This window comes from Condylostylus longicornis, unplaced genomic scaffold (assembly GCF_029603195.1).
Source record: "Condylostylus longicornis isolate FDR11 unplaced genomic scaffold, ASM2960319v2 ptg000091l, whole genome shotgun sequence".
Lineage (NCBI taxonomy): Eukaryota > Metazoa > Arthropoda > Insecta > Diptera > Dolichopodidae > Condylostylus > Condylostylus longicornis.
In genome coordinates, this window is record NW_026578059.1 from 91,965 (window position 1) to 224,373 (window position 132,409).

Consider the following 132,409-nt stretch of genomic DNA (forward strand, 5'->3'; position numbering starts at 1 on the left):
CGAATGGTCGAAATATACATAGTCTACTATAAGAGAATATTATTATTACTTACTACATGGGTATAGTATAACGGTAATGAAATTTAAAAACATGGTATTTTTGGAAGAAAATATTTTTCATTTTAAAAAAAATTATTCAAAATTTTCGCCAAATTGCAAAAAAAAAATTTCGGTTCGTTTGTACTCCGTGAACAAGCAAGTTTATTTTTATAGAGTTAAGCTTTAAGCAACGTTTTTTTTTAATATAGAAATTGGTCGCATCTTTATTTCCACCTTGAAATTGTTATAACCTTGCAATGCACAAGAATTGATAATATGCGCAATTAAGAGAACCTAAACAAAATTTACAAGTGAACATTTATTAGAATAAAATATATAATGTTATTTTTTTGTGTTTTCTAAAGTGATCGTGTATATTTGTTTAAATTTTGTTTAAAATATTTGTTTTTTTTTTTATTTATTATTAATTATTTATTATAAATTTTTAATATTATTAAGTATTTGTAATTAATTTTTAATTACTTAATTAGCAAAACAAAAAATACACAATATAATTGTTTCAAATTAATTATATTATTTTTCATAATTATTTTAATAAATTGTTGTTCTCTATTTTTTATGACAAATTTTGGATTTACAAAACAAAATTTACATTATTTATATTTTATAATTTTATTTATTATTTTTTTATTAAATATTAACACTTTTTATCGTAATTATAAAGCGATCATTTGTATACATTTTACTTAAAATATTCCAATTTTTTTGTTTTTATTTAAATTTCTTTTAAAATTTTAAAAATAAATTAAAATTAAAATTTCTATATATAGAAATAAATGATATACACATTATAATTATAATATCAGAAAAAAAAAATTAAATATTTAAATACAAATATATAGGAATATATATATACATACAGAAATATGTACATAAATATCCTCTCTATATAATAATTATATGCTCTTTATTATTATTTGTAATTCATAATTAAGTTATCCAAACGGTTGAAAGGATCGTGACGTACTAAACTACTACCGAGCTCACACATTTTTTTATCAAAAAAAAAAAATAATAAAAAAAAATAAATAAATAAATAAATAAAAGAAAAAAGAAGAGAAGTAATAAACTAAAAAAGAAAAATCAAAGCGGAATATATAAACAAAAAAGCAAAAACAAAAGCAAAGAAAAACAAATATAGATGAAAATGTTAAAAGATTACAACACTATATACAGAATGACTATATTAACACAAATATATGTATGTACTATTTATACACCCAACTACACTGATAGATGCAAAATATCTATGTATATGTAAAGGGTATAAGTACGTGAAATGAGCGAGTACGGTACGAACTTCTAGAGGTGGTAATCCATTCGGAATATATTTGATGTCATTCAAGAAATGTAATGCAAATGTCCATTCGAAGTATTGAATTCGATTAGATGTTATTTAACGATCTTGTTTGCCGATTTTTTAAATCGTCGTCAAGTCGTTTTTGATGATCGCTCAATTATAGTCAACGAGGAATAGTTTATTTGTTGAGTAACGCGGTTGCCAGCCCGCTTATAGTGGTTGCATCATGAAAATTTTGTCGCGAATGTGAAAATTATGTTTTTAGAATAAACCTGTTACGAAAATTACATTGACTGGGATCACTAAGAAACGACAAATAGGAAAATTAAGCATGAAATTGCCATAATACACTTTGAAAGTAAATATAAATTTTTGGCATACTTTTACTACATTAATGACATGCACAATATTACAAAACTGTGGCGTATCACAATATCACCAATTTTTTTCGAGATAGTTAATTTTTTTTTTTTAAATTTCTCAGTTTTCATACTTAAACTATCCATGTTAAAAAAAACTCTCAATCAAAAACAATAAGTCTAACATAAAAAATTTACCGTTATGTAGAATTATTACCGTAGAGAAGAACGTTGCACATTGTCCTATATAGCCTCAACAACTTTGAAAATATTATAAATATTTGTCGGACTGCAGGCTTTTGATAATCTGATTGTCTTTAACCCACTCTTCTCCTACACCCCACATGAAAAAATTTTTAAACTCTAAAAAATCACCCATCGGGAGCTGAGAGTCAATCGAAAATGTATATTTGAGATCAGTCAAAATTAAAACAGTAATATAAGTAAAGGCTTTTATATTAACAGGATTCTTAATGGAGTGTAAAAAAGGTAATTTTTATTCAAAATTTTTGGTTAAATTTTCTTTTCACTTGACTTTGCATTTATGACTCGCGATACCAGTTTTTATTATTATTACATACCCCAGTGTAATGAATTCTCTTATACTATAATAGGTATATGCTCTTTTTTTAATATACTCTGCTCTAATCTCTATATTCTATTTCAGTTTTGTACTCTTTTAATTATAATAATATTTTATATGGTTTTAACATTTTTGTGTATAACATTATAAACATTCTTTATAAATTGAATTGCAATATACAAAACAAAAATAAGAAATGCACATTAACAAACATTTATTTCAAATGAAATATATAATATACATATTAAAGAAGAATTTCTCATTTTCCAAAATATTAACTCATACACATGCACACAAATGCATACCCATAGGCAAAAGTAATCAGTGGAAATGAAGCAGAAGAACATAAAAGAAACAGTCTCAACTAAATTTTTTTGAGAATTAAATACTTATATATGTACTTATATATGTACTTATATATGAATTTATACATATAAATAATATACGTTTAAACTAGTGAAGTAGTAAAACTGTTCCGAAATATTTTTGTTTTAATGAAATATTCACAATTGTTACACTATAAAATCCTCACGATCAGAATATTTTGCTCAAATTAAAAAAAAAACACAAAGTTGGCAGCACTTATAATTATTATATTACTTATAAAGATTCGTTTATACTTACAATACAGTAATACAAAATAAAACCAAAATTAAAAGAGTAAAAAACAAAAATGATCTTTAAAATATTCTTTCTCTTTTTGGTACTCGAAAATTTAAAATTTTTGTAGGAACAATTACTGACTCACTAAACAACAGGGCCGAATATAAAGAGGAAAGTGCGTCAGTCTCTGGTAAAATAGAAAAATAAAGAATAAACGCCATAAATTGTCTGTAAAAATTTAAAAAATAAAGAGTGTAAGTATAAGTGGTCCGTCAAGAAAATGTAGATGAAAATATTGATTCCAATTTTATACAGTAAATGTTTATATGCATAATAAATTGGAATACAAAACGAAAAGGTAAACGTAAAAACCTCCTACCAGATTACGAAACTTTTGAAAAACCATTTCCAAGATCATTCTTCCTGATTTTCCAAAAGTTTCGTCCCATAAACCATAACCATAAATTTCATAATATGCACATATTTTTTTTCCTACTCAGAAAGAAATTTTTACTAAATCTTACCAGTAGAGGGGACAGGCTTTATAATTGGTAATCCATCTAATTGCGGTTGTCATTGTTATGACAGTTCGGTCCGTTCAGTCCGGTTTGTCAAAAATTTTTATTATATTTCATACATTGTCAACCGCGAATATATATTAAAAATTTGCTTACAGATTATTGCTTATAAACAATATAAGAAACCTGAAGATGACTCTGAATTTTCTTATGCATATTTTTAATATTCTCTCATAAATTGTGGGGTTCCAGTTAGCTCACACACTCTTCTCTTTTCAATTCCTATTTAATGTGTTCTTCTAAATTTATGCACATATAAATGTATATGTTGATATGGTATATATTTATAATTTTTTTTTTCCAAATTTATTTTATAAATTTGTTTCTACATACATACATATTATGTTTTTCTTGTTATATTGTTACTTTATTATTGAGCTGTTATGTTTAATATCACTATTTTCTTCATCTTATTAATCTTGATTTTTTTCTCGTGATTTTATTATATTTATTATTTTTTTTTTTATACTTCTTCATGGGTATACTTAGACTTCTCACGTATAAATTTGTATGTTGATTTAAAGTTTTGATATTATTAAATACATTTATGTATGTTCATTCAGGTGTACGTATGTAAATATGTATATGAATACCTGGAATATTATTATTCAATATTTTTTTTTTTCGGAATTTTGTGTGATATTTTTTTTTGTTAAGGTTATAATAAAATTGTGGTGAGCTGCGCACTTTGTTTAAGAAAAATATAAATTGAGATATTAACAGAGAAAATCATTCAAAAATAAAAATAAATAAAAAAATTAAAATAACATATGTTGTTATATATACATACGATCATATATTCCATAATATTCATATGGAACATACAGACGAGCATGTATATGGAGGAAAAACAACATTATAAACTACATAAATATAAAAAAAAAATTAAGTTATATCAAGGAAAATATAATATTATTATATGCATTCATACATATATTATGTATATAGGTATGTATGTATGTATGTATAGAAAGGATTTAATGATAAATAAAATGCTTATACCTATTAATAATAATAAAATGAACTGATTATTTTTTTTTTTTTGGTTAAAAGACAAAAAAAAAAATATAAAGAAAATTTTTAATGGCTAACTGCATATACATAAATCGATAAAAGTTCGACTTTTATACACAATATGAATTTGGAATACACCATTAAGTAATTCATGTACATACAAATATACATAAAATTTTCCAAAAAAGAAAAGAATTGCTACAATTAAAAATACAAAAAATAACACCACACAGGTTAGTGTACACCTCAGGAGTTAGTAAGCACATGACGCCTGTAGATTTTTTTGTGAAGTGTACGAAACAACTCATAGGTGTTTTAGTCCTAGATCTTACTATACCTTCATTTAAATTTGGAAATACTTCTAAGCCTTTCGACGTCATAAACTAAAGAAGCTATTTCCAAACTAAAATATCCGTAAGCTAGTATTCTGCATAGACTACAGCATATAAAAAAGATTCTGAGGCACAAGGTATACGACTGAATATATATATTTCATATAAACTTTTATATTTATTTTTGGCTTACATATTCGTTATATAAGCCAAAGTGAATACACTGTATATTTTCACATCAATGAGTCACATACAATATCCGACTCTTTTAGAGAATAAAACAAGGTTTGCTAGACACTCCAAAACAAAAAAAATGCACAATTTCTCAATAAGTTTCACCATAGGGTTCACAACATTAATAAAAAAAATAGTTTTATCAGACAAAATAAATATTTAATCAAATAAATTATGGCTACGATGTTATAATAACACCCGTCAACAACTATACAATTATCATCTAAATGGCACATTGGTCTGTGTTTATGAACGGAGGTCTCGCTTAAATAGAATTCGAAAATAGCGATTCTATTATTCCGAAGAGGTCTTTGCTATTCCCGAATTCTATTCAAAACAACTTATCGCATTAGGGTCAGAGCGGCTGTAGTCATTAAAGCCTATACTGGTTTTAATTATTACGTTGTTAATGACATAATTTCCATAAATGCAGCAGCAGTCTTAGCATTCCAAAAGCAGACTACTTTTAATTTTTGACAATATGGTATGAAAATTTTCTAAAACATTTTCTAAAATTTTTTTAAACAACTCAATTTCTCTTTAGGAAGATTTATAGATAATTTTAAGTAGTAAGATGCACTGGCAATAACATGAACACATATAATATATGAACAAGTCTGCTTTAACGTATTCTAAGCGAAGACAACCGCTTTAATCGAATTATAGACTATAAATCGTTATGGACATAACATAGCAGATTTAATTAAGGACCTACATGTGTAGATGCCTGTAAAGTACATACAATAAATAATTATTCGTAAATCACTATAACTATATATAAATATATATTATAAGTAACACAAGTTCTATGTTGGAATTTAATCAAATCTGCGATTTAAAAAATTTAACAATTCTTAAATTTTGAAATTCTTAAACTCATCTTTTGTTTACTCTTACCTTAAATAAAATTAAATCTTAAATTTGTAAAAGTTTTTTTGAGTTTTACAAGGAGTTTCAAAATGATTCAATTTCAATTTAGTTTTGAAGCAACATACACGAGACTTTTATGAGAATGATGGAGCTTATGCACACTAATATTACTATACACAGAATGTTAGGTCGATTTTATGAGCTTGTTATATAGTCAGTATCGGGACGATATTATTATGCATTGTGCATTAACTAACGATATTATTGAACTATGCGCATATGTGCATTTTTTAAGGAATTCTCGTTAATTCATATGGTTTGATAGTTATGTATAAGTCTGAATATTAAATTGAGCAATGGTTGGGTAAATTAAAATTTTCGAAATCTATACAAATTTCGAAAATTTCCGGACTAGAATTCTATACAATATCTTATATTTTTTTTATTAATTTATTAAGAAACAATTCTTAATAAAATTATTATTTATCGATAATTTAAATGCATACAAATACGTACATATATACAAAAAATTGAAAACAAGTCAATTATAATTTTCTCATAAAAATTGTAAAAGAAAAAAATTTTCCTAAATCTTTTTTATAACTTTCTTTCGTTGCTCTCTTCCTCCCTCGCTCTTTCTTTCTCCCTTTCTAACACCTATTTCTCTCTCTATTCCTGCTAATGTCAAAAACTGTTGATACTATATCAGGGCTGCCATAAATTGAATTCAAAAAAGTGATACAGAGAGAAAAATGGTACATTTTTGTTAATTTATTAATTTTGTGTACTCTGCAGCAATTATTATTCACTGTTTATTCACTTCCAAATCAGAATTTTCTGTTTTTCTAATGGATTTTTCCAATAAGATTACTCATTTGTTCCATTGGATTATTTGTATTTTTTGCTCCAATTATCGACTGAACGTCTCACTTTCAAAAACAAAGTGAATAAATTTTGTATACATACATTGTAGAAAAAAATTATATACGCAATACGGAAAAATTCTTCTCACTTAAAAATTACATTATACGAATATATAATATAGTTACTCACTGTCCTCTCACTGGCCGAGTATAACAGCGAGATAAACGATGAGGGTCTTAATTTTTTCGTCAATATTTCTTTTGAGGAAAAAATTTCGTTTGAGAAAAATTTTCAAGCTCGATCGAATAATTGTACATGTTAATAAAAAATGGTTAAAAAAATGTTACAATTAGCGTACCATGAAAAATCAAAATTTTTTACGGTACGAGAGTCTATAAAATGATACATGTACCATAAAAATGGAACGTTTGGCAGCACTGTGCTACAATTTTTATATTATAATGTCGAAGTCGAGACGTAAACATAAAAAAGGTAAAAAATACAAAACAAAAATAAACAATCAATCGTAAGAAAAATTGAAATATATGCAATTCACTTAAATACACCCTGCACATGCATGTACATTCATACACACATAAATACAATAATAATAATAAAAATGTTTTGATACAAACTAATTTACGTGAAATTTAAAATACATGCATATGTATAATCATAAATATACATATCATATATATATGCACACATGTTTTATACATAAAAATGCAATTAAATATAGTGAATATGTATTGTATGTATATACAATATATTCAAGTAGTTTTCAGTATAATTTAATAAAATGGCCTTAAATCGTGCATAATATAGTCTCCTATTTAAAAAAAAAAAAACAAAGATGTTGTACAGCATAACAATGAACATTTCTATACAAGTACACACATCCATACTTACATAACATACAATAGATTTTGTATTTATACACTCGATATATGTATGTCTGGCTGTATTTAATATATGAGATTCCCGTGTGTGCATTTTAATATCTTTATATAAAAATTTAAAATCTACCTTGCTAATCATTTTTACCTGCCTACTGCCTTAGATTTTATAGGTTTTTGTTTTTTGTTTCTTTGTAAACCTTTTAATTTCCAAAAAAAAAAACAAAAAAAATAAGTTACAAACACATAAGAACGTTCTTTGTTCGATCAACTCTCAATTATTTTGATTGTAGTTGTTTTTTTTTCGGTTGATCAAGCTCCTTTGTTTTTTTTTTATAGTTTTTTGATCCTCCGCACTGAAATTTAGGTGCCATATTTTATGCTATTGAAAATGATTTTTTTTTTGAGAGGTTTATTCTCTATCCAATTTGTGAAAAGGAAGAAATTTGTAAAATTGTGATTCGAATGCTCTCTTAACTTTAAAATTGCAAAATTACTGCATTAATATATGCAATTCAGCTTGTGAGATGTGATTGCTGAATTGTATAACAACACAATTTTACTGAAATGTTAAGTAAATTTTCAGTAGCATAGTAGTTATATGAAATTGTAAATATTTAATTAGAATTTTAGAATAGTAATCGATAATAAACAAAGATAGACACAGATAGGTGAACTTGAATGGTTGTCAGACTTATCAATATAGTAGAGGATTTTATTACCAACCTTAAACGCCACTGGGTTATAATAACTGCCTAAAATTATAGTTAAACGAACTAACCATGCTAGTTTTGTGCTATCTCATGTACATTCGTTGAATGAAGGTAGGGTACAAAAGTGCCGCCTCTAAAATCACTTTAGAGGCTAAATCAAGAAGTCCGATTTGTCTCAGCCTTTTTTGTCCTATCACTATCCTTTAAATATACATAACTCGAGAAGGCACAATTAATAAATATTTTCCGAGTTTAAATTCAAACTAATTCAACTTTATTTTTCTCTCAAATGATCTTTTAGTTTTATTTATGATTTTTATTTGAGAGTATTCAAACACTCTTAACTCTTTAAGTTTTGCCTATAATAATGTATTTGTGAATAGTGTGTACGCTTACTTTTAATATTTTTCTGTTCAATTTTCAAACACATCCATATAAAAGTATTCAAAAAGACTAAAAGAAATTATAAAAATTTTGATCTTATTTTAATTTTCATTTAATTCTTTGCTCTCTTTTTTCTCTCTCCCTGTTTTATACAATACAGACTTCTTGAGACCATATATATATGCATATACATTATATATTCTATGTTGCATACCATTACTTAAAACATATAGTTGTATTCATAAAAATAAAAAAAAAGGAAAAATTAAGATATTTTAATGTTATGGCTTCATTAATGATTCATATACAAAAATCAGCTAAATTATCAAAGTAACAGCAGCATAGCATAGCAGCATGTCAACACAACAACAACAAGAACGACATCAGCAGCAATAACAGTAGTTAAATTGTATGTTATTTTACTAAGTATATATGCATATAGAGACCTGTTTTTCTTTCTGTATATGGTGCACACCAATATCAAAGTATAAGAAAAGAAATAAAAATTTATTTGAATTAAATTATTAAAAAGGTTTATAAAAGAAGCACATTTCCATATATTAATAATTTCCTATTATTTAAAGTTAATGTAATAATATTACTGCAATTTTGAATTTTGGGTTACACGTATATATAATAACCTTAACCCTAACTTCAAAATTGCGATAATATGTAGTAGCAATGCACAGAATTCAGCTTATAATTTATAATTGCTGAATTATGCAGCCCAAAGAAAAGTATAACTGTAATTACATGAAGTCATGAAATGTAAAAAAAAAAATTTAAGATCTACGTATCCATAAAAAGAATAATTCCCTTTTTCTCATAGGAAAATTGTCTTCTAAATACATTAATTATCTAAATGGAAATGCCCTCAAGTTGTCCCGTAAATAGCGAGGCAGAAATAATATAGCTTAGGAAAAAAGGATAAGCATCTACATACTATTTCGAAATCCCCTTTTCCAAAAAAAGAACACAAGGAAATAAAGGAACAAATGGATTTTAAAGTTGAAAATAATTTCGAACGAATCATGAATTTACGTCAATAAACTTTTTTTTTAATATACATAGATCAACTTAAATTACTCTGACTTCGAAGTATAAGGTACCTCGGTATTGTTAGTGTTGGTATAGCATTTGCCTACAAAATAATATTTCAAATAATAATTATTTCAAAATAGTTTTGGAAGAGACACATAAAATTATTACCGAAAAATTACCGAAGGAGACTAAGGTAAAACCACGTACAAACTTTTATATGGTATGAAATTTGCATGATTAGTAAATTGTATATTAATTTGTCTTAATACTTAAGATTTCTCTTCAATTCCACACAACTGTAATGAACAACTACAAAGATATTCAAAATTTTAAGAATATGGTAAAAAAGTATATAAAATGAAAAATTCATAATAGTGAATGATATTTCAATTTCAGAGAACTGGAAAAAAAAGGATAACATTTTGTTGAAAATCACTGAGAAAAAAATAAAGAAAAAATAAAAATGTATTTCATATGGAATTAAGAATTGTATATGTATGTACAATAAATTTTTTGAGAGTTCAATTATGCAATAGTGTAGAGTAGGGGAATTATAACAATAATTGGCTAAAAAATCTTATGTCAAAATGGATGTCATACCATAACGGTCTTTTGTTTATTTTTTTCCCTCTCTTTTTTTTTCTTAATGATCCACTACTGTATATAAAATATAAAAACAATTTTTTAACAGTAGAGTGATAGTGTAGATCAACTAGACAAAAAAACCAAATGAATTGTGTGGGTGTGCTTAGATATTGTTGTCAGTTGTTTTCTTTCTCTAACACTATCATTTTTTGCTCTTACAATATTTTATAATTTTAGTTTCTGTATTCTTTCAAAATTGCTATATACTTTAATTTACTTGCCGTAATCATATCAGTATTCATGACCTTTTAACTACTCAAGACATCACATTTAAAATAAATTTCTAAATTTGGTTTTCACATTTACCATTATTTTGAAATTGCATTACATTATATTGGCATTCAATTCAGCATTTACATTTTATACCGTGATTAATCTTAATATATTATTCGCAACTTATAAATTATAAGCTGCAATAATAGGCTATTAAAAATTTCCGTAATGTTAATGAATCATAGATTTTCAATATTATTCTAATTGATATTAGCAGAAGACTGTTAAAATCAAGCATCTAGAACGTACTATTTCATTTGATACTTTCTAACATCCATTAGTTCCTGTATAACCTAAGCAATAACGTTATCATTTAATCGCAAGGTATATATACTATAAATTTTTAGTACAGTTTAATATAAAATAAAATATATATGTAGTTATCATATGTACATTATCTTAAATTTGAAATTTGTTACTGTAATATTATTGTATTACAATGTGCAAATACTTATAGATACTTATAGAAATATGCGTCAAATTAACATTATGCAAAATTCTGATCATCATGTATTATATAGGATGATTTATTCTATAAGCCATATTCCGTAAGTCGCACATGCGATGGCGAAAATTAAAACAGTTCTTCCACCGTAGATCTCAAATTTCGAGATCTATAGATTATTCGTAAATCAAACGTATCTCAAATCAATGTGAGGCGAGAAACCGCAATATTTCAGAAGGTAAAATTTGACTAAATATGTAGCGATACATTACATTACTATTATAGCAATTAGCCACCTCTACATAGCTTCCACACATGATTCTGAGAAACTTTAACTTAATTTTTTTTCTCTCCTGTGGCAGCCCTGCTTGTATATTAACAAAAAAAAGTTATTAAATGAGAATTTTTCTCTGAGAAACAGAGAGACCTTTATTATTATTTATATACAAAATAATCTTATTGTCATAAATATATCCATATGAAGTCAAAATGCGAAATAAATACAAGAGATTTGTGTGTGTGCGTTTGCTTGAATGGATATGTGCAGGTATATGCAGTTATAATAAAGAGCAATATTGTGCTTAGAAATGTATGTTTTGTATGTTTGTGTATATTATAATAATAATGTAACGATTTTCAATGATTTTGGAATTCTTTCTTATTATAGAAAACTGAAATTAATTAAGAAATTAAAATTCCAAACAAAAAGAAAATAAAAGAAGAAAAAAGCGAGAAGAAAAAACATTTATTTTTTTTTTTGTTATTTTTTTTTCTTTCATATTCTTTATACTGAAAATTTTCGTATTAATAATAATATAATTATTATGTATGTATTTTAAATTTGATTACTTATTTATTTATTTTTTTTTCTCTCTTCTTTTGTATTATATAAGAAATTATTACTATTATGGTGTTTCAATGAACTTCGTCGTGGGTATAATATAATTAAATTATAAATGAAAATTAAAAAAATCTTACATTTGGTGGATGAACTTTATATATACAATTCCAGATTATAGAATCATAAGATTTAATTAAATATGTATAACAAAGATTGATGTGATTATGCACATTATCGATCACATTTTGTGTATACATATTTTTTGAATTTAATACAAAATTCTAATTAATCTGCGTGTTTTACAAACCTCGTTGCGTACAATAAGAGAGGTTATGTGATGGCCAAATGCCAAATTTCGAGTTTTCGGTGGAAACGCTCTTCTTCGCAGTAGAGAAGCGTAAGTAAACTATTTTTAGAGAGATCTCGGTCAGTCGGTCTGTGTGTTACTGCGTGTATCTCAAGTTCTGAACCGATTTTGATGAAATTTTATAAGTGGTTTTATTTTGGCACGGATTGATCAACTTTTGAGATATGTCAGGCGTCGGGAACTGAACCTTTCTGCGGGTCGTTATTACATTTTTGCGTATATAAAGAGGAATTATCAAACAATTTCCTTGAAATTTAATATTTAAATTCAGGGTGTTAAAACAAAGAATTTGTATTTTTTTTTTTGTAGATCAGGGCTCAAAACCGAACTGGGAGTCGATTTTACATTTTTTACCATACTACGGAACTAATTGATAGAATGTCTTGAAATCTGATGTTTGAGTTCTAAGCCTACTAGGAGCCAAATTTACACTTTTCTGTTTCATTGTAACTTCCTTAAAATTGAAAGGAAGTGTTTAAAAGGCATTTTCATAATCTTCTGTACACTTTCACACATTGTATTGCTTAGTGGAAAATGTTAAAATTTGGCCTTTAATTGAAGTTCACTTTAAATGGGAATCGATTTCCTCCTAGAAAAATTATTATTATTTTTGATTTTAAATAATTTTTCAATAGGAAAAATACCGCAAAGGTCATAAATCAACTCAGATATAAATTTTTATCAAAAAAAAATTTAAATAAAAATTAAGATGCACTAAATGTGTGTTGTCTGATAATATTTATTTATGTTGCCTTATATATGTACAATTAACATATATAGCATATAGAGAAATGCATTTTCGTGTTACACATTAAAATTTGGTGTCATTACAGTACCTCTTTTATTCGATTCATTGAGTTCGGATAAAAAAAATTAATATCGTGAGATCATATGGTATAATGTCATGGCATATGTATATATACATATATCTATATTTATATGATCGTATATTTGTAATATTATTGTAAATTTAATGATATTATAATTATAATATGATATTGAGTTTCTGAAAATTAAATATTATAATTCAATCTTACGAGTATTAATAGATTATATAATTGAAGAAATTTTTAGAGCATACAGACAGACTCAAAACAATTTCAAATAAGTTTTCCTAAGATCGAAAATCTACTAATAATACTGTATTAATGCAGAAATCAAATAATTGCTGATTTACTAATATTATAAAATGTTATAATTATGCTAAGAATAAAACATATTTCTATGATTTCAAAATTATGCAACAATATAGTTTCATTAAATATACAATTCAGCTTGTATGTTATAATTTATGAATTGTATATTAATTACTTTATGATTATAATTTAAAAGTCGGTATGATTTGTTTCTTCAATCAAAACAAAATTTCGACATATTAACCAATTTGATGTACTTGTGTTTATTCATATATATGTGATACAAATAAAAATCAGTTATATTATACATGCATAGTTTCAGGCCCGGTTCTGACTTGTTCGGCGTCCTACGTGGTTCCCAAAAATAGGCTCCCTCTTCTTCAAAGCAATGAACAATATGCAATTAACATTACACACTAGGCATAATAATCACGCCCCTGTTTTCCGTTGCTTATTGCATATATTTATACTGTATGGTATAGATGCGTTGCTGCATAGTATAACAATATAAATACAATTTTAATGGTAGATGTGTGCATAATAATTCTTTTAATTATATGTATAATGGATACCAAGCAACTTCAAAATTGAAATTTAATTCTTTGACATTCGAAGTTTATGCAGCATTATAGATTATACAGCATTATAGGGATGATTCTGATCAGTGGGGTGCAGATATACTCGTTTTCGAGCTACAGCCGGTTAAAAAAAAGCTGTACTAGTTTTACCTAAATTAATTATATAAATAAATGCTCATAACTCCGGAATCATACAACATAGGCTTATCATTGGGAGCTTGCTTTACAAGCGATTAATTATGTTCTTAATTTTTAGTCTTACAATTAATTTGATTTGAGCCATATTTGTTTAAAAAACAAACAGCTCGTCAAAGTTAGAATTTTTTTTGAAATTTTTTTACAAAACTTTTCGAATTTTTTTTTTTATTATTTTTTTGGTATTTTCGGTGCGCTACGATGAGATTTAAAAGTTAACCCATGTAACATTCTCTATCTCTCATAGTTTTTCCAGTAAAACTTGTAAATGTATTTAAAAACATGCGAAAAAAGCATATTCCATACATTGGAATTGGTTCTGTTGTAACATCATTAAGTTGAATTCTAGTTTGGTCATGAATCTTTCTGCTATTAGTAAAGCTGTGTCAATGAGAATGATTGTAGTTAAGCTAATGCCTGCGGTCATTCCAATTGTGTCGTTTGTGATGAATTTTTGTAGTTGCTTAACGTTTTCGAGGTATAAGCTATGCAAGAAATTCAGAATGAATTTCATTTTTCCTTCAGTTGAATTCGGATGCATTATGCTGGTAAAACCTGGGTTGTTCTTATCTGTCTGATTCAAAATGTCTTGTTTTTTGCTTTTATTGTTTGGTTATGATATTGTACTAGAAAATTTCCTGAGAGGACATTATATTTGCTTAGAAATATTGTGTCCTCTCGTTGTTTCGATTTGTTCTTTGTTGTTATAGTGGTATTCACAATTCTTATTTGACTTATCAGCTAATTGATTGAGAAAAGAATTTCTTCTTTTGATGCAAAAGTAAAGTCTTGAGTTCCAAGACTTGTTGATCTTATGCTATTCGTTGTAGATCGGATTTGAATGTGATTGTATTCAATTTCACTTGTTTTTTGAACTGAGATAGCATACAGGATTATTGAATTTTTGGTGAGAACTGTTGGTGTGAGGTGAAGTAACTAGTTTTTATGTAATACATTAGTACTGATTGTCCTTGCTTTTGCCAGCTGAATCGCAAATATTTTTTGTTTCATTGATTAGCATTTTTGGTGACGGGTGTGCGTTACTTCCTGTACATTACTGTTCTTAATTTGCATATAAGTTGAATTATTTATAGTACAACAGTGTTTTGTTGTTACTAAACTCAGCATATAATATAGCCTATAATTTGAATTATATATTTAAATACTCGCGAGGTACATACATTATTATAAAAGAAATTTTTCCAAAATATTAAAAGTATGTTGTATATCTGAAGATTTTCGAGTGCGTTATATATGTATATTCTTTTGACCAAAGTAAAAATGTGTATTAATATATTAAAAATCTTAATAGATATTTAAGTTATAATTTAAATTATTTAAAATTTGTTTAAATTGCATAATAATTTTGAGTAATATTTTTTTATCATTTAATTTTTACTCTATATTATATTAATTGATAAGAAATATGTACCCCTACAATCCCCGTCCCTCTCTCGATCTGCATATTAAATATTTGTCTTTATATATATAGTTAAATAATACAGTATTTATCCAAAAACAGAACGATGAATCGATTAAAGCTAACAAAAATAAAAATAAAAGAAATTAAATTGAAATAAAATAAAAAACAAATGACTAAAATTCCTGGAAGGTAAGTTTTTCTTTTTTATTTTATGTGCATATACGAATATACATGCAAACGTACACATATTTATTTAATGTATGCTAAAAAAAATATGTTTGTTTTTATGCACTTTAATGGTGTGGTAATTTTATTTTATCACATTATTAATTGAGCACAAAATACCATCACTGGAACAAAGAGAGACTGCAAACAACAAAGTCAAACGCATATATATTCACATTATTTTTAAAAATATTAAAAATTTTAGACCAATAATTTTTTTTTAAATTCAAACCAAACCAGTTCAATTATAAAATAACCTTAACCTCTTTGGCGAAACGTAAACACTCAATTCAAAAAATTAAAAGAAGCGTAATCGTACAATGGTCGAATTCGGCATCTTATTAGAGGTTAATAAAAACAAAACCGAATTATTAGCCATTAATTGTTTGCACTTTTTTATAAAATTGAAAACCCTTAGAAATTCGGAAAAAAAAATGTATTCAACATTGATATTTTGCTAATTATGAGGGGAGATAGCCCTCAAACTTGGAGGTGGAAAGAAGAAGAAGATTTATTTATTATTGCCTTCATTTTAAATATTACAAAAGTGTTTTAAGCAGACATATGAACGCACCTCATCCTTTCGTAAATATTGCACTTTTGAATTCACTGAACAACTATATTTAACACTCCATTATTTTAGGCATATAACTTTATCTAAAAAAAACTTAACAAACAGTTCATATATATAAATATAGAAAAAAGAATATATATAATATATGTACATGGATACATTGAATAATATGAAAATAGGAACAAGGAGCATGAATTTCTCTTCTCTATAGAAGCTAAAAAAATGTTAATTATACATTTGACTTAGAAATTTCAGCAATACGCTATTATAACATAATTCAGCTTATGAATTGTAATTGCTGAATTGTTCATCAATATTGTATTTTTCACGGACCATCTTAACTCTATTTATATAATAATTTTATATCCATATTTTTAATAGAAATTGTAGAATATTTATTATTTTCCTACTAGTCTCGAGACTAAGTATTACTAATAAATTCTTATTTTACATTAATAATAATCGAATCATATATATTTGATTAATTGGCAAAAATGTAATGTATGTGTTTGATATGTACGTATTTTGCACATATCCTTTTATTCCTTGTATCTCCGTTCTTGTATATCCGTTCAAAATATTGTGTAACTAAAGATTTCTCATTTTACCTTCAAGTTTTGAAATAAATTGCATATTTTTTTTCAAGAATTTTTGTTTCCAAAACAAATAATCCAAAATTCCGAGGCTTACAAAACTCCAATACATATCATCATTTCTTTTTATTACTTATTATATGCACATTGTATTAAAAATGAGTTTGAGTTAATGTATATAACTTCGTGTTTATATATTCACACTTATATATTTGTATTATATGTATATATTGAATATATACATATGTATGTATATGTTTGTATGGAAAAAAATCAAATATAAGAGATGAAGAGAATATCATCAATATATCATCTTTATCATCACCATTTTAATCATCATTATTATAGTGAAAAAAAAAATAAATAAACAGTGTATATATCAGGCATATTCCATCGCGTATATACATATATACATACATATACGATCATCAATATCACAATCAATATTAAAATATATGTATATATATATATATATGTTTAGTGTAGAAAAAAGTTTATATTATAATCATTCTCATAAAAGTCTTTTCAAATTGAAGACTTAATCAAAAACCATCATCAAAAATAAATGAACATATTTACCACATAAATATTATATAAAAACACGTATATATATACGTGAATATGATATGAATATGACCCCAAAAAAGGATAACACTCTCTATACAATATAATAAGTTGAGATAATGAGTTTTATGTTTTATATTACTTTTTATTAGAGTTACCAAATTAATATATTTCTTGAGAATAATGTCCATATATGACCAACCAATTTAAAAATTATTATACAATTATTCTATTTTTCTTTTAAGCGATCACAACTCTTTTATGTTATTTCCAAATTTTCATGGTAGTTTAATAAATAACAATTTATTTTATTGATTAGCTCCTCAAACCGCTTAAAGAATGCAAAATTTCAATGTCCTATCTTCTTTTTCTTTCAACTGTATAATTTTATACTAAATTGTAAAAGAGCAAAGTTATGGCGCAGTAATTGTTCTAATTTGTTCCAAAATGCACTATAGTATAATTTTTCAAAAAATTACTATTCGTTTTCATGCAAATTTTATATGATAATTAAAAAATTGATTTTATTAAATTATTTTCTCATTACTTGAATTTAGAGGTATATACTCTACATTATACACATATGCAAGCTCTAGCCATTCATAATTTCGTTAAAGGGAAATGTGCTATTTTACAATCCATCATGGTTTTGAATCAAATACATTTTTATTTTTCGTTAATTATTCAATATTATGATGTCGTCTGTACAGGGGCTTCAAGAAACACAAAATAAAAAAAGATCATTTTATAATATAATTAAATGCCCGTAATCATCATAACTTCAATCAATATCAGCATCATTTATCAAGATCATTACATATATACATAGTCATATTTTTATTATACATTATTCTTAAAGCCCTTTTGGTTTCTTGTTCGTCTTTTTTTTATATTTCTTATAGGTATACCATTTACTTTTTTTTAAATATGTACAAATTTTGTACTTATATATAACAATAGGTACCTAACATAATTACATATATACACCTATATTTTTAATTTCTTTTTTTTTTTTTTTTGAAAAAGGTTGCTTAGCAGCACGCACAGCATCGCACATCACAAAATCAAGCGATGAGACAACATACAACTTAATAGCTTCATTATCTTTCTTAAATATTATTTTATATATATGCAAGTGTGTACATACGCATGTATAAATATACTTGTATATATATGTATGTATAAATTAAATGCATTGTTGTGCATTTTATGTATATATATTTTTTTGCCTTTTTTTTTATTTATAGGAGCATGTCTTATAGGTATATGTATGTTTTTCCAAGTTGTTATATGCCCAAGCGCATATTTGAATGTTAATGATTTTATTATTTGGTTTTTTTTTTTTTTTGTTTTTTTGGCTGTGTTATTGTCATTTTTGTTTAAATTTTTGTTATCATAAAAAGAACAAAAATGTTCACAAACTTATAAAAAACGCGCTTTGAAATCCGTTTTAAAGAAAACGGAAAGTAATAAAATAAGAAAACACAACGTTTTCAAAAAAAAAGAAAATAAAACGAACAGAAAAGATTCTGCTGACTTTTTTGTTTTTTGATGTCTTCCTTTCTCTTTCGGTGTTCTCAAACTCCCTCTCTCATTTTACATTTTTATTTTATATTATCATCTCCTTTTGTGATGAACATTGAAAAAATAATATGAAAACGGAAATTTTTATGACGATCATTTTTTTTATTTTCTTGTCATTTACTTATAATAAAAATTTTCGACAGTGCATGCAGTGCATTCAAAAAATTGTACACAGAGAACGAAATGTTGGTATATACATATATAGATATTTATATGATTATGATTTTAAAATTGCAATATAGTACGGTTATTAAAACATAAGTTATATTCAGCTTATAAGTTCCAATTGCTGAATTTCGTATTTTTAAAGTTACACATACTTTATGTACATTTATATATAATAGGATAGTTTATAAAAAAGTATACATTATAACATATTTACTACATTTGCGTAATATAGTTGCAAATATTTTTATGAATATTTTTGATTCAAAAAAAAAATAGACTTCATTTCTTAAATGTTTCGCGTAATATAGTCACACATTTTAGTACATACATATATGTACATGTTCAGCACTTCATACATATAACACTTAAAGGTGTATAACAAACAAACCTTTTATCAAAATTACGGTAATACTGCGTATTTGTTAAAAAATTCAGTGATTATAACTTTCAGTGCTATAGAGTAAATATAACAGTATATTTATATTATTCCCGTATACATGATTCCGAATCAAATATAATTTATTTGTCGAAATTCTAAATAAAAGTGAAATGCTCAATATATTTAAAATTACAAGTTTAATTTAGCACATATGTTTAACGAATTATTCAAAACGTACATACATAATAGTATATCATTATATCATATAACATTTTATAATTTTACTGCATTGATTTATTTAGCAATGTGCTTTCATAAAATTATATATATGTATACAATAATATAATTAACATAATTTCAAGAGAATAGAATTTCAGAATTAAAATAATCTTAGATCTCCAATAATTTATCAATATACAAATTCACCTTGAATGAATTATAATTGCTGAATTGTATATTAATATCACAAAATCAATTTTTTTTTGCTTTAAAATGACAATTGAAATGATGACATTTTAATGTTATTATAATGAATCTGTGTTATAGCTTTCAAAATGTGTTATAGTATATGTATATATAATTTCGAATCGAGCTAGAATTCGCATATTGATGTACATATATTGGAAATCTACATAATCTACCCATATATCATAAATGTAGGAGAAATTTTTTATATAGTAATTCATCAAAAAATTTTTCCATTATTATTCATATATCCTTATTTTATTCCCCATGCATATACATATGTACATCCTTTTTACATATGTTTTAAATGCATACAGGTCTTAATACACTGTATAAATTGATTTCTCACTTAAGGCTACTATATTTTGATGCTTACACACAAAAAAAATTTTAATTATACTTATACATTTTGGTTTTTCTTCATTAATAATATCATAAGAATAAATATATATATATATGTATGTACATAATATTATATTAGAGTTCTCGAAATAAAAAGAGTATAGTATATACGAATGTATAAGTTTTTGAATATTTTTGACTTTCGATGTTAAAATTTTTTATTTTAATTTTACAATTTTTTTCTTTTTTTATTTTTATTTAAAAAATTATTCAGAACTTTAAGTTATCAATATTATATACATACAAACAAAATTTTAACACAGTGCTTATAATACAAAAATCTAATAGAAACAGTAGTGGTCTCAAAAAAACAACAAAACAAATAGTAAATTTTTATATGATATAATTCACATAGCAGGTACATACTTGGGATTTTCGAGTTATTATGCAAACAAAAATGATTCTGATGAAACTTTGGCTTCCGAAATGCATGAATATAGTACTAATGCACAATTCAGCAATTTCCACCTAGAAGCTGAATTGTTATCTTTGAGATGAAAATCTTGAATTTGAAACAATTTTCTTTCCATTATTCCGCACATTTCTTGTTTTTCAAAAATTAAGGTTAAAATTCCAGTTTTCTTTTTTATTTATTTTTGGGCATTGTATACTTATATGTAGAATTGATTTTATAATATTTATATAAAATTAAAAACTTGATGGTAACTAGGTTATTTAAGGCCTTTAAAAAAGTGGTATATATTCATAATTAAGCTCAGTTAATTGCCTCGCGCCGCCTGTTTTGTCGACAAATTTCGGGTTGCTACGTTAAAATGACATTTTAAAGAATACTAATAAGAGATGGAAATAAAAATTTAACACAAAATATTGCTGCGGTAATTAAAAAAAAAAGTCAGATAAAGAAGTAAAATATGTTTGGAAGAAAAGCTTGAATTTTTAAAAGTGCTGCCCTTAAAAGTAAAGAAAAAATTACGCTATTAAATTTATGATCATGACTGTTAAATTCTATTTAATTTATGATCGTATGAATAAATTAAATATATGTATGTATAAGAAAACATGTGAACGCATATAATTATAATATTTATATATAATAATTATATATATATATATATATATATATATATATACGTACATTGTTATATACAATTGTAACGAAATAATAGAATTATAAAAATGCACTATCAATAGTAAACTACGATATCATCATCACTCAAACAATCAATTATCATTTTTATCACCACCATCATCATGATCAACATCATCATTATCATTATCATTAAAACATCAGGAAAATTTTTTTTAATATTTTCTTTTTTGGTTTTCATTATAAAAAAGTAATGATAAAAAAAAAAAACAAAAATTTAAGAACGAAACCTGTTTGTATAGAAAAATAGGATCCCTCTGGTGTATACTAGAAATTTTGTAAGCCGGGAGAGATTTTTTTTATTTTTGTTCTTGTTCTTTTTTTTTCGGAATTCAAGTCCAAATTAATCTTTTTTTTTTTTGTGTATTTTAAATGCAATGTAAGTATATTTGGAAATAAAGATGTTAATGTTGTAAACAGGAATACATGTAGGGTATGTTTTAATGTGTATATTGTATGTATATGTATACATGTAGGTATACCTACATATTATATATAGTGTTTATTTCTTGTTAACGCTTTTTAAACTTCATTTAATTTTTTTTTTATACTTTTATATATGTATCAATTTTTAGATTTAAAAACCGGTCATTCAAAATGAACTTTTGTAACAAATCTTACTCCAATAAATGTACATAGAGATTAGGATTAAGGAAACTTACTGGCTGACTGGCAATACATGAGAGCCCTGATTAAATGAGAAATTAAAAGTTTTTTTTTGGATGTATATATATTAATTAAATATGAAACGGTAAATATTTAACTAGTAAGCCGCCCGATTCTTTTAAAATTTTAGTATAGGGTTCAATTGGGCTGAAGACTCGTATCAGTTGCAAAATTATGTTATATTAAAAAGAATACTATTTAAGCACTGAAGATTAAATTTTTTATATTACTATGTAGGAGTAAGTCACTGAACAAAATTCCCTTCCAAACAAAATCAGAAATTTTCAAAATATTCTTAATAATGAATTTTACCAGTAAACAAGAAGAAATGAGAATTCTTAAAGATTCATTATGAACTGTAAATTATCATTATCAAATAAAACCAAAATAAATATTATATAAAAAGACTCCCCTGAACTTTAAAAGTACATTTTAGTAATTTACGATATTAAAATATACAATTTAGCAAGTCTATATTTCTTATGCTATAAATTGTATATCGATACAATATTATTGTTACGGTATCCGTGACTTCAATAATGCTTTATAAAAAGTTTTAGCGCGGTATTAATACGGTTTTAGTACCGTTTCAAAGCTTTTAATGCCTTTACATTATAAAAAAATCTGCTAAAGTTTTTGATACATTTTGGAACATAATTTTTACAATATTAATACATACTTTGACGTTTGTTTGAAAATTTCAATTTAAAGTTCTGTGCAAATGTTAATTTTCAACAACCGTTTGCCACACCATTAAAAACATAGCATTTTTATACTGCGTTTCAGGAAAAAACTTAATAACTAGCCCTTTTTCGCTGAAAATAAATGCTACTTTATTTAGTTGGTTATTTCTGGCAACATTTATAAGACATGTATAAGAAAAGCGTGCTCGATTTTTTCGATAGCCAATTTACTTTAATTTATAGAACGCATTTTGTACAATTCCGAGAGCTTTTACCAAACTTTTTGGAATATGATACTTTGTAAAGTTTACGAAATTATCAAATTACATATTTATTTTTTTACATAGGTATTATAGACAAATTACATATCGTCGGCTGAAAATTATTTTAGTTCATTAGACAATTTTGACATTTTTGAACTGAGTATAATCATATAAATGATTATGGTGTCAGCTTATGAAATATAATTGATGAATTATGTATTAATATCGTATTAATGAAATTTTGAAGTCTGTGTAATAATTTATCACATTACAAATGTAATAACAAATTTATGATAATATGTATAACAATATATTTATTGTTTTTTAAAATACATATTGAGAAAAGTTAAAATGCATTTTTACTTTATACAGGTGTTGCGTATGTATGGATATATAATTTTTATATGTATGTATATACATTTGTAAATGTAATTTATGTGATATTTTGTCTGTTTATATGCGAAGATGGAAAAAGAGAGAATGGGGATGGATAGAGTATATACAGACATACTATATATAATATGGATGGGCAAAAGCCGAACAATCACATGATTAACCTTTTTTTTTTCATATTCTTCTTTTGTTCTGTTTTTTTATATTTTCTATTTTACAGCATTTTTGTGATTCCTAGAAGTGAGCGCTGCTTGTTCCTTTACCTTTTTAATTTTTTTTTTTGTCTTTTCTCTTATCGTTTCCTTATTTTTCAATCAAACATGTTTGGTGTGGTGATTTTTTTTTTTGTTTTATTTTTTTATCTTTATTATTAATTTGGAGTTGTACTGCCCAATGTCGTTTTTATAATTTACTTGTATAGATTGAATATACCCATTGTACGATTTAAAAATCTAATAAAGTCATTAACAGGATGAATTTTATTTTTTTGTTCTTTTACATATAAGTTAAATTATATATTATACATCACACGTATATGTATTCGTATGTATGTAGCATTCATATAGAAATTAAAATATATATATAAGTTTGTATAGACACATACATAGTTAGAGTAAAGTTTATCAACTACAGTTTTATAATCAATTAACTTACATAATATACAATATAAAAATAGGTGTAGGTGTAAGACACATACATATGTACATACATATGCATATGGAATATGAATATGTAAAACAAATAAAAGGATAAACACAAAACTGTTATAATTATAGAAATTATTTAAGAATTTTAGAAATAATTCCAAATTTAATAATATATTGAAAAATATCCAAGCATATGACATCAAAAAATGTATATAATAATGCGATATTTAAAATCATATAGAGAATCATACAATATATTGTGTTCTTAATAATTAATATAAAATTTTTAATTAAATATTAACATATAAATCTAATTTAATTAATAAATTTAAGAATAATTTTTAATTAAATCTTTTCAGACAGATTAAATTGTTTCTCTATTGTTACGTAAATAATTCTTTGGGAATAACATACAAAAAAAAAATCATATGTGCCCTATTCCCGCAAAAACACGGTGTAAATTATGTACGGATTACCGCAGTTCGGAATGTTCACTTTCCGACTTCTGTTATACTAACATAAAACTTTTAATTCTCCGGATTCTCGACTTTAATTTATTTATATATGTACATGCATAATATCGTTCTCGAGAGCTAATAAATTTACGAATCTATTCAAAAGTAGGTTGTTACAAATAAACTCATCTTTCTCTCGCAAACTCTTGTGTATTGCATTCAAAACCAAATCGATATTTTTGGTCTCTTAAGATTCTGTAAATGTACTTCTACACCTTACAATGCTAGGTTAACATTTTTTTTTTACAATATCTCAAAATTATTAAAGTTTAGTATATATTCGTGGGTTTCTGACTATTATGAGAACGTTATTATCTTAAAATGTTCTCATATAATCTTAACATTTTCGGCTACAAAATAATATTAGAAAATATAATTAAATAAAAAAAAAAAATTTTAATCTTAATATTTTGGATTGATAAATGAGGTGACCCAACACCACGGAATATACGATATACAAATACACATAATACATTCATTAATATTTATAAATATATCCTTGCGTACAAATATTTGACATAAGGTCCTTTTTCTAAAAAAAAAAGGAAACAAAAATCATGTTTCAATTCCGTTAATGATCTTTATTTTGTATTTACATACATATACGTATATATTTTCACAAGTGTCCTTGAAATTGAAAATATCTTCACTTTCTATTTTTAAGTATGAAGAAAAGAAAAATAATTTTATTTTTTTTTTTTGTGGGACAAGGTGTTTTTGTAACAATTTTTACTGAATTGGTCTTAAAAGAGTTTTTTAATTCTCTTTGGAATATTTCTTGATTCGATTTCCAACTCTTTTTCAAAAAAATGCACCATCACATTTTGTGGATTCTTTTCGTTTCATTATAGAGGTCCTATACGAATATTCTTTAAATTTAATATTTACTAATTCCGTTTAATGTTAAATGTGTATAAGATTAAATGACAAATTTTAATATGGAAAATTAAATTACCATCAGAAATTGAAAATCTATTAAGTAATTAAAATTGACATCCTTATTTTTCTAAGTCTATTACAATTCAAATGATATTAATCTAAGACTTCTATAAAATTTGAAAGAAGTGGTTTAAATTACCCAGATTTATTTAAATTTTTATTCAGAAAGTGAAAATGTCGGACAGCCGATTATACTCGTATATCAGATCAGATCAGAATTTTGTTTTGTTTTATATTGTGTTTTTAAAATAATACAATACACCCTGTATTATATATTTAAAATTCATATGTATTTTTAAATACTATATAATTTATAATTAGATTTTTGCATCTTAAGTTCATTGTCAGTATATATTGAACATATAGTATATGGCCTCCCTGTATGCTCCTGTGTTCCATGCTTCTTTTTTTTGTCTATTAAATTTTTAACATATAATTGACAATTGAGTTGTTAAAATTAATGGAAGCAAGGTTCGGTCTCCTACTGAAATAATATCATATTATTTATTATATTTTTTTTTTCATAAAATTCTTCGGTTCTTTTTACAAATCTTTTTGCTTTTTTTTTTTTGTTGTTTGTATTTTCTTAGAAAAAGGACATTTAATTTCTATTTTATTTTTTTTTTTTGGCAATATAAAATTTTCTTTTAATGTTTTCGTCACTTTAGGAGGCGTTATTTTTTTATTAACATTATATATATATATATCTGTATATATATGTAAAAACTTCGTGTGCAGCAGGATAACAAGGATTCTTTCAAACATTTAAAATATAATTTAATTTACTATAAAAAACAAAAGGCATTACATACTTCGTAATTTCAGTTTTGATGGAATTCAGTTTGCAGGATGCAAGAATCTATTCTTCAGATCCCATTATTCTTGAGCTTAACATAATATGTATTTGATCTGAAAATTTGTCCCAGAAATCATCCTTATAATTCAAATTTTCTTTTGAAAAATGCCAGATATTTGTTCAATATGATAGACATAATTATATGCAAAAATATTTTCATGGAATTTAAAATTAATTATAAAATTGGATTTATGTAGGATATAAAAAAAATGTATAGGAATTAAGATTCATTTTTGGAAAAAATTCAATTTTGAAATCCTGATAAATTTCCATACATGGTTTTAAATTTGATTACTTTCCTATTTAAACGTGAATATAATACATTTTCAATGGAATGCTGTTTTGTACTTATGTGTATATATACATATAGAAATAAATTCATCGAAGGAAAAACTTGCGGAACATTTCCTACAACACATATAACTCTTTTGTATATAAACTACAGTGGATTATGTTATACAGCCTATTAAAACTGTTATATTACTTTAAATGGAACGCTATGTATAATTCATTTCTGTTCCTTTTTACATTGAAAATATAAATATTGAAAATTCGTCGTTTTCTGTTTTCATCCACTAAAATAATAAAGAGAGGACCATCTTTCGGAATAAATTTCGCTTAACTGTAGAAATACTTTCAACTATTCACACCGCTTGCAGACTGCTGTATATTATTTGGTATATATCGTAGAACCAAAACCCATATATTTGTAAAAGTTAATAAAAACAAGTAAAAATTTTTACCCTGCCCTTGACAATCTGAATTTAAAAATTTGTTTTTAAAATATCTAGAATTAGTTTTCATTATTAAATATAAATTACTTGAATCTATCAAAGCACTCAATAGATACCTCACATATATTATGCCTGACCTATAATTGGACACACGACTGCCAAGTTTTATCAATCTAACTCTATTATTTTTTTGAATATTTTAATTTAGCTTTTGGAGTTCTATGGCAGCTACCAGAATCTGTTAAGCCAATCCACCAAAACTTCAGGGTTATATCTGACCTGAAATTCGAATCTAGCTTTTTTATTTTTCCAAATAGCAACTACCCGAACCAGAGCAACCATTCCATTAATATTTTCAGAATATAATATGTATATAGAACGTAATTGGAAACATCTTTACAAAATTTTATATTAATTTTTGAAATATTGAAAAAAACCTCTTGAGTTGTATAGCAGCTAGCCGAATTTGTTGTCCGAATTTCTCCAACTACAACAAGATTCGTCCTTGACACAAAAGAAGAAAATTGTAAATGTCGATTGAATTATTCGTTTTATCGTACAATCAGACGGACGGACAGTGAGAAAGAATATACAATATGTATGTCCATATCGAAGACGACTCCTTTAAGTGGTTACACACTCCATACCAAAGTGAATATACTGTTCACTAAGGTGCAGAGTATAATTATTAATGATAGGGTTTTATTCCTCTTGTGAAAATATACATATTCCTATCACGTTGCTAAAGCTCAACGTCATTCATTCAAATGTTGTTTTAAAATAAATTTTTTGCAGTTTTACAAAATATATTTTTTTATTGTGAAATTAGTGGATTACAAATATTGATAATGTTCTTGAAAATAATTCATTCACAAGTAATTTTATAATTTTAGGAAATCAATTAAATGACTTGTGAATAACTTTTAAACGTTTGTGCTATTTTTAGTTCTTAAACTATTAAAATATTAAATAACAACAATTAGCAGTCAGAAAATTTAGCGATTATGTGCAATATTAGCAGGATAAATAAAAAGTTTAAAAACCAATAGAACTTGTGAAAACTCAGGAAACAGTGAATGCTTTAGCAATGAATTTGCAAATTTTTCTCTATTATAACGCTTTGATAAATTTGGATTATTAGCATGCAAAAAAAAACCAAATACGCGACTGGTATAACAATGCATTTAATATTTTTGAATTTCTTGTACTAATTGAAGAAATAATTTTTGAAATGAAATTGAATCAGATTGAACGTTGTTCTATTTACGTTCAACCGAATAAATTTTTATGAAAATATAAATTTTTTAATTTATTTATATAATATTTAAATAAATTTAATCGAATAAATAAGATAATTTACTTTCGGTAGCAAATGGAACTCAAATATTAAATTTCAAAGAACTCCGTCAATTATATATGGTAAGAAATGTAAAATGGGCTTCTGGTTCGGTTTCCGAGGCATTTTGATTTACTTTCGGAAACATATCAAAAATTTTTATACGAGTAAAAGTACATAAAATACGAAATAAAGTAATATTTTAGTTTCAACTTTTTTATTAAACATTTTGCTTGAAACTTTTATCCGCTTTCTACTGAATACAAAGTACTCTATATTATATAAAGTACTCATTCCTGAATGACCCTGTACACAAAACACTTCTTTATTAAAAGCCAAATTCACATTTTTCTAGGTATGTTAACTAAAAGCTTATTATAGTGTCCTTAAAATTGTAAAGAAGTGTTTCAAACGCATTCTCATATTCTTCTGGAACACTTTTACTAATCTAGACAATATACATTGCGGTCAGTTACAGCCAAAATTAAATTTACATTATTGTTAAAATTTAATGGAATTGAATAAAATTGACGTGAAAAACTTTTTTGTGATTGTTTCTGATCAAACTCATAGCAATAAAAATCATTATTAGCATTGCTTGCGTACACATAGTTTCAACAAAACCCCAAATTTGCATTCTTATATTACGTCTTTTAATAATTATTAAATTATATGTTCATATTAAGTACATACATACTTACGTACATATTATATTTAAGAAATCTTACGGTTTTAATAAAATGGAATTGGCGTATTTTGTTTTTCAAAAATTGTTTATTTTAATTTTTCATACGCAAATAGTTTTAATTATTTACCGTGAAACCATTATCAAATTATCGATATTACTTACGAAATAATGGTATTTATCGATAATTTATTATTTATTGCTCAACTCTTTAAATACAGAGCACAATCAAAATAAAATATTATATTTTGCGACGCGTTCCTAAAATTCCTTCATTCCATTTTACTTTTATAAACAAAAAAGCTAAATTAACAAAATTTTGTCAAAATATTTTTTTAATATTTTCTAACAAATTTTTACAATCTCGCGCTTTATATCTTGTACACATATGTATGTATGTATGCATATAAAATAAGCCAGCGAATAACAAGTAGAATGGTGTATTTTATATATGTATGTACATCTACAAATACTTCATCTCCCGCTTATTTCGTTCATATTATATAAAACAAAAAAACTATTATAGATTCTTAGAAATTTTAAGTGAAATTTAAAACGCGAATTTCATAAAGAAAAACAAAAAAAAAAAAAATACCTACTTTTTTTTTTATTTTTTTTTTTAATTCCACGACTATGACCAAAACAAATAAAAATACTGAATTCCGAACAAAAAAAGCGTGATTTTCTTCATCCATCTCGTTTAACAAAAGCAATATTTTTTTAAAGTGTTCAAAAATTATGTACATACGTATATATTTACGATTGCTAATATGGTTCGCATTCACTGCACGCCTATATACATATATTTATAAATAAAAAGTCATATGTATGTATGTATATCCAAATATAATTTTTTCATATATATACGAGTACATATACATAATTTAGACTATGGCTGGCCAACTTTTCATTTTTTTAAGTTCCAAGTATGAAATAAAGTACATAATAATATTAAAATTCTAAAATAATTTCAATTAGCTTACAGTTCATTATTCAAAATTGAAGTAAATATACAACTGCACAATTCACAATAGAAATTTTTGTCTCCAGATTTGATCCTTTTCGATTTAACTCTTTCATTTTTTAAGAACTCTATTTGGATGTTTACTCTACCATAGGTTAAGGCTATTCTGTAATATAGAACCACAAACAGATCATTATAACCTGAGTAAACAGATTTACATATACATATGTATATATATAATGATTCTGTTAATTTTTCGTAAAAATCAGAGACCAGTGTTAGCTATTTGATCTTTGAAATTAAGTTAAATGATTGTTAAAATAATGAAAATGGATAAGAAATTCGAGAATATGAAATTAAAAATAATTCATTCGGTTGATTATGCGCTGATCCTATCTGATTCCCGAAATTCATCGTATGAGAAAATAATTTTTACTTGATCGGTTTCGATCGATTTTTAGAACCAGCAGCACTATACATAACTATATTATTAAGTTAATGTAAATATAATTGTAATAAATATAAATATTTATTTTATACTGTATACAATATATATATATATATGTACATAAATGAAGTATATATCTACATATACCTATAAGCTTAGATATTATTGTTCTTAATACACCATTGAAAAATTTCTTTGTTTATTTTTATTGTAATTTAATAGCTTTAATTAAAGTGAATTTTTTTTATATCTATATATTTCATATATTTAAATTGCTGATTGACAAAAACCCCTAAACGGGACTTATTTAAATATAAAAAAAAGTTTAATTAATCAAAGCCATATATAGCCCATAAATTACAAAATTTCTTTTTAACATTATTTTAAGATTTATTATAAACTGTTATACATTCTAGGAAATAAATATGCTTTGCAAATCTATAAAAAAAAAATTAAAAATGTTCTATCAGATATTTCTTAAGATATTTGTTCGGAACTGGATTTTTCTTTTGTTTCTCCTTTGTTTATTTCATGTTTAAACATAGGCCTGTGTAAGACTAGGCACCTTATTTCTAAGCAACATTATCCATTTCATTGGGCCTCCTTACATGTGGTTCGTCGTTACATGTTACGGGAATCTACTTATCTTCTTTTTTCTCTGTAAATTTCAATCTAATTTCCTGACTATCGTATTATTCTACCTCTGTAGCATGTGTCCACACCTTCTCCCCTTCCTTTTTTTATAGGCCACGTTTAACGTTTATAGCCTTCTATGATTTGTAATGGACCATATTTAATTGTTTTTTATTATTTTGAGTCAGAATACTTCTTATTGATATACACTGTTTGTGTACATTGAATTTTCTGATCGTAGTGCTTTTTGAGAAGTGATACGACTTCCATACGGGTCATAGTCGGTCTTTTTAATTTTTTATTATGCTATTCTATTCTTAAAGGGAATGTGAATAGAACTTTTTAGATTATTTTGATTTGTAGCCACAGAATTTTTATATAAAAATATAAGAGATTAATTATTCTTCGTATTTGATATATGCATATAATAGACAAGGTGTTTCACATAAGTTGGCAAATAATTTCAGGGATGATGCTTTGATCAATTTTCAGCAAAAAATTGTTCACATGTTTTTTAAACACAATTAACTCGTTTTACTGGCAAAATTATGGGGATAGAGGAAGGTGTTATAAAAATATGGGTTAACTTTTAGATCTCATTGTAGCGCATCTAAAAAAAAAAGAAAAAAAAAATAACACTTCAAAATATAAAAAAGTAACAACCGCTTGTAAAACAAGGTGATTGTTACTTATTTAGATGCAGGAAAAATCTGGTACCTTGTTGTTTCAAAAGCCTGTAGCTCGATAACGGGTTTACATTGTCCCTCCCCCTAAAATATTTTCCTTCCCTCTCCCCAGCCCATACAATATTTTGCTGGAAATTTATCAAAAAATCATATCTTAAATTATTTGCCACCTCATACGAAACACCCTGCATATGTGTACATAGCTATATGTTACACATATTTATACATACCATTTTAAAAATAGAAATAATAAAAATGATCTTAATTGAGTCGCGAAGAACCCATTTCATCCCTCTTAATTCAGCAGATTTACTAATTTTTGTTATTGTTGCTATTGTTTTTTTTTCTGTGTTATTTTTTTTATTATTATTTTGTTTGTTATCGGAGAAAATGCAAAAATAAATAAAAAAACTAAAAAACGAAAAACTCTTAATCAGCAACATTGTTGTCCTGTTTGTTATTTTTTATTTTTATAACCGTATATACGAATGAATATTCGAAAGACATACCAAATTTATCAATTCGTTTTTTACGCTAAGAATATTATTAATTTATATGTACATATAAATAAATATATTATTGATCAGCATGAAATTCTTAAAGTTGATGAATAACTGTTACACAAAAAATTATTGAACTAGGGTAACTAAATTTTCACAAAACCGAGCTAATAGTCGTTATGGATATATGAACCGTATTAAATTTAAAGATTCGATTTGATCAAGCGATTCGAGTAACTGTCATATACAATTCTCCAAAAAATTTATTATTATCTTAGAGACAACAGAGTTAATAAATTTTTGTGTAAAAGAATTAAGTAAATAAAAGGATGGTTGTGCAAATTAGTTCTTCTTATGTGGTTTTGGTTATAATATGCAGGTGGTTTCGCATTACGTGGAAAATAATTTCAGGAATGATTCTTGATACACCACCTCCACTTTCCTTCCTTTATAAGCCACGTTAAACGTTTATTGGCTTCTGTATTGTAATCTCCAATAGTTCACTGCTTTTAATTGCCGATTTTACACGGACATTGAATATTCTGATGAAGTGAGACGACTTCCATACGGGCCAATGTCGGTCTTTTCATTTATTATTGTTCTATTAATTTCTAAAGGAAAACTAGAATTGAATTTTCTAGATTATTTTGACTTTTAGCCACAAAATTTTTAAAGAATGTATTGAAATCAAATAAAGTAAATAAAATAAATGTGAAAAATGAAAAAAAATTTCAAAAAAAAAATTCTAATTTTGACGAGCCTAATTTCGAAGGCTATAGCTCAAATCAAATTGATTGTGGGACCAAAAATAAAAAGGAATCAATCACCAGTAAAACAAGTCCCCGATGGTAACTTTAATAATCTCCCGTCTCACCCTTCTATTTTTTGCTGGAAATTGATCAAAGAATCATCCCTGAAATTATTTGTCAGCTTATACAAAATACCCTGTATATCTTAAACTATATATAAAAGATATAATACAATGCTCAAATTTCACATCAAGCTAAAGCAGTAACGCCGCAGCAATAACTCTGTACCAGACTTGTTAACAGAAGTGTTTTATAAACAATCGTACCACAGAGTTGACACTATCAACGGTGTATATATAAAATTCTCATTATTATTGTGTATTTTATTTTTTTTTCCTGTAATATAAGTGCACATATGTATGTATATTTATATAGAGAATTCTAAAAAGAAGGAATGAGAGTATTAAATTAATCGACCATATTAAAATTACATAAATACACAAAATAAAAAAATGAATAAAAAAACGCAATACAATAAAACCAAATGAAACTAAATATTTGCTTTGTGTATATGTACTTACATATATACAGTTCGAATCTTGATAAGAAATTTCCCTGGTTAACTTAAATTTATTTATGGCAGAGTTTTGGTTATAATAGAGTTATTTTTTGCGGTATATATACATACCTTAAAATCTCTAACAATAATCCTTTGTATAAATGAAAATTGTTCTCAATACTTATTTAATACGGGTTTGAGTTGAACTTCTACGTTTCTAATTTAATTTAAGGGTTCAATTAAATTTTGATAACTCTATTCTTGAATATTAAATATGGTATTTATAGAAGTTATTCTATAGCTCAACATATTTGAAATCTGAGTCGTCAATTTATAACTGGTTTTGTCGATCATTCGATCATCGTTTCGATGATAATTGAAAGTTAATATAAGTAGATCTATAAACATATGTATTAAATAGATCATTTAATGTAACATTTTTTTCCGCATTTTTTTTTTTTTTGCAGAAAGAATTTTCCAAAAACATGGTAGATCCTGAAGCAATTGAACCAAATTGACAAACATGGTAGGGGGATAGTTATATATGGAATTCCTATGTAGCTCGATAACATGCATACCAATGGCTCATCTGGTGTGCTCGTGCCCGGTTTTGCCATGAAAAGAAAACGGAAGATCATTGGCTCACATTTGTTCTAGCAAATTCCAAAAATGACGAATTTAATGCCAGGGATTTTAACCGGTTTATAAGGTAACCAATAAATTATTCGGCCTGGTTCGAGTGAAGGATATGGAGATCCAGCGGTATCACAACGGGCCTACCAGGCCTAAGATAACCTCTTTATTTTTCGCCCTAAAAATATTTTATTTACCTTTCAATGTCATACCTTACAGAGATCCCGTTTTCCGTTTGAAAAATTGACGTTTTTGAAAATTTAGTACCATTACAATACCAAACCCTTAATGTATGCAATGCGGTCGGTAAAAAATTTGTAGTTACATAATATATAGTTTTATAGCTGTACTTACATGAAAATAAAATTTTTGCTTAAAAGAAATTTAACACGAATTTTTTCGCGATGAGGGCGTTTTATTATTTTTTTTTTTCCTTTTCTATAGAGTTAAAAAATTAAGATTTCTTCGTTTATTGTGCATTAAAACATGGTTTGTTATATACATATATTTATATGTGCATAGAAATTTTTGTTTTTTAAATGAAAAACGTAAAAAAAAAACTTGCAAGTTATTTAAAATACCAGCATTATTATAACTAAAAATTTTGCATAATAAACAAAAATATAACAAATGTATTAAAAAAATATAACCTGTATTATATACATATGTGTATGTATGTTCATAAACGTAAGATATACATATGTATACATCAATATTGAATAGATATTATTGTATTATAAGGAATCTACCCATAATATAATAGTTGATCTTAGGGTAAATAAACATAGGTACATAAGTGCACCATGAATGGGCCCACTCACTTGCTATATATATAGGATTACATGATTCATGAGAATAGGGTAAAATGTTAACATTATAGCATTTTCTAGTTTAATGAAACCTTTTTCGAATTAAATGAAACTTTTTTTTAGCTAAAATGACACCAAATTTTATTTGATTGAAACTATTTCTTATAAAAAAAAGAGATTCCTTTTCAAAACTTAAAAAAAAAGAGATTCTTTTCTTATAGAGAAAAGAAAATAATATACTTTATTATTAATGAAAAACATAATAGGTATTATAAACAGACCTATTTATATATATATGTTTTGTATATTTAACAATAATAATTTGATTTAGTGTAGAGGTCGTCTTTCTGTATTTGTAATATCGTGTACCGGCCGCGTACAGTGTGAGGAATCAGATTGATTCAATTGTAAAATTTTTTGATTTACACCGCTAACAATGATTATGCATGTTGTTTTTCTAATACGCAACGCCACCACTATTCATAGATACGATCAAAGTAACATTTCTACCTCTTATCAGCTAAATATCAGGTTTTCGCGGTGCTGTGGTCCCGAATATGCTATGAGTTCCAGTGTACGTTCATTGTTCGTCCGATCTAATTTAATTAATGCTAATTTAATTATTGCTAAATTAATTAATCGTTGATAAAGTTACATTTACACTATATTCTTCAAATAATTTTTTCCTAATATTTTTATGAGTTTTAGTTAAATCTGTTTTAATTAGATTTGCGATATATTGAAGAATATTTGGTGTTCTTTAAATTGATTTCCATCGCATTTTTTCTGCTAAAACTTCACCATTTTTTTTGTATCTGTTGATTATTGTTTTTGCTGTATTAGAATTAATTGATGTTACCAGAGCTGCTTCAGAAATTGTTTTGCTTTATTTTTCATACAATTTTATAAGCAGTAATTTTATAAGGATTTTTTTATACGGTTAATTCTTATTCGTAAAAATCTCCTACCTTCTCCAGGCCAATCTTAATAAACAGCATCTATATATGAATATTCTTGAATGGGCTGCCATTTAAAATATTTTTTATATTTTGTCGATAACAAAAAACAAAATAAATTTAAAATTGCCTGATTAGGTAAAGAAATAGTTGATTTAGTGAAATATTTAAAATTTAAAAATTCTATTTAAAGATAAAGGATATACGACAGGACTATTCGATAATATTTACATGTGTATAGGAGTTGATAGTTGAATAGATATACAATAAATTTTTATACGTATATTAATCTATATCCGTTTATTATATAGGTGTTATAAATTACTAGAAACTTATATAAGGTGCAAAAGAAATTGAAAAAGGAATTGAAAATGCATATACCATAATTTATTTATAGTGAAAAAATCAAATTTTCGCAAATAAAGAATTAAATTTACCATCTATTACTCGTATCATGTTATTTGATCGATTAGAAATTTTAGTAGTTTTTTGTTTTAAAGGTAGCGGTAAAATAGCCTTAAAGTTATTGTAAAGTGTAGCTCACAAACACGCGAGCAACGAACAGACTCGCTAATAGAGTAAAACTAAAAGTTACACATTTTTATTATTTAAGGGAATTTTTATTAAAAAAATTAATTAACTAATCTTTGTATATATATATATATATAGATATATATATATACATATATATAAATATCCATGAATCAGTGTGTGTTTTTCAAGTGAAAAAATTAAACAATATGATGCGCATATTTTTTAATGTAATTTAAAACCAAAAATCCGCGGTAAAACTCAACAACCCCTATTTAAATTTCATTATTAATATTGTGTGTACTATATATATATAAAACTATTGAAATTTACAGTATTTATAAGTAAAATTTTCTCTCTCTCTGTTATATGCACTTATTTATATACCATTAATTTCACTAAAAAAAATTTTAAAAATTTCCAAATATTTCCTACTTAACGATATTGTTTATTAATGAGTACTTGGGTTTTGAAAATAAGCAGGATGATATAAATATAAATACATGTTAAACTAAAATATGCGCACATGAATATTTATAAACAAAATTATCCAAGATAATAATATAAGTAATAGCCTTTGTTAATGTACTTATGTATACGCAATATGAGAAATTAAAGCTTATGTATATTTGTTATATAAAATATAAAAACTCTTCTGTTTTGCAGGAAATCCGTATCTATACATATTTTATATTGGATAATATTTGTACAGTCTTAAGGCTTAATAAGTAATCAACGCTATGAATTTTAAGATTTGTTTATTATATGAACGATAAAAACCTAGTAGTACGTTCATTCCTTTAGAAATTCAATTTCAAATAACTTTCATATAACCGTTTTTGTATACATAATTGTTTTGCATAAATTTAGGAGCAAGCCTCCTAATAAGTAATTTTGTATATTTGGCAAATTAATAAGAAACCTTAATTTTACTGCGTAAGTTTAATTTATTTTTCGTAAATATATTTCCCCATATATATGTTTTTAATTAATAGAGTTGACAATTACAATTGCATTTCTTTTTCTATGTACGTTTGTATATACATATATAAACGTATATCTTCTATTATATAAAACAAAAACCGCGTCTTTATTCATAATATTCATATAATCGCCGTACATTATATTGCTACTATTATTTCAGTTGTATATGTATATTAAAAACGTTTTAAACATATTATATAAAAATTACAAAATCATAAGATTAATTCGATGTCATGTAATCATTTATATATACACAAAAAATAAAAAATTATTGTAATGACTATATAAAAAATTGTTAATAAGTTGAAGTGTTATGAAGTATAAAATAATTTAGTAATGAAAATAAAGAAATCATAATAAGGATATTTCCTATATAATATAAATTTTCTGATTTATATATAAATCTATTAAATCTGTAGATAACGCCGCTTAACTAACCAATAGGGGCACAAAAAATACGAATATTCAACGCCTGCGTAAAATTGTTCCTCTTATCTCGAATTGACACCCTGACTAATAAAGAAAAGCTGTACGAAAAGATTTGAACCAAACAAATGTCTTAGACTTCTATGAACAGGATATTCTGGCCAAGAAAAATCAGAAACTCAGAGCTCAGAGGAGGTTGACAGGACAGAAATTCATAGAGATTCAAATGAAACAATTTACTAAAATTCTATAAATTGGCAGGACAAAAATGACATATAATAAAATACTAAAATTAAATTTACTTTCACAAATAATTTTAAATGCGATATCATATAAAAAGACTAAAAAACAAGCCTGCAAGTTATTACACACACACAGACACACATAACAGAAAAGAATGTTGCGACCAAAACAAAAACTTTCTTCTTAGTTTTGTATTCTTCTATTTCCCCCCCATACAAGAGTCTCTTCACACTCAAAAGGTGATTATGTGATTTCATTCATGTGAGACTTCAACCTATAACAACGCAATAATGCATTTTTGAAATGTAATTAGTGTGCAAGTTTTGATTTTTCCTTGATTTTTTCCTTAAATATTACTAATATCTTATGTAATCTTAACTAACCAATATCTTATGTTATCTTATACTCGTATATAAAATATCTCTTTCCATTTGTAATGCGTTTAAAGTTAAAAAGATGTCAGTAATTAGTATCACTCCCTCTTTTCATTGTGTGTAAAAAGCATGTTTGAGTATAAAATTAAATATGGTAATATTATATACATTCATACTTATTATATATATTAATAAAAACTAGATGGTATTAGTCTATATACATACATTAAATTTTTGAATAATGGAATTTAACGTTAACACATTAAACTTTCATCAAAAATAATATGCAATAATTGAGATCAAATCAAACCAAATGTATGAACAATATGTTTTGTAAATAGTGTGAATCATATAACATTTCGAATAATACATTTACAATTAAACATGTATAATTTTTAAATCATAATCAACAGTATTATTGATTAAATGATATAAATGTATAGTGCTATAAAACTTAAACGCAATACAAAATAGACGTCCGATTACCTTATTGAATGTATTTATTTTATTATTAAGAGTATAAAATGCGAATCCAAGTACATATTATATACCTACATCGTTTTATAGTAAACGGTGATATTGTTAAAAATTATATTTTGAAAACTATTTTTTAGAAAATAAAATATTTAAAAGTGAATTATCGTCATTTAAAATATGAGAATATACAATAATATAAAAAACACAGTTGAAAAAAAAAAATAGTAATTTTCATCATCATTTAAAACTCCTGCAGTTTTTTTTAATCATTATGATAACCTTTTTTTCGCTCTCTTTCTATACTTTTTATTTATTTCTATATTTTATTAAATTCATATTTTCCCACTCATCTGAATGCAATCTGAATTTGAAATTACTTGCAATTTTCTTCATACATTCCCGTACATTAATAATCGCAGGTTTCTTTTTTTCTTTTATCTTTTTTATTTTTGTTTTTTTTTTTTCTGTGTATAGTTGTTAAACTCTCTTAATTACTTTGAATCGGGATAAAAAAGCAAATTTGTATTTAGATAGTAAATATAATGATGAAGTAATGTGAAGTGATGAACTCAAAATAATTATAAAAAATGTATATATAGTCAATAAAACAAACCTATGTTTTGTAGAATAGTACATTTTCCTTTTGAAAAATTTAAGTCAAGCAAGCTTTCTTACGTTTAAAATTTCAATTATTTCCCTTATAACCTAAAAGAGACCATCAGAAGTGATTTATGAAGATTAAAGGGTTGGGTGAAGAATCAGGTTAAAATTTTCAACGGGATCTTATCGGGTCACCACAGACTTATGGGATCACCTCAGTAGGCTGAGTTACATGCACATCTCTGAAGAGTATTACAGGGTACTTGCCTTACAGGGTACTTGAGTTCAAATAGAAGGATGAACCTAGAACAAGTGCTGTATTTATTTATGCGTACTCAAAAGGAAAGGAGGGAACACAATAGGTCCTTATACGCGGTCGCGAAGCAGTAGTAATAACAAAAAAAAAATGTAAAACAATGCACCGGTTATGTGCTGAACGTCACAACATATTTTTTACCCCTTAATATTTGTTTGTAAATTAAACATTATTCCTTTGACATCTTCTATGATATACTATATATGTATAATTTTAAATAAACAAGATATAAGAGGAAGGAGACATGATTTTAAATACCTAAATATGTACCTACATATACCTTTTTTTTCCTCTCCGCACTGATATATACATATATACATTATTATACAATACATTGTAAATTTTTGATTTTGAAAATGACTTAAGTCCAATTTTATTACAATTGAAATATTATGTATATAATGCTTAATATATTTTAATGTTATTTTAAAAATAAATTTTAACTAAACATATACAGCCTAATCTTGTATATCGCTTTCTAACTCACTTTTTATTCACTTTCAAATCAAAATTGTTATTTATTTTTTTAATAAGATTACTCATTTTTTCAATTGGATTTTTGCAGTTTTTCTCAAATTATCGAGGGAACGTCGCACTTTCAAAAACCAAGTAAATCAATTTTCTATACATTTTAGAAAAAAACGAGATACGCAATATACGGAATAATTCTTCTCACTCGGAAATTACATTATACAAGCATATGATAGTTACTCACTTTCTTCTCACTTTGCGAGTAAAATAGCGTGATAGACGATCAGGCCCAGAATTTCTTCACAACTGCACAGAATTTTCAATTCTAACAATGCATTTACATAATGACATTAATGAAAATACATATACATATATAATATGTATATGTAGCAATATAAAACAATTTCGAAATTGCAAATGGACTTAAGTCACTTTCAAAATAAACGATCCATATTATATATGTATATATATATTGCCCATATTAAGGATCATTGTCCCTTTCGTTATATAAGGAATTATAATTACAGGTATTCCTTGTAATGTACGAATTTTCGTATTATATATAAGAAAACTTTTATATATAAGCTTTTGAACTCAATTCTACTGCGTTTCTTTCATATACTGCATGAAATTATATTCCTTTACATCCTGTAGTTTTCAAATTAATCTTGCCGTGTTTGCCAATACATATTTTCGATTTCATATTATGTAAGTCAAAATTTCGAGTGTGCACAATGAAACCGATAAAGTCGACTTTTTTTTTCAAATCGTCATCGAAAACGCGTTGTATAGAAGCATCACGTTATATTGAGAATTCCTATATTGTTTGTTATGGATTTGATTTATTTTTATATTATACTCTGCGTTCACATATCTAAACAAAAAAATTAAAGTCCATTTACTATTCCATTCAATTTTTTTATTGTTTTGAGATTCCTGTGTATTTATATTTAAAATGTTTGTAGAATACCAACATTTTTCTTAAAATTTTTTCTTTTCTTTTGTTTTTGTTTTGTTATTATTATTTTGATTTATTTGAATTTGTGTTTAGCACAATTACCGAAAAATTTTACAAGTTTTAAAAGCTACATTTGTTTTTTCATAATATTTACACATTACACACCAAAAAGGAGCTAAAAAAAATCTGATGTGGTCAGAACATAACCGACCGCAATGTATATTGTCTGGTTTAGTGAAAGTGGTACAAAAGATTATTAAAATATGTCTTAAACATTTCTTTCCAATTTTTAGGGTGTTAGTAAGCTTTTAGTTAACATATCTAGAAAAATGTAAATTTGGCTCTTAGTAGAATTTCGCTTTGTGCTACCCGAATTTCCTCAAAAGCTCATCAGTTAGTTTCGGTAAGAAACAGATGACAAATATCAAATTTCAAGAAATTCCATCAATCATTTCCGTAGATACAAAAAAAATGTAAAATCGGCTCCCAATTCGTTTTTCGATCTTTCTAAAAACTTAATAGATTAATTGTTTCAACATCTCGAATATAAGTATTAAATTTCAAAAAAATTGGTTGATTATTTCCCTTTTTATACGCAAAAATCTAAAATCGGCCCTCAAAAAGGTTCAGCTCCCGAGATCTGATATATCCTAAAATTTATCAATCCGTGTTATAGCAAAGATAAATCCACATATAAAATTTTTTCAATATCGGCTAAGCCGATCTTGAGATACATGCGTGCACACACAGGCAAATAGGTCGACAATTCTCATTCGCCATTGTTGCCATCACATAACCTCCCTTATTGTATGCAATGCGGTCGGCAATAAATGTTTTTAATGCCAGTATAATAAAACGAATATGAAAAAATGCATGAAATTAAAATATGTTTGTGCATGTAAATATAGGAAAATCTTTACATATTAAATAAAATAAGTAAATATTAAATTTTATGTTTATGAAATTAAACTAAGCATTTTACACAGTATTGAAATTTAAGTAAACAAAAATTTAGAATTTTGTGAAAATAAAGTTATTGTTAAACTGTAAAAATTCGTTTTTATTTTCATTTTTGTTCTCCCTAAATTCATCCTTCAACATTTCCTTAAACTACTATGTACAGTGAACAATGAAAGATCCTTCATACAACTGGCAGAACAGATGGATGAAGTAGTCAAAGGACAACAAATCGAGGCATAAAAATTATAAAAAATATTCTCCTTCAAATTGACTAGAATCAGTGACTGACTAACCGCTACCTAGGTGGATGCTCTACTGTCTAAGCTAGGTGGATGCCCTACTGTCTAAGTAAAAGTGTGGTGATTCGAGAAGTTTCTTATTATTACACATATTTATACGGATAGATGGTTTTATTTTCATATATGTATATCAAAATTAGAATATTAAAATTTTTAGTAATCTTTAAGTAAGTGTTACTTACAATTTAAAGAAAAAAATTTTTGTTTTATTTACTTACAAAACACTATTACTGTTTCATTATTGTAATCGAAGAACTTTGAGAAATATTGTAGTTTTTATTGCATTTTGTTTTATAGTAAGTATAAAGTAGCAACATTTACAATGTTTAACGAAATAATACAAAAAATTAAATAAATATGTTTGTTAAACTCAATGTAAAGAAAAAAATTTGTTGTCATTTTAAAATTTTTACATTTCAACAAATATCTATTATAAAAAAAACGAGAAAAAATAGGGTTGACCATGTCAACTCTATGATACTCGTACGAACTTGTGCCACCATTCGCAGACTATGACTTTAAGTTGCCGTATTACCATATTAATTTCCACAAAATTTCAGTACTATGATTTCAATATTTTCTAACGAAGCGCAAAACTACTATTGAAATTTCAGTGATTTTTATCACACATAGCAGCCCTAAAAATACACTTGTTTTCACGAAATTTCTATATTATAGCTCCAATAACTTTTGAGATAATGCCAAATAACTTTCGAAATTTTAAGGCAGCTATCACAAGAGCTCATGAGATCTTATCAACATTTAAGTTAATAGCTGCCATTTTACCAAATTTTATTTTGCAAAATTTCATCACTGTAGGTTAAACAGTTTTTAAAATATAGCAAAATATATATCTCTATCATATCCAAATTAAATAGGGTTTTGGCATTTACAATTAGTTAATTTTTGAAAATTTGATCAACTTAGCTCAGTTATAGTTTTTGGGTCATCGTTGGGACGGATGGACGAACGGATAAACGGACAGACAAAGTTAAATTGACTCAGAAATCGACACTGATCAAAAACATATGCTTGACTCAAGATTTCAGACCATTATTTTTTAGCGTTACAAATGGTAAGGCAAATTTAGTATATCCTTCGAACATACGTTCGTACGGGTATAAATATACGCGATCTCAGTTTATTTATTTGTATATATGCTTATATTATTAACAGGGTGTTGTTATATTGTTTTGAGAGTTAAATTAAATATTGATTTAAGGCGAAGAGAGATTTTTTTTGTCTTCTTCTTTATAGTTTTAGCGTTATACATAGAGAAGAGTTATTAAAAATAAAATAAATAAGATTTTTTGCGCCATAATTTTACCTTGCCTTAATGTAATCTTATACATGTCTTTCCTTTTACACTTATTATAACTTTAATTAGTTTAATTTTAAAAAATTGAGAGCAAAATTAAGCAAAAATATTAAGAGTTATGATTATTATTTATAGAAAAATAAGAATATATACAGGCATTGCTGGAAAATTTATGCCAAAAACGAGATTAATATCCGTAAAATTGCATTTTTTTAAGTAAAAAACGACGAGACGATTTTTCTCCAACGAAACCCGGAGTCTTTAATGGAAAATTATGATTATATAAAATACAAGTATAATTAAGTTGTGCACTAAATTTTATTGAAGAAGAATTAGGATAAACAATAAAATATATAAGCATAATATTCTGAACAAACTTTTGTATATATTTAATAAAGTTTGGTCAAACCAATGGTTTGTATTGTAGCGCTTTTCCCTACAACAAGTGAAAATTCTGCTTTTAAATACAGTCTATTTGTACCTACCACTAAAATTATTTTCATTCATATATAGAACTATTTCTAGGATTGCCTATATTTAGGATGACGCATATATGCAGTCTTTGAAATAAAGCAAAAATTAATATAAAGAGGGGTTAACATAATGCTCGATTTTAAGGGTTAATTGCGTGAGTTAAGAAAAATAATTATATTTTTTAATGTCATGGAATTTACCGTTCGCTTTTTGCGTTTATAGAAATTTGAAAAAGCTTGCGGTTTCGGAAATATAAGGTGTCAAAAATTCAAATTTTACAAATTTCAAGAGGCGATAACTTGAGAGGGGGTGGAGATGGAAAAAAATTTTCTTCTAACAAAATTAACTATTCGTTAATGTCTAAAAGCCCCTAAAATTTCAAGCTTTTACAAGCTGGGATTTAGAAGAAAAACAAAATCAAAAATTTGCAAAAAAAGGACTTTAGATAACAGTAAATTTGAACGGCCATTTTGTTTTTTTAAAGTTTAACTATAGTACACTGCCTTTCTACGTTTGCAAAATTTCAAAACCGCTTATGGTTTCATTGCAACAAATAGTTAAAAAAGGCCATTTTTAGGGTTTTAGGGGGGTATAACTTCTAGAGGGGGGAGGATAGGTAAAAATTTTGTTCTACGAAAATAAGTTTCTAGTAAAGATCTATTTACGTGTAAAATTTCAGCTTTCTATCTTCAAGGGTGTAGAAGTTTTATAAACAGACACACGGACAGACGGACGGACGGACAGAGTGAAACTAATAAGCACTTTTTTTCAAAAATTTTTTGGAAAAGTGCTAAAAATAGAGAGTGTAATATGATATCTAGTTATATATGAACTGTATCTAGTTATATATATGAAATTTTTTTTGGAAAATTTAAATTTTAAATAATAATTATATATAAGAAATTTATGTAGTTAATATAAAATTTAAAATTAAAAAAAATATTAAATTACTTACCTTTATGGTTGTTTTATATAAGATGATTTAGTTTTCATTTCAATTCTCTTCTCATATATTACGAATATATTTAAGAACTTTTTAATTATTTCCATTTTCGAAAATTTCATATGGACTTAAGATTCTCCATTTAATGTAACTAATTAATTTTCGTTTTATTTAAAGTAACAATTAATTCATTAGATTAATTTTTTATTTGAAAAATATCATTATATTAATTTTAACACTTTAAACTCTTCAATATGCATCATCCTTCTCCGTATGCATTGCTTCCGTGAGCATTATATAAAATATTTTTCTGAAATTAAAAAAAAGAAATAAAATTTATTAATTCAAAATTATTAATTTTAAATTAATTTTTGTATATCGAATCTAATGATATTATCGAATATGTATTTATATATTTACGTATTTTAAGTACACATATAATATATGTATTGTGCAATTATAACGTTCGAGAAAAACGCATTTAAAAGTATACACACTACTAATGTGAATTTTGCAGGTACGTGTAAAATTTACAACGTTATTTTTCCAAAAATACTAACTTACGTGGACTTTTTGTAAATATAGTTTAGAAAATTCTGAGTTTTTCTGTATATGTGTAACTCAAAACGCTCAAAAAAAGAAGCTTCGTGACTCTTACATAATACCGATGATATTTAAGAGTTAATTACATGAGTTAAGAAAAATAATAAAATTTTTTTAATGGCATAGCATTTACCGTTAGCTTTCTGTAATTTGAAAAAATTTGCAGTTACGGAAATATGAGGCCCAAAAATTCAAATTTTACAAATTTCGAGAGAGTATAAATAACTTGAGTGCGGGTGGAGGTTTTTTTTCTCACGAATTGAACTTTTTATTAATTTATAAAAGGTATACTAAAGTGGCAGACTCCTGCAATCTGACGTCTAGAAGAAAAACGATATCAAAAAGTTTTGAAAAAACAAATTTTAGATAACCGTAAATTTTAATCGCCATTCTTTTTTTCAAAGTTCAAATATATTATGTCGCGGTAGAAGCAGACAGCTAAAATTTTTTAAATAGTTAAAAAATAGCATTTTTAGGTCTTAGGGGGTTATAACTTTTGGTAAGTTCATTTCCAAACTTTTAGTAATAAGTTATTGGTAAAAATCTATGTACATATAAAATTTCCGGTTTCTATTCGCAAGGGTGTAGAAGTTTTGTGAACAAGTTACGGACGGACGAATGGACAGAGTGAAACTATAATAAGCACTTTTTGCAAAAATTTTTTTTGAAAAGTGCTAAAAACGTACACATACGCAAAGAGAAAGCAAAAAAATAGCATAACAAAAAAAGAAACGAAAAGAAATGTTTTCTCAATTCTCATATGTTATGTGTATCGCTTTCACATAATCGTATGTTACAAAGTGTATAAGCCTGCTACCGAGTAAAAACCATTACATATATGTTATTATTATTCATTCTTAATATTGTTATAAACATGTTATATAAATTTTCTTTAAATTAATTAAAGTCTGCAAAGAAAAATAATATATGCGAATAAATAAAAATTTATAATGCATACGAGTATAAAACAAAATTTTACTCAAAAATGAGAACAGTGTGATATATTTCGTGGAGTTTTTTCGAAAAAAAAAAATCAAATGGATCGGGAGGAGGGGGAGGGGACTCAAACATGTAGGGGTAATTTTGGATAGTGGTTAAAAAACTTAGATTGAAAATATTCTGTTGATGAAGAATAAACATTTCAGATTCAAAGCTGTTGAATCTAGAGTATAAAGTAACGTTTGAAACCTTTTTTTCAATTGCACGCGTGCCGTGAAAGTTATATATAGCAAAGTTTTAGAAGTAGATGTATCTCAAAAAAGAGAATTTCTTGAAATTATAAAGTAGCTTTTTGTAAAAAAAATGTAGGGTGATATACACTCATATATATTCATGTCCTAGTTTTGTTTCGATGTTTTTGAAGATATTAATTATATATGTTCATAAATAATAATGTAATGAACATATTATATGTGAACCCAATCGGAATCCATATATATACCTTATCTAAATTAAAGGTATACCTTTATATACCATCAATTTATATAAATTACAAATAGCATATAATATAAAATATAGCTCATATAGCTTATGAATTCTTATACATATAGTTGTAGAGAAAAAAAAGTCCCAAAACTCTGTTTCTTAAAATCTCAAAATTTCAAAACCAAAAAACACTAAAATGCTCCCAGTTTAAAGTTTGAATCATTTAATAAGTAAATTTAAAAAAAAAAAATAACGATTGTAATATGTTTGTGCATAAAAGGAGCAGGAAGACGAGAAACAGAAGGAAAAATGTCAACGAGCAAATCGAAATATTACCCCCCCCTCCTCTTTCTCGAAATGACCTTATTTCTTTCTGCGTATATATTGTTTCTAATTTGATTTCTTTCACATGAAGGTTATTCGCTTATACGAACACGCGAAATGCAGTCAAAGCAACCAGCTTTTCTTTTCTTTCTTTGGATGTTAACGGACAATATATTTTATTTATATTATCATTTATGTTATAAAATGATGTGAAAATTAAAGAAAAAAAATTTGATGTGGTCAGCACATAACCTACCGCAATATGTATTGTCTAGTTAAGTAAATATGTTACAGGAAATTATAAAAATGCCTTTTAAAAACTTCTTTTCAATTTTTAGGGTATATTAGTAAACTTTTAGTTAACATTCCTAGAAAAATGTAAATTTGACTCTTAGTAGAGTCTCGCTTTGTGTTACCCGAAATCCTACCCGAATGAAAAACTCACCAAATAGTTCCGTAGATATACCCAAAAAATGTAAAATCGACCTGCCAAAGATCCAGTTCCCGAGGTCTGATATATCCGACAGTTAACCAATCCGTGTCATAACCAAAATAAATTCACACATAAAGTTTCATCAAGATCAACTTAACCGATTTTGAAATACACGCGTAGTTTATTTACGCTTCCCTACTATGGAGAAGTGTGTTCCCACCAAAAACTCGATATGCCAAATTTGTTGCCATCAAATAACCTCCGTTATTGTATGCAATCCGGTCGGTAAAAAGACAAAATGGGAGCAAAACTAATTTTTTTTTAAATTTTTATTAAATCATAGCAATTACACACTGTGGCGTGAAATGTGATAACTTTATATGTGTTCGTATATATATATATATATATATATATGTACGTTTTCACATATACAAATATATATATTTTTTTTTCTCTTTTTTTTTTCTCTTATTTTGATGAAATATTTAATTTAATGTCTTAATCAAATTATTCTCTTTTCCTTTATGTTATGTTTCTTTTAAATGCTCAAAAACGATCATGATGACGTTATTTTGATAATACTGATGATGTTGATGATGAAGACTGGGATGATTGTGATGATGACTTTAATATAATTGGATAATTAAAATAATGATGATTTTTTCAGAAAATCTATATTAGTGTATGATTTACATTTTGATAAATAATTAATGAAAAATAAAAAATATATAAATGGACTAGTCTCCTTTATAATTTAAATAATTCATTATATAATTGCATAAACTGAATTGTCTATAAAAATACTGGCTTACTGCTAGCAAATAATGCTATTTAAATGCCAGAGGCTATATTAAGTGAAAATTTAATAAGTAGAATAATGACATTTTCAACAATACATATTTTTGTTGTACAAACACACTTGTTTTCTTAATTACAATATGTGTATAAATTTTGCATAAATTTAGGAGCAGTATAAAAGTGAGCCGTAAGAGGAAGATATTTTTAAACATAAATTATTCTCAAAGAAATCCTTAAAGAAATTAAAGAAAAATGTCCGCATATTTATTAAGTATAGATAACTACTAGACTATGCGTCTTTTTTAATTTTTTGAGTAAAATATTGTATCCTTAATTGAAATTTTTAATACTGGCAACCCTAAATACAAAAATTTAAATGATTCCATTATATTTTTATTTTCTATATATCAAGATGTAAATATGAATATATATGTATGTATGTAAATAATATATTAAATGATTGACTGATAACCATTATGAATATTGGGTTGAATGGAAAATATAAAACCAATCTTATGTATAGGTATGCTATACATACAATATGTATGTACATATTGAAATCGTGATTTTCATTATTTTTGATAATAATATAAAGGGAATATGTATTATTGTCATCATCATACTATCAATATCATTATCATAATTTTTGTTAACTTCTTGTTATAACTATAACCATAATAATATTTAAAATGCATTTGCGTATGATTACCAGACGTTTAATGGTGATCATGCCTCAAATTGATGATTTTTTTAAGTATAAGTGATAATTGGATTTTGTATTATTATAATATGTTAGAAACCGTGCACACCATTACAATCAATTCTATATATAATTAAACACGTAGACAAATATAATCGAATTGTTTTAGCAAATTATTTTAATGTTCAAATTAACCTATACCGTATATGGGATATTTTATCCTCTTCTATATATTCTCTACTTTGATTTCCAAATTTTTGAAATTTGACAATTAAGCTTATTAGGGAGAATTGATAAATTATACGTATTTAAACCGTATTACTGCATTTTATTGGCCAATGGTATTTTATGTGCCTTGTATGGTGTGTTGAATTTTTTTCAAAAACCTTGTATAATCTAATTCTAGAAATCTGTATAATAATTAATAAAATATAATATAATTGTTACATTTCAATCATATAATCTGGTAACTCTATAGGTATATGTGCATGTTAATAATATTATCATCATCATCAATATAATAAATATATGTATATATAGAGAGTTTTTTATGTAACAGAAGGCCACCTTTAAATTAAATACCTACACAATATATAGGTGCATATATTATTATTTTTGTAAATATTTTGTAAATATTTATATTATGCATCATATTATATACATATACTTATATAAAAACTAATACATTGTAGAAATCTTTGCATATTACAATATAGGAACCGAAAATTTATATGTACATATTATATTTGTTTGGAACGGGTCGTAAAACTTAAATAAACTGAAAAAGACATTATATTTTATATAAAATGGACGACAAATTAATACAAGTACCTATATTTTGTCCAATTAGATTTTAAAAGAAACTTTAGAATTAAACTGAATTTGCACAACGAGAAAATTTACTGCATGCTTTGCAAATCATTGATCAGTAAAGCAAAATAATTTACCTGCTTTATACATTTTTATATTTGTAAAAGGAAAGGATGCAAAATAAATTAATAAAACTATTGATTATAAACTACTATTTAAAATCAGGATATTACTTAGAAAATTACAAACAAAATATGGAAGAAAAATTGTCAATATATGTAGATCAATATTCTTTAAAAGAAATATTCCAACAGAAATAAGATTTAGAAGAGAAATCCAAACATAGTATTAATAATTGAAGAAGTAGATGTAAGAATTTCTGTTATATAAGAAAAAAATTTAAACGAAGTTTTTGACTGATTGAATAAGTGGGAGAAAGGCTCAAGTTCCCAGAATTTTTTTTTTCGGAAAAGCGTCCCTTAAAATGAAAAAGTATATATATATAAATATAAATATTTATATATAGATATTTATATATTTATATATATTATATATATATTTATATATATTATATATATATTTATATATATTATATATATATATATATGTAGGTGTCAATTCTTTTTGTTATTTTTATTATTATTATTATTATTATTATTATTATTATTATTATTATTATTATTATTATTATTATTATTATTATAATTTTTATTAAGATTATTGTGTTATATATATATATATATATAATATAAAAAATATAATTTACTTGCTTTTGTTGCCATATTGTTATATTCCTTACATATATATATATATATATATAGTATAAAATAATTATATATTCTTTTGCGCAAACACGTTCATATATAGAGAAAATAAAATATGTGTGTGGTTTGATCCCCAAGACTATAATATCCAAGACACCAAACATACAATTATATATAATGTATGTATACATGTATATATAGCAATATTTTTGATATATATGAATAAAAACTGGCTGCACCTTGCCATAATCATCATCATCATTATCATTATCTTCATATGATTTTTTATGCTATGATTGTTTTTTTATGGTTATTGTTATTGTTGCTGTTATTGTTACTGTTGTTGTGTTTCCTTTTTTATAATATATTTTTAAAGGAGGAGCAAAAGGGCATAATTTTTCATATTATATATTTTCCAAATTGTTGCTGTTGTTGTTGTTGGTATCTTTTGACTCTCTTCAATTTTTTTCTACATTATTTATTCAGGTTTTTTTTTTTTGTTATTTTTTTATATTTTTTTCGATTATTTTATTATATTGAGTACCAATTTTTTTTTTTCGCATTTTAACTCTTAGCGTTGTGCTTTTTGTAATTTTTTTTTTTGCAACAAAATCAGGTAATTTTGTGAAATAAAGTCAACAATTATTATTTAAACAAAAAAAAAAAAAAAATTCCAAGAAACGCAAGAAGATATCTTAAGAAAAAAGGTTAAAAAGATCTGTTATTCTTATTGCTATTGTTGTTATGCTGCTGGTGTTGTGTTGCTGATTATATATGCTCGCTCCTATTACATATATATATATTGGTTGCCTCTTTATTATGAGGACGATGATGATGTTGTTCATTTCCCTTTATTGTATGTTTTTCTTTTTTGCTTTCTTTGCATTTTATTTTTACTCTTATACGATGATGGCCCTTTTAAAATTTAAAATGTTTCCAATGTTGTTATTGTTTTTTGTTAGGTTGTTCTTATGTTGATGGTTTTTATACATACACACATGCAATATAAAAATTTTGTTTTTGGATGCTTTTTCTTGTTTTGTATGCTATTTGTATGTAAAAAACATTTTGTGGTTGTTGTGTGTTTGTTAAGCTACTAATATTACGTTTTTTTTTATCTTTTTGTTTTTATTTTCACTCATTTTAACTCTTTTATATTTTGTACATGGTGTGGTTTTATAGTTTTAAATATTTCCTTTTTTTGTTGTTGTTGTTATTTTTGGGGTTTTTTTTTTTTTGGTTGCTCTTTTATGAGTAAACTTTTAAATATATATATACATGTAATATTTAAATGTATGTAATATTATGGGGATATCTTGATCTTCGATCTAATGGGAATGATGAATGATTATTATGATGATGATGTTAGTGATTATTGTAAGGGATATTCAATGAAGTGGAAAAATTATTAAACCTTAAATATTGGTTTTAAATTAAAAAAAAAAGAGAAAAAGCAAAAAAAATTTTAAACTTTCTTTATATTATGTTTTTTTTTGTATAAATACTTAATTCAAGAAGCTGTAAAATTCTATGATCTGTAAAATAAATGGTTACACGCATTTAATTAACAAAATATACAATAATAATAATAAAAAAATAAAAATGTGGTAAATGCGTTTTTTGCGTTCTTTTATTAATTCAATTATATTTCGATCTCACCAAAAAAAAAAAATCAGAAAATGCATTCATTTATTTGATTATGCATGTACATATATATGCGTATACCTTCTATTAAAAATATGTATATGCTATATGCATTTTATATATAACATAGGAGGTTTTCGATAATTCAATTCTATAATTAAGATCGTAATATATTTTATATTTAAAATTTCCTGTTACTTTGAAACGGTTCGGATTTGATACTATATGTTCTGAACAAAAATTTAATTAGTAAGTTAGGCTTCTTTCAGATATTCAAGGGAAATTTGCGCATCGCAGTAAAGAACAAGCAAACAAAAAATCTATTGTTTCATTAAATATAAAAAAAATTTATATAACTAAGAGAATTGTACTTCGAAATAATATTTCTCAGACAGTTACATATATATACAACAATTATATATACAGATATTGTATTTATGTACATATAACAGTTTTATATACAAATATTGTATAACAGGTATGTAACAGTTATATTTACAAATATTGTATTTATACAATATAGGCAAGTTTAATATAAGATCCTCCCGTTCTAATTGAAATCAATGGTTAAAATCATATGTTATAGAAAATTTAATAATTCTAATAATAATTCCTAATTAATACAATTGTAATACATATATACCTAAATTGGATATAACAAAAAATTATTGAAATATCTGAATACCATTTTTCTCTCTATACACTTATAATTAACTCTGTTATAACGTTCAATTTAAAGTAACCAAAAAACTTAATAAGCATTTCTTGAATATTTCTACGTAACATATATAAATATACACGAAAGTGTGCTATAAGTATATCAATATTATTTGTAATAAAATTCATATACTTATAGCACACATACATATATATGTATTTAAAAGGGATTAATATTCATAAGTAAGTACACACCTATATATTTACCAAAACTGCCACACAACTATCGTTCTACAATTTTTATCTTAAATTTCCGTTTCATTTTCCGTCTTGAAATGATTTAAAAAAAAAAAGAAACAAAATAAATAAAAATCCAAATTCGTTTTACATCTTATAGATACATAAATACACACATATAAATTCATTTCAGTTCCGGATTTATATATAGGATCAAATCAAACTCAGCAAAAGTATATAAGTAAAGTAACACACTTTCCCCCCTTGAACAAAATTGAAAAATCTTGTACAAACTTTAATATTCCTTGACTTCAAAAATTCAGTAATTTTTGTACTCGTATTAGTATACAATTCAGCAATTTACACTTATGAGCTGAATTGTGTATTAATACTGTATGTTGGAAGTTAGGGATTGTTATCATTAATATTTACATATACCAAATTATTTAAGTCTGCAATAAAAAATTATTGCATACTTTTAGAGGAAGACGCAAAAACAAAAACTACTTAAAATTAAAGGAAGCATTAATAGAATAGTAGTTGAATTCGGCGTTTAAATGGATGGAGGCCAGTTTTACGATACATAATTATATTTTTTTTATAGCAAGAATTTGGAAAAGCTAACATATAGTTTGTGCCTTCGATATATAATAAAATATCAAAAAATGAGAGATGTATAGGTGTCAATTTTCTTTCTTTTGAGAAATATTGATTTCTTGAGTTTTGATTTGTTGAAATGTTGAAAAGTGAAAATTTATGTTTATACGTTCAAAGGCAAGAATAAATAAAACTGTAATATACATTTTTGTATGCGTATTGCAATGGATGCAAATTGAAGTATAAGTGACTATATAAAATAAATCTGGGAGGGCAATCAAAGAAAATGAAATTCTATATAAATAGAATAAAAAACTGAGATTTTGGTAACTTTTAAATAGGGAATGTTTTTGAATATTTAGTGGTATGTGGAAAAAATCTAAAATATATAAAAGAAACAGGGTGTTTCTTAAAATACAGTTCTTGAAGTAAGAACTGCAAAGCTTTCTAAGCTTTATGTACAAATTAAATGGAAAGTTTTTAAAGTTTTGCAATTCTAAGCTTAAAAACTGCATTTTTAAAAATTCTCGTAGACATAAATATAACCAACGAATTTACAATCAAAAATCTATAAACGTATCAAATATAAATAACCTTGCAAAAAATTCTTTATCCGACCCAAAATAAATAGCTATTAACATATAATTTTACAAGACACTACAAACTACAATTAAATTTGCCTAAGCTGTGAAACAAAACTATTTGAAATCCGAACCTGTTTTTCATCATAATATTGTACATAATATGTATGTATATATGAACATGAACGCTAAATTAAGATATCAATCAAATTTTTTTGATATTATTTTGAATTTAGCATTTCATTAACTATGTATATATTTAATATTATACATTATTTTATTATGCATGAATATATATGCATATATATATATATAAATATGTTTAAAGTGAATAAATAAAAAGTAAATATTCCGATAAACAAAATATAAAAAAAATAATAAAAACAAATAAAAATTTTATTTATGCTGCACCACTGTCATTGTTGTGTTGCCAGAGAAAATCATTTAAAATATGTATACCTATAGATGTATATAAAACATCTATAATGTACCTGTGTCATATAAACCTATATTGTTATAAGAAGCATATGTTTATTTCTGTAATATATATATATATCGTATTTATATATATATATAATACACATGTAATATAAATTTTCTTCATGTGTACGCGAATTTTAAATATAATAATCAGCAATATAAAAGCCGATTTAAATAAAGTCATAATATTGTCCAATTAACTTGGTAAGTATAACAAAAAAAAAAAAAAAACCCTGATGTTAAAAACATAGTAAGAACAACAAATAAATGCAATATACTCGTATACAAAATAATACAATAAGATATAAGCTTGCATTAATTATTATACAATTGGTGCGCATTAAATTTCCTCTAGGAGTATAGCATTGCCAATAATATAAACCAGGAGTATAAGTATTATGTAAGTTGAATATGAGTTATTATTCAGATAAATACGGCCTCATATTTTTATATAAATATATATATAGGAAATAAATGTTAAATGGAGCATGTTAAATGGATGTAAATAGAGCTTAATTTTTACTCATATATATATATATATTATAAATAAGAATTGTTATACAAAATTAATTTATAAATTATTTTCTCCCAACAACTCCGAACTGAAATAATTTATAATAATGTTCGAATATATTTGATAAATGAGTTGAGGGCTTAAATGGGGAAAATCCCTATCGCACATTTTAAAAATAATTTTCATGTAATATGTACCTGGTATAAGTAATTTAAAAGTAAGATTTAAAGAAAAAAACATAAATGAATTCGAAATGGAAATAATATGAACAAATACCCCAACAATTTATTCTTTCTCTCTATATATTTATCCTTTTTTTCTACTCTATTTATATTCATTTAACTATACTATATCAGTATGTCTCTATATATAATCTTACATTTCTATACTTTCATCCTGTCCTAGCTTTTGCTTGAGACATAATATTATAAATAAAGGAAGATATAAAAAAATTTTTCTAAATGTAAACAAAATCTTGCTCAACAAGTACATTACTATATTATATACATATATGCATATAGTGTATATGTACATATATTTACACACATATCCATAAATGAATAATATATAATTATATTGTTTGTAAATATCATCATATAAAAAAATTTAATTCTTAGACTATAATATTATAATATATGTAATATAATGAATAAAATTTTTATGATTTCCACAAAACTATATTATTTAAATCAGTGTTTATGTATATATATGAATATGTCTGTATTATGATTGTATATACACCATTCGAGATTCAGCAGAAGGAGGTTATTTTTATTTGAAAAAAAACCAAAAAAAAAAAAAACAGTTTAGATGAATCCACATGAGCACATTGTTGTTTTAAAACGAAAAATAAAAAAATAAGGATCCAAAAAAGGAGAATTTTTTGTATCGTTATTTTCTTTTGTCTTCTTGGGCAGTTACTTATTATGTACCATTTAAAGAGAGTTTTATTTACTCGTCGTAAATTTTCGTATATTTATATGAAAGTATATATCCATATGTGTATATACGTACATATATATAAATATACATAGTAATTTTCAAATGAATTCTCAATATAATGAAGGGCGGAGCTGAATAACACAAAAAAAGAAAATATGTATAGCTTAAAACAAGAAGGAAAAAAATAAAATTCATTGTAATTTTCTTAAAATATTTTTTTAAAAGTTTAACATAAATCACTAAATTAAATGTACGAGTATATGTATGTATATATACAATATTTAAGAATATTAATATTTCCCCAAAAAATTCATGAGTGCGACTGTACATTTCTATATCATCTTCCAACTAGTCGGAGGTTCTCCCAACCAAACAACTTATGATTCCCCCGAATTTATGATACTTATTAGGAATACCAGTTAAAATCATTCAAACAATACAACCGATTTAAATGAAATTTGTTTAAAACAAATAAGACAGCAACTTATTTGTGAAAGCTCATTTTTAAAATATTCTACTGCAACAATACAATTATCTTATGTATACTCGTATTATCCCATTTCAAATTTTCAAAAAGGCTCATATAATTTTCACTCTATATTACTACAAAATACATTTGTTGCTGAGTAACAAACACTGAGAAAAATTCAATAAAAATTTCAGAACAAAAACAAAAATATATGTACGTGCAATATAATAACTAAAAAACCAGTTCCATTTATCGAAATTATAAATAGTTGTATATATGTATGTACTCGTACAACTATTTATAGTTATATATTTCATATAACAATATGAAATATATATTATAAAAGAATGGAAGGAACATATATATCTATCTACTTGGATATATAGAACTCTAAAAGGTTTGTGTTGTTTTGTGAGTAAAGAAAAATTCAAAATGCTATGTTTTGAGTGAATTTTAAAGAGATAAAGAAGAGAAAATTGAGATAAATTGAGAATGCAAATTGGCTGTAATTATATGAGTTTAATAAATTAAAAAAGTATCTACAATAAAACATTGCGTCGATCCTTTTCAGTTATATGTATACACTTATAGAATATTGTAAATATCAAATTCAATATTAGAAATACACGCAATATGACTTTAAAGTTTGAAAATAATTCTTTTTATTAAAGTCAACTTTTAAAATATAACTCGAAGAAATCACTTGAAAAAAAATAATAAAGAAAATTACTTAAAAATGAGGATTTTTTGTAAAACGATACGAACATTTGCGTCTAAACAACCACCAACGTTAAGTTTTAACCACCAACTTTCGACTTTTAACTTTTATCACATTACAACCATCCAAATAGCGTGAATTATAATTTAAATTGATATACATACAATATATATATAAAAATTAACTATCCCAAAGTTATCATGTTCAACTACAATCTAATTTACGTTATGCAGTCGCAGTTGTAAGTAAATTTAAAATAAAAATCCTATATTCTCTCTCTTTCTCTTTTACTATAGTATCTCAATTTTCTCTTACATCTCAAAAAAGATTTTGTAACAAATACATGTTATGTGTATGTACATATGTATTTAAGTAATAAACTTTGAAACTTGAAAAAAATGTAAAATAAAATATCTTAATTAGTAATAATTACCAATCATTCCGTATATTCCAGAGTATAAATACGACATTTTCAAATACATATATTTTTTGGTATGTCTGAGTTGTCTTCTAAAAAAAAAAAACAAAATAAGAGTTGAATAAAAATTAAGGCTATAAATAAACACATTGGGATTATGTATGTAAATACATACATGCACATACATACATTTTTTGGTGAATTCTAAGTTTATTATTAATCTACATATGCATGTACATGTGCATTTTTCTTAATTTTAACCTTATAATCTTAATTAAGTACGTTATTTTTTGTAACATTTTTTACAAAAGGATCTTCAGTCAATATATTTGATTTACTGGATTGAAAATTTGGATTTTTATTTTCTACAAATACACATGTTTGTACAATTTTTATTTTTATTACATACAAATACAATGTTTCTTAAAATATAATTGTGTGTATGTACATATGTTTATAGGCCATGGAAATTAAAAATTCTTCAAAACCAGTACGTATAGATGAAAATTAAGTTATTAATAAAATATTTTCCTTTTATACGTCTCATGCGAGTTGCATAGGTACAAATATGTACATATTATATGTATGTTTATATTGCAGAGAAGTTGTTCAATTTGTACTCGTAATTGTTACTGAAATTTAGGTAGTGAACAAAACTATTTTAACCATTTTTTTTTTTGAGATTTCTTAGTTAAGGAGAATTTTTTACTTGTTTTAGTAATATAGAAAGTTAAAGTAAAAAATTTATTATATAAAATTAAGAAAAGAAACAAAAGTATCTTTGAATCACGAGGTAACAAATTGAAAAGAACGAAAATTAAATTGAAAATGAAGCAATCAAATTTTGATAATATGTATGTATTTTTAAATTTTAATCGTTGATTCTATGTGAAGCGCAATGTGTTTAAAACAGTCACTTAATCTTTGTTCGTAAAACCAAACCATTAAATTAGAGTACTTATAAGTTCATAAGATTTGAAATGATTTTTTTAAAAATAAAATTATTACAAATTTTTAATGTTCGAATAATTTATTTTATTTTAATTTTTTTTTTTACATTTTTTTTGGGTATGCGCTTAAAGAACTAAATAGAAGAAAATAAAAATAAAACATTTGATAAAAGTTTATGATAGTTCGCTGTTATTGGTCTCCAATTGTGATCCATTTAATTGAATTTCTTCAATTTCTTGCCACACATTCCATTGGTACATTGAATGTTAATTGCTTGGTAGCTTCTTTAGCACCCAAATCTGGGTTGGCACCTTTACGAATTTGTTGAGCATACATGCGTGCAACAGAATCATTACGGTCACGGCAGTATACTGAATATTGTCTTCTTTCTTTATTACCGGTTTCACAGTGGCTTGGACATGTTGGAATCTTTTTCAATGTGAAACATGTTTGATCTTTAGATTCAACAACTTGCATTTGTTGTCTTAAATTACAGTTTTGATTGTTTTTGTTTTTGTTGTTTTTTCCATGCTTTTTGTTATGTCCCTGTGATTTGCTGTTGTTTTGTTGAGATGAAGATGAAGAGGAATTTTCTGATGATGAGCTATTACCACTTTCAGAAGATGAAGATGAGCTGCTGCTGCTGCTACTGCTGCTACTGCTACTAGATGAGCTTGATGAGCTTGATGATGCAGACAAATCATCCCAATTCCATTTTCCTGTTTTTGAATTTGTTTTGATAGCATTTCCGCTAGAGAATTGCATTTCAGTACAACGAGCTTGTTGAGCTTGGTTATGACGTTCAACTATTTTTGAGTTACATTGATTATCAGTGATGGCCCAAGATGCTGCGAAATGTTTTTCATTTCTTAAAACACAACGTTTTGGTGTCATACGATCATCAACTTGTTCTCCATTAAGATTACCACATAAACCTAAGGTATTATTTCTGTAGCTTGGTTCATCTGCATGTACACGAATAGTTTGTCCGTTATAGTATACTCTCATTTGTTCGCGGATCTTAATTTTAATGTCATTTGATGGTAAAGAAGTTATTTCAACAGCTGGTTGGTCATTTACATCAGCATCGTTATCAAATTGTTGAACTGGTTTTGATTCAGAAAGTTTTTCTTCATTTCCATTTACTTTAAGTTTATATGATGAGCCACCAGATGGTGATAAATGAATAACATGATCTTCACCTTCAGATTGGGCAACAACAATTGTGATTTCTTTTTCATCATTCTTTTCACTTGTTTGACGGACAAGAACTGAAATATCTAATGGTTCTTGATTTCTGTTTTGTTGTTTACGTAACGAATATCTTGCTGGATCATATTGGAACATGGTGTACCAACAGTTTCCAATTTCTTGATTTTCAATTATTGCGTTATCAAATGTTTGAATTTGATCTTGTTCAACTGTACAAACGTGACCGTTTCTAAGAGCGTTTCTTTGATACATACGGTAGAAGTCCATTCCTGGATGAATAGCTAAGAGTGGGCGAAGTTTATTTTCAACTGGAAGATTATTGAATTGTAAACGTTTTTCTGGTGTTTGAAGTGTAATGTTGACTGATTTGATATGAGGAGAAATGGTAATTGTAGCTTCAAATTTATTATGTTTTCCCATTTCGTTGATATTTTCTTCCATTGTATTAATTCCAGCATGTCTCAACATACTTAATGCACGATTTGTGATATTTCTTAACACTGGAGTAGCATTTTCAAATTCAGCTGAAATTTGGATTTTATTCAAAAGATTGGCGTGGTAAGTAGCGTTCATGCAATTTGGCATTTGGTAATATCCTTGTTTCATTTCTGATAAACATTCTTGTCCAACTTGGCTGTTCTTAACTTTATTTTTATGTTCTTTGGTTTGTTCCATTTGGGCTTTAATATTAACTTGACCGGCTTGTTGTCCATTTTGACCGAAAACAATATTAATTTTAGCGCTAGATTGACCATTATGTCTCAAAGCTTCCTCAAAGTTGAGTGCTGGGGTGTTTGGATATCTTCCAGTGTAAGTAATTCCTATTTGTTGTGAATGGGATTGTGAAACTGGTTTAGAGCTCAAGAATATCAAGAGACGTTCTTTTTCATCAACAGAACTGTCAGCTTGTGCGATAGTCATAACGTATTCTGATCGCTTTTCTCCAGTAAAAGCAATTGAAGCATCAATTACTCCAGCTGAAGCATATTTAATACCATAAGCAGCATTTTGTAACATTTCTTGACGACGTTCTTCACTATTTGGTGAAGTGTTTTGAGTGAAAGCAAGTAATTTTTCATCAACAGAAGCAGCATGTTTCATGTGTTGGGTATGTTGGTGATTTTCCTGGTCTACATTGTAAGCTTTATCTAAAGCAAATGAAAATTTGATAGCTTTATTTGCAGAACGTTGGGCATCGTATTTAACATTCATATTAAATTGATCTAATGTAGCGGCAGGCCATTGATTTTGTTTGTAAAGGATTCCAGAGTTTTGAGCGGTCTTTTCAAGTACAGCAGCATTTGACATTGGAGTAGTGGCAAGCCATAACATTCCTTGGAAATTAACAATTTCTTCTGGTGTGAGATCTTGATAATATGGCATCCACAAAGCTGATAAAACAGTTTGTGGTAAATTGCTTCCATAAGCAGCTGGTTCCAATGCATGTGGAATAAATTCAAGTGGGCTCCATGATTGTTCTCTCATTAATCCTTGCATGACTGCTTGGTAGCTGTATGGCATTCTTGTTAAAGCATTCTGACCTTGTTTACGTAACATGCGGCTCATTTGTTCTAAAACATTAGCTGGGAGTTGGTGTTCAAATTTAGCACGCATTACCATACCAGTTGAGTGTTCTCCCAAAGTTCTTTCAGTCAATTTACTAGTACGAGATGTAATAAGTTTAGTATTTTGGGTATCTTCAGCATATGGACGAAGATTTAAAATGTTACGACGAGCAGTGTATGGCCAAGCGCTTGAGTGGAATATTTTGGCGTCTTTGTTATCGTCAATAGGTTGTAATTTACCATTGATACGTGTGTTTTCAAAATCAGCATCTAATTTTAATTGAAGAGGAACGTGGGTTTGTGTTTTTCTTACATATCCTGCAACATATTGTTGGCGTTCAGATGGTGTAATAAAACCAACTGTAGCTCTTTGTTCTGTGCTGTGTACGAGGTGCACTTTAGCAGTGACATTTACTGCTTGCATATCTTTGATAGATTGCCATGATGGATTGTGTTCTAAATTAGGTGTGGTTGATACTTGAACTTCTCCTAAAGCTTGTAATAATGTTGGAATTCTGAAAGTGTATACGAATGGATAACCAGTTGCTAATGGGAAAGCTATAGCAACTTCACGACGATTGTATAATCTGTTCATTCTCAATTGTTGTCCATTACGAAGACCAGCAAATATTTCAGATAAGGTTTGTGGTAATTCTTTAAGAGATTTTTTGTCAAAGGTGACAAAACGTTTGTTTCCCATTAAGTTCATTAAAATTTGACCTTCAAATTCACGAGCGTCTTCTTCATGGATGTTTAATTGTTTAGCTATACGTTCAGTTGACCATTTTGAATTTGTGTTGCTGCTTTGTTTTCTATTTGATTGGTTACCATTTTGTGGGTTTGGCCATAAATCTAAAACTTGTTCTACACTAGACAACATTACTTGAACTTCAGCTGATTTTGTATTGAAACCACCGTAATTTTTGTAAGCATCATACCAAATACCTCTTGGTAAAATATGTTCTTCACCAACAATATGGGTAAGTTGATATTTGTATATCATTTCTACGTTTTTGGCTACGTAATCTCTTAATTGAGTTTTAGAATATTGAATTCCATATTGACGTGGGTTGAGGAATTTGGCGGCAGATGCAGCATTTGCTGCAAGATCTGAGTTGTCATTATTTTCAAGATTTGCTGCGGATAATATAGCTGATTGAACGGTGGCTTGTACTGCTTCGCTTGGATCTTCGTTAGTGAATTCTGCCATGCGTTGAAGCATTGCAGCTGGTGGGCCTGTACGCATGAGTAATGCTACGGCAGCTGAACGAGTTTCTGGTTCTTCATTGACATTTGAGTAAACTTTGAAAAGGATATCTCTGATTTGTCTTGGATGAATTTCAGCAATTTTATCTAAAGCAAGAATCATAGCAGTACGTTGGAAAGCACTTAAGGTGTTGTCATTGTCAAAGTATTTTTCGAAAACAGAAACAACATGTGGATGAGCAATATTTCCAAGAGCTCTCATGTTCAATAAAATATTTTTGTTGTTATTAGATTGAACAGCTTGTTGTAAATTTTGAGCAAAATAAGGAACGATTTCAGTTTTCACTGTTTTTTCAAGTTGAGTTCTGAATGAAGAAAAAGCTTGAACTGGGTAATAATTTCTTGCAGAGTCATCGTCGGTAAATGCACGTCTAATGAGATCAGTAAGAGCAATGACGGCAGTTGAGTGTACATTTCTTTGATTTTGAACTTGCTGATCTTTGACAAGTTTATTGAAGAAACGTAGAACAATTTCGTGTGTTGGTGTACGAATTGATTTTGCAAGAGTGTTCACTAAAGCTGCAGCTTGTTCACCCTTGAGTTTTCCTTCTGAAATCCATGTGGTAATGATTGAAACTGATGGGCCGGTTCCAGCTTGAGCAACTGCGTCCTTGAAGGTTCTTCTAGCAAATACTTCTTGGGTAGATCCTTGTTGATTGTTTCCAATATTCAATTGTTGAGCTACATTTTGGATTTGTTGTTGATTCATAATTCTAATTAAATCAGTTAAGATATTGAATTTCTCCAAAGTATTTTGTTTAGGGATTTCATTTTGATTTTGGAGATCTTGAGCGATTTCAGACGACAATTTCTTTACTGTAGTTTCAACGTTGATTTGACTTGAGTATTGAATGCTTTTGCCGCGGTTTCCAATAGCGTATGGGTGGAATGGAAATTCCGGTGCTTCAGTTAAACTTGGTTGAGGCTGACGGTGTCTTGACTGGCCATTTTCATTATTTTCTTCTGAAGATGAAGAACTGGAAGATGATGAACTTGAGGAAGATGAAGATGATGATTGACCGTGTTTGTCTCTATTTTGTTTGTTTTGCCAATTGCCCTCATTAATACTTCTTGGAGAACGATGACCATTATTTTCAGAGCTCGAACGATGTATGGTGTTTTTTTGGTGATGTTTGTTTTGTTGATTTTCGTTAGATTCACTGGAGCTGGAGCTTGAGCTTGAGCTTGAGCTAGAGCTAGAGCTAGAATCACTTGAGCTTGAGCTGGAACTGCTGGAATCACCATGTTGTCTTGGTTTATAGTTATGTTGTCCTTCACGTATTTGATTGTCTTTGTCGGATGGAATATTGTATCTGTAGACAAGATTTCCAGCATTTACTCCATTATGTGGTGTTTCTAATTGATTTGTAATTTCTTTAACTTTGTTCAAAGTTAATTGAATTTGGCCAATAACTTGAGCTTGTTGGTTTTGGTACATTGATGGACGAACAGCTACACGGTTGGTAGTGGTTGATTGTTGAATAGTATATTGATTGACATTACCACTAGCGATGATTCTTGTTGTTGATGCTTTCTATATATATAAAAAAGTATAAGAAAGTAATTCTTGGGATATCGACTTTTACAATTGACTGTAACTTAACAACGCTTAAATATAAAACTTACGGATAGGAAGTCTCCCATTTGATTAGTTCCTGGTTTTAAATCTGAAGCTCCTGTAATTCCAAAATGATATCCTTTACGTTGTTCGCAACGGCTATAATTTAAGGTTTTAACAATTTGGAAAAATTCTCCTTCTGCATTCAAATGAACTTTTGGAGCCCATTGTGCTTCAGTTTGCTCAACAATAGCTTCTTGTAGTGGTGAAATATCGTAAATTGTTTCACATTCTCCAGTAACTGTTGGTTCCATCGTTTTGTAAAGAGCAGTTGGATTATGTTTATCTTGAGGTAATTGATTGTGACGTGATTTTATTAAATTGGTGCCCTGTGTATCAACTTGAAGTTGAGCTAAGATGGCTTTCAATTGATTAACTTGATCATTTGTCATTGATTTATCAACAATAAGTGATTCAACAACACCACCATTCAATTTCAATGTGAAAGTGAAATCTTTCATATCAGTCTCTTCAAATTGCAAGACATCTTCTGGAATTTGAGAATTGAAGTCCTCCAAATCATCATGGAAATGAGCGATTTGAGTATTCAATAATTTTCCATTAATTTGATTATCACTTTGGGCTTGCAATACAAGTTTTCCTTTATTCACCACGCCAACATACTGATTTCTTAAGTCTGGTAAAGCAGTTAATGTTCTACCATAGAAATTGTATGTATATTCCTTGTTATGTTGAAATTGTGGTTGATTTACAGTAGTGGCGGCAACGAAACCGACTAAAAATTTTTTTTTTATTTAATCACAATCCTTTTGGACTTATACTTATTTAACAGAAAACTACATTTAACGAATATTTTTTGTGCTTGACGATTTTTTAAGACTTACCAAACATCAATAAAGCAAAACGGGTCTTCATATTGTCCGTGTATCTCAGTTGATCTCAGAAAACGAACTATGATTGAGTTTGAATTGAATGGAGATTTTATAGCAAAACTTTTTTAAGAAAGAATGCTTACTATAGCATTTTCTCTAATATTATCAGTAAAATAAAATAAAAGTGCTACTTAATACATATTTGATAATTCCTAAGTATTTCAAAAAAAATATTTTGATTCATAAATTCATTCATTTCTTTAAAACTTTGTTGCATATCATAAATTATCAGCTGATAATTTGAATTTTAAGCTGTAGTAACTATGTAAAATTGTAGAACGGTAATTGTGGAAATGTACTGTCTTTAACATTACTCTTATAATTTTAAAAACGACAATGTTATTCACGTTTTTGTAGATATGTAAGATTATAAATTAAACTCAAATCTGGTACAAATAAATAAAATATTAATTGATTTTGAAATTTGCCGGCTTTTTTAATACGAACATTTTACATTTTTTTGTGTGCAATGAGCAATTCACTAAATTTAAAATTTTCATACATAATTATTTTTGACTTTTGAAGAAAAAATTTCAAGGTAGCTATATCTTAGGAAAAGGCAAAAATTTAATAAATATATTTAACTTGTACTAAAGATCTTCAATGACAGCTTAGATTTACTTATAATGTCTCATATATCTTAGGATAATTTTTCTTGAAATTCGGTTTACCTTAAGCAAAGTAAAATTAATATATTAAAAATATTATCGACGTCATTGAATGCAATAAAGAAACTTTCCAACAGAAAGGGATTGGTCTCCAGTGTTGAAGAAGCGCAAATAAACCATTTTAAGCAAAATGTTTGCCTGTCAATCATCATGAGTTTTAATTTCTATTGAGTTGATATTCATTAAAATTCATATCTGAGTCTAGTTTCTTTAGTGTGATGAATTGTTCAAATCTTTGACGTAGATCCCCATGCGACATGTTGGACCACATTTAACAAAATACTAAATAAAATCATACTATAATTTAATATATATCATTTCTGTTTACTGAGTAATTAAACATTGATCGATTTCTTTTTTTCAGAGATCTTAGCCTTACATACAATTTTTAGCTTGTTTGATTTAGGAAATCAAACACATACCGTAATTTAAACACGCCTAACTAATACCATAAATCTTTTCCCATATATTTTTGAAATAGAAATTTCTAATAATTTATATTTGCATATACAAAGATGCAAAGAGTTGTAGAACTTTGAATTTTTTTCAATGTTTTTAAAATTATCTGATAATCTGATAATGACGCATTATCAAAAATTAATATTTTAATTTGTTCAAAAATACTTCAATTTTCACTTTTTGTGTGAGAAAAATACCGGAAATAAAATAAAGAAGAATATATAGAACTAGTCGTATGTGCTTGCATTGCAAGCCTTGCAAATATTATGTCTGTAGTTTTGAAATTGTGTTCCATTCCGTGTCTGAGATATTTTAAATTTACTTTCTTTCTTCAAAAACACACCCGTAATATACATATAGATATGTTTTTTTCCTAGTATTTTTTAAGATAAAACTTAAAATAAGAAATGCTTAAAAATATTTAATTAAACAAAAAATTAGTTCTTTTGAGATCTAATATCTTTTTAGTAATTTATTTTGACAATAAGCAATTTAAGCGATAAATTATCGTATACGCATAAAATAATTCGCTACTAAAATCCATGCACATATTTTTTTGGATTTTATAATACATGCGAATAAAACGCGTGAATGTATAATGAGTTAACACTAACGCTAACGTATATAGGGTAATGCGTATAGCATACGATTTCTATGCAAAAAGTCCCTGGTTCGAACCCTGAAAAATGCGATTTGTCAGACGAACTTTTTTTTTTTATTGATAATTTTATTTTTTTTAAATGAAATTAAAAAAGGTTTACCCTTACAAATCAATATCAGCGAGTTTCCGTTCTAAATATTTTTTTGAGAATCCCTTTTTGTAAAAAATTTAATGCAATAGAGTAACATTTTCTTATACAATTTAGTCTTAAAAATATATCGTCAAGAAATTTAATGTACACTTATGTTTTGCTTATTAATACATTTTGCAGCAGATCGCGAAAAAAATACTTAATTAAATGCGTACGTACATACTTATTATAAAACAATGTAGATTTAATTAAATCTTTACAATTTTCTTAAGAAAGTCTTCACTTTTTGTTATAACTCACACTTCCAAATATGAATTTACATACAATATTTATATCTTCAAAAGTAAATAAAAATTATCCCTACAGGATATAATAACATTTTGTAAGAAACGGTCATAAAGCATCTTGGGAGGGGTTGAAAGGGGAGGACGGGTGAAATTCTTGACCCTAGAGGCAAAACCCTATCTAATGCCTCTTGTCGCATGTCTGTAGCCCTGCTAGAAGTACCCGTACTTTTTGACACCTGAGAAGTAGCCATATATATATAATAATATTATTGAATTATTTTTTGATTTTAAAATTCAAATTGTTTAAAATTACTTTTCAAAATTATTATTGTTATTTTGCATAATAATCACACTATATAGGAATAATAAATTAAAATTTATTACAAATTAATAGAATCAAAAATTACTTGTTTACACTTATAATTATTATTCAATATTTTCAAAGATGACCTATGAGTTGACATTTCCATCCATAACAATGATTATTCTTATTATTATTAAATTAAATATTTATTACAATACAAAGTTGTACTACAATTTTAAATGATGATTTGTTAAACTGTAAAAAACAGGGAAGTATCACGGGACATGGCTTAAAAATTACTGTAACGCAGTACAACTGACTTATCATTATAATAAACATAATGTATGTAATGTATATATACATTAATTTTTACAATAGTGTATTAATATTATATTTAGATTTAGATAAATTATTTGTTATGAAAACTGAAATTCAGCAAACCGTATGAAGCATAATACATCATTATGAATTAAACATAGAATTTGTTTAAAAAGTACACCATTATGGCTTAAATTAGGCTTTTAGGTTGTAATTGCAGAATTGTATAACAATACAATTACATTACATTCTATATTAATACATTAGTTTCAAAATTTTTCGAAAAGTTTTTTTTTTAATAAAATCAATCTCTTTCCTTTTTTGCCGTACCTGTCATGTAAGGGTTCATTTTACTTTATTCGTATTTTTCATGACACGAGTATAAAACAAAAAAAAAATTTCCTTGATAAGAATGAGGATGCAAATATGAGGTTAATAAACTCAAAAATAACACATGGAAGTGAAAATAATATTTGAACTATTAATAAATGTAAAAGTTAACGCTTTTAAAAAATGATATCAAAATTTAGTTTTTTCAACTTTTTTATAAATTATATTGTCTTTTATAGGTAATTTTCAATTAAATCCATTATAATTATATTAACTAGAAGCCCCCGGTATAAATCGCACTAAGTTTTAAATATGTTCGAAAATATTGATATCAAATTAAGGCATGAATGTATATATCACCCTAGATAAATAATTAATTTAATGTAGGAAGGAAAATTTTAAATTAAATCAGGTTGCCTTAACTCGCAAAATTTATATTCATACAAAACATAAAATTCTTGCAGCTCTGTAGGCTTTATCGTTTTGCTTTAGTACCTGTGTAATGTTCATTAATAGTTTGTTAATATGAAGCTGGAAAAAATACTATCATATGAAATCAACCTACTACTACTACTGTAAAAATTTACTAATATCTCTTTATATCATACCTTGGAAGATGTACATCCAAAAACAAAAGTAAAATAGAGAGTATAACACATGTAATTAAAACATGTTGTTTAATTGTCTTATTACGACATGTGAATGTCCAATTCATGTAAAAACTAAGTTTGCGTTCTGTGATTCTGTGGACCAAATGGATGGTATTAAATTCGTATAGCACAGCGTTACAAATTTCCTTTTTATACATACTAAACTAAAAATATTTAGTATATTTGTATGAAATGTATGAACCGAGCATTTCCCGCATGTTTTTAAATATATTTTAGCTCTCATTGTATCACAAAGCAAAAGAAAGAAAATAACATAAATTTTCAAGAAATTTCGAATTTTCAAAAAAAAAATCCCCAAAAAAAAAAAAATTTTGACTTTGACCAGTTTTATCTCGAAAACTATGGCTTAAATAAAATTGTTTGTAAAAGCAATAAAGTTGGGTCAAACCAGTGATTTGTAATGTAGCACTTTTCCCTTCAACGAGTGAAAATACTGTTTTTAAAAACAATCTAGCGATGTACTACATTATTAAAGTTACTTTCATTCCTATACGAATATATTTAAAAATTGCATACATTTAGGATGATTGATTTATGCATTCTTTAATTTTAATGAACATAATACTCGATTTTAATGGTTAATTGAGTTAAGCAAAATAGTTATATTTTTTAATGGCATGGAGTTTACCGTTGCGGTATCGGAAGTATAAGGCGCCAAATATTCAAATTTTCACAATTTCAAGAGGCGATAACTTCAGAAGGAGTTGAAATGGAAAAAAATTTTCTTCCAACGAAATAAAATAGTAAGTGTACATATAAAATCTATGTACATATAAAATTTCAGCTTTCTATCTACAAATATGTAGAAGTTTTGTAAACATATCCACGGACGGACAGAGTAAATCTAATAAGCACTTTTTCCAAAAAATTTTTGGAAAAGTGCTTAAAAATAGAGAGCTCAATTAATTTATTTTTAATTAAATGTTATTAATTAAAATTTACATAATAATTAAATTTGGCTAAAATTTGTGCATTATATATAAGATCTTATATGAATAATAGATTAAAAGTATAAAAATATGCCTTAAATAACATTGCAATTGCTCTAAAGTTCAAATTTCCAAAAAAATATATATCTGCTGATTCGATTTTCATAAGTAAACAAAAGATTATGTGAAATTTTTAAATCCAGTTGATAATTATATCATTATATTTGATATTCCAGTTGATAATTATATTTGATATATGACACATTTTAAGTAACTTCAATCATTACAATAATAAAGGTTTAGGACTTGCTGCCGGCAATTTATATTCCAAAATTTTATTAAGTAATATGAACATATATGATATGATGTTTCATACAACTAAATCCAGATATATATTTTGATGAAAAATAAAATACATAAACAAGAAATAATTTTTATGCGTTTCTGTATATAACAAAAAATGTATTTCCTTTGAAAACTCGAAATCAGAAATTTAACAAATGTAATGTGGTAAGTAAAGGTATTTAAATTATTAGTGTTTGAAACAAATACGTATTTCGAACTATTACTAGAAATGTTAAGTTGTACTTTTGGATAAAATAAAAGATTACAACGTTAACTTTGCTAACATTATTTGTAGAAAACCTTATAAATTTCGTTAATAAATTTATTTACAATTCTCGAAAATAAACAAATCAAAAAATTTAATCAATCTGAATAAAATTAAAATTAATTATCTCTGTGGAAAATTTTGCAAACATAGTTATTTGTAAAGTTTGGCCATTAGCATTTTCATTATTATATTAATGACATCAAACTTAATATTGAAGCTTCTAATAAATGAACTAATCTCAGGTTTCAATTACTTAACCACAAGAATATTTTTAATAATAAAATCATTAAAGGTTTGTACACATTTGAGGTTTGTCGAACTATCTCATTAATGAACTTTTATCAAGTAAAAAAAAAAAAATTCAATTCAATTAGCATAATATTAGAAAAGAATACAAAGTATTATTTGCAAGCAGATTATTAATTGATAACAACAATGAATGCAACGCTAAGCATTTGCTGTTAAAAATTTTTCCTATAAAATCCCCAATCAATTCAAACTCAATCATAGTTCGTTTTCTGAGATCAACTGAGATACACGGACAAAATGAAGACCAGTTTTGCTTTATTGATGTTTGGTAAGTCTTAACAAATCGTCAAGTACAAAAAATATTCGTTAAATGTAGTTTTCTGTTAAATAAGTATAAGTCCAAAAGGATTGTGATTAAATAAAAAAAAAATTTTTAGTCGGTTTCGTTGCCGCCACTACTGTAAATCAACCACAATTTCAACATAACAAGGAATATACATACAATTTCTATGGTAGAACATTAACTGCTTTACCAGACTTAAGAAATCAGTATGTTGGCGTGGTGAATAAAGGAAAACTTGTATTGCAAGCCCAAAGTGATAATCAAATTAATGGAAAATTATTGAATACTCAAATCGCTCATTTCCATGATGATTTGGAGGACTTCAATTCTCAAATTCCAGAAGATGTCTTGCAATTTGAAGAGACTGATATGAAAGATTTCACTTTCACATTGAAATTGAATGGTGGTGTTGTTGAATCACTTATTGTTGATAAATCAATGACAAATGATCAAGTGAATCAATTGAAAGCCATCTTAGCTCAACTTCAAGTTGATACACAGGGCACCAATTTAATAAAATCACGTCACAATCAATTACCTCAAGATAAACATAATCCAACTGCTCTTTACAAAACGATGGAACCAACAGTTACTGGAGAATGTGAAACAATTTACGATATTTCACCACTACAAGAAGCTATTGTTGAACAAACTGAAGCACAATGGGCTCCAAAAGTCCATTTGAATGCAGAAGGAGAATTTTTCCAAATTGTTAAAACCTTAAATTATAGTCATTGCGAACAACGTAAAGGATATCATTTTGGAATTACAGGAGCTTCAGATTTAAAACCAGGAACTAATCAAATGGGAGACTTCCTATCCGTAAGTTTTATATTTAAGCGTTGTTAAGTTACAGTCAATTGTAAAAGTCGATATCCCAAGAATTACTTTCTTATACTTTTTTATATATATAGAAAGCATCAACAACAAGAATCATCGCTAGTGGTAATGTCAATCAATATACTATTCAACAATCAACCACTACCAACCGTGTAGCTGTTCGTCCATCAATGTACCAAAACCAACAAGCTCAAGTTATTGGCCAAATTCAATTAAGTTTGAATAAAGTTAAAGAAATTACAAATCAATTAGAAACACCACATAATGGAGTAAATGCTGGAAATCTTGTCTACAGATACAATATTCCATCCGACAAAGACAATCAAATACGTGAAGGACAACATAACTATAAACCAAGACAACATGGTGATTCCAACAGTTCCAGCTCAAGCTCAAGTGATTCCAGTTCTAGCTCTAGCTCAAGCTCAAGCTCCAGCTCCAGTGAATCTAACGAAAATCAACAAAACAAACATCACCAAAAAAACACCGTACATCGCACGAGCTCAGAAAATAATGGTCATCGTTCTCCAAGAAGTATTAATGAGGACAATTGGCAAAACAAACAAAATAGAAACAAACACGGTCAATCATCATCTTCATCTTCCTCAAGTTCATCATCTTCCAGTTCTTCATCTTCAGAAGAAAATAATGAAAATGGCCAGTTAAGATACCGTCAGCCTCAACCAAGTTTAAATGAAGCACCGGAATTTCCATTCCACCCATACGCTATTGGAAACCGCGGCAAAAGCATTCAATACTCAAGTCAAATCAACGTTGAAACTACAGTAAAGAAATTGTCGTCTGAAATCGCTCAAGATCTCCAAAATCAAAATGAAATCCCTAAACAAAATACTTTGGAGAAATTCAATATCTTAACTGATTTAATTAGAATTATGAATCAACAACAAATTCAAAATGTAGCTCAACAATTGAATATTGGAAGCAACCAACAAGGATCTATCCAAGAAGTATTTGCTAGAAGAACCTTCAAAGACGCAGTTGCTCAAGCTGGAACCGGCTCAGCAGTTACAGTTATTACTGCATGGATTTCAGAAGGAAAACTCAAGGGTGAACAAGCTGCAGCTTTAGTGAACACTCTTGCAAAATCAATTCGTACACCAACACACGAAATTGTTCTACGTTTCTTTAATAAACTTGTCAAAGATCATCAAGTCCAAAATCAAAGAGATGTACACTCAACTGCCGTCATTGCTTTTACTGATCTCATTAGACGTGCATTTACCGACGATGACTCTGCAAGAAATTATTACCCAGTTCAAGCTTTTTCTTCATTCAGAAATCAACTTGAAAAGCCAGTAAAAACAGAAATTATTCCTTACTTTGCTCAAAATTTACAACAAGCTGTTCAATCTAATAACAACAAAAATATTTTATTAAACATTAGAGCTCTTGGAAATATTGCTCATCCACATGTTGTTTCTGTTTTCGAAAAATACTTTGACAATGACAGCACCTTAAGTGCTTTCCAACGTACTGCTATGATTCTTGCTTTAGATAAAATTGCTGAAATTCATCCAAGACAAATCAGAGATATCCTTTTCAAAGTTTACTCAAATGTCAATGAAGAACCAGAAACTCGTTCAGCTGCCGTAGCATTACTCATGCGTACTGGTCCACCAGCTGCAATGCTTCAACGCATGGCAGAATTCACTAACGAAGATCCAAGCGAAGCAGTACAAGCCACCGTTCAATCAGCTATATTATCCGCAGCAAATCTTGAAAATAATGACAACTCAGATCTTGCAGCAAATGCTGCATCTGCCGCCAAATTCCTCAACCCACGTCAATATGGAATTCAATATTCTAAAACTCAATTAAGAGATTACGTAGCCAAAAACGTAGAAATGATATACAAATATCAACTTACCCATATTGTTGGTGAAGAACATATTTTACCAAGAGGTATTTGGTATGATGCTTATAAAAATTACGGTGGTTTCAATACAAAATCAGCTGAAGTTCAAGTAATGTTGTCTAGTGTAGAACAAGTTTTAGATTTATGGCCAAACCCACAAAATGGTAACCAATCAAATAGAAAACAAAGCAGCAACACAAATTCAAAATGGTCAACTGAACGTATAGCTAAACAATTAAACATCGATGAAGAAGATGCTCGTGAATTTGAAGGTCAAATTTTAATGAACTTAATGGGAAACAAACGTTTCGTCACCTTTGACAAAAAATCTCTTAAAGAATTACCACAAACCTTATCTGAAATATTTGCTGGTCTTCGTAATGGACAACAATTGAGAATGAACAGATTATACAATCGTCGTGAAGTTGCTATAGCTTTCCCATTAGCAACTGGTTATCCATTCGTATACACTTTCAGAATTCCAACATTATTACAAGCTTTAGGAGAAGTTCAAGTATCAACCACACCTAATTTAGAACACAATCCATCATGGCAATCTATCAAAGATATGCAAGCAGTAAATGTCACTGCTAAAGTCCACCTCGTACACAGCACAGAACAAAGAGCTACAGTTGGTTTTATTACACCATCTGAACGCCAACAATATGTTGCAGGATATATAAGAAAAACACAAACCCACGTTCCTCTTCAATTAAAATTAGATGCTGATTTTGAAAACACACGTATCAATGGTAAATTACAACCTATTGACGATAACAAAGACGCCAAAATATTCCACTCAAGCGCTTGGCCATACACTGCTCGTCGTAACATTTTAAATCTTCGTCCATATGCTGAAGATACCCAAAATACTAAACTTATTACATCTCGTACTAGTAAAATGACTGAAAGAACTTTGGGAGAACACTCAACTGGTATGGTAATACGTGCAAAATTCGAGCATCAACTTCCAGCTAATGTTCTAGAGCAAATGAGTCACATGTTACATAAACAAGGTCAAATTGCTTTAACAAGAATGCCATACAGCTACCAAGCAGTCATGCAAGGATTAATGAGAGAACAATCATGGAGCCCACTTGAATTTATTCCACATGCATTGGAACCAACTGCTTATGGAAGTAACTTACCACAAACTGTTTTATCAGCTTTGTGGATGCCATATTATCAAGATCTAACACCAGAAGAAATTGTTAATTTCCAAGGAATGTTATGGCTTGCCACTACTCCAATGTCAAATGCAGGTGCACTTGAAAAGACCGCTCAAAACTCTGGAATCCTTTACAAACAAAATCAATGGCCATATGCCACATTAGACCAATTTAATATGAATGTTAAATACGATGCCCAACGTTCTGCAAATAAAGCTATCAAATTTTCATTTGCTTTAGATAAAGCTTACAATGTAGACCAGGAAAATCACCAACATACCCAACACATGAAACATGCTGCTTCTGTTGATGAAAAATTACTTGCTTTCACTCAAAACACTTCACCAAATAGTGAAGAACGTCGTCAAGAAATGTTACAAAATGCTGCTTATGGTATTAAATATGCTTCAGCTGGAGTAATTGATGCTTCAATTGCTTTTACTGGAGAAAAGCGATCAGAATACGTTATGACTATCGCACAAGCTGATAGTTCTGTTGATGAAAAAGAACGTCTCTTGATATTCTTTAGCTCTAAACCAGTTTCACAATCCCATTCACAACAAATAGGAATTACTTATACTGGAAGATATCCAAACACCCCAGCACTCAACTTTGAGGAAGCTTTGAGACATAATGGTCAATCTAGCGCTAAAATTAATATTGTTTTCGGTCAAAATGGACAACAAGCCGGTCAAGTTAATATTAAAGCCCAAATGGAACAAACCAAAGAACATAAAAATAAAGTTAAGAACAGCCAAGTTGGACAAGAATGTTTATCAGAAATGAAACAAGGATATTACCAAATGCCAAATTGCATGAACGCTACTTACCACGCCAATCTTTTGAATAAAATCCAAATTTCAGCAGAATTTGAAAATGCTACTCCAGTCTTAAGAAATATCACAAATCGTGTATTGAGCATGTTGAGACATGCTGGAATCCACAATTTAGAAGATAATGTTAATGAAATGGGAAAACATAATAAATTTGAAGCTACAATTACTACCTCTCCTCATATGAAATCAGTTAACATTACACTTCAAACTCCAGAAAAACGTTTACAATTCAATAATCTTCCAATTGAAAATAAACTTCGCCCACTCTTAGCTATTCATCCAGGAATGGACTTCTACCGTATGTATCAAAGAAACGCTCTTAGAAACGGTCACGTTTGTACAGTTGAACAAGACCAAATTCAAACATTTGATAACGCAATAATTGAAAATCAAGAAATTGGAAACTGTTGGTACACCATGTTCCAATATGATCCAGCAAGATATTCGTTACGTAAACAACAAAACAGAAATCAAGAACCATTAGATATTTCAGTTCTTGTCCGTCAAACAAGTGAAAAGAATGCTGAAAAAGAAATCACAATTGTTGTTGCCCAATCTGAAGGTGAAGATCATGTTATTCATTTATCACCATCTGGTGGCTCATCATATAAACTTAAAGTAAATGGAAATGAGGAAAAACTTTCTGAATCAAAACCAGTTCAACAATTTGATAACGATGCTGATGTAAATGACCAACCAGCTGTTGAAATAACTTCTTTACCATCAAATGACATTAAAATTAAGATCCGCGAACAAATGAGAGTATACTATAACGGACAAACTATTCGTGTACATGCAGATGAACCAAGCTACAGAAATAATACCTTAGGTTTATGTGGTAATCTTAATGGAGAACAAGTTGATGATCGTATGACACCAAAACGTTGTGTTTTAAGAAATGAAAAACATTTCGCAGCATCTTGGGCCATCACTGATAATCAATGTAACTCAAAAATAGTTGAACGTCATAACCAAGCTCAACAAGCTCGTTGTACTGAAATGCAATTCTCTAGCGGAAATGCTATCAAAACAAATTCAAAAACAGGAAAATGGAATTGGGATGATTTGTCTGCATCATCAAGCTCATCAAGCTCATCTAGTAGCAGTAGCAGCAGCAGCAGCAGCAGCAGCTCATCTTCATCTTCTGAAAGTGGTAATAGCTCATCATCAGAAAATTCCTCTTCATCTTCATCTCAACAAAACAACAGCAAATCACAGGGACATAACAAAAAGCATGGAAAAAACAACAAAAACAAAAACAATCAAAACTGTAATTTAAGACAACAAATGCAAGTTGTTGAATCTAAAGATCAAACATGTTTCACATTGAAAAAGATTCCAACATGTCCAAGCCACTGTGAAACCGGTAATAAAGAAAGAAGACAATATTCAGTATACTGCCGTGACCGTAATGATTCGGTTGCACGCATGTATGCTCAACAAATTCGTAAAGGTGCCAACCCAGACTTAGGCGCTAAAGAAGCTACCAAACAATTGACATTCAATGTACCGATGGAATGCATGACAAGAATGTGAATGAATCGAAACTACATAACCGTATGGAAAAATTTCAAACATACATAATATAAAATTAAACACTTTTAAATTTTAAATTTTAAGCGCACACCTAAAAAAATGTAAAAAAAAAATTAATAAATTATTTTATATGTATAGCAAAAATATGGTTTAATTTTTGTTTCTTAATTTCTTTAGGTAGAGGATAATTACGAAAAATTATTAAAAAATTTCTATAAATAAAGAAATATAAACATTTTAGCACATCTTTATTTTATTGGCACTTAGAAAATAGAAATACATTGACACACTATTTTAACGTAAAAATTGGGTGTGTTAACACAACAGATCTAGTATGGATTGTTGATACATATAAGTATATCAGGCAACATATATGACATGTCAGGCAACATATCTGAGATAATTGAGAATGAAAAATGATAACACACTGAATATGAAAAAATTTTATTAGATTTTGTTAGAATTTAAATTTGTAATTATTAGATTTTAAGTTTTAATTATTATTATAATGCTTTCCTAATTTTATAATCGTTATAAAAAATGTATCGTTTCAAGTTGTTCCTTATATAAAAACGAACATAATACAAATATTATAAAACAGATTGCAAGAGAAAAATATATTCATTGCGACTATTAAATTTTTTAAAAAAAAAGTTTGAGAATTCAATCATAGATAATAAAGATATAGAAACATAAAATTCCATACAAATTTATTATTTCTCAAAACAAAACAATCAATAAAGTCAGTTGAAAATATCATTTCTTCTTGTAAGTAGGCAGTGTGAGAAACTCGAATGTCCAATACCTATACTTTACGAATTAGAAATACTAAAACAAAAAGGATCCTTGTTTCTATCTGGCTTACACTTTGTAAAAACTCGTATCTTGACAGAAAAACTAAAAACTTCAGGTAAGTCTCTTTATTTGCTCCGAGCATTATCAAACTGAAATTAACATTAAATGCCAAATGTAAAAAGTAAACAAAGAAGGTTTTGTTATTTTATTAATAACATTAGTGCAGTTTGTAAATAAAAAATTATAAAATATATAATAATGAGTGTTAAAAAAGCACTATTTTATAAAAACTTATAAAAAAAATATAACAAGTGAGAAAAAGAAAAAAAATTGTTGAAAAAGAAAAAGGAGTATATGTAGTTCTAAATTGTTATTTTTATTTGTAAAAACAAATGGTTTCATTACAATATATGCATGTGAATATTATTCATTTCAATAATTAAAAGAAATATTTAAAATTGCTTTGATTAATTCATAACTTATAATTTTATTAAATTTTTAATTTTGCAAAGAAAACATTTGTTTTTGTTTTGTTTTAAGTTAATTTTACTTTGAATGACATAATTTTAACAGGACCTAATTTTTTTCCTAAGCAAAATTAGTTTGTGCTTACCGCATACAATATTTAATTTGGTCTTTTTTTCATATAATTACAGTTTTCCTATAAAAGTAATAAAATGAAAAGAAAGTGGATTGGAATTATTAATAAAGAAGTTTGCATTCCAAATATTTTACCAAAATTTATAATTTTATAATTCATAAATTATAAAATTATTCAATAAATTTATTCAAAGAGAAAAAAAAATAATGAATTTTGCTTAAATTTGATTTTTTTTACAAATATTTTGAAACATTTTTTTGTTTTTACTTTAAAAAAAATATGCAAATTACACATATTTAATAGTAGAGGCCAGATAAGAAAATAAAATAAATAAGCTCCTGTTACGATTTTGACAACACTCGGAGCAAAGAAAAAGACGACTAGAAAGAATTTGACTTCATTTTTTTTCAATATCCTCCTTCCTTTGGTATTTCTAATTCGTTGCCCATACTCACATAGTACATATTTGCCCATAAACCACAAAAATTTTCCGACGGCTGTTATAAAGAAACTAGTAAAAGCTTTTAACGTTCCTGATACGTTAATTTAGTTAAATCAAGAAATTAGACCATGTGAATATATTCTTAATATAACTAAAATCATTTTCATACTTAAAAAGAATTATATTGACTTTTAATATAAAAATAATACACATATGTAATAATTTTTATAGATTATGAAGCATATAAATTTAATTAGAATGGTATACACGTGAATATATAAACATATATGTGATTATATAAGAAGTATGCATTAGTGGGAAATACATCATACATAATTAGCAAACTTGTTAATGTCAAATGTACATTTTCTCAAATTCAATAGTATACAAAAATCAACTAAATATTTCGAAAAAAAAAAAATTGCACGATTTGTTTTCTTGTAGTATAGCATTTTTTAAACAGAGCTTGGAAGGTTTTCTTTTAAATCAATTTTTTAATGTTTTTATAACACAAAACTTCAAGAATGTTAACACTAGTAAAGTAGAAAACTATTGAATTTTAAATTTTCCTAATTAAAAATCTGAAACAACTGATCTTGTGAGAGATTTATGTTAAAAACGGGCCTCTATAGTTTCCATAAGAATACGTGCAAGTTTGTCAGCTGTGAGCTGTTACTCTCTCTTAGGGTTAAGGCATGTATTTCTGTTAGCCGGGAATGACCATCTCAAAATTAATAAATATGTATGTGAGGTAGCAACTGCATATACGAGTATATAAACTAATTTTGAAGTTGCAATTTCATTATTTGCGATTCCAATTGATAACTTGGAAGCTATATTTTTTTCGCACAGTTAGGACTGCTGCCTCATTGTGTTTAGGGCATAAAAGTCACTTAAATTTCCGACCCTGAAATCGAGAAGAACAGATTAATCGAGGTATTACTGAATTTCATATAATCAAAAAGAACTTTTCGATTTTGTTATTTTTCATTCAGAATTGAGTTCCTAGTTTTATAACTCCATATTCTCGATATACTTTGACGTTAAACTTTTCTGACTCTTTTCAATTTTTCTAGATTAAATTTGCAATAAGGGATTAAAATGAATTTAGTGTCAATATCAGTCAATATTCCAGATGTTTTTAATTGTCAAAATAATAAATGAAGAAGTAATCAATTTTTTATTGATAAGATTCTATTCTTTATTTTTTTGTTTCAATCGCAGAAACACATATTAATATTTGAATTTTTAAAAGGCATCACTGCTGTAAATAAAATATAAAAACAATATTTAAGCAAAAAAAAGGAGATAATATCCATCAACAATAGAAAAATTAAAAATAGAGATAAAATAATGACATCATTTTTTAAAAACTTAAAAAATAATTTTTATTATAACAGAGAGCAATTAATCAAAGAAAATTTAATTAGTCAATTAAGTGAAAGTGTCAAAGAAATTCAATTGGAATCTAACGAGAGAAAAGAAGGTTGTGCTTTTTAATAGAAACTAGAAAGATTTAAAATACATACACAGTCATCCTAAAAATTATTTTCGCAAAGACTTTGTGTATTTACAATTATAGCATTAATAAAACCATTAAGAACAACTCCAATATTTCTAATCAAAAAGTATGTATTGTTGATGATAAACGAGTTAAAGAAAATCTCATTGATCTAATCAATTATGGATTTTGTTCATAAACAGTGACCAATTAAACATGATTAGATGATTTTTAACAATAATACGTTGGTATCTCAGAAATAACAATCCCATGCAAAAAAATTCAGGATAATAAATAAAAACGTTCGATCTCTCATTTATAATTAATTATAACAATTAGGAACCAAACCTGAAAAATTATTTGATATCGTAAAAGAAAATCTGAAATTAAACGAAATAAAGAAAAAAATCAAAGTAAAATTGCAATATCTAATAAAATGTGTTCCCCATACGGGTCTACACAATTTCCATTATTTATCCATTAAACCTTTATTGACGTCATTATACTTAAATTGAGTTCTAAAGTCTCTTAGAACGTTGTACACGTATCTTAAGGTAGTTGCTTTTTTTTTTGCATAAGTCCCAAGATTTTCTATAACATTAAGGTCGAGGGGGAGGTGGGAAGAGAGAGCTGAGAAAGCCCAAATCCAAAACATTTTGGATGACGTTATTTAGATACATTTTAAGCAGGCCTATTTCAATTCTATGTATGGGACTGTTCTGTAGTATGCTGCCACCGTATTTTATCTCAACCGTCTTAAGTTATCTCAACCGTCTAAAACCACAACATTATTATTTACAAACAAACACTTACACTAACATGAGGTCTTTGAGATGGAATTTTTGGGATGACTTTACAGTACTTACCTTTCCAAACTTTTACCCCTACAAAAAAAAATCCCATAAAAACATAAATTTTCAAACAAAATTCAAATAGATTTAATTTTATTAGAAAATTATTTAGTTATTAATTTGCTAAAGAACAATCAAATTAAAGGATTTCATTTATTTTAGAATGTCTGGAGCAAAAAGAATGCACAAGTACATTGTGTACAATTTTAGAAGCAATTTTTCTCCATGGTTTAAAAGATTCATTATTGTGGCAAACTCTTTCAGTTATATCAGGTAACGATGCAGATCGCAGACCAGAACCAAATTTTTGGCCTTTATTGTTAGTTTTTCTTCATGCACATACAATTGAAAAGGTATATAAGACATATACATCTTAAAAATGCTTGAACAGAAAAACAAAACATTTATTTAAGATTGAAGAATTAAGTCAAATTCGAACTGATATCGGAAATTGTAGAGCTTGGATAAGACTGAGCCTTAATGAATCATTAATATCATCATATTTGAAAAATATTAGAAAAAATTCTTCAGCTCTTAATCCGTATTACAAGAGTTATGCTTTTTTAAAGGATTCTGATCAACTGGATATTGCTAGTAAAATACTAGAAGGGCTTGAAACATGTGTTCAAATGAATTTACATATTAATTCAACATTATTTAATCAGTGGACTGTATTACCATTACAATTAGCTGGTTTATATTCCCCACCATTACCTTCATGTCCGGTTAGTATATAAATAGCACTTATTGAACTACTTAAAATTTTATTTGTTTTTCTTTTCTTTTTGTAGATTGCTGCCGGTATAGATGTAGCTAGTTCATTGACAGATGATACAGAAACAATTCCAATACCAAAACCATTAAATGTAAACGAGGTTTTCCCAAATTCAATACGTAATTCTCCATTTAATAGAAATATATTTAATAAAAGAGATGATGATTTAAATGAAGAAGAAAATGTTAAATTACTATTGGAAAAAGTTCAAGATGAAATAACGTGTGATAATATACATAGTAATAGGGTTGATACTGATGAAAAAAGTTTTGAAAATGATGATGATTCCACAAATAATGAACAAGCAACAAAGCCTACAACAATATCAGTACTTTCACAAACAGTACCCTATCAAAATAATAGCAACTTAGTAAATATGGCGACTGGGTGGTCAGATGATTTCTCTCTCGAATCTGATATTTCTGGTACCAAAATTATTAACAACGAACCAAATACTTATAAAAATGCTAATCTAGGAACAGAAAATTCATGTATGAAAGATATAAAAAGCTACGGTACATCAAAAAATGACCAATCAAAATTGAGCAGATCAAATAGTATAAGCACTTCAATAACTTCAATGAAGTCACAATGCGATAAATACAGTTATGACGCATTATTGATTAAACATGAAAAAATGCATGATGATCATGAGCTTAATATGAGTGATGTATGGCATAGCTTTGAAAATAGTTTTAGTTTAACGGGTGAAAACGTTAAAGAATTAATAAAAAATGAGGATGACGATGATGATGAGAAACAAAGCGATTTTCAAAATGATGTTCAAAATAGTAACCAAAATTCAGTTACAGACGAAGATGTAAATATTTTTTTTAATTAATATATTTTACATTAGTAAAAATAAATAAAAATCTCTTCTAGGATTTTGAGATTGAAATTTTACCAAAGCTTACAAATGAAAAGTTTACTTTAAGTGAATTACAAAAAATGGTTGAATATATATGTAAATTAGGAAGGGAACAAGGATTAGACGCACAAGGGTATATGTGTGAGGGATGTGCACATCCGCTTGGTATTGGATTTGCAAATGCACAGTAAAATTAATTTCAATATAGTACCTACCTATAAACTAAATAGCATTCATATATTTTTGTAATATATTTTCAGTGTATGCTCATTTAGTGGTTATTATTTTTGTGATCAATGTATGTCATCAGAACAATTTACAATACCAGCAAAAGTTATATATAATTGGGATTTTAGGAAATATAATGTTTCAAAAAGAGCTGCTATTTTTTTAACAGATTTTCAATATAACCCATTTATAGATTTACAAGTAATTTTTATTACGTTTTTATTTTTTCAAAATAACTAAAATTATAATTTGCATATTGTTAGAATTTCAATCCAAAAATATATGGAGCATCTGAAGAAATGGCAAATATACAATCACTTAGAATACAATTAAATTGGATTAGAGCTTATCTTTATAATTGTCGTGAATCAAGCATTCATGCTTTAGAAGAATTAGTGAATGCTAAAAAATATCTTTATGAACACATACATCGTTACTCAATTGGTATTTACACATGTATTTTTTTTTTGGTTTTTAATATTATTTTTACTATTTCAAAATTTTCTAGCTGATTTAACATTAATACCGAAAGGTCAATTGATCCGTCATCTTCAGAAAATATATCAATTTGGAGAAGAGCATATACTAACATGTAATTTATGTAGTGCTAAAGGTTTTATTTGTGAAATATGCGATAGTCCTAATGTTATATATCCTTTTCATATAAATACAACGTTTACAGTAAGCTATTTCAATTTATAAAAATTATTTTTTATGTAAATTTCTTTTTTCTTTTGTTTTTTTAAGTGTGAGGCATGTAATTCAGTTTTTCACGATTATTGTTTAAATGAAAGTAAACCATGTCCTAAATGTAAACGAAAACGTGAACGCGAAAGCTTACCATTACTAGAAGCAGTGCATTTGCTCTAAAAAAATATATTCAAACTAACTGTTTCCCAAAACAAATTAAAAAAAATAGAATATGTCACGTAATTGAAAAATATTTGCATACAAATGCTTTATTTTTTGTGAAACTAATGTGATTCTTTTTTTAAATTGCATATTAATATTAAAAAAATTATTTTAAAACGATTTTCAATGTATTAAAAATTTTAAATAAAATTTAATTTATACAAAATGTACTTAATTTTATAATTTTCTACTTCTATTTCGTTTTAATTCTACTTATATTTAGTTACTCAAATGTACATGCCTACTTATTAGTACTTCATATTAATTTTAAATAATAAAAATTTAGATGACCATTTTTTACCCTAAGGAAACATTCATTTCAAAAACATGCACAACTTACACTTCGGTGTTAATTAATCCATTATTAATTTATCCAATATTTCCATTATTTAGCTAACTGAATAATAAATAATATCTTATTTTTTTTTGCGTGTTATAGCCGCTCTTTAATGAATTGTCTGCATTCTAAAACATAAATTATTGATAAACCAATGCACAATTCCCAATGTAACTTGGGGTTATCATTGATTTTAATGTATACCTATAGGATTTCATTTTGTACCTACATAATATATTATTTGAAAGAGAAATGAAAATAAAACAAAATGAAAAATGAAAATAATTTCAGTTTAGAAATTAAATAGGAAATGGTAATGGTGTCAAAATAGGTTAAGTAACTATGTAATATATTAAAATAAATTATAGTATATAAGAGTTAGGTAGAAATAATAAGAGCAAAATAAGCAATAAAATGTAATTGAATAAAATTCTTTTTATAGGTCTACTCATTTATTTGTTATACTCAGAATAAAAATTATAAAACAGTCAAAATCAGAAATTGTAGTTCAATTCGCTAAGACATAAATGTATGTATTTATGCCTACTTATATAAAATAACAAAAACAATATTTTTTCATTGAGTATGTAACATTCCTACTTTTTTATGTTACAGTCCTAAATTACATACCGCCTGCGGTCTTTTTCAATCTTGCTGCATAAGTGCGTGATATCAAATTCCATGAATCCAAAAATCGATCCATACACATAGCAATACATTTCTATAGTGATGAAATTTTTTTATATTAAACAAAGATTCTTTGCCAGAAATAGATGTACATATGTAAATACATATGTACATACATATACGTATATGTAACAAACAATATTGTTTTCAAATCAAAATTAAAGTTTCAATATACATATTCTCTTAATATTCCAAATATCTGATGCTAATATATGTATATGTATAACTGCCCCAGTTAATTAGAACCGCTTTTGGTTCTTTTAATATGTATTACTAAAATATGGACAAAAATAAAGGTACTAAAAATTTTTTTACCTGCTCAGATGAATCCAATGATGAACCTGGTTTATTAACACATTTTTTAAAACATTTTTCAGTCATTTTCTGTAAAATATTAAAAAATTAAACTATAAAAAAGATTTTGTATAGAAAAGTATTAAAATTCTTCCTATCCTATAAAATTTTTCTACACGCAATTCTATATTGTATGGGACATGTGAATTTTACCGTCAAAAGTGCTTGTGCGTTAGCCACATAAATTTGCTGTTTTAATTGATCCATTAATTCACTTTTTTGGAAACTAGACGACATATTACTATTTTCTAACGACGTCATAATTTTAATTGTTTTAATAACTTTTTTTTAAATAAATCAAATTAGATTTTAAAATATTCAACTAAAAAATTTAAAATGACCGATGAGATAAACTAATGGTGGGAAAATGACAAAAAACGCTTTGCAAACTTGATAGTTAAAATTTTATCAAAAAAGTGTTGCCGTTAAATGTTTAATATAAAAAGTGTCAAAATAATGAGCATAAAAAGTGTCAAAAGTGCTATTTACGAGATCAATTCCTTTTTTTCAGAATTTTTAATTGCAAAATAATGATTATGGGAGTTTTTGTTCATTAATTCCTAACATACGTCAAAAGGTTTTTTTTTGTCCTGTGGTTTTTATGATATACAAATATTCCGAACGGATTCTTTTTTTTCATCTAAAAGGTAGAATAAAATTAATAGAATAACGTATTTTTTTTGTCTTTATGATAGTTATGGTGGGAAAAAATGTTTCACCTTTTACTTATTCTGAAAATATTCCATCAAAATCTCATTGAGTATTCCATTCTTTTCAACTTTCGTCTTTGAAATTATTAAACGAAAACACCATTATTATATTTATTAAAGTGCGAAGTGCCAGGGTTGGTACACATACACATATTTTAATAGGACTGCCGACGATAAAATAGCAGGGGAAATCGTTCAATGCTGCCGTCCATAAAAAGGACAATAAATTTTTAATCATTTTGTAATAAATTCTTAATGATTTGAAATGAAATCACAATTTACAAAAACATAAAGTCTGTATGAAATATTAACTGCATTAAATACCAAAACGTGTACCAAAAAATACAGAAACAATTCTAATACCAAAACCATTAAATGTAAACGCGGTTTTCCCAAATTCGATACATAAAGTTACTTTAGTTTATTAAAAAAATTTTGCTTACTTGACTTGACTTGAAATTTCGATAATTTTTTTACCATAAATTAAATATACTTATTGTCAGTTGTCATCAATTAATAATCTATTACACATCAATTTGGGGCTTTCAATCTGACACAAGTATATATGATTACAAAAAGGAAAAAATTAGTCCTTTAAAAAAAAAATTTGTCCTTAGGGGAAACTGCGATTTTTCTTGAGTAATTTTCAATTGTGTTTGTACAATGATACCATTTTGGTGATTTGTCGCTAGATTGAAATTGAGACAGCTATTTTTTTACTGATTTTTGAAAAGATTTTTAGTGATATTCAATGACTTTTAGCGACCTTTTCTATTTTTGTTCTTTTATCTAAAAGAATTTTTTGTTCAGTTGTATTTAAAGTATTTTTTGACAGTATTAAAATAAAATTTTAAGTATGTATTATAATACACATAATATATAGTTTTCTTGATTTAACAATGTTCCTTGATATGTTGCAAAGTTTACTGACAATAATTGCAAAGTGACAATTGAAAAACATAATTTCATTTTCTTATTTTGTTTGTAAAACACATAAAGGAACAAACTGCACATAAGAAAACTCGAACTATAAGTACATGAAAGTGCCATTTGTTTTATTTAATGCTAAACTTTAAAGTTAAATAATTAAACGAAATATAATTCACAAAATTACTTTGTATTTACTGATTATTAAGAACCCGTTTCAAGAAACAAGTTCCATTCTTTGGTAGAGCTAACCCTATTATATGGCTCTTAAAAGATGGTACCAGAATCCCAAACAACGTTTTGATAAATATCTTATTTTGTGACATATTCCATGTATTTCACTTTGACAATCCATAAGTCCGAAAAAGAATATGTCACTTTATTTAGAAAGAGAAAACAATACTGTAATTAGAATAGAAGAGAAATAGTTGTTGATTTGATACGTAAACATTAAAGTGAAAAATTGAAAGAAAGGTAAAATTTATAAGCATTTAAACTTTGTGTTTTCTTGTTAAGTTATAAATTATTTTAAAGATTAACTTAACTAATTTTGATTTATAAATGAATTCTAAAAAATAAAATCATAAAAGTAATTAAATTTGAAAGTTAGAGTAGAGAATATATTGATTCTTACATGGTTCATTAATTACACTGCACTACCTACATGCATAAATCAGATTATATTTTGATAAAATTGCCGCTTAATGTTTTATGGATTAATAGCAATATTATTGCACTTAATTTAATTTTTAATTTTCAAAATGCAACATTTATTATAGTATTATGAATAATTTACATTTTACATATAAATAATGTAAGAAGGATAATTTACTTGCATTTGTACATACGTTGGTCTACTTATGTACATAATATGTATATATAAAAGCATCTACCTACTTTAGGAAATTATTAAATTGAAATTGAAAGAACTAATCCTTTTGCTGAACATAACCTGATCTGAAGAATATTTAAATTTAAGGATTTACGCATACATTAAACGAGTTTTTAATTAATAACAGGGCAACGGCGACCGGTGTCTATTGAATATGTTTAGAATATTGTTAATAAGTCATTGAAAGAGTCAACTATATAATAATAATGTTGAAAATCCAGCATAAAAACCGTCAATTAGGAAAATCTTTTAACAAGGTATGTCAACTTTTAAGTCAACTATAAAATATAATTGCTAAAAATCCCGTAAAAAAACAGTATAATTGTTAAAAATCAGTAAAACAGTTAAATTTGCAATGTGACCTGTAGAATTGTATGTGTGAATACCGTGAGCTGCACATACAAAGATTGATAGAATCATCATCGTACTTAGAACAAGAATAAGGTTTGGAATCAATTCATACAGCCTTTACCGACGCAGATATCTCTTGTAAAAACAACCAGTTCTCTTCTTATGATGAAGATGATATATGAAATCAATTCTTTTATATTGAATTTCTTTTAGACGTATTGGAATACGAAATTATTTATTAAGCATTCTATTTCTTTTAATTTCTGTAAACAAATTTTATGCAATCTTAAATTAATTTTAACCCATTGTTTTTTGGTTTTTTTACAAATTTAGAAAATTACAGAACGTATATCCTACACTTTCGGGGCAATTAATAAGTTATTTTTAATGTGAATTTTTTTTTATTAATACGCTTTTGTGTAGAACGTATCCACCGAGCATAAAACCTACACCTTATGCAGTAAATGCAAATGATATGTTTTTCTTTATTCTTGCTCATTCAATTAATTAAACATGATTCATTTGTTGGTCTGTAATCAATTTTTTTTGCAGTTTTTCAATTTTTCTTAACAAAATTAACATTTTTTGTCAGCTTACAATTAAAAATGATTGACTTTTCTTATTTCTCTATTGTATTTGAAATAATGTATGATGTTTTTAAAAATTTCCTATAAAATGGATGTTAGTAGTTCCTACATATTAGATTTTTTTTTGGAATAAGACCTTTTCGATTGGATCTTCCTTCTACTTACACCTTTCTTTTATACAATATGCAGTTTTGTAAGAATAATTTGTTAGATTAATACTATTAATTATCTCTTTTTTAGCACTTTTCCAAAAAATTTTTTGAAAAAAGTGCTTATTAGCACTTTTCCAAAAAATTTTTTGAAAAAAGTGCTTATTAGTTTCACTCTGTCCGTCCGTCCGTCCGTCCGTCCGTCCGTCCGTCCGTCCGTCCGTCCGTCCGTCCGTCCGTCCGTCCGTCCGTCCGTCCGTGGACACTTTTTTTGTTTACAAAACTTCTACACCCTTGAAGATAGAAAGCTGAAATTTCATACGTACATAGATCTTCACTAGAAACTTATTTCCGTAGAACAAAATGTTTACCTATCTCCCCCCCTCTAGAAGTTATACCCCCCCAAAACCCTAAAAATGGCCTTTTTTAAATATTTGTTGCAATGAAACCATAAGCATTTTTGAAATTTTTTAAACGCAGAAAGGCAGACTTGCTTCCCCAAGCGCGGTATACTATAATTAAACTTTAGAAAAACAAAACGGCCGTTCAAATTTACCGTTATCTAAAGTTCTTTTTTTCCAAATTTTTGATCTCGTTTTTCTTCTAGACCCCATAATGTAGAACTTTGAAATTTTAGGGGCTTTTAGACATTAACAAATAGTTCATTTTGTTAGACGAAAATTTTTTTCCATCTCCACCCCCTCACTAGTTATCGCCACTTGAAATTTGTAAAATTTGAATTTTTGACACCTTACATTTCCGAAACCGCAAGTTTTTTCAAATTTTTATAAACGCAAAAAGCTAACGGTAAATTCCATGAAATTAAAAAATATAATTATTTTTCTTAACTCACACAATTAACCCTTAAAATCGAGCATTATTAACCCCTTTTATATTAATTTTTGCTTTATTTCAAAGACTGCATATATGCGTCATCCTAAATATAAGCAATCCTAGAAATAGTTTCATATATGAATGAAAATAATTTTAATAGTTTGATAGGTATACATAGACTGTATTTAAAAGCAGAATTTTCACTTGTTGAAGGGAAAAGTGCTACAATACAAACCATTGGTTTGACCCAACTTTATTAATTTGAAACTTCTATATTTGGAGAAAAGGTAGAGACGGGGTTGGCTATAATTTTAATATAAAAAAGTGGAAAAAAGAAATTATTTTAATATTTATCTTTGATTTGATTAAAAATTGTAAGTGATTTTTGTTTTTTTTTTTTTTTATTATATAACCGGAAAGAAAATAAATGATTAAAAATATTTATTAATACCATTATAGGGCATAATACTTTTCTTAGGAATTGAAAAATAATAATAATAAAAAATAAAATCAAACTGATAACTTAAATTTTATAATCAGATAATTAATATTAATGATTATTCTAGATATCCTATAATAACAACAAAAAAAAAATAGGAAATGTTATATTCCTAAGTACTATCTACTAAAAAAAAAAGTAGATAATTAAATTTCATGTAATTTTCTATTACTAATTTTATTTTCAAATTCTGAAATCAAGTAAATAATTTAAAGTACTTCAAAAGAAAAGCACTTTAATACTTATTACAACCGTAGGTCTATAAAAATTTCAATTATATTCCAAAATGTAGAACATTTTAGAGCGTGATCGTGTATCTCGTTATATTTTACTGGGCTAAGTAGTGAGAATGCGAATGACTATCATATAGCTCGTTGCAATATTATGTTGCAATACTATAACATAAAACTTAAAAAGTTTGCACATTTAAGTGTTCTAAAGTGTTGAGAGTTAATACCTATATTTTTCTCGCTATAAAGCAATATTTTATAATATATTGTAAGCTACAATTTTCAAACTATGAAAATTTCAAGATTTTGATTTTAAAGTGATTAAAAAGTTTAATACGCAATTATAAAAAATACCATTTTTAAAAGTTATGTATATAGAAGATTATGTATTAGAAATAAGACTTTCATTAAGATATATATATATATATGAAATAAGAATATTTAAAGGGCATTTTCATAACCGGGTTTTTCAGATTAATTAATTTGGAATTCATTAAATTCAAATTCATACGTTAATACAACATTCCTTGACACTGAAAATGCAGTACTTATTGCGGTATTAATCTGTGCATTTCATAAGCTGAAATGAGCTGGAGCTGTATAATTACTGAACAGCATACATATATGTATTAATGCAAATTTGAAGTCGTGGAATAAAATTTTTAATTATTATGTTGTATATGCTAACAAAATCTAAATTAAGTGCATATTCTTTTAGATATAAATAATATATGTAGGTAGAATTATGTATGAAAATATATATAGGAATTTAATTATAATCAAGTTATTTATATATGTATGTATGTATATTGTATAAGTGAAAAGTAAATGAACTAGTAAAAGAAACCTTCTTTGAATTTTTAATTTTTTTTAAATGCATACACTAACATAATCTACTTCTTTCAAATTTTTTATTTGGGTTTTCCCCCCTCCTCTACTTCTTCTTAAATACACAATTATTCTTTCTTCTTAAATAATCATATATGTATATTTTGTTATAAATAATTTTTTACTTACCTGTTTGTGTCTTATAATGTAATAATGCCTTAAAGGTGTTGTGTTTTTTTCTTGTATTAAATGACTTAAAACTTTCCTGTTTTCAAGGAGATCAACCACTTCACTATTAAACCTATAACAAAATAAATATATTTATGTATAGGTATAGCAAGCGCAAAAAATACAAGTATTAAATCTAATTAAAATAATCTAATATGCTTATTTTCAATAATAACGGTATTCGATAGTAATGGAATATATTCAATTTTAATTAAAAATTAAAAAAAAAAGTTAGTACACCATATACTTCGGCAAACAAATTTTAAATTAATTCAAATAGCCGATAATAGATAAATGAGGTGGATGAAGCGGGAAGGGAGGCAACTTTGTAACTTCAGCAATTCATTAATTGTAGGAGAGTATATAACGCAACAAGTTTTTTGTTCGTCGTTTTTTGTATAGAAGAAATTCTACGATTATTTTAATTTTAATAAAAATTTGCCAAAATTTTCATACTTTTCATATAGTAATTTTATCCTTGAATGTCATAACTCCCTGAACCCTGAAGGAATACAGCACAAAACTCTTATAACATTTTCAAAATGTAAATTACACGTTACGTTCATTTCAAATAATTAACCCTCTATTTTGCATCTTATATCGCTTTATGTATTATATTAAATTTATTATATACACTTATATTCTGTTACACCTCACTATCGCCCACTGAAGTAATAAAAATAAATAAAATATAATTTATCAGCTCACCTTAAATATACCTTTCTCATAATACCTCAAATAGGTATATAATAATTATTTGTATATCTAAAAAAACCTTCGGAAAGGTCGAGATTTTGTCTTCCATTAATTAAGCTTATTTAAATTTGCTTCGTATGCGTTATATTCTTCTTGTTCTGTATAATGGGCAAAAAAAAAAATAAGATAAAAATTGATGCACCCCCTCCGAACGTTACACTTAGTTCATAGCCACAACACGAACCTAAGCCCGTTTTAGTTCAAACTGATATAAAAATTTAAAATAGAGTAAAAATAATTTAAATAACTTTTTATGACCAATATTAAATTCACTGATTTTTTGATTTTATCATTTACATTTAAAACTAAAAAAGACCTTCGGCATGATGGCTTCTATATCGAATGCAAATATTGAGATTTTCAAAATTATGATTATTCGTATGATAAAGTTTTACAGAAACAACAAACCAAGATGATTTTGTCATCATGTCAAATTTAGTATCATTTTAACTATTTCTACGTCTACAACTACCAGAATAGAACTTAGACGTGATGTGGTACACATATTATGCGACATTTGCATTCGATATAATTCTAAATATCAGTAAAATAAAGCAATTAAAATATCAATAACCTCAAATATATATTTAATATAAAGAATAAATTACGGCAGATTTGTCGTCATCTTGTGTTAAAAACCCAATGACGAACGAAACAGGGTAATGAATACAACGGTACCCTCTTCTTCCTAGGGGTTTGAAGTAGGAAAAAGATGCAAATACCCAGAATATGGGGGTGATATTTTAGTATTTTCATATATGTATATAATGAACTTTTTTGAGTGTTAAAAAAGTAGTTTTGTGTTCTATAGGGTTAAATAATAATAATAATAATAAGAAGAAGAAAAATAATAATAATAATAAAAGTAAAATTAAAAAAAAAAGGGGGTAACTAACATTTTAAAGTAGTAACAGAAAAAAACAAAACTATATTTTTTATTGTTATTATTTTTTTTTTTTCAATTTTTTTAAAGTCCACGTTATAACTTTTTTATTAATTTTTTTTTAATGTGATTCTGGCCACGGAATCGTACGGTTGTGTTTTTCTGTTGTTGATTGTTTATTTTTTTTTACATTTTTAACAAAATTCGGTAATTAAAAAAAAGATAAAAATAAAAAAAAAATTAGAAAAGAAAAATAAATTTTTTTTTAATTTTTGTTTTTGTGAATTTTTTTATTGTTTTAGTTTTTTCTTGTGTTTATTTTCCGTTTGTTTGTTTACATATTTTGTAAAAAAAAAAAGAGAAAAAAAAAACAGTTGTTTGTGTTTAAAAAGAAAATTTACCGCAGCTATACCGTCACACCTTGTACTTCCTATTCATATTTGTACTGTAAAATTGCTATTATTGCTACTACCGGCTACTGTTGCTGTTAAATTATTGCTGCTCTAATCACAATTCAATATTATTGAATTTTTCTTAGGTAAATTATTAATTTTTTTTTTTCTTAAATAAATCTTATACGGGTCTTTTGTAATTTTATAATCTAGAAAAAAAAAAAAATTTGTGTTATCAAAAATATTTTAAATTTTTTTCTTTTTTGCTTATGAAATTCATTGCCTGTAATCGGAAATTTTGTTGTTATTTGTGCAAGTTGATCACATACATATACTACATATACAAATACACATTTCCGAGTCTACCAAATTGAAATTTCAGATTGAGGGGGAGGGGGTGTGCAAAGATTTTATGGTTTATAATTAAATTTTAAAATGCAATTGTAGCAATACATATAATTCAGCAATTTAGAATTCATATTCATTATTCACAATGAATTTTGTATTGTTAATACCTGCAATAGTTTATTATGGCAATTTTGAGATCAAGGTTATATTGCGAACATTATTTAATGAAACAATATTTTTGTTTACATTTTTAAGTATAAAAAATGTAAAATAAAATGGAAAGAATTTAGAGGTCCCCTGAAACAAATAACGTTTTGACCGATTACAGGCTTAAAATTTTTATTTTTTATAAAATTTTCAATAAAATTTTTCATTATAATTTAAGTTTTTATAAGATGTATTATACAAGAAGTACATATAGTAGAGATATAGCTACGCCATCAGTAAAAAAGTACTTAAATTAAAAAAAATTTTTTTGCAGCAATGTCATTGATTTTTTTATTCTCGATCGATCTACTTTATCACTTTAGTCAGCTTCTATGAAAAATTCTTTGTAAATTGAAATGAACAATATAAACGTACTCAAACTTATGTATTTGACTTTGCGCGAAAAAAAAACTCACTTGACTTAAGTTTTAATGATAAAAGAAAAAAACCAACTTAATTTCGACTTAAAATTTATAATTTGTGACCTTACATTTTTATTTTATTAATACACTGAAGTAATATATAAAACAGCATTCTAAAAGAAACTATCTGTGTAAAATAATAATATAAAAATTATAGAGAAAATCTGTTTCCTGAAATCCTACTAAATTTGACTTAAGTACTTTTTCCCTAGAGCTGTAGATATATGTATTCTTTACACTATTTCTTGTAATTTTGTTTTTTATGATATTTGAAATTTTTAATATATAGAAATTCTTATGTGCATATACAATATTTAATTACTAAAAATTATTGAAATCACCCTATACATATGTATGTACATACTTGATTTTCTAAATAGAAATTTTCTTACGCGATAAATTTTATTTGAACAGTTTGAAATTACATATACAAAAGAATTTTATTTAATGTAATTTTTGTTTATGTTTTTAGATTCTATATTGCAATTTAAATAATTAATATAAGCAATCATATATATATATATATATATATATAGATGTATATAGTGTAATATTTAAAATTTTAGTACTAATTACCAATGATAGTAATTTCAATTTAATCTACTTACTTGTGTATTCTATGTTTAACATAACAAAAACTGAAGTTAAAAAATAAGACTCAGAAAATGCCAATAGTATATACTTGTAAGGAAATCCCTATAGAATGACCATTGGATATTCTAGTCAATAACATACATACTTGGATTAAATTGGAAATTCTTTGAAAAAAAATTACTCTGTTACTTTAAAATTTCTAATATTAATGCAGAAATTCAGCAATTTTACAATATCTTAAAACAAAAAAAAAAAATTTATACATATTTTAATATTTTTTAATAATATTAAAATATTGCATCATTCACATTTTCATTTAGATTATTTATTAGAAAAATTTAAATTGTATTGAATTTTGCTCACCATACCGCGTTTCTTCTATATAATAGACATTCATACATACATATATTATGCAAACGAACAAAACTTTTTCAAATAAATCAAATAAAAGGGAAATTGATTTTAAATTTTTTTTTTTTAATTTTTATTGTTTATAATAATTGGAGTAAATTCGGAGTAATTGAAATTGAAAAAAAAAAACAAAATCTACAAAATGTATTTTGTAAATTTTCCATAATCGTGTGCAAGTGTGGTGAAGTAGGGGTAGGTGGTTTCGTACTTATATTCATGAAGTTTTTGATAGAAAACATTTTTTTATAAAAAAAAACATATTTTTAAGCCAAGGGAATGCGCACTTCAACATTTAAGACAAGAAGAGTTCCTTCGCTTCAACATTTCGATAATTCTGTGCTAATATACAATTCAACTTATGAGGTACAATTACTCAGCTTATGACAATACCTACGATTAAAACTGTTGCTACTAAATGCTAGTACTCTCATATTACTTATGAAAATGTACAATACAAGAATTTTTTTTGTTCTTTCAATAGTATAATTAAAGTGTACATAAAAATATTTGTTATATTTTTTTTTATAATTGTACTACATAGAAAGTAACATTTCCGCATGATGATATTGAAAAGTGCGATAAAAAAAAATTGTAAAGCTTTTTTTGATAAGAATTCGCTTTTTTTTTTCTTTTTTTTTTCGTCAGTAATTAAGATATCTTGTAAGTCTTAAGATTTTTTTTTTTGTTTTTTAATTAAAAAAATTGTGAATACGTTATAGCGATACACAAATTACATTCATATATTTTACATAAATTAAAAAAATGCATTAGTACGGTATTAATAGACAATTCAGCAATAATAAAATACAAGCTGAATTGTATATTAACATCGTATTACTTTACAATTTTGAAGTGAGGGTATATTAGATATTATGATTTTTATATTTGTAATATAATAATTTAATTATTGAAATAAAATAGTTATGAATTTAATTTCTCTTTTCTTTTCAGATATTTATAATTTGTGATTTGTTTATACTTAAATTTTAAATTATATTAAGATGTGTGGTAAGTATATTTCTTATTTAATTTCTTTTTTCTTTATATACATGCATATATATGGGGTATGGTTTCAAAATTGTACTAACAATGTATTATTACATAATTCAACAATTATAATTCTTAAGCTGAATTATGTTTTAATATTATATTAATACAATTTCGAAATCGGGAACAAAATTATATACAATAAATATAATAATTTCTGTAGTATATTAGCAGATTACGTTTAAAAACAATATATTATTTTAAGAACGGGAATTAGTATAATTTAACTGTTTTTTTTTTTTGTTAGAAATTCTCTCATTTAAAACAATGTTCGGTTGAATGTTTATACCTAAATCTATACCTAAATTACGTTGAATGTATTGTGTCTAAATCTAAGTTTAGTTATTCAACTTAGTAAATTTGAATTATTCAACGAAATACCTCTTAAAATATAGTTGTGGATAAATCAAAATTAGAGTAATACTGTTAACTGTGATTTCAAAATTTCATAATATTGTATTATTATACAATTCAGCAATGACAATATACAAGCTGAATTGTGTATAAATATTCGTAACAGTAAAATTACAATAATATTTTATTTATTGTCAGATTCAGCAATTATTTTTTATAAACTGAAATGAATACTCCCCTCGTCAAAAAACTGAAAATTTTTATCAATTTATTATATTGGTGTGATTATGATATTATAATTACTGAATAAAATAATTTAAAATTTATTTGAAATTTCTGATTGTTGGCGAAAGTGGGTGTTTGTCCTAAGTATTAATGCCTAATATGTAAATTTCATATTATACATAATAATCTTCCTTTTTTTTTTTTAAATTTCAATAATAGAGTAATAAAACGTATTTCGGTTCATAAAAAATAATTGCTGAATGAAACAATAAATAAAGTATTATTGCAATTTTGATGTTATGGATATGTATACACAATTCAGCTTATAAATTGTCACTGCTGAATTGTATAATTATACAATATTATGAAATTTTGAAGTCACAGTTAATAGTATTGCTATAATTTTAAAGTTAGAGCTTAAATACTATTCAATTTATACCTAATGTATATATATATATATATATATATATATATATATATATATATATATATATAGATTTTATTCGTGCATAAAATGAAACTTATAACAACGATAATAGATTATTTCTTGTTATTTTCTTTTTTTTTTTTCAAAAAATATTTTTATTATTTAATAATTATGAAATATGGCAAGAGAGAAAAAAAAACAAAAAGGAAAAAACAAATTACTTTCACAATAACACAAGAAGTAAATAAACACACGGCCACGCCACCACCGTCAATAACTTGTAAATCATACAGCAACTTAATTAATTTGTAGGTGTTATAAATTTGTTACAAATAAATACATACTAACAATATTGATAAAATATTAGTATCTACATGCACATATGTATATACGAATGTACACATACAAATCTCAATAAATACTTGAAATAATGATAAAAAAAATGTTTTAACAATGATTTTTAATTTAAATTGCATGTTAAGGAATTTCCTGCTCTCCTTACCTTATTAAATTTTTAGCATACCGTTATGTATGTTTGCATATATATGTATGAATTGTATGTACATAATATCTTTTAGATATCATTTAATATGCATTTATACCTACTTACGTATAATTTTTTTGATTGTGTCGCAATAGTAAAAAAGAAAGGAACAAAAACGAAATTCCGTATGGATTGGAATTAAGAAAAGTGGGAAAGGAAAATAAACGAAATGGAAAAGAGAGAGTGAAGTGAGATGAAAAAATAAAACCGAGTAAATTGTAATTTAAAGAAAACGAAGAAAAACTAAAAAAAAAACACAATATAAGTGTACAATTTTTATAGTAATTTTGAATTTTGCCGTAGGTTACAAAAACTATTTTCTATATTATTTTCATAATTCATGTATAGATTTGTATTTTAAATTTTAAAAATTAAATAAACAAAATAGCTACAGCCGAACCTCCATAATATTAACCAACATTCGGCGACAAAAAGACAAAAATGTACGATTCAATTTAAGCCTTAAAAAAATGTTTTAAATTTACTGGGTCAAAATTCAAAAAAAAATTTGGCAGAAACTCTAATGGTAATTAGGATATCTGTTTGATAATAGGAGATTAAATCTGATACCAAACTATCACATCCAAATTCTCATCAGATTTACATTTGTGAAAAAAATTTTACTTAAATAGTCTCACATCAAGCGTTAAAAATCCAATAGCATACAGAGAATTGTGTGTTTACTGTCTTTCATGTCTAATATTAACGACTAATTTATGTATAGTTATAAAAAAATAAATTAAGAAAATAGAATGAGGCGAACTAGCGCGTGTTTAAAATTCTTTATCATATTTTTTCTTCAATTTGAGATCTTGTTGTTTTGTTGACCTTCATTTACTTTCAATTTGACTAAAATTTGCAAATATTCTAAATATTTTTTAGTTCTCAATTATATTGTCCCTCAATATAACATTTGGTAACCCTAATTCTCAACATTAAGTTCAAAAATATTTAGGTAGGTAGGTAGGTAGGTAGGTAACTATTCAAAAAAACTTTACATAATATCGCAGTTAATGTGATCTTAAATCTTGCAAATAAAAAATATTATAAAATTAAACTTGCATAACTAGTTATAAAAAAAAAATGTCAAACCCAAAAAGTTGTTAACAAGAAAAACAAAAAAAAAAAAAAAACACAAAAAATTTTCATTTGCCCGATCAAAGACAATCTTCGAATTCAAAAAATGTTATGCAATCTCCTTTTAGCGGAGACAAAATAGAAATGAAAAAAAAATAGAAAAAAGTAGTTTTATAATTTTTGTTTTTTTTTACTTGTTTTTCATGACTCTTGCACCATATACTCAAATAACTTCTAAGAAAACCATAATTAAAAAATTTTTAATATGAAAACAACACCGACTACATACTGCATTTACAAACTACAATGATGTTTAACATGAGAAACCCACTCCTTTATAATAAATTTCATTTGATGTATTAAAAAAAAATCCTGCCTTATGATATGAGATAATATGGGATAAATAACATGGGTTCGATTAAATAATGTTAAGATTTCGAAACTAAATAATATTCATAAACACGGTATATGATAAAGATTCGTATAATATTGACTAAATTTTAATGAATTACGGTATTTTCTTCTTCTTCAATTACTTTTGCATATCTATTCTCTAATACTCGTATCTAATAATTTAATAAATCTATTGTGGGTTAAAAATCTATTTGAATTATGGCTCAATTTAATTGAATTCAATTCGAAAAATTTTGAAATCGACCGGACAGCATTGTATAAGATGTGATGAGAGGGTACCTCTCACTTGCAATTGTGTCTCTAATTTCGAATATCGAATTTTCTTATGGAAAACTGGAATTTCTACGTGATAGAGAATTGAAAATTATTTTTTATTGAGATTATCATGGTCTGTTGGCTTTGTTGCACATGTACGAATTCCAGTTAACAAATTCGAAAATTTTCGAAATTCGACAATAAATTTCAAAATTTTCGAAATTCGAAAATAAATTTCAAAATTTTCGAAATTTATGATAAAATTAAATTTAAAATTTTGTAATACATATCCCAATGTTCCTTTCAATATTCTATGTACATACATAGTTGTATATGAAATAAATGTGTATATAAAAAAAATTCAAAGAATTGGAAGAATTTTTTTTATACTAGTGTTATTAAAAAGAAAAATAAAAGGCAAAAACAAAAATTATTTTTAATATTTCGCTCTTAGTATATTCAAGGTAATCAGGAAATTAAGATATTTTTTCAGTTTTCTGTAGAACAACAAGTATAAGACTAGAATTTTAATTATTATATATGAATTCACGTATACTTATATATGTGTGTATAATATTATTTAGGAATTTCAATTTTTGCATATTATAAAGAACGCAAACCAAACAAGAATTAAATACGAAAATTATAAATTCGTCACATATAGGAGAAGTGTTGCTTTATTTTTGCAATAATTTCGAAAGTTGAATGGTTTGTTTCTTTGAAAAACAATAAAGAAAAACAAAAACTGGCTGCGAAATTTAGTTGTCATTCAATTATATTTAGTTTTTATATTTAAAAGAAAACAAACGAAAAAAAAAATAACCGGCTTTTTTTGTTGAAGCTGTTAAAATGCCACTAAAAATATATTTTATAAACACACTCCTAATAAAATCTAAAAATTAAAATTTTTCTTGTTTTTGCTATAAATTTTTTACTTATTTATTTTTGATTCGCTATGTCCAACGAGAATCTAAATTATTTTCATGTAAGGATTACATTTAAATTTCATATCAATATTTCAAAAATCCAAATTAAACTTAAATGATATTTAAAAATAAAAAAAAAAAAAATGTATTTAAAAAACTTCAGTCCATGAATTTGGCACGTAGTGCATTAAAATATAACGAGAATTTAAACACAAATCAGAAAATCTGAGGTTATTAAATGCAAAATCCAATAATTAAATGCCGCGCATTCATATTCGGGAAAAGTATTCACTATATACATTCGTATTTCTTGGAAACCTACTAGCCCAGAATATGAATTACTTTTACTAATAGGTGTACAGAATTAAAATATAAAAAAGTCGAGAACTCATACGTATGAGCATCGTTGTAATAAATTCAGACAGATCACGAAATGCAAAGCAAGCAAAATTTTATTTTTAGACAATTATTTTTTTAAATGAGAAATATGAATTGTACGATACGCAATTTTCAAATCTGACCGTAGCGTATGTTCATATATAGGGTATTCGGAGACTTGATGGTACCTATTTGTTTCGATCCAACGTCTTATTTTCATCACTTTTCCTTAAATTTGATGTTAAAGTTCCTCTTGTATATACTATATTCCTAAATTCCGATTTTTTTTCAACCTGATTAGGGAGCACGCTATTATAGAATTGCGGAAATACTCTGTATAAATATAAAATCCCTTGTTTAATTAGTGATAAATGAGAATACATAATGTACAAAAATTTTGTATGACTACAATTTTTTTATCAGAACGAAAATAGATAATGGAAATTAGTAGTAATTTCTTATCAAAAACATTTAATAGAAATTTATCTTAAAAACATTTGATAATTATTAATTTGTTATCTTTATGTCTTATTACTAGATGAGAATATGGGGAGGGTTGGCGGGGCAGGGAATATAAAAAACAAATTAATAACAAAAGTAATGCCCTTTCTTTCATTATTGAAAACTTTTTAACTTAAAATCTTATTTAATATTACCCCTTACTAACATAATGTTTTTAATTTCAATCTAATATCGAGTATGAGCTCTATCCAACCATTCTGGGTTTAGAATTTCATGATTGTCAGCCTTCGCCCCGCGAAACTCAAAGAGGATATTCGTAGCATAATCATTTTATTGCTTATTCGAGTTTATTGTATCATATAAGCTTATTGTCTTTAATGACCGAAAAATTAAATTAAACCCTACTTATTATGATTGAATACAGTGTTTGAAAACATTGAAAAACTGTAATTAATGTCTCGGTTTTAAATCAGAGTTAGAGGAAATTTTACAATGTTATTCGCATTGTTACAGAAATTATTCGCAAAAATTGATAGGGGACCGTAACTTCATATATTAATTCACATATTCATAGTCAATATTTGTGTGTTAGAACGAGTAGACGTAACATTCATTCACATATTCTTAGTCAATATTTGTGTGTTAGAACGAGTCAAAAAAAGTGCCTTAATAAGTGCCACTAAATAGATGAGTCATATTTTTTTTTATATTTATAAAGTTTATGCAATAATCAGCCTTCCCCTATATATTCAAAATTTGATCTATCGTATAAGAAAGATTTTTTTTATTATGTATTTTATTTTGACATTTTATTTTCAGGTATTTTTGCTTATTTAAATTATTTAACACCAAAAACACGCCGTGAAGTTTTAGATTTATTAGTAAATGGTTTAAAACGTTTAGAATACCGTGGCTATGATTCAACTGGTGTTGCAATTGATTCAACTGATGGCAAAGATATTGTATTAATAAAAAGTTCAGGCAAAGTTAAAATACTTGAAGATGCTATATCAGAAAGTATGTTTGCTTATATACGAATGTATATATAATTCTGTGGTTATAAGGAAAAACAATGTAAATCAGAATTGATCGAAAAGATCAAGTTCAAAGATTTAAAGCAAGTTTTGATAGTAATCGACTTATGTGTATAGGGGTTTTCCTTATTACCACAGAATTATAATTTAAATTAATTAAAATATTTATATATATATATTTATGTAATATATATAGAATTTGCAATCGATAATAAAATTGATGAGCCAACATTAATTCATTGTGGTATATCACATACACGTTGGGCAACACATGGTGTACCATCTGAAATTAATTCTCATCCACAACGTTCTGGTTCTGATAATGCATTTGTTGTTGTACATAATGGTATTATTACAAATTATAAAGATGTTAAAACATTTTTGGAAAATCATGGATATAGTTTTGAATCAGATACAGATACAGAAGTTATTGCTAAATTAGTACATCATATATGGAAAGCTCATCCAAAATATTCATTTAGAGAATTAGTTGAACAAGTTATACAACAATTAGTAAGTCTATATTATATTTTTTTTTTTAATTTAACATTAAATTTAAATTATTTTAATAAATTTTAATTACAGTAAAACTTCCATATAATGAACTAATTATATATAAAAAAATTTCTCTCAAATTTCTATTACTAACAAAATATTTAGATTAAAGTAGTATGAAAGTTTTACTTTACAATATATTTGAAATTTAATTAAATACTATAGAAAATTAATAAAAAATTTCTTATTTTTTTTTTCTTTCTCTCTCTTCTTAAATTATTTATTAATCTTTTAAGGAAGGTGCATTTGCTTTAGCATTTAAATCAAAACATTTTCCAGGTGAATGTGTCGCTTCAAGACGTGGTTCACCATTATTAGTTGGAATTAAAACAAAAACTCGTTTAGCAACAGATCATATTCCAATTTTATATGGCAAAGGTATATTTTTTTAACTATAATATGCAATAATAAAACAAAAAGATGCTACAACAGTTCCTTAAATTTTTCAAATAAATCCGTCCCCTTCACCCCAGCCCCCCCCCCCCCCCCCCCCCTCCCATCATTCAAAATATTCCATTTCTTCTTGAATAACACTGGGACTTATTCGGAATATATTGAATCATAAAAATACGTTTGTGATATTTTATCGTAAAAATCACAAAAACTTTTTAACAGACACGAATCATTTGATATAGATTGGTTTGTGTTTATAATAATAAAGTAGAATTATTTGTTAGTAATTTGATATTCAATGTATAAGTTCCGCTTTACCAAATATCCTGCCATCCCCCTCCTTAAATCCGAATATTATTGTTCTTTCGTTACGGGAATTAAAAACAAACAAACAAAATTATATGTAACCTATAAGTAATAATTTAAGTATCGGTATTTCGTTAAATTTGGCCAACTACTACTACCTCCGTAATATTAAAAAAAAAAAATTTTTATTTAATTACAAATTTTGATTACTTTTTCCTTATATAAAAGTATTTAGAAAATATTATAAAATTTTTATAGAAATAAAACTTTAAATTAATTTAAAATGTATAAAAGAAAAGAAAAAAATCGAAAATTTCATCGCTACTTTTTTTGTAAACTAATATAAAACTGTTATATTTTTATTTTGTATTCTAAAAGTATTATAATTTATGCATTAAAAATTTATTATAGTTCTTTTTTAATATCGTAACAAAAAAAAATTTGATTTGATCAGCACATAACCGGCCGCAATGTGTATTGCTTAGTTTAGTAAAAATGTTACAAAAGATTAGAAAATGCCTTTTGAACACTTCCTTTCAACTTTAAGGAAATTAGCATGCTTTTAGCTAACAAACCTTGAAAAGTGTAAATTTGGCTCTTAGTAGAATTTTGTTTTGTGCCACCCGAATTCCCTGAAAAATTCACCAGTTAGTTTCGGTAACAATCAGAACTGAAATATCAAATATGTTCCGTAAATATGGTAAAAAATATAAAATCGGCCCCCATTTCGGTTTCCGAGCCCCGATCTTTCCAAAAAAATGAATATATTCATTGTTCTAACCCCCTCAATTTATATATTAAATTTCAAGGAATTGAATGGTTGATTATTCCTCTTTATATACGCAAAATTGTAAAATTTGCCCACAGAAAAGATCCAGTTCCAGAGATCTGATATATCTCAAAAATTGATCAATTCGTGCCATAGCCAAAATAAAATCACATATAAAATTTCATCAAAATCAGTTTAGCCAAACTTGACATACACGCGTGAACACACAAACTGAGAGACCGACAGGTTGCTAAAAATAGTTTATTTGTTGCTATCACGTTTTGTTGCCTGCCTAAATTTGTTGCTATCACGTAACCTACCTCATTGTATACAATGCGGTCGGTAATTATAAGAGAGTACTTTCATATATAGCTCTTATAGCCAGCTCTTACAGCAAGCTGTAAAACAAGCTCTTAATGATAACTCTATATTGTATGATCCCGAAGCTATAAGCATTTATTTATATGCAGGAAAAGTCCGGTACTTTCTTTTTTCAACAGACTGTAGCTAGAAAACTAGTATATCTGATAGATATATTATATGGCATTAGTTTGTGTATTCAGTCGATTTTTTTTTCGTCGGGAATAAGGCACATATTCTGTTTTCTTTAAGGATTTTCTCTTAATTTAAATCTTATGCAAATTTTCGATTTATATACGAGACAAAATGTTCTCTCTGCAGAATGACGGATGCGGAACTGAATTTATTGTATACGGGAGCGAGTTTTTAATCCTGAAAATATTTATTTGTGGAGAGGAGGGTTTATTTTAAGATTTATTTAAATAAGATTTTTTAAATTAGCCCTTGACTAAAAGTGTTTATTTTGAAAGTGCTCAATAAGAAAAAATTTTCTTTATTTCTTTTTGTATTTTTGGGAATTAAATTTTTTTATATTTTATTAATAATTTAGAAAATAATTTTAAAATTTTTCTAAAAAACTTTTAATTTTTCACAAATTAATTTATGAGTTTTTGTATAGTTTTTGTATTCAAATTTGTTTTTTTTATTATTGTTACTGTTGTTTTTTAAATTCTTTTTGAAACAAATAAATTTAAATTGTTTTTTTACTAATTAAATCTAATATGGTTGCTCTAGAGTCTGAATCGAGTGAAATGAAATTAATTTAAACGAGGTTTATTTCGTTGAAATTTGCGTTCTGAGCCTTTCAATGGGCGTCTACCAAAATGCAGATCTTTTGTCGAAAATTAAAAGTGCATCGTTGAATAAGCCAAGTTGACATTAGATCTGAATTTTCGTAGACTGTTTATTCTGTTTAGAAAAACATCGTACTTAATTTTATTTTCGAAATTGAGAGTTGATTGAGCAAATAAATTTTCGAATCAAAAATTTTTCGTGTTCAATATTACTGAACAAAATTCGAAAATTGAATTTTCCAGAAAGATTAAGTAAAATTAATGAAAACTGGAAGTAAAATGAACCGATTTTATTAAATTAATTTCGAATTTTATTTCTAGAGAGAGAGAGAATCTAGAGCAACCATTTTATACAATCTTTTTCAATTGTGAGGAATTGAATTAAAAAAGTTCTTGTTTTTGATTTTTTACTAATGAAAAGTTTTAATTCAATTTCAATCATTGTTTTTTGTTCTTATTTCACTATTTCTCTGTTTTGATGTTTGTTTTAACAAAAATTAAAATTATTTTTATTTTTTATTTTTATTATGTTTTTCTCTTTTCTTCCTCTGGGTGTTTATAATTAACTTATCAATCACACAATGAAAATGATGAAAAAAAAAAAATTTCAACTCTTTGAATTTTTTAATTTATTTTTTTTTTTTAATTCAAATTTTTTATTTAAAACCTTTTTTTATAAATGAATGTTAAAAAAAAATTATAAATTCTATCCTCAATTCTAAAGATGATTGTCAACAGAAACAAGGTACAAAAGTTTTTAAAATCTTTCTATATTAATATTTCTATTTAAATATAATTAATTATTTTGATCTTTCATTAACAGTAGTATTTGTAACAGTAGTTTTTGAATGCATATATTTTCATTTTTTGAATGCATATATTTAATTAATTATATTCAATAATTTGCACGCAAATATTGCATAAATATATTTGATAAATTCAAAATTAGAATAATATTTCATTATTATACAATTCAGCAATTACAATTTATAAGCTGAATTGTATATTAATTTACCATATTATTGTATAATTTTGAAATCATTAATTGCCTGAAATCAGAATTTTAATAATATTCTGTTAATGCAGAATTCAGCTTATGAATGCATATTGCTGAATTGTGTACCAATACGCTATTATTACAATTCCGATGTTAGGGATTTTGATAACATTTTATAGTAAAATTTAATTTAAATGTATTAAGAGTACCGCTTCATTTATTGTACACTATTATGCATCGATGTATTTTCGAATTTTACCAATAATTATATTTGCAAGTATAATTTTTAAGTTTCGAAATTCAGTAATAAACGCTGATATATCTAAAGGTATATACTTAAAACTTTACGTTTGGTTGTCTTTTGCCTTAAATATGTCAAATATTTGACTTCAATTAGATAAATTGCTTAATTTTTTAAAAGAGAATCAATTTCATGAATGTAATTAAGTAATTTTTTGTTTTGCAATTTATATCGTGCTTATACATTATAATTGCTGAATTTTCAAATAGAAAATATATGATTTTAATATTCATACACAATTCAGCTGATGAATTGTAATTGCTGAATTGTTTAACAATGCAGTATTTATTACTGTATATAGCATACTGAAATTCGAAACTTTTAAATTATTTATTATTATGAACGCCTTTTTAAGAACTTGTAGTTAAATCACAATCATTATATTTCATATTTATTTTAGGGGAAATTAATTTTTAATTCGCATAAATAGATAGAAAATCATATTTAACACGATATATATTAAACATAATACACTAAATTTAGAAATTTCTTATAAAAAAAAAATGTTAATACGTATACGTAATTCAACTGATGAGTTATAATTGCTGAATTAGGTAACAAGAAACTGTCCATTATTTTAAAAATAACAATAATACGATATTAATACTCAATTCAGCAATTATAATTAATAAGCTGAATTGTGCTTAAATGAAAACATTTTGAAGTTTAATTTATTTATATTAATATTTAACAATGATATAAAAAATTGCATTATATGATTGCTTTATATCTTATCGCTATACAACTATTCTGCACTTAAAATTCAAAAAAATTTTGTGCCAGTCAAATTAATTAAGCTTTAATAAAAAAATATTTGAAATGTCTTAAATTAAGAACATTATATTATTTCTTATTTAAATTCTTATTAGATATAGGTACGTACTGAATAAAGTAAATTTATTACTAGCAATTTTTTTTGTTGTAAATTTACAATCAAAAATACGAGATCTGTATATTTTATTTTTAAATTTTATTTTTTTTTGGTGAATAGTCAAATATAAAATGTTATATTTTATGTATATGTACTTAATTATTTATATTATTTTAGAAATATATACAAAATACGAAATTAATTAATTGAAAATTAGTAAATTTAGAGTCCATGCCTTCAAAATGATGATAGTATATAATTAATAAACAATTCAGCAATTAGACTTTATAAGCTGAATTGTGTATTAAATGCAATACTATTACAATTTTGAAGTCAGGGTTTAGTAGATTCTTTTAATTTGTTATTTATATCTAATAAGTAGCAATTTTTTACGCTTATTCTTCAATATTTTTTTCTTTGCTTTATTTTAATTATTTTTTTTGTTGCAACTTGTAAAATTTTGAATTTAGTTGAGTTTTATTCTATATATTTTACTTTTGAATATTTTCAAGACAATTTTTTTTAAAAACTATATTTTTCGTTTTTTTATTTCATTTTTTTTTTTATATATTTTTTGTGTTTTCTTCTAAAAAAAAAATTTCCTTATGGTACACTGTAAAAATTATTTTTTGTAGAAGCGGCTGATCCAACTAGCTCAGGTAATATATTTTTTTTTTCTTTTATTTTAAATTTTCTACTTCTATACCTTTCTATTTTGAAAATATGTTCATTTTTTTTCGTTTGTACAATATATTTTTTTTTCTGTAAAGTTATATTGAAATTTATTAAATTATTTATTTACTTGTACATATTAATTGCATTTAATATAAAAAAAATTAATTCTTATTTTATTTATAAAAAAAATTATTATGTACTTCCTATTTGATTTTTCAAATAGATTGACTTTAAAAATGCGTTTTGCTGAATTTTTTATACAATTCAGCAAATAGATGTCATAAGCTGAATTGTATATTAATATCGTAAATCATTAATATTTTTAAATCAAAAAAATATTAATGCAATTTGTAATTAATTCGTAATAATATAATGAGTTTTCTTAGCAGTAATATCACTATATGTATATTACTGTGATTTCAATATTTGCAGTACTATACCGGTGTTAATAACGTAATTTTGCTGAATAGCATTTGCTGAATAATATGTCAAATTAGTTGCAATTTTAAAGTCATGAATATCTTTAGATAAAATTTTAATACGAATTTCATATAGTACATAATAAATACAAAAAATATAAATATTTTCAAATATTAACACATGTTTATATTAATAATATTAAAATTGTATATGTAAAAATGCATGATTGTAAATAGTATGATAAAACTAATAATTTTTTTTTAATTATTAAAAAATAAAATATGCAATACTCAATATATAATAGATTTTATTATAACTCTGTTATAAAAATTTTTGAAAAATATATGTATACTTATATGGTGTGGCATCTACAACTATACCTTAAATGTAGATTCAAAAACGTCCACTGTCTTATTATGTATATATACAATTTTAATTGCTGAATAAGTCAAATTGAACTGTTTTAGACGCCCGTAGTTGTGTTTCTTTTTTATCTTTAATTTAAAAACTATAATTTTAGTATTTTTAATTTAATTCTTGTAATTATTCTAATATTAATAGTATAATATATACATTTTACATTTTATTTATTCATTTATACATTATTTGATATATTTTAACATTTCTTAATAAAAATTATAAATATGTTCCAAATAATTATTATTTTTTCATTTTTTCAATTGAAACAAATTTATATAGTAATTCAATTTTTTTTAAAAATTGTTTCAATAAATAAATTACGATATTCAGCAATTACAATTCATAAGCTGAATTGCGTTATCATAATTATGCGAATTCCTTGACTTCAAAATTCAATAATACGATATTATTATGCTCAATCCAGCAATTACAATTCATAAGCTGAATAGTATTATACTGGCGAAATACCGTATTATTGCTATAGTTTTGAAGACAAAGATATTGGAATTAAATTCTTAATTATTTAATTTACTATTTAAATAAATTACATTTTGGGCATTATTTGGAACATTTTAGTAATTTTTGTAAATATTGCTATGTCCACCAAATCCGAAATCATTTTTGATTTTTCTTTGAATTATTTATTATTTACTAAAAAAACAATTAATTAAAAAATTAAAATGATAAAAATCATAATTATTTTTAATATGGTAAAAGTAATCAAGTAAATTTTCTTTTTTCAGAAACTGAGATGTTGTAAATATATATTTTATTTAAAAAAAATAAAACAATGACTCAAATATTTTTATTATATACGCATAAAAAATTAAAAAATTTATAAAAAACGAATTCGTTTTTCGCTTCTTTGGTTGGTATTATGGGGGTTGACGGTACACATATCTCTTTTTTTTTCGTACAAAAAAAAAGGAATCATATAAATTACATTTAAAAATTATTTAGAATACACGCATTTATTCAAAACATAAAAATAATCAAAAAAAAAAAAAATAATATGAAAAATTATGAAATTTATATTTTTAGTGAGTTTCAATATGTTTCCTTCTTTATATTTTTCAATAGAATTACAAAAGAAAAATTCGAAAATTACAAAACTACTTAAGTTTCGTAAATATCCGGACTTCGAAATTGCAATAATATTTTAATATTAATACAGAATATTCAGCTTGTGAACTGTAATTGCTGAATTATGTATTGATGCAGTAAGCAGCTGTGATTTTAAAATTAAAGTAAAAAACCCTATTATTACATAATTCAGCAATTAAAATTCATAAGCTGAATTGTATAACAAGCCCGTATATTACTACAATTTTAAAATCAAAATATCTATTGCAATTTGGAAATCACAAATTTTAAAATTCTAAAGAAATAATTAATTGCAATTAAAACACCTAATATAGTAAATATGTAATTTTCGAATTTTAAAATTTTCAATAAATTTTCATTTCCGTTTTCATTTTATTCAAATTAATTAATTTTTCCCTTTTTTTTGTTGTTTCTCTTTAATATTTTCAATACATTTATATATATATACATATATATATATATATCAGAACATCGTCCACATGGTACTAATGGTCGAGATATGCCAGTTATACCAAGAAGTGAAAGTACATCTGAATTTATGCCAGTAGATGATAAAGAAGTTGAATATTTTTTTGCATCAGATGCATCAGCAGTTATTGAGCATACAAATCGTGTTATTTATTTAGAAGTAAAAATCTCTCATTTAAAAAAAAAAAGCAAATCTTATAATACTAAAAATCTTACTTTTTTTAGGATGATGATGTTGCTGCCGTTAATAAGGATGGTGCATTAAGTATACATCGTTTAAGAAAATGTACTGATGATCCACATGCACGTGAAATAACAACATTAAAAATGGAAATTCAACAAATAATGAAAGGAAATTATGATTATTTTATGCAAAAAGAAATATTTGAACAACCTGAATCAGTTATAAATACAATGAGAGGACGTTTAAATTTTGAAAATGGTACAGTTACATTAGGTGGTATTAAAGATTATATACCAGAAATAAAACGTTGTCGTCGTTTAATGTTAATTGGTTGTGGTACATCATATCATAGTGCTGTTGCAACAAGACAATTATTAGAAGAATTAACTGAATTACCAGTTATGGTTGAATTAGCATCCGATTTCTTAGATCGTAATACACCAATATTCCGTGATGATGTATGCTTTTTTATATCACAATCTGGTGAAACAGCTGATACTTTAATGGCATTACGTTATTGTAAACAACGTGGTGCATTAATTGTTGGTATTACAAATACTGTTGGTAGCTCAATATGTCGTGAATCACATTGTGGTGTACATATAAATGCTGGTCCAGAAATTGGTGTTGCATCAACAAAAGCCTATACATCACAATTTATATCATTAGTTATGTTTGGATTAGTTATGAGCGAAGATCGTATATCATTACAACAGAGACGTCAAGAAATTATAAATGGCTTAAAGAATTTAGATAAACAAATACGTAAAGTTTTAGAACTAGATAATAAAGTTTTAGAATTAGCAAATGATTTATATCAGCATAAATCATTATTAATAATGGGACGTGGATATAATTTTGCAACATGCTTAGAAGGAGCTTTGGTAATTAAAAACAAAAAAAAAAAAAAAAATTTCTAATGGATCAGTGGCAAATTTTCTTTAAAATATTCTTAAATTTTATATTAATAATCATAGGATTCTTAAAAGTTTACGATTGTAAATGATAATTAAATATTTCTAACACTAGCCGCACGCTGTTCGAAATTCAATTCAATAGAATTCTATATTTGGATAGAAATTAAATAATTTAAATGTTAAAGATTTGTAAAATAAAAAAAATTTAAAATAAAATTTTACAAGACTTCAAATATTTGTGTGTGAAAGACAGTCACTGATCCAATAAATAGAAAATTTTATAATTTGTTATAAAAAACATACGTCCATAACGTTTGTATTAAATATATGAACATATTATATATTTTATTTTTGTTTTTTTTGTTTATTTTTTAGAAAGTTAAAGAACTTACATATATGCATTCCGAAGGTATTATGGCTGGGGAATTAAAACATGGTCCACTTGCTTTAGTAGATCATTCGATGCCAGTTTTAATGATTATTTTAAGAGATCCCGTTTATGCAAAATGTATGAATGCTTTACAACAAGTAACTGCACGTGAAGGTCGACCAATTATTATATGCGAAGAAGGTGATGAAGATACAAAATCATATTCATCACGTGCACTTGAAATACCAAAAACTGTAGATTGTTTACAAGTATGTTAAAACTAAATTCAATTACTTATATTCAAACAAAAAATTTATTAATGTGTGAAATTACTTTTTTCAATTATAATATGAAATACTTTTTTAAATTTATTAAGTTTTTAATTATAGTTTTTAATTTTATTTTTAATTTTAGGGTGTTCTCACAGTAATTCCTATGCAATTATTGTCCTATCATATTGCTGTTTTACGTGGTTGCGATGTTGATTGTCCCAGAAATTTGGCTAAATCAGTTACAGTTGAATAAATTTAATTAAAATTTTTAATTTTATTATGTTTAACTTTTTATATTTCAATTTTTATCAAATTATATTTAAGCACATCATATTATTTTTGTCATTTTAATTATTTGATTATCTATCCTCTAGAAATTTCTACAAATTTATTATAAAATTTTATTTTAAAGCTCTTAAACATGCTTTATATATATATATATAAATTATAATATTTTCTTCTTATTTTATTAACTTGCAATACTTTTTTAATTTTTTTGTTTTTTGCTTAAAATAATTATAAAATTTTTAAAATGTGAAATACTTTGTATGAAAGAAAATTTTTTTTACCTTTACACAATAAATGTATTAAGAAAAAATTGTAATACAAATGAATTCCGTTCCTTTTAATTTTGAATTTTAGGGGTTTCATGATTTTAATTTAGGGCTCAAACTTTAAGATTGGACAAATAGAAGAAATTGAAAATATTAAAAAATATCATCTTAAGAGTATATATGGTAATTGCAATGGATAAAAAATGTATTAGTTTCTTCACGTTTGATTTCTAGAACTAGAATAAAAGGTAATTTTTAAGTAGTAAGATAAACTTATTGACAAAATAAGTACTACGGTACATACCTGACCTTGTACGCTTCACATTAGTAGATCTACGCTAAATATTTGCAAATATGCGCTTGATAATGGTAGATCTTAAGCTATAAATAATTTAAATTTTAAACTAAGGTTTATATCGGTATCGAATAAATTTGATTACGATTCGGATTTAAGAAATTTCCCTCCCGACTTATATATTTTTATTATAACTTTTAAATTATTAATCTCACAATTACCAGACTGTCACTGCGCAGAAATTGTTGAAATTGAAAAAGTGCTGTTGTTACAGAAAAAAAAAATGGTTATATTGTAAATGTTAGAAACAGTTTAAAAATCTGCTAGAATCCATCAAAAATATATGTGTAGATCGCCTTGTTTGATTTTAAAAAAAGGACACGGGGAATTTATTGAAAATCTATGAAGAATAGCTATTATAAATCACTAGATTTTTTCACTAATTTTAATTAAAAAACTTTTGAAAAATTCGAAGTTTTAGCTATAAAATTGCTAAAACGTCATTGACCTCACTCACTAATATGAGATTGACAAACAAAATCCGTTTTATTCAACAAAATTGTAGGATGCACGTTTATGTTAAGTATGGAAACGTTGATGTCGTGACCAAGTGACTTTTATACACATAGGAATTTTCGGGAGAGCGAAAGAGTACGCAAAAGATGTCTACCTTTGTTTTTTTCAATGTATTTTTAAAGGCGTACAATAGCATTTCTGTGATTTATTCCACTACAAGGTGGTATAAAAAATAATATTCGTTTGTATACAAAAATGAAAATAAAAAGGCATACTGCTTAATTTTAGCTAAGGAAATTTTTTGTGTGCAAATATTGGTGAGTGATTGCATTAGGGGAATGTAAACGGAGAATCGAACTACTTATTAAATCGATATACTTTGATTGGAAGAAGTTGATTTTATAAATTTTTTTTTATAATGTTAGTTTTTACTCAGTTTAGTAAAGTTTTAAACCTTACAATTGAATGTTCTGAATTTGGGATTTATATAAATAAAATTATTAGGTTATTAAACATCGCTATCTTTTGTGAAATATTAATACTAAACACAAGACAAAACAAAATAAAAAATGGCAGCACTTTTATATTGACGTCCTGAAATTTGACTGCCAATTAAAAATATTGACATTTTTGACACATTAATCTTATTTCTACAGTTGATAAAGCCGACGAATGAACTAGAATAAGGATTTTTTTTTTGTTTTAAAATTAAAGTACCTATACTCAATTATAATAATAATAAAAAAAAATAATATATTTGAAAATATTTAAGAGTTAAACGAATTAATGAGTACCTTATGTAGGCATTTGGATTATTCAAGAACATAAATAATTGTTAATTGAACACAGGGCAAAGTGTGAAAGGATTTACAATATTATACAAAAATTTAATAATACTCTCTTTAATTGAAGACGTAAATATTTGGAAGAGCTGCTTTTAATGATGTTAACTAATAGCGCTAATACTGTTGGAACAACAAAAAATCAAAAGCAAACACAACAATTAAGTCCTTTTGTATATTGGGCTCAAACAGAAGATTTAATAACACTTAAAGTTGATCTAAAAGAAGTTGAAGTAAAAATACATACATACATACATATATATTAATTTTAATCATAAGTATTTTAATTAATTTCTGTTTTATTTTTGTTTTTTTTTTTTAAGCATGTTGATGTTACCATGGAAAATGATATTTTACATTTTGAAGCAAATGGTTTAGGTGCAAGAGGAGTTAATGATTATGAATTTAATTTACATTTCTTCTCGGATATAGAACCAAATGTATGTGTAAATGACCACCATTTTTCGAATAATAAGCAGATAATAGATAATGAATTTTAATATAGATAATGAATATCGCGCCCTGACAAAAATATTGAAATAACTCAGAAATATTTAATTTTTTTGTTTCAATACAATATATTTGTGGGATATTGTTCGTAGATAAAGTTTTGTATCAATATCTCGAAAATGTAATTAAACTTTTAACAATTTGAACCGAATTCAGAATAGTTCCATAGTGTTGTTTTTTATATGTTAGTATATTCAATACCGCAATATTGGGATTTCATCCACATTCTAAAACTGACTAATTTATAGTGTACTGTAATTTGTTGAAAATAATATGTAAAGTAAAGAATATAATCTTAAATTTAATTTACCCTGGTTCCCATATTATAGAAAAACGTTTTCGCTGCAATATTTCTTGTTCTATATTGTATTTCAAAAGCTTTCAACGATGTAGTAAGTTCCAAATTATTTGGAAACCGCTTTGAATTCACAGGAAAGAGCGCAGCAGAGAACGCAATGCAAAAATTTCCCAATGGTTTTTGAAAAAATTTTATTTAAGCGGTGTTTGTCACTAAAAGTAAAATTTATTAAAATTTTTTTCTTTGTTTAGATTTAAAGAATACTTTAATAATTAATAAAAAAGCTGTAGTTGAAAGCTGTGCTCTCTCCAATATGAAATTTTTCCTTACACAGAAACTGTGAAATAAGAGTTGTTGAAATATAATTCTCAGGGTGTGATACATTTTTTTAATTTTTATTTAATAATCAAGCTGAATCAGCCTTATTCTACTAGACACGTCTCACATAAAAATGTGAGAGTTGACAGATTTGCTCTATTCTACTATAGACGCGCGTCTGACTTTGTCACAAAAAGCGTCCGGAATGTTATTCTACTAGAGGCGTTTTTAAAAAATGTCACATTTTTTTTGTGCCTTATTTTCAAAAAAGTTTCAGTTGAAAAAGTGACGCGTCTGTTAGAACATGGCTTGGCTTGCAATTGAAATTTGTAGTTTATTCAAAATTAATTTTAATTAAAAAATATTATTTGTGTTTCTATGTTGCATATTTATTTGTATAAAATATAAAAGGATTCAACATATAATGTGCATGATACAAGAGTTACATTTAATATTAAAAAAAAAGTGAATTGCTGGTGGCCTCGTTTAATATGCCAGCCATTAAAGCCACATTGGTTAAGAATTGATTTTGATAAATGGAAAACAGAAGATGATATTGATTTAGAAGAACCAATTCGTAATATAATGCAAGATTATCCTAATACATATAAAGAATTACAGAGGCAGGAATTTGGTTATATTAAAGGTAAAAAATTTTTCTTGAAATTTTATAACGGTAAAAATTTTTTTGAGTTCAATAATTAATATATTCATAGAAGCATACATATATACATATACATACATGTATGATACATAAAATTTAATTGCAATTTATTTCTTAAGCTAAATCAAATTTAAAAATGCAATGGAACCTAGAAAATTCAAGCTGAAAATATTTAGATTCTTTTTGTAATTTTGTTTTAGAATAACTGTGATTCCATTATTCCAGTATCTTAAAGGTCATAGTAAATCGGATATTTCTCCTGATACTAATCTAGTAAAGCATACGATTTACAAGGAAATTATAAAGCATGTACCTACATACATACAACATTTATTCAATATTCTGGGATATTGAATTAATATCGCTTTTAAAAATTAGAATAATGGAAGAGGTAATTAGACAAAGGGGTTAAGGAGCATTTTTACGAAAATCGAGCTTTTCGGATAGAACATCATTAAATTTCATATATTTTCAACTGTTATAACTAGAAACTTAATAGAAGACGAGATTGACAGTGCACATAGGAAATAAGTAACAAAAGAATTAATAGTTTTACAATTTGTTAATGAAAAAATGTGTTACAATGCAAATGTAAGTTAACCTCTTTGTTCACTTACCGCTTCAATTGTAATTGTAAAAATTCAATCATGAGAGTATATGGATATTATGAAAAGCAGCAAAAAAAGCATCTTGACATTCATCTTGATTTTAGATATGAAATAAATGTATATGCTACCTAAATATCTATTATCAGATAAATTGTTGTTTAGATTAAGCAATAAGCATTTTGCCAAAAGAAGAAAAAGCTGACTAGAGCTATCATGCATACTTTTGTATGTTTAACTAGTTTTTTTTGTTCTTTGTTGACAATAATGTCAACAAGTTCTTTGTTCATGGATATAAGAATTGTATATCTTTCTATTTTTTGTACAACTTCTATCAGATGTTTTTTCAGAGATTTTAGATCAACCAAAATCCATGAATAATATTTAATTTGAAAACTTTGGGTATAATCGGAAAGTAATCGATGCAGCATCGATGTGCAATCATGTAAAAATCACATACGAAAATGCATCAATACGCATCGTATGTCCATCAACTTTTTTTTTTTTGCGATTCTGTGTTGATGCAAAGTTTTTTAAATAGAAATTGAGAAGCAAATAATTTATTATTTTAACTCAATAGCTAACAAAATTAATTATTTCTTTATGATCGGTATTAATATTTTTAAATGTTCCATAAATGTTAAAATCTCCAAAGCTTAATTGAAATTAAAAAAAAATTTTTAATCTATTAATATTCAGTTAATAATTTTAATACTTTTATACAAAACCTTTTCAACATAAATGCCAAAAAGTGTCCAAAAAGTCAAAAAAATATTGCATTAGCAAGGCAAACAACGCATTACATTGGTACAGCATCAGCAAACGTTTTTTGTATCGACGCTGCATTGATGCTCATTTTTGATTACTTTCCGATTATATCCGTTATGTTAATGAATAACGAAAAAGAATTTTAAACTTTATTTGTACAATCAATTCAAAAATAAAAAAAGTTATTAATTTTCTCAATTTTTTTTTCTTCTATTTTCAGAAAAAGGTAAGATGGTCTATCTATTATTTTATAATTTTGGAATGTTTATTGGATATTTGTACATTTTCTCTGTAATGAGTATATTATATTATCGTGATGGAATTAATTGTATGCCAAATATATATGAAAATGTTGGAAATGCATATAAATTTGTACAATTAATGCAATATTTAGAAGTATTGCATCCAATATTTAATTATACAAAAGGTAGCGCTCTAATACCATTTTTACAAGTAACTGGTAGAAATTTTATATTATTTATAATGATTGATAATGAAATACGTATGCAAACAAAACCAGTTGTATTTTATTTATTTATAATATGGACATTAATTGAATTATTTCGTTATCCATATTATATAACACAATTATTAAATATAAATATATATATATTAAAATATTTACGGTATACATTATGGATACCATTATATCCATTGGGTATTGTATGTGAAGGTGTTATCATATTACGTAATGTACCATATTTTGAAGAGACACAAAAATTTTGTGTAAATTTACCAAATAAATTTAATTTTACATTTGATATGCCATTATTTTTAAAAATTTATTTATTAATATTGGCATTACCTGGAACATATTTTTTGATATCACATATGACAAAGGCAAGAGAAAAAAAATTAAAAACAAAAAAGAAGTTTTTTTTGTAAAATAATGGATTTAAGATTGTGAGATCCTTCTTTGATCCTTTTTTAATTTGTTTTTTTTTTTCTTTTTTAATTTGTTTTGTTATATTGATGAAATTTTTGTTTTGTGTTTTTTTTTCTTTTAATTTTTGATATATAAAAATTTTTTGAATTCAAAATTTGGTGAAGTAATCAATTACTATAAATAGTAATGGTTTATTTTATTTTTTTTTTTAGTCCTTAAATCTTTTAAATTTGATTTTTATCAGTTTTAATTTAAACATTATTATCTTTTATATTCTGAGATATTGTAAATGGTACATTGTTTATTTTGATTACCTCATTAACATTGTAAGGCATATAAAAAAAATTTCCAGATAAGAGTAACTATCGTTAGTTAAATAATAAGAAAAAAATTCCAATTAAAGTTGCCTTGTTAAACTTTTTAAATAATTAATTTAGAGATAATTTCGTATAACTTATTGTTATTTGAATTTAATTAAATGATTATTGTATTTCATATAATTTTTAAGCTTAAAATTGAAAAAAAAAAATTAATTTGAACAATTTTAAAATATAAAAGGAACTTGCAGAGTAACTATAAAGTAAATAATAAGCAATATATGTATAAAAAGAAAGTTATTATATCTTAAATAATATCCAAGAAGCAATAATTTAAAATTTTTCTTATTTTGTAACATTATTGGTATAATACATGTATTCATATTGTATATTATATTCTTAATATTATTTTGTAATAGTATTGTATTGTTTTAATATAGAATTGCTAAAAATAAGTTAAAAAAAAATTGTAACACATGAAAATTATTCAAATTAATTGTTAAAAATTAAGTCATTAAGAGGGAAGGGACTAAGGGAGTTCAAATTAAAAATTCATAAATTAAAAAAACATAATGTATTAAAAGTTTAATTAATTATTTAAGAATAATAAAAATATTTTTGCATTCAAATAAAAGAGCAAGTTCCTTTTCAATTTTTTTTTTTATAATTAGGTACAATTATTATTATTGAAATTCATGAATGTAACTGAAATTGAAAAAAATATCATAGCGTGTAATAGGAAAATATGCGTATCTTAAGTAATATCCTTCAGTTCCAAATTGTAGAATACTTGTAAACTGTTTTCTTAAAAATTGTAAAAAAAAATCAGTTTTTTTTACGGATACTATATAAATGTAAAGATAAAAAAAAATTTGACGTAAAACATTGGGTGTTTTTTGAAAATGTAGCTCTAAAGGTTTGGGAATTGTAAAACTTTTAAATCTCTACTTTTAATTTCTGCATAAAGCTTTGACAGGTTTGTGCATTTCTAATCTTAAGAATTGCTCTTTTTGAAATATGTACCAATTGTAAATTTTAATGTATGTTTGAGGTTTTAATGCAGTATCAAAATGTTTGTTTTTTTTAAATGTGGAACTCAAGGTTTTTTATTCTTTATCTTAAGTATAAATATTTGTTATTTTTTGTTTGTCTTTTTATAAGTTGGGTTTGTGAGAGATTATTTCTGTTTTACAATTTTATAAAAATTAAATGTATATTATATAAATATAATATTTGAAAAAAATATTTTCAAAGATAAGATCAGGTGATTTTAAAAATGAAATTGCTAATGTATTATATTTATTGGGTAAATAAAATATATGAGGCGAATATATGCTAACATAAAACAAAATTTTTATATATATTTTTATTTCTTCAATATTTTCAGAATCAGATGATTCATAAAAGATTTTTTTTAATAGCTTTGAATTGTAATTTATAAAATATATAAATGATAGACTTTAAAACGCAAGTTTGCTGGGTGTTTGAGGTCATTTTGAATTTTTTTTAAAGATTTCCGAATTACATTCAATAGATGTATGGTATTAATGCAAAATTGAACTCTCGTATTCTTAGTTGTAATGGCTATTACTGAGTTTACTGAGTGCTATTTTGAGATCTATCTAGATATATTATTAACTGTTGACTGAGTTTTCTATTATTAATGTTATTACGAATTGTATAATTTAAAATTGTTACGCGAAATGACATTTTCCAAATGTGTAAATTCAAAGATGCAGTTTTAATGCGTTTAATATGATGTATTTATTGTAGGTCCCTACGACTCAGCTTATATAAGTATAATAATATCCTGAATTAATATACATATTTAAATTTATATGAAATTAAATATAATATTCATAATTAATAATTATGAAACAAGGCTACATTGTTTACAATCAACATTTTGCAATGCATATAGTTTTTGAGTGTATCCGCAAATTCTTTAACGTCAAAATTTTGATTTTAGTCTGCAAACTGTCTGAAACTAAAACTTTTACGGACAGAAATCTAGTAAACTTTTTACCCGTAATTGACTTTGAATTTTGATCATCCGTAAACGTCAAAACAAAAAAAAATTTTTTTTTAGATTTAAAATAATTTTATACTTACATATTAAAAATTAACAATAAAAATATTTTTTATATTATTTTTAACGTAATGATAGTCACTCAACACATCAAATTTATTTACTGAATTACTACGTCAGACTGTCTGCATGTAAAAAAAAAAATCTACAATTTTGACGCTTAATTGACTTTTTTTAAACGTTTAAGAATTTAAACTTTGACTGAGAGTAAAGACGTAGTAGAGTATCCGTAAACTCAGACAACTCAGATTTTGTAAAATTTGACGTTTAAGAATTTACCATATTCTTGTACATTCAATAACAAAGAAACTAAAACAAATACCCTGATTATTGTAGGGAGTTTTTTGTACTTTGTTTATTTTGTAGCTAAACTCAAAGACAGCTGAGACTGTATATACAAATGGATTTTTAATCTAGAAAGTTATTTCCATAGAAGAAAATTTTTGCCTATTTCCCATCCTCTACGATCCTGAAACATTTACAACTGACCCTACGCTGAAAGTTTTAAGGTTTTGAAATTTTAATAGCCATTTAGATATTATAAAAAGTTTATTTCGGTAAAAGAAAATTTGTTTCCAACTCCATCCCAAGAAATTTGTAAAATTTGAATTTTCGGCATCTTATATTTGCCAGACACTGCAAGCTTTTTCAACTTCTGACCATTATATTATCTACGACTCTTTCAATTGCTTTTTTTCCTCCACCTTAAATGTATGCGATATTTTTTGTACATGAATTCGAAAATATTTTAAGGCCTGATCGTCTATCTCGCTATTTTACTCGTCAGACCGCAAGTGAGAAGAAAGTGAGTAACTATGATACATTTGTATAATGTAATTTTCAAGTGAGAAGAATTGCTTGGCAATTGTGTATCTCATTTTTTTATACAATGTGTACAAAATTTGTTTATATTGTTTTTGAAAGTGAAACGTTCTGTCGATAATTTCAGAAAAAATACAAAAATCCAATAGAAAAAAATGAGTTATCTTAATGGAAAAATGAAATATTCATTAAAAAAACGGAGAATTCTGATTTGAAAGTGAATAAAATAGAATAAAAAAGCGAGATACACGATCAGGCTGTAAATACTTATGTAAAATATGTATATATGGATGAAACAATTCCAGAAGAGGAGAATTTCAGAAACCCAATTTGGGTTTAAGAACAGGCACAGCACAATACATGCTATAATTAAATTAACATCGGAAATATGTTCATTCATCAATAAACAATACGGAGTCGGACTCTATTTAGTAGATTACAAAGGCTTTTACAAATGTACCCATACGGCGACTAATTTTTACTTTTGATTTACGATATAATTTCGGAACATGAATTCACAATAGCAAATGACTCGAGTAGATGTAAAAAGACTTAAAATCGAGAACGGCTTACAACAATAAACTATTAACTCGCTCGTTTTATTTTCGATTTAGGTAGTTGAGCTTTACTGCAATAATTATACGTTGGCTTTTGCAAATGATATTATATTTTACTCGGTAGGAAATACAGTGAACGAAGTTAAAAATATGGTTAAGAAAATGTTTAATCTAACAAGGGATTATAGCAAAGTATGGGCTCTAAAGATTAACTTTAATAAGTGCGAAACAGTTTTTCTTTCGGAAATCAAAGAATAAGGTAAATTTCGATATTAGAATACATTGAAAAAATATTAAAATTAAAATAAACTAAAATAGATCTTTAGAAAATAAAAAAATCCGTAAATTGGTGTCCATTAAATTATATAGAAAACATTAGAAAAAGGTAACAAGGCTTTCATGGCATTGAAACGTTTATTTTACACTAAGGATATTAGTAGTAGGGAAGAGATATAATATCATACTTGACGATTTTGAGCATGCCTCTTTATTATTCTACTTTGATAGACATGCAAAAACATTAGTTATGTTATGATCCAGCTAATTTTGATTATAGTTAGCTAAAATTTGATATTAGTATACCATATAGTAACTCCCTAGTAAAAAAAGATTATTGGTGGTTGCAATGGTAATATCAAATAATAAAATAAAGTTGGGTCAAACCAATGGTTTGCAATGTAGCAGTTTTCTCTTCAACAAGTGAAAATAGTGCTTCTAAGAACAGTCTAGCTATGCTACTACATTATTAAAATTATTTTCATTCATATACGAATACGTTTTAAAAATTGCATACATTTAAGATGGGCAATATATGTAATTTTTGAAACAAACCAAAAAAGAATGAAAAAGACGTTACCACAGTGCTCGAATTTAAGGGTTAATTGTATGACTTAAGAAAAATAATTACACTCTTTAATGGCATGGCATTTACCGTTAGCTTTTGTGTATTTATAGAAATTTGGAAAAGCTTACATTTTCGGAAGCATAAGGTGCCAACAATTCGAATTTTAAAAATTTCGAAAGGCGATAACTTGAAAGGGGATGGAGGTGGAACAAAATTTCTTCTAAAGTACAAAACTTCTTGTAAAGTACGCCGCAGTAGAAGAAACAAGCCACTTTTTTTTGCGTTTGTAAAATTTGAAAAATCCTTATAGTTTCGCTGCAATAAATAGTTGAGGAATGCCTTTTTTAGTATTTTGAGGGGCTATAGTTTTTAGAGAGGTGGGTGAAGAGTTAAAAATTTTTTTCTACGGAAATAAGTTGATAGTAAAGATGTATCTATGTTATTCAGCTTTCAATCTTCAAAGGTGTAAACATATCCACGGGCGAACAGACGAATGGACAGAGTAAAACTAATAAGCACTTTTTTCAAAATTTTGTTGGAAAAGTGCTTAAAAAGAAAAACTGAGTGCAACATGTAATTCCGGTATTTTCGCATTAGCAATAAGTTAGTATATAACTTAGTTTAAGTAAGGTATACGTTTTAAATAAATAAAGCTCTATTAGAAAAACATATTATGTAATATATGTGTGTTTAATAGTAATATTTTCAATTGTTCATGGGAAAAGCGCTTCTTTACAAACAATTAGTTTCACCCAACTTTGTTTACATAATAATAAAAAATCTTATAGAAAAATCTGAAAATGTAAGTACATAACGTAAAGGATTTGTGTAAATAAAACGCAAAACGAGATAAACATGATTTTTATAATTTTTTTTTTGTTTTCTTTAAATATTTTTAAATATTTTACTTAAATTTTCTTCATCGCAATAAAACACAATACAAATGCATAACAATTTGATAAATAACTTGGTTTTTTTTTTTTTCAATTTTTCTTGATTTATTTTTTTCTTTGTTTTTCTTTTAATTTTAATTAAATTTACTTTATAATTTTTAAATATTAATGCGTTTATATAATATTATATGTACATAATATAATTATAATTTAATAAAATTGATTTTAAATCTAAATATTTTTATTGTTATTTTTGGATTTAATAAATATTAAAAAAAAAATAAGATTTTATTATTTAATTATTTATGTATGAGAAATTTTTTTATTTTGAATATACAATCATTTACATTTTGATATACATAAATACATATCAATTTTTTACATATATATATATATATTTATATTTTTTCTTGCACACAGCATATACACAAGTAGATATAAAATTTTTAAAATCAAAATTACAATAATATGGTATTAAGAAGGAATTCAGCAATTACAATTCATAAGCTGAATTATATATTTAAAAAGACATTACTGAAATTTCAAAGTCAGTAAATATTAAATTGTATTTTAATAATATAAATATAATTATTTTTTACAAAATAAATATAAGAATATAATTAAAATAATAAAATATAATAATCAATAATTTTTTGTATCTAAGGTAATTTTACTTAAATGCAAATCTACACCAATTTGATTTATTCCGCAATACAATTTAAACTGCTGAATAATTTAATTTGACGTAAAATCTGAATTTTGATAGACACTCTAAGTGTATACATTTATGTATATTATTTAAATTTATGTAAGTATATTTGTTAAATATTGAATAATTTCATCAATAAGCCAATATCATATAGGGCATCAACAAAAATTGCAGATCTTAACGTTAGATCAATAATAAAATTTTAGTTGCCGAATAAGTCGAATTTATGTTAGAACTACATTTTCGTATACGCCTATATTGATTGTAGTATCGGAAAATTTTATTTAGACACAAAATAAATATTTAACTTATATATAAACGGGCAAAGTGCTTTTTTGAGTTATCAAAGTATAACATTGTCTAGCAAGGTATTATGCATGTACATATTCACATGTGTATATTATCAAACATATTTGAATTATGCAAAATTCAATTTACAATTGATAATTGCTGAATTGTATATTAAAATGTGTAGTACAGTTATTGAAATTTTATTTATATTTTTATAATTATATTCAAAAACCTGAATATTCTGCAATTAAAATTTTATATTACAATGAATAAATAAAACATAGGCCGTTTACATCAACATTTAGATCTAATGTCAGCTGGACTTATTCGTTACAATATATTTGAATACAATATTGCTGGCTAAGTCAATTATAAAGTGACACAAAATTGAAAATTTAAAGTAAAAATTAATTAAGATTTTAAGCGTCGTTTTCATATCATATATATACGCTTTAAAATTAATTTCAAATAAGTAAGTTGATTTGAAAGAGATAATGTACTATATGTTTTTATATATTATATTCAATAAATAATGCTCCTGTTGTTAGGATTAAGTTAAATTATATATAGTAAAATTATATATTATGTTAGAAATGCAAATTATTCATGTTGGCTGTCACAGAAGAATTTTTTTTTTGTCTTATTTGTTTATTGATATTTTTTATTTATATGTATATATAGTCAAAATATCTTTGTGACCTCAAAAATTTCAATAAATTTTATATTAAATACACAATTCAGCAGTTATATAATTCATAAGCTGAATTGTATATTAACAACGTATTTTATATTAGTCATATTGAAGTCAGGATGTATATGGTGTGTGAAAGATGTATATTTGATATTTATACAGGGATGATTCAGAAAACGGTGCCTTAGCATATATATCATCACGTTTAAGGCATCAAAAATGAGTAAAATTTTTGTTCTGAACTTAATGATTGAAATCTTAACGGTTTCTGAGATACAGCATTTCAGAATATTAGAGGAATTCTAAAAATGCTTTCTATTTTCTCGGACGTAAAATATCGCGAATTCTCGTGTGAAAATTCGTTGAAATCTCCCGATACTTTGGTTTAAAAGGTTGTTGATATATTTATGACACCTACATAGATTTCTAAACAAATAAATTTTACTCATTTTCGATGCTCAATCATCCTGTATATTTTATTATATAATTTAAATTTATGTTATGATTTATATTTTTCCCTTTTTGTTTTTAATTATGCATATATGATAAATAATTTTATTAATATAAATTTATATGGTATATGCAATATATATATATATATATATATTTGTATATAATATAATAATATGTACAATTTACATTTTTTTATGTACATGTCTCGATTGTTTTGCTTTTTCATTATTAATTTGTTTATATATTTTTATATTATGTACATTGCTTTTTTTGTTTTAAATCCAATATTACTATTGAATATTTTGTAATAAATCGATTACTATTTACATTATGATAAATATTTGTTTTAATATGTATATATAATTATTATATTTATTTATATAAACATACAGTATATATATATATATATATATATATATATATATATATATATATACATATATATATTTATATAAATTTAAACGGAGTGCTTACGATCAAACTGCAATATTAAATTAAAACGCGCGTGTTTATAATATGATTTTTGTTTTATAAACATTAAAGAGCTATATTATATACTAATACATAATATGTATATAAATAATATATGTATATATATACATATGTACGTAGGTATAACTATACACGGAGGTTCAAAAATTAAAAAGCGTCATTAGAATTTTATTTTTTTTTTTTTATATATTTTAACTATACATACTTTCTTATACATATATATATACATATATATATATATATACGCAATATAATATTCTATGTAAGCGAAAAGCGGAATAAATGAGCAAATATATTGTATTGTATATAGAAATAAAAACATTTTGTAAATGTATAATAAAAAATTTTTAAATATTGCCACGTTTAACCCGTTTTTTCCATTGTTTGCAGAATATACAGCTATAACATGCAAAATTTCGGTAATACCTAGTATATACAATTCAGTAATTAACATTTATTAGCTAGATTTTAATATAATATGTAATTAGAACATACAGGGTGGTTCGCATAAGGTGGCGCACAATTTCAGGCATGAATATTTGATCAATTTCTAGAAAAAAATTGTATGGGTAGGCTGGGAGGTGGCAGGGAAAAGTGCAAATATATTCGAGCTACAGCCTGCTGAAAAGAAAAGGTACCAAATTTTTTCTGTATATAAATAATCAATTTTGACTTTGGAACCCTTGTGACCTAGAGTAACCATAAAGGGCTTGTTTTACAGGCAATTCATCACTTTTTATCGGTCTTACAAATAATTTGATTTGAACCATAGTTTTCGAGGTAAAGCTCGTCAAAGTCAGCATTTTTGTTTTTGTTTTTAAAATTTTTTTTTGTAGAAAACTCGAAATTTCTCGAAAATTTGGGTTGCTATCTCTCATAGTTTTGCAAGTAAAACGTGTTAAATGTGTTTAAGACACATGCGAAAAATTCATATTTCATACAAACATAACATGCACAAATATTTTTTAGTTTAGTGTGTATAATAAGGAATGTGTATTGTGTTTTCTGAATTGTATATAAAAATTATAGTATTCCTGGAATTTGTAGTACGAGTATAATGAAAGACACGTTATTATGTAAAACAATACATTGTATATACGGAGTCCGGATAAATAAATTTTCTAGGTTTTTGATAATGAATTTCCGCGTATATTTAATCGCATATTCATATACGTATATATATATTTTATATTTTGAATATAAATATTTTAATTAAATATTTTATATAGGGTGTAGTACAATTTTGTTTATTATTTTTTTTTTATTGATTTTGCAATAAATTTTTTTTTTTAATATTGCAATTGTTTTAATTTTTAATTTTGTTTTATTTTGTTTTTGTAAGGTTCATAATTATCAAAAACGCATCAATATTCTTTTTTTCTTATTAATTTATTTTTTTGTTTTTGTTTTTCTTTATTATTTTTAATTTAATTATTAAAGATTTTATTAATTTTTTTTTTTAAATATTGCGAATATTTTCGAATACAATATTTTTTTAAATAACCCATAAATAATTTTTTATTAATGTGTTTTATTATACATAATGTTATACATACATACGAGTATATATGTATATATTATACATTATATAATTTATATTTTTTATTTTTTATAAATATATTAATTTTTTGCTAATGAATCTAAAAATAAAAATTTTCAAATCAATTAAATACAACGTAGAAATTGTTGAATAATTTGTTAATATTTTAATTTCGAAAAATTTTGATAATATTTTATAAATTTCAGAGAAATAAAATATAAATAAATATGTATACAAACATTATATATAAAAATGTATAATTTAGCAATATAACATTTGAATGGTATATTCTTACAACAATAAAGTTATATAAGTATCCTGACTTCAAAAATGCTAATAAGTATACACAATTCACCTTCAATTTAGCTTGTGAATCGTAATTGGCTAAATTTTGGCACACAAAATGCGTAATTTTAATATTAATATATACAATTCAGCTTATGAATTGTAATTGCTGAATTGTATATTAAACATTATTAATGCAATTTTGATGTCCAGGTTGAATTTTTATAATCTAAATCAAATTTTTTTGTAAGTTGTAAATAAACAAAATTATTTTAGTTATTTCAATCTTTTTTACATGTTTTCTTTTCGATTTTCTCTATATTAAGAATATGAAAATAACAATATAGATTGAAGAAGTATAGTAGTTTTCTTTTCTTATTTATTTATTTAGTTGGTAATTAAATTAAATTTTTTGGCAATTAATATAATTCTCTTGTTTCATTCTAATTCATTCATATATACTAGATTTAAATCATATATTCAATTGAAATTTTGATTTTGTTTTGATATATATGTTATTATTTTTTTCGATTAATAGAACAATAAAAGAAAAATTGAAAAAATATAATGGGAAATAAAAAAAAAAGAGACTTCAAAAATTCTATTTACATATTATATATGTGTGTATTTGCAATACACAATTCAGTACACAATTACAATTTGTTAACATAGTTAAAATTGTTTAGTTAAAACGTGTAATATATTATTGGAATAAATTAAAGTCAGTGAAGTTGTTTAAGCGATTTGGTGGAAAACACAGAACTTGAATTAAGTTCAAATATTCAATTGAATTTATTTATTAATTAAAATTATATTATATTGAAACTCATGAGCTGAATTGTTTAATCCTAAAGTAATACGGTTTTTTATATTGTATATATAACGCAATTTAGATGTTAGGTGTTTTTTAATTATTTTAAATTTTGTTAGAGTATTTATTAGGATAAAAAAAGGCCAAAACACCATGTATATAAAAAGAACACCATTGTATATTTAAAAGAGGAAATGGGAAATAGGAAAGAGAAAAAATATTATCGTATTAAATGAATTGAAAAATTATAAAATTATGAAATTATGAAAATTAAATTTTTAATTTAATTTGTTATATATAACATAATATCTTTAACTTCAAAATTAATGTTAAAAAAATGTTCATTAATTTAAAAAATGTATGCTTATATTGCATTATTATAAAAAATTTAGCAATTATAACTTAGAGAAGAAGCTAAATTGTATATTTATAGAAGTGTGGAATTAAACTACAATATTTAATAATTTAGGGACAAAATTCTAAGAGACATTTCTATTTCGTTATTTTAATATAAGCAGTATTTATTGTGCTTGACTCCAAAATGCAGTAATACGATATCAATAAATAATTCAGCAATTCACATTTACAAGCTGAATATTGTATTAATACAATATTAGAGCATTATGAAAGTTAAGGAGTTTTATTTAAATTTTGAAGTCATCGAACATTTTATTGTATATATGAATTTTAATAATATTATATAATCTGTAACATATTTGTACTTGTATGTAAACACAATTATTATAAAATATAAAATGAAATTGTTAGCAATACATTCAAAATACTTAAAAATATATGGGACGGGCTTTTGGCTTTAA

At 25.6% G+C, this 132,409-nt stretch overlaps 6 protein-coding genes across 9 annotated transcripts; 4 read left to right on the plus strand and 2 right to left on the minus strand.

Moving 5' to 3' along the window:
• Nucleotides 1–59,956: 59,956 nt before the first annotated feature.
• On the minus strand, nt 59,957–66,444 carry LOC129613716 (vitellogenin-A1-like). The gene is made up of 3 exons (XM_055527895.1): nt 66,396–66,444; nt 65,559–66,286; nt 59,957–65,466 (listed from the first exon to the last, which is right to left on the minus strand). Exons 1-3 carry the CDS (start codon nt 66,424–66,426, stop codon nt 60,118–60,120), a joined length of 6,108 nt encoding a protein of 2,035 aa, XP_055383870.1. The 5' UTR covers nt 66,427–66,444; the 3' UTR covers nt 59,957–60,117.
• Nucleotides 66,445–72,302: 5,858 nt separating this feature from the next.
• On the plus strand, nt 72,303–78,638 carry LOC129613796 (vitellogenin-A1-like). The gene is made up of 3 exons (XM_055528045.1): nt 72,303–72,351; nt 72,461–73,188; nt 73,281–78,638. Exons 1-3 carry the CDS (start codon nt 72,321–72,323, stop codon nt 78,621–78,623), a joined length of 6,102 nt encoding a protein of 2,033 aa, XP_055384020.1. The 5' UTR covers nt 72,303–72,320; the 3' UTR covers nt 78,624–78,638.
• Nucleotides 78,639–81,699: 3,061 nt separating this feature from the next.
• On the plus strand, nt 81,700–85,766 carry LOC129613797 (uncharacterized). Its single transcript, XM_055528046.1, has 9 exons — nt 81,700–81,947; nt 82,976–83,166; nt 83,227–83,538; nt 83,605–84,408; nt 84,471–84,643; nt 84,717–84,885; nt 84,948–85,128; nt 85,193–85,365; nt 85,432–85,766. Exons 1-9 carry the CDS (start codon nt 81,815–81,817, stop codon nt 85,552–85,554), a joined length of 2,259 nt encoding a protein of 752 aa, XP_055384021.1. The 5' UTR covers nt 81,700–81,814; the 3' UTR covers nt 85,555–85,766.
• Nucleotides 85,767–86,369: 603 nt separating this feature from the next.
• Nucleotides 86,370–87,337, minus strand: LOC129613769 (mitochondrial import inner membrane translocase subunit Tim13). Its single transcript, XM_055527979.1, has 3 exons — nt 87,128–87,337; nt 86,936–87,004; nt 86,370–86,654 (listed from the first exon to the last, which is right to left on the minus strand). The coding sequence occupies exons 1-3, from the start codon at nt 87,233–87,235 to the stop codon at nt 86,556–86,558; spliced, it is 276 nt and encodes a 91-aa protein (XP_055383954.1). The 5' UTR covers nt 87,236–87,337; the 3' UTR covers nt 86,370–86,555.
• A 7,640-nt stretch (nt 87,338–94,977) lies between these two features.
• Nucleotides 94,978–115,081, plus strand: LOC129613800 (glutamine--fructose-6-phosphate aminotransferase [isomerizing] 2). 4 transcript variants are annotated; one of them, XM_055528049.1, is made up of 12 exons: nt 94,978–95,055; nt 95,151–95,386; nt 98,174–98,230; nt 104,151–104,348; nt 104,562–104,878; nt 105,157–105,298; nt 108,267–108,287; nt 110,347–110,370; nt 112,798–112,958; nt 113,024–113,866; nt 114,275–114,538; nt 114,684–115,081. In XM_055528049.1, the coding sequence occupies exons 3-12, from the start codon at nt 98,224–98,226 to the stop codon at nt 114,792–114,794; spliced, it is 2,088 nt and encodes a 695-aa protein (XP_055384024.1). In that variant the 5' UTR covers nt 94,978–95,055; nt 95,151–95,386; nt 98,174–98,223; the 3' UTR covers nt 114,795–115,081. The 4 variants fall into 4 exon arrangements, with proteins under 4 accessions (XP_055384024.1, XP_055384026.1, XP_055384027.1 ...); XM_055528050.1 differs by having other exon boundaries at nt 95,000–95,055; nt 95,210–95,386; XM_055528051.1 differs by lacking the exon at nt 108,267–108,287.
• A 1,370-nt stretch (nt 115,082–116,451) lies between these two features.
• On the plus strand, nt 116,452–121,659 carry LOC129613747 (very-long-chain (3R)-3-hydroxyacyl-CoA dehydratase). Its single transcript, XM_055527947.1, has 5 exons — nt 116,452–116,761; nt 116,819–116,981; nt 117,072–117,188; nt 118,286–118,520; nt 120,132–121,659. The coding sequence occupies exons 2-5, from the start codon at nt 116,847–116,849 to the stop codon at nt 120,794–120,796; spliced, it is 1,152 nt and encodes a 383-aa protein (XP_055383922.1). The 5' UTR covers nt 116,452–116,761; nt 116,819–116,846; the 3' UTR covers nt 120,797–121,659.
• The last annotated feature ends 10,750 nt before the right edge of the window (nt 121,660–132,409 follow it).

Coding starts and splice junctions, on each gene's coding strand:
- LOC129613797 (XM_055528046.1), top strand. CDS start 81,815: ATGACATCATTTTTTAAAAACTTAAAAAATAATTTTTATTATAACAGA. Junction 81,948..82,975: donor ATCTAACGAGAGAAAAGAAG/GTTGTGCTTTTT, acceptor CATTTATTTTAG/AATGTCTGGAGCAAAAAGAA. Junction 84,886..84,947: donor ACCCATTTATAGATTTACAA/GTAATTTTTATT, acceptor GCATATTGTTAG/AATTTCAATCCAAAAATATA.
- LOC129613747 (XM_055527947.1), top strand. CDS start 116,847: ATGATGTTAACTAATAGCGCTAATACTGTTGGAACAACAAAAAATCAA. Junction 116,982..117,071: donor TTGATCTAAAAGAAGTTGAA/GTAAAAATACAT, acceptor TTTTTTTTTAAG/CATGTTGATGTTACCATGGA. Junction 117,189..118,285: donor TCTCGGATATAGAACCAAAT/GTATGTGTAAAT, acceptor AAAATATAAAAG/GATTCAACATATAATGTGCA.
- LOC129613769 (XM_055527979.1), bottom strand. CDS start 87,235: ATGACGTCGTTAGAAAATAGTAATATGTCGTCTAGTTTCCAAAAAAGT. Junction 87,005..87,127: donor ACGCACAAGCACTTTTGACG/GTAAAATTCACA, acceptor AATATTTTACAG/AAAATGACTGAAAAATGTTT. Junction 86,655..86,935: donor CATTGGATTCATCTGAGCAG/GTAAAAAAATTT, acceptor TCATCACTATAG/AAATGTATTGCTATGTGTAT.
- LOC129613796 (XM_055528045.1), top strand. CDS start 72,321: ATGAAGACCAGTTTTGCTTTATTGATGTTTG. Junction 72,352..72,460: donor TTTTGCTTTATTGATGTTTG/GTAAGTCTTAAC, acceptor AAAAATTTTTAG/TCGGTTTCGTTGCCGCCACT. Junction 73,189..73,280: donor AAATGGGAGACTTCCTATCC/GTAAGTTTTATA, acceptor TTATATATATAG/AAAGCATCAACAACAAGAAT.
- LOC129613716 (XM_055527895.1), bottom strand. CDS start 66,426: ATGAAGACCCGTTTTGCTTTATTGATGTTTG. Junction 66,287..66,395: donor TTTTGCTTTATTGATGTTTG/GTAAGTCTTAAA, acceptor AAAAATTTTTAG/TCGGTTTCGTTGCCGCCACT. Junction 65,467..65,558: donor AAATGGGAGACTTCCTATCC/GTAAGTTTTATA, acceptor TTATATATATAG/AAAGCATCAACAACAAGAAT.
- LOC129613800 (XM_055528049.1), top strand. Junction 108,288..110,346: donor TGATTGTCAACAGAAACAAG/GTACAAAAGTTT, acceptor TATTTTTTGTAG/AAGCGGCTGATCCAACTAGC. Junction 113,867..114,274: donor CATGCTTAGAAGGAGCTTTG/GTAATTAAAAAC, acceptor TTTATTTTTTAG/AAAGTTAAAGAACTTACATA.